This window comes from Gobius niger (assembly GCF_951799975.1).
Source record: "Gobius niger genome assembly, chromosome: 1".
In the NCBI taxonomy this organism is placed as follows: domain Eukaryota; kingdom Metazoa; phylum Chordata; class Actinopteri; order Gobiiformes; family Gobiidae; genus Gobius; species Gobius niger.
The window spans coordinates 29,519,463-29,663,641 of NC_136852.1; the positions used below are offsets into that span (position 1 = coordinate 29,519,463).

The 144,179-nt window shown below is 43.9% G+C and overlaps 15 protein-coding genes and 1 pseudogene across 16 annotated transcripts; 12 read left to right on the top strand and 4 right to left on the bottom strand.

Moving 5' to 3' along the window:
- Positions 1–515: 515 nt before the first annotated feature.
- On the bottom strand, positions 516–1,427 carry LOC306965908 (olfactory receptor 52K1-like; the record flags this gene model as incomplete). Its single annotated transcript, XM_079560496.1, has 1 exon — positions 516–1,427. The coding sequence occupies one exon, from the start codon at positions 1,425–1,427 to the stop codon at positions 516–518; it is 912 nt and encodes a 303-aa protein (XP_079416622.1).
- A 19,968-nt stretch (positions 1,428–21,395) lies between these two features.
- LOC306966532 (craniofacial development protein 2-like) lies at positions 21,396–55,098 on the top strand (the record flags this gene model as incomplete). Its single annotated transcript, XM_079561325.1, has 3 exons — positions 21,396–21,491; positions 53,824–54,834; positions 55,087–55,098. The coding sequence occupies exons 2-3, from the start codon at positions 53,887–53,889 to the stop codon at positions 55,096–55,098; spliced, it is 960 nt and encodes a 319-aa protein (XP_079417451.1). The 5' UTR covers positions 21,396–21,491; positions 53,824–53,886.
- Positions 23,396–24,202, top strand: LOC306965992 (olfactory receptor 52D1-like; the record flags this gene model as incomplete). The annotated part of the gene is made up of 1 exon (XM_079560619.1): positions 23,396–24,202. One exon carries the CDS (start codon positions 23,396–23,398, stop codon positions 24,200–24,202), a length of 807 nt encoding a protein of 268 aa, XP_079416745.1.
- LOC306966092 (olfactory receptor 52D1-like) lies at positions 27,385–28,212 on the top strand (the record flags this gene model as incomplete). The annotated part of the gene is made up of 2 exons (XM_079560724.1): positions 27,385–27,496; positions 27,839–28,212. 2 exons carry the CDS (start codon positions 27,385–27,387, stop codon positions 28,210–28,212), a joined length of 486 nt encoding a protein of 161 aa, XP_079416850.1.
- LOC306966182 (olfactory receptor 1500-like) lies at positions 29,549–38,868 on the bottom strand (the record flags this gene model as incomplete). The annotated part of the gene is made up of 2 exons (XM_079560844.1): positions 29,549–29,636; positions 38,093–38,868. 2 exons carry the CDS (start codon positions 38,866–38,868, stop codon positions 29,549–29,551), a joined length of 864 nt encoding a protein of 287 aa, XP_079416970.1.
- On the bottom strand, positions 43,844–45,776 carry LOC306966267 (olfactory receptor 4C3D-like; the record flags this gene model as incomplete). Its single annotated transcript, XM_079560968.1, has 2 exons — positions 43,844–44,658; positions 45,758–45,776. 2 exons carry the CDS (start codon positions 45,774–45,776, stop codon positions 43,844–43,846), a joined length of 834 nt encoding a protein of 277 aa, XP_079417094.1.
- LOC306966358 (olfactory receptor 11A1-like) lies at positions 48,062–49,804 on the top strand (the record flags this gene model as incomplete). Its single annotated transcript, XM_079561084.1, has 2 exons — positions 48,062–48,946; positions 49,799–49,804. 2 exons carry the CDS (start codon positions 48,062–48,064, stop codon positions 49,802–49,804), a joined length of 891 nt encoding a protein of 296 aa, XP_079417210.1.
- LOC306966441 (olfactory receptor 1500-like) lies at positions 51,360–52,304 on the top strand (the record flags this gene model as incomplete). Its single annotated transcript, XM_079561207.1, has 1 exon — positions 51,360–52,304. One exon carries the CDS (start codon positions 51,360–51,362, stop codon positions 52,302–52,304), a length of 945 nt encoding a protein of 314 aa, XP_079417333.1.
- Positions 55,099–62,241: 7,143 nt separating the features above from the next.
- On the top strand, positions 62,242–63,155 carry LOC306966626 (olfactory receptor 11A1-like; annotated as a pseudogene). The gene has a single exon. The product of its transcript is annotated as an olfactory receptor 11A1-like (transcript).
- Positions 63,156–65,120: 1,965 nt separating this feature from the next.
- On the bottom strand, positions 65,121–66,047 carry LOC306966732 (olfactory receptor 4B13-like; the record flags this gene model as incomplete). Its single annotated transcript, XM_079561545.1, has 1 exon — positions 65,121–66,047. One exon carries the CDS (start codon positions 66,045–66,047, stop codon positions 65,121–65,123), a length of 927 nt encoding a protein of 308 aa, XP_079417671.1.
- A 9,481-nt stretch (positions 66,048–75,528) lies between these two features.
- On the top strand, positions 75,529–76,491 carry LOC306966839 (olfactory receptor 10T2-like; the record flags this gene model as incomplete). Its single annotated transcript, XM_079561655.1, has 1 exon — positions 75,529–76,491. The coding sequence occupies one exon, from the start codon at positions 75,529–75,531 to the stop codon at positions 76,489–76,491; it is 963 nt and encodes a 320-aa protein (XP_079417781.1).
- Positions 76,492–80,629: 4,138 nt separating this feature from the next.
- LOC306966922 (olfactory receptor 52E8-like) lies at positions 80,630–81,208 on the top strand (the record flags this gene model as incomplete). Its single annotated transcript, XM_079561776.1, has 1 exon — positions 80,630–81,208. One exon carries the CDS (start codon positions 80,630–80,632, stop codon positions 81,206–81,208), a length of 579 nt encoding a protein of 192 aa, XP_079417902.1.
- A 3,655-nt stretch (positions 81,209–84,863) lies between these two features.
- On the top strand, positions 84,864–85,796 carry LOC306967014 (olfactory receptor 11A1-like; the record flags this gene model as incomplete). Its single annotated transcript, XM_079561892.1, has 1 exon — positions 84,864–85,796. The coding sequence occupies one exon, from the start codon at positions 84,864–84,866 to the stop codon at positions 85,794–85,796; it is 933 nt and encodes a 310-aa protein (XP_079418018.1).
- An 8,336-nt stretch (positions 85,797–94,132) lies between these two features.
- On the top strand, positions 94,133–95,068 carry LOC306967104 (olfactory receptor 11A1-like; the record flags this gene model as incomplete). Its single annotated transcript, XM_079562003.1, has 1 exon — positions 94,133–95,068. The coding sequence occupies one exon, from the start codon at positions 94,133–94,135 to the stop codon at positions 95,066–95,068; it is 936 nt and encodes a 311-aa protein (XP_079418129.1).
- Positions 95,069–99,464: 4,396 nt separating this feature from the next.
- On the top strand, positions 99,465–100,400 carry LOC306967197 (olfactory receptor 11A1-like; the record flags this gene model as incomplete). Its single annotated transcript, XM_079562118.1, has 1 exon — positions 99,465–100,400. The coding sequence occupies one exon, from the start codon at positions 99,465–99,467 to the stop codon at positions 100,398–100,400; it is 936 nt and encodes a 311-aa protein (XP_079418244.1).
- A 2,164-nt stretch (positions 100,401–102,564) lies between these two features.
- Positions 102,565–103,500, top strand: LOC306967281 (olfactory receptor 1500-like; the record flags this gene model as incomplete). The annotated part of the gene is made up of 1 exon (XM_079562250.1): positions 102,565–103,500. The coding sequence occupies one exon, from the start codon at positions 102,565–102,567 to the stop codon at positions 103,498–103,500; it is 936 nt and encodes a 311-aa protein (XP_079418376.1).
- Between the last annotated feature and the right edge of the window lie 40,679 nt (positions 103,501–144,179).

A 144,179-nucleotide genomic window follows, 5' to 3' on the forward strand; every position in this document is an offset into this window, starting at 1 on the left:
TAATTTCTGATCATGAAAAATGATAATAATCAGCCAAATTTTCCCAAAATAGTGTTTTGTTGAAATTTTTTGTTGAATTATACTTTACTTGATTATTTTGGACCAAAAAAACAAAACAGTCAGCCTATGATTGGACCAGAAATAATGTAATATGGATAAGAAATGCTTAAATTTAATGCTTGATTTGCATATTTTTATATTTTTCTGTCCTTAATTAATGTTTTGATTTATGTGATGGTGTTCCATGACTGGAATAGATGTTTTGGGGAGAATTGCTTGTTTAAAAATCTGTGCCACATGTCTATATTGGTCGAAATAAAATTTGCCTTAATACTGTATGCAAGTAAATGGAACTGGCGTCAGTCCCTGATCAGGGACGGCGGTCCTGAACAGTTTGTATACAAAGATGAATGGTCCCATGGAGTCAGTAACTTTGAGTATACAGTATGATTACACACATTGCCAGTGTCTCATCGGCAAAGTAGAACGATACAAGCTGTTAGGTGTCCTGAAGGTCACGGTCTAAGCAGATGCAGGAGCTGTCTGCGTATCTCCTGTGTGCGTATCCCAAAGGCCAGGGGGTTTATGGTGCTCGGCAGGAACAGGTAGAGGGCGCTGCAGAGCAGGCGGGCACTGTGTGGCAGTTTGTGTTGGATGCGATAGGGGATGAAGGCCACCAGTATCACAGTCAAACAGGTCAGCATGACGATGATGTGTGTCACCACAGTGTTGGTTGCCTTGGTGACCACACGTCCACGCAGAGCCGTCGCCAGGACAACCACATATGACGTGATGATGAGGATGAAGTCTAGCACTGGGATCAGGCCAATGCCCAGGAGCCCCAGGGCTGAGTTGAGAGATGTGTCTCCACAGGCCAGGCTGACCACAGCCATGTGCTCACAGAAACAGTTTTGAACCAACTGGTCACAGAAGTGCAGCCTGCTCGCCAGAACCACCAGCCCTGACACAAGAACCACATTCCTCAGCATCAGCGGCACTGCAACTACCAACAGGACCCTCCCCGCCATCCTGTCACTGTACCGCAGGGGAAACACCAGTGCAAAGCACCTGTCCAAGGCCATCCACAGTAAGATGGTGGACTGGAGGGTCCCCAGGAGGTGGACCACAAACATCTGCAGCAGACACATGCCCACAGACACATGGGTCCAGCCCCCCACAAAGCTGAGCAGGATGGGGGACAGGACCAACAGAGGCTGGAGCACGTCCAAACACGCCATCCCTCCAATCAGGAGGTACATGGGGGCGTGCAAGCTGCGGTGCCGCACCACCACATACAGCAACAGGATGTTAGCCCCCACAGACAGGAAGTAGAAGAGAGAGAAGGGCAGAAAGAGAAGAGGGCGCAGGTGACCCAACTCCAGGAAACAGCTGAGTTCAAAGACGGTGTGAGAGGAGATGTTCGTCATGGCCACAGAGTGAACCGAAACAGACTGGGGCTCACTCTCTACACATCAGTACGGCACTTTAGAAACTGACGCACTGAATAAGCAACAAGATCATAACAATGAGGAGTTAAGAGGAGGCGACCATCACAGCTGCTGATCAAAGTAAACATGGACAAGACTAAAAATTAGAACTAGGTTTGTTTGCCCATTGTTATAAGATGAAAACAATCATCACCAAAGGACAAGCTCAATGGAAGTTATATCTGGGAAAGAAACTAATATAAGTAACTTAATAACTTAATATAAGTTTAGTTAACAGTAGAGGCCTTAGATCATTGTTTGAACATTGATTTGGGTCCTTGTATTAAATCAGACTTTTCGTTTATTACTGATATGTGTGTATGTAGGTATGTATTATTATGTTGTGTAAGTTTTTGTAAGTGTCCTGTCATTATGAGATTATAAGATACTAACAATAAAATAAAAACGTGTCCAAAGTTGTATTTTCTTTCACTATTAACAGTAACCCTGTATTCTGTGGAGCTTTTGGGCCACAACAAGCACATTCTTGTAAAACCAAACACTGTAAATTGTTCACATCTTTCCCAGGTTCAGCCCTTAATTGTCTATGTCCTTGTGCTTCGCTCAGTTCATTTGTCAACTATATTTTAATGATATAAACATATAAAAAAGGCAGATCTAAGAACCTATTCTCATCAATCAACTAAGAGCCTGTAGTTATTACAATAAGGTCAATAATAACATTTCACCTATCCGCATGAAACAAAGTTCAATCCCTTCTCTCACTGCAAAAATAAAAGGTGATGATGTGTTGTTATGGCTGGAGTGACTTCAGTAAGAAGAGAAATGATGAATTCTAGGTCGCCTTCAACACAACCTTTCCACAACAATATAGCAAAACATCTCATAATCATCCAATGTAATCGAAGTTTCCAAACACAGAATACTTACGCTCATGTGCAATGTGTCATTTACAAACATCAGTCACTCCCCAAAATCCCCCAAACTCAAAGGAAACACTGAGGCTAAATTCAAGTGTGCTTTAGATCACGCAATACACGAACATTGAGAAAATTCACACAATACACAATAACTTAAACCACATAACACAGAGAGCTATCATTGTCATTTTAAATAGGAAAAGAGTCAGCAAAAAGGTCTCAAAAAGGCTTAAGAAATGCACTCTAAATTATCTGAATCATCTAAATGACCTTTTCTCCATTTCAAGACTGAGACCAACAGCAGAATGTAAGAAGCAAAATGATGAGAGAGGGACTTTTATGTGGTGTGTCGGACAATCTGATTGGCTGAAAACAAGACTCATCAACAAACTTCAGAGTTCAGTTATGAAAAAAAAAAAAACGTGGGCAAAAGTGGGCAACAGCAGTGACCGCTACCTTTAGCCTGAATGTCGCACAGGGGCTGTGTTACCGCGAGCTGCAAACTGGAGAGTTGTGGGTTTAATTTCACAAAGTCACAAATATCCAACTCCCGCTGATTTGTTCGAATCTGGACCACTGGTGGAAACAGCCAGTCACGTGGCAGAATTGCCAAGAGTAGATGAGTTTTCAATTTGCTCTTTCATTGGTACATGTCAACAACACAACAAGGCCGAAAAACACAATATACAGTATGTTGCTACACAATGAAGCACATTAATTGACCTTTAGTCAAACAGGAAAGTCCCACTGAGATTAGGTACTTTTTATTATATCACTTTTGTGTGATTTGGTCAAGCTCATCACATTTCAAGAATGAAGGGTCTCATGGGGTATGGGAGGCAAGATGTGTTCATAAGGTTATGTTGTACTTTCGATGGGGCGACCCATAAGGAGCAATGGGTGACCACACTTCAGCACCGGGACCCATCTTCAGATGTGGATCCAGGCTAATGGTTAAAATGGATTCATCTATTGTGCATGTTTTTAGTGAGGGAGGCCTGGGAGGAAACTTATGCAGACCTTCTGTGAAGCACGAGTGTGGCATGTTCACACAGATCTTGAAAAACCCGACATGAATCAAAGCAGAGCCCTTTTAAAAGTCACCTTTTGTTCAGGCGTACTCCTGAAAATACCACGTTCTCGGGGTTCACTCTTGTGCTTGGCCACGATGTTCTTGGCCACACAGGTGTAGTTGGCCGTGTGGGACAGACGCGCCTGCTTGATGATCAGGATGTCCACGGTGATGTAGAAGTTCCTGTCCTCGGCCGGGTCGATGATCTCGTTGTCCTTCAGCCACTCCACCCGCATGACCTTGGAGGATGGAGAAACTGTAGCTGCCCTCTGTCTCCTCTGATCATCTGAAACGGTGCACCGCCTCCTGGGCTTGTCCCCGTCTCAGAGCGTGGTGTCCTGCACTGGTCAGCTCCACCTCGTCCTTCCTCTTCCTCCTGCACAGCTCCCTCCACAGTCTATCACCATCTCCTCATTGGTCCCTTTTGTTGTTTCCTGTAGCTCCTCTTGTGACGCCTCCTCCGTGCTGCAGGTGTGGGGGCTCTTGGTGCCTCTTCACTGTTCAGTGTCTCAGAAGAAGATGTTTGTAGATCTCAAATGGGTTTAGCTGATAAGCTAGCAGTTTGTTTACCTTCAAAAAGCTGCTTTCTTCAGGACCATTTTGGACTCTCAAAGTAAACAAATCCACCAAACCTCCACAAAAACACGGTAAAGACGTACAAAAGTATCCAGAAAAACAACGTGGTTCGCTGAAAAAGGCAAACAATTCACTGAAAAAGGCAAACAATTCAGCTGCACCAGGAGAGAGGGAGGTCACTTCCTGTTTTCACGTCGCCATGACACACGTGCTTCACAGCAAGAAGGTCCCCACCACAAAAAACATGTACAATAGGTTAATCCTCCAGACAGATGTTTCTGAGCATTTGTCTGGCTCCACATCTGGAGATGGGTCCTCAAGCACCTGCCTGGCTGCATTGAGGATGAGTCAAATGCAGAGAACGAATTTCCCTACAGGGATCAATAAATAACCTTAACCTTAAAGGGACTAGACGCAAGTTGTCATTTTTATTCTCCCTACTGCCACCTCAGGTCTTATGCGTAACTGCAGTTTCTATATTACTATATACACAACATGTGTAGTCCTTTAACACATTTCATGTGTTAAAAATGTCAACACATTGACTGTGTTGTTTTTTACACATGTAAAAACTACCATTGTGCCAAATGTTACCAGTCAATAAGGATGTTCACAAGCCACAATTTAGTTTGTCATGTGATTTCGCATCAAAGTTAAGAGTTTTGTTAAAATTGGTCATGTGTCAAACTCTTTTCAATCAAAACTAAAAATCTAAACTTGAGGCTAGTTGGCCAAGTCCTGACTTACACTACACAATCATAATTTCACTAAACGCTGGTACTCATCACTCGTTTGGGCGATGACTGTTGTTCTGCGATTTGGTGTTGCTCAGTGCAGCTCAGAGCAGTGGTGCTGTTGAGAGGTCCTGGGCTGATGGGAGAGGTCCTGGGCTGATGGGAGAGGTCCTGGGCTGATGGGAGAGGTCCTGGGCTGATGGGAGAGGTCCTGAGCTGATGGGAGAGGTCCTGGGCTGATGGGAGAGGTCCTGAGCTGATGGGAGAGGTCCTGGGCTGATGGGAGAGGTCCTGGGCTGATGGGAGAGGTCCTGGGCTGATGGGAGAGGTCCTGAGCTGATGGGAGAGGTCCTGGGCTGATGGGAGAGGTCCTGAGCTGATGGGAGAGGTCCTGGGCTGATGGGAGAGGTCCTGGGCTGATGGGAGAGGTCCTGGGCTGATGGGAGATGTCCTGGGGCCTCATTTATCAAACTGTGCGTGAGACTCTGACTTTGAAAGTGCGTAGGAAAGTAACGGAAAAATTCATACGCAAAGTTTGTTTCCGATCTATAAAACCCTGCGTATGCGCCGGTACGCACACCTGACCGCAATCTTTCCTTCGCTGATTCCACCTGGAGCAGAAAGCCTCCATTTGACCATAAAGGCAATGCAAAGTGACTTATGAATGAGATTTCCCTAAACATGAGGCGATAATGAGTGGGTTTTACCGAAGGCGAGGTGCAGAGAGGGAGGGGCAGAGAGGGAGGGGCTGATGCTGCCCAGCTCGGGCTCGAGGAGATTTACTGAAGAGTGAACTCTGCTTCTCTGATCAACCGTATTGGCATCTTTCTACATATAAATATCAATAAAACTTTTCAAAACACATGTTTAGAACATAAAGAAGAGCCTTAAGTGTCGGCGAGATTTGCCAATAGCAAGATTTGGATTTGCCAATAAAACACGATAAACTCTGGGGCATTTCAGTCAAACTCCAGACTGAACACGCTGTACATTAGGTCATGTTCTGTGTAGGATGAAGCAGCGGTTCTGACCGGGTGGAGTGAGTGAGGAGAGGTCAGTGTCCGGGTGGAGTGAGTGAGGAGAGGTCAGTGTCCGGGTGGAGTGAGTGAGGAGAGGTCAGTGTCCGGGTGGAGTCAGTGAGGAGAGGTCAGTGTCCGGGTGGAGTGAGTGAGGAGAGGTCAGTGTCCGGGTGGAGTGAGTGAGGAGAGGTCAGTGTCCGGGTGGAGTGAGTGAGGAGAGGTCAGTGTCCGGGTGGAGTGAGTGTGGAGAGGTCAGTGTCCGGGTGGAGTGAGTGAGGAGAGGTCAGTGTCCGGGTGGAGTGAGTGAGGAGAGGTCAGTGTCCGGGTGGAGTGAGTGTGGAGAGGTCAGTGTCCGGGTGGAGTGAGTGAGGAGAGGTCAGTGTCCGGGTGGAGTGAGTGAGGAGAGGTCAGTGTCCGGGTGGAGTGAGTGAGGAGAGGTCAGTGTCCGGGTGGAGTCAGTGAGGAGAGGTCAGTGTCCGGGTGGAGTCAGTGAGGAGAGGTCAGTGTCCGGGTGGAGTGAGTGAGGAGAGGTCAGTGTCCGGGTGGAGTGAGTGAGGAGAGGTCAGTGTCCGGGTGGAGTCAGTGAGGAGAGGTCAGTGTCCGGGTGGAGTGAGTGAGGAGAGGTCAGTGTCCGGTGGTGTCTCAGGAGGGCGTGGGCAGTGGAGCCGCGGTGCCGGTTCGCACTGCGTAAAGACGGCCTCGTCTGAAGGTCATGTGACCCGAGCTTTGGACCTAAACCCAGTTGGTCAGACTTATGTCCAGCGACGACTCAAAGCACAGTAGAGTGGGATCATTCCTGCTTCCCGTTTAAAAGGCTTTAGCGCCAGTGCGCATACGTGCACGGGTACGAGCGTGCACATATGTGCGCACCAATATTCACAAACATCGTGATAAGTTGCTTATTTCATTCTAATCTTTGTAATTGCTGAAGAAAGTAAATTCAAGCCATTTCAAACCAAACCAAACCTGACTTCCTCAAACCAGTCATGTCTCTGCTCTCCCGTCTCTCAGTGTTTCTGAAAAGTGCGTACCTCGTACGGCAGCTCTTTAGTTTGCGTGGAGGAGCGCAATGTTTCACGTTCAGTTTGCTTTCTTTAAATACCAACTTTGGCGCAGAGGAGCGGCTACGCAAAGTTTTGGCCTCATTTTGTGCGCAGCAAGCTTGATAAATGAGGCCCCAGGGCTGATGGGAGAGGTCCTGGGCTGATGGGAGAGGTCCTGAGCTGATGGGAGAGGTCCTGGGCTGATGGGAGAGGTCCTGGGCTGATGGGAGAGGTCCTGGGCTCATGAGAGAGGTCCTGGGCTGATGGGAGAGGTCCTGGGCTCATGAGAGAGGTCCTGGGCTCATGAGAGAGGTCCTGAGCTGATGGGAGAGGTCCTGGGCTGATGGGAGAGGTCCTGGGCTGATGGTTGGTTGCGTTTCGGTATTTTTTCAAAAGGGCTTTTGATGCTTTATCCAATCTGAGAAACAACACAATAGATAAACATTTGAATACTTGTGAGCTTAACAAATGATACATATTTGCGCAACAGATACAGAAGCAAATTATGATTTGACGTTTTACAAAGACTCAACAAATATTCAGAAACGTATAGTAAAACTGACTGTTTGGAGAAACTTCTGCACAGCGAGTAATAAATGATTCTGATTCTGATCCATTAGCACGTCCTGATGCAGACATATAAGTAAATGTTGAAGAGCTCAGGAGGAACACGACTCTAGGAAAACACGAATTAAAAAACACGATTCAAGTAAATTGTGAGATAAGTTTACAGAATGTTACAAGTTTAGGAGAGTTTATACTTCGTACACACCAAATCTATCTTGAAGGGGAATTATAGGGCAAAAATACAGAAAATATCATCATTTAACTATCAAGCATGGTCTGAATTCTTACTTGACTGTATCACAAATACATAACTCACCATCCTCTTTGTTCCTGATGACAAATGCCCCTCTTGTGTTTGGGTCTTCATCCGAGATGGTCCCACTGGAGGCTTCCTATTCTGACGACTGGTACTGTTAATGAATCTGCAATACAGATCAGAGTACAGACATTTATGCAACTGCTTTACGCATTTGACAGATTTGGTAATAAAGGACATATTCAGACAATATAAATAGGTTTATTTTATAACCATCTAATTTAAATAATCTACAGAGCATACCTGTTGTCCACTCTGGCCTCCATTTTACAATCTGTAAGAGAAGAAATTGTTTTAGTGAGGGAAAAATGTCAGGCTACGTAATTAAATAATAAATAAATAAAAAGTTTAATTCTCATAACTGCTTTCCCTAAAATACCACAGCTTTTGCATATATGGCGCACAATTTACCATCAAATTTTAGATAATGATTTTACCAGAGTTTTGAGGCAGTGTTAATTTAATGTAAATTCAATCATCTCTGATCTGCCTTCATTATAAGCGCAAAAGTGAGAGCTCCTCTGTTGTTCCGGATCAGGGGGATCAGTCCCTGTCCGCGCCCCAAGTCCACAAACACAGCCCTGGGGCCTCATTTATCAAACTGTACGTGAGACTCTGACTTTGAAAGTGCGTAGGAACGTAAGGAAAAATTTTGTACACAATGTTTGTTTCCGATCTATAAAACCCTGCGTATGCGTATCACGGCACGCCCTCTGCCCGCCTCCATTTGACCATAAAAGGCAATGCAAAGTGACTTATGAATGAGATTTCCCTAAACATGAGGCGATAATGAGTGGGTTTTACTGAAGGCGAGGTGCAGAGAGGGAGGGGCTGAGAGGGAGGGGCAGAGAGGGAGGGGCTGAGAGGGAGGGGCTGATGCTGCCGCAGCTCGGGCAGAGGCAACACGGGCTCGAGGAGATTTAATGAAGAGTGAACTCTGCTTCTCTGATCACACGTATTGGCATCTTTATACATCAATCAATAAAACTTTAGCGCCTGTGTAAAGATTTTAAACTACCCCCCATTTCAGGCTACCCCCCGGTAATTTGAAATCGATTTCAAGTTACCCCCGGGGGTAGGATGAACGCGATTTCAAACTACCCCCCCTCAGACGATCATATTAAGTCGGCCTATGATGATTTTGAACTGTTTATTTATAATTCATAATTGATAGCTATATATGATAACTAGCTCCCAGCGCTAGAATCACTCATTCTGTTGTATAATTCACAATACACTGCGTTCCAAATTATTATGCAAATTGGATTTTTGTGTCAAAAAGGTAAAAAACAAAAAAACAATAATGAAAAACACATGGATGGTATCGTGTCTTGGGGCTCTATGAATCACTGACATTAATCTCAGAGACCTGGGATCATTAGTTTTCAAGTTAAGCCCATTTAAGGAAATAACTACTGAAAAAGGGTGTTCCACTTTATTATGCAGATCATCATTTTCAAGCAATATGGGAAAGAAAAAGGGTCTCTCTGCTGATGAAAAGCGTGAAATAGTTGAATGTCTTGGTCTAGGTATGAAAACCTTCGATATTTCATGAAAGATGAAGCGTAATCATCGTACTGATAAGAGATTTGTGGATGATTCAGAACACACTCCGGTTTGTGTAGATAAAGGCACAATATGGACAGTTTCTGCCAGACAAACACATCAGATTAAGAGAACAGATGCTACAAAGCAGCAGACAGGTATTTGAAGCTGCTGGTGCCTCTGGAGTCTCCAGAACATCAAGGTGTAGGGACCCTCCAGAGGCTACAGTTGTGCATAAACCTTCTATCTGGGCCTCCTCTAAATGGTTAATTGAAGCTGATGAACAGAAACGGCTGCAGTGGCTCAGAAATACATGAAGACTCATTTTCAAACAGTCTTGTTCACTGATGAGGCCGTGTAGCCCTGGATGGTCAGATCAGTGGAGTAGTGGATGGTTGGTGAATGGCCACAATGTTCCAACAAGGCTGTGACGTCAGTAAGGAGGTGGCGGAGTCATGTTTTGGGCCAGAATCATGGTGAGAGAGCTGGTCGGCCCCTTTAGGCCCTTTTAGGCTCCCTGAAGGTGTGAAAATGACCTTTGAAAAATATGTGGAGTTTCTGACTGACCACTGTCTTCTATGCTACAAAAAGAAGAGCCGTGCTTTCCTGAACAAAATCCTCTTCATACATGACAACGCACCATGTCCTGCTGTAAAGAAAACCTCTGTATCACTGGCTGCTATGGGCATAAAAGGAGAGAAACTCATGATGTGGACCCCCTCCTCCCCTGACCTCAAGCCTGTTGAGAACATTTGGAGCCTCAACAAAAAAAAACTTCTATGAGGGTGGGAGGCAGTTTTCATCCAAACAGCAGCTCTGGGAGGCTATTCTGACATCCTGCAAAGAAATCCAAGCAGAAATTCTACAAAAACCCACAAGTTTAATGGATTTAAGAATTTTGAAGCTGCTATCACACAAGGGCTCCTATGGTAAAATATAACTTGACCTGTTATTTTTTTTTTTATTGAAATAGCTTTTGATTTCAGTAAATATGACCTCCTAATGCTACATATTCAACAAATGACCATTTTCAGTTAATTATAAGCTTTAAAATGTATTGAAACGATGAGTTGCATAATAATTTGGAACAGTGGATTTTGAGGTTTTTACTATATTTATTTTTGAAAAAAATACTGTTATCACTAGGAAATTTTTTCCACCACATTTAAATGATCCTCTACCAGTTAAACTTGAAAATTATGCTGACTCTCATTTGAGTTGACAATTTAGAAAATTTACCATCAGCATAATAATTTGGAACGCAGTGTACTATGCGAAAAAAGTTTGGTATCTGCTAACGTTGCGTGCGTTTGTAACATATAAATGGTGGAATAATATAGGACTCAAATTTCTGACAATGTATATTTCCTCAATAGCCTATGTATTCCTGTGTTTTTAGTGGCGTAATTAAGATTACATTCTCCAAGTAGTTGCATCAGATGTCGGTTTAAGTAGCCTAACGATATATCAAACTTAAAGTCAAACAAAACTGAATCACAAACTTGACACAAAAATTAGCCCCACATGCAATATGTGAGGACAGTCCCAGATCTTCAGCCCTGTCACACCTGAACGGGCTGTGCCAAAGGGTCTCCAAGCTCTGTGCGCCATTACGCATCAAACCTCCCTAACCGCAGCAGCGGTAGCTTAATGTGTGCTGTTGTAAACGAAAAAAACAAACTTTAAAAAAAAAATAATACAACAATTTTTTTTTTTTTTTAATAATACAATTACATACAAATTGTCAACATGTAGCTCAAACATGAAGCACGAAACTTGTTACCGTCCTAATAGCCTGCAACTGCATGAAAACCTAAAGAAATTGCCTGCAACTGCATAAACATTGGCCCAGTAGCTACAAACAGACATTGGCAATAAACTAAGACCAGAAATCTTATTTTTGAATGTAACCAGGATAGATTTTTGAACGCTATCTATTAGGCAAACGACACTCAAAGTTCTGCAGGCTCAAAGTGGTTGGACAAATTACTGAGCATGATGACCTCGTGTGCGTGAATGTCATATGCATGTGATGGTCCGAGTGGTTTGTACTCCAACCATTTATTGTCATTTCCACATTTACTGAACACATAAATCCTGGTATTCAGCATTGTTGCCATGGCAAAAATCTCCACTTCAGTGCCCCAGGTTGCAAAGGGGAATCATTTTACTTGAGTTGATGTGCTGAATGACGCTGGGGCATACGCTGTTGAACAAGTTGGTATTTTCCTACATGAATGAGACAATTCTTGCTCTAAGTATAGCATGGTTTTCCTGAGTCCCATTTAGAATCTGACTGAAGGTACGAAACAGACAGTTACCGTCGGGAGTGATGCGGCAGGTTCTCTGGCCCTGGTTCACTGGGATGGCGCTCACACCCATGCCGTGCGCTTTTCCGTTTGATCTGTGAAAGTCCAGGTCCAGGTGAGTTGAGTGACATCTCTGCCAGTCCTCACAAACAGGCGTGACTGTGATGGATTCCGTCACAAGATCTTGTGTGACCTCTCCTTCGGACAACCTTGTGCGTTTTGGAGATGGTGGCGATGAAGAGCGCGTTTGGTGTTTCTTATCAGGTGAAGAGAGTGCCTCGTTGTATCTGGTGAGGTTACAGGAATTTACCTTCTTCTTTTTTAACACTTTATGTGAATCCGATACTCGGTAGGTGTTTTTGCCACACACTTCTGCCACAGTGTACGGACCTGTACGTCGCTCTGTAAAATTCCCTCCTTTTCTGTCTTCCCTTACAAGGTTTTTAAGTAGCACCCTGTCACCAATACTGAAGGTTTGCCTTTGGTGTCTCTTATCGTATTGTTTCTTCTGGGAGCACTGCGCTGTTGCGATGTTGGTGGCAACCTTTGCCATCATCTTGTCACGTATAGCCACCATATGCTCTATTTTGTCTGGTAGGCCTATATCCAAACACTCCTGATCTGTCAATTTGCTGGTATTCTGTATGGGAAGTACAGCTCGTCTGTTGTATAGCACTTGAAAAGGCGTCATTTTGGTAGATGCGTGTTTGGAGGTTCTATACGCAAACAACATAGCTGGCAAACATTCTGCCCAGTTGCTACGGTCGTTTAGAAATTTAATGAATGCGTCTTTGATGGTACGATTCTGGCGTTCAACGAGACCATTAGCCTGCGGGTGGTACGCACTGGTGATGTGTTGTTCAGTTCCAGTCATCTTGTGAAGTTCGGTTGACACTCGGTTGACAAACTCTCTACCTTGATCATTTATCTGTATTTTGACACAACCATGACGACAGATGATATCCTCGAACAGGAATCTGGCAACACTTTCTGTAGTGTGGTCTTTAAGAGCGCGCGCTTCAGGCCATTTAGAAAAATAGTCCACAGCGACAACAACACAGCAGTATCCATCCTCTGTTTTGGGCAGATTTGTTAGATCAATGCCGATTTGGACCATAACCTCACTTGGAACAGGCACTGGGTGAAGCTGTCCAACCTCTGTCTTTTGAAGTGGATTTACTTTCTGGCAGTGATCACAAACCAAAATAAACTCCCTGACATCTCGGCCAACGTTTTTCCAATAATATCTCTCTAGGATTTTAGCTCTAGTTTTTTCCATTCCAAGACGACCTGGTCCGCATGCGCAGCTTCTGGCGTTCGGGACATGGAACGTCACTTCGCTGGGGGGGAAGGAGCCTGAGATTGTGCGGGAGGTTGAGAGATACCGACTAGATATAGTTGGGCTCACCTCCACGCACAGCTTGGGTTCCGGATCCCAACTCCTGGAGAGAGGCTGGACTCTCCATTTTTCTGGAGTTGCCCGCGGGGAGAGGCGGCGGCCTGGGGTGGGTTTGCTCATATCCCCCCAGCTCAGCCGTCACGTGTTGGAGTTCTCCCCGGTGAATGAGAGGGTCGCGTCCCTACGCCTCTGGGTCGGGGACAGGTCTCTCACCGTTGTCTTGGCCTACGGGCCCAACATCGGTGCAGAGTACCCGGCCTTCTTGGAGTCCCTGGGAGGGGTACTTGATGGTGCTCCGACTGGGGACTCCATTGTTCAACTGGGGGACTTCAACGCCCACATGGGTAACGACAGTGAGACCTGGGAGGGAGTGATTGGGAGGAACGGCCTCCCCGATCTGAACCCGAGTGGTGTTCTGTTATTGGACTTCAGTGCTAGCCACGGTTTGTCCATAACGAACACCATGTTCGAGCACAAGGGTGTCCACAAGTGCACGTGGCACCAGGACACCCTAGGCAGGAGGTCGATGATCGACTTTGTAGTTGTGTCATCTGATCTCCGGCTGCGTGTCTCGGACACTCGGGTGAAGAGAGGGGCTGAGCTGTCAACTGATCACCACCTGGTGGTGAGCTGGATCCGCTGGCAGGGGAGGAAGCCGGTCAGACCTGGCAGGCCCAAGCGTGTCGTGAGGGTCTGCTGGGAACGTCTGGCGGATCCCTCTGTCAGTGGGGTCTTCAACTCCCACCTCCAGAAGAGCTTCACCCAGATTCCGAGGGAGGCTGGGGACATGGAGTCCGAGTGGACCCTGTTCTCCTCCTCCATTGTCGATGCGGCTGCTCGCAGTTGTGGCCGTAAGGTCTCTGGTGCCTGTCGCGGCGGCAATCCCCGAACCCGGTGGTGGCGCCTGGAAGTAAGGGATGCCGTCAAGCTGAAGAAGGAGTCCTACCTGGCCTTGTTGGCTTGTGGGACTCCGGAGGCAGCTGAGAGGTACCGGCAGGCTAAGCGTGCTGCAGCTCGTGCGGTCGCAGAGGCAAAAACTCGGGTCTGGGAGGAGTTCGGAGAAGCCATGGAGGAGGACTATCGCTCGGCCTCGAGGAGATTCTGGCAAACCATCCGGCGCCTCAGGAGGGGGAAGCGGTGCTTCACCAACACTGTTTACAGTGCGGGTGGGGAGCTGCTGACCTCGACTGGGGATGTCATCGGGCGGTGGAAGGAGTACTTGGAGGACCTCCTCAATCCCGTCGTCACGTCTTCCAATGAGGAAGCAGAGGCTGGGGACTCTCACCGAGGTGGTGAGAAAGCTCCTCGGTGGCAAGGCTCTGGGGGTGGATGAGATTCGCCCTGAGTACCTTCAGTCTCTGGATGTTGTAGGACTGTCTTGGCTGACACGTCTCTGCAACATCGCGTGGCGGTCGGGGACAGTGCCCCTGGATTGGCAGACCGGGGTGGTGGTCCCTCTCTTTAAGAAGGGGGACCGGAGGGTGTGCTCCAATTACAGAGGGATCACCCTCCTTAGCCTCCCCGGTAAGGTCTACTCCAGGGTGCTGGAGAGGAGGATCCGGCCGATAGTCGAACCTTGGATCCAGGAGGAACAATGCGGTTTTCATCCTGGTCGTGGCACACTGGACCAGCTCTATACCCTTCATCGGGTGCTTGAGGGTTCGTGGGAGTTCGCCCAACCAGTCCACATGTGTTTTGTGGACCTGGAGAAAGCGTTCAACCGCGTCTCTCGTGGAGCCCTGTGGGGGGTGCTCCGGGAGTATGGGGTCCGGGGCCCTCTGCTAAGGGCTGTCCGTTCCCTGTATGACCGCAGCAGGAGCTTGGTTTGCATTGCCGGCAGTAAGTCAGACCTGTTCCCAGTGCGTGTTGGTCTCCTCAGGGCTACCCTTTGTCACCGGTTCTGTTCATAACCTTTGTGGACAGAATTTCTAGGCGCAGCCAGGGGCCGGAGGGTGTCCGGTTTGGGAGCCTCAGAGTCTCATCTCTGCTGTTTGCGGATGATGTTGTTCTGTTGGCTTCAACAAATCAGGACCTTCAGCACGCACTGGGGCGGTTTGCAACCGAGTGTGTAGCGGCCGGGATGGAAATCAGCAGCTCCAAATCCGAGGCCATGGTTCTCCACCGGAAAAGGTGGCTTCCACTCTACAGGTCGGTGGGGAGTCCTTACCTCAAGTGGAGGAGTTCAAGTATCTCAGGGTCGTGTTCACGAGTGAGGGACGGATGGAGCGTGAGATCGACAGACGGATCGGTGCGGCGTCAGCAGTGATGCGGTCGCTGTATCGGTCTGTCATGGTGAAGAGGGAGCTGAGTCGGGGGGCAAAGCTCTCGATTTACCGATCGATCTATGTTCCCACTCTCACCTATGGTCATGACATTTGGGTAATGACCGAAAGGACAAGATCGCGAATACAAGCGGCCGAAATGAGTTTCCTTCGCAGGGTGGCTGGGCGCACCCTCCGAGATCGGGTGAGGAGCTCAGTTACCCGAAAGGAGCTCGGAGTAGAGTCGTTGCTCTTCCCGTCGAAAGGAGCCAGCTGAGGTGTCTAGGGCATCTGTTTTGGATGCCTCCTGGTCGCCTCCTGCGGGAGGTTTTCCAGGCACGTCCTAGTGGGACAAGGCCTCGTGGAAGACCCAGGACACGGTGGTGGGACTATGTCTCCGAGCTGGCCTGGTGTCGCCTCGGGGTCCCCCCAGAACAGCTGGAGGAGGTGTGTGTGGATCGGAAAGTCTGGGCATCTATGCTGAGACTGCTGCCCCCGCGACCCGGCCCCGGACAAAGCGGAAGAAAATGGATCGATGGCTGGATGGAAGATGACTTCCCATACAACGGGCAGTGTCGCTGTCTCCAGAACCCATATGCACACTCTTCACAATACGCAGCTGCTCACTGCGATCCCGAATAACCTGCAGTTCTGTATATTCGCCATCATATCTTTTGTGAACTCTGTGCTGGTAGTATAGCTGCCCTGATCGAGCAACGTAATTTGAGATTAGCTTTTTCATTTTTGAGGCGGGGACAGAGGAGGCTGCTGTCCCGCACCTGGACACACGTCTACGGCCTCACTTCAGCCCCGCGCAAGAGTAGCCTGGCATCCAGACTAATCTCCGATGTTTATTAATAAATAAACAGGAGACTAGTCTGGCGACCCTGTCGTAGAAAAGCTACTGCTTGAGGCGGGACTATTGTGGGACAACCGAAGCGCATAGCAGCCAATGAGAACATAGCGGATAAGACGACAGAAACAGTGACAAGAAAGTTGTCGTCATTTGGACATTAACAATGGCGCTCCTGCCACACTGAGTTCAGTAAATGACTTATGTCGTTTATGTCAGAAAAACTTAATAATACAAGCATACCGGAGCATTACGTGAAGTGGTTGCTTGTGCTGGTAAAACAAAGGCGCAACAACGTGATGCCCGTTCAGAGAATTGCTCTGATTGGTCGGTAGGCTCCATATCGCTGCGTCACTTCCTTTGAAAGCGCGCAATGGAGTGTTGCCAGACCCTCTTCTGTAAAGAAGCAGAGCCTTGTTGGCGAGACTAGCGCAAGAGAAGATAGTCCAATGCGCAACGACTTTGCGTTCGGTTTGACATTAACCAGGCAGCCGTGTTATCCAGAGGAAGTTAGCTAGCATACGGCTACGACGGATTACGGATACGACCTTGTGTTGACTTGGCATATTTTGTCCTCGGTCAGTGAAAATGGCAGCTGGAGCTGAAGATTCGAGCGAGTGTCAGTTTAGCACATGTAGTGTGTTATTTTGTGTAATTTCATTTTACAGAGAAATTTCAAAAGCAACAGAATAAGCGAAGTGTAGTGCGCATGCACAGTGCTTCCGGTCAAAGGTCAATCGGGATAAATGTGCTATTTCCCATTAAACCCAGTGTAATAAAGGCATGAATAAAGATTGTTTTACATGCATGCAAACTGTGGTAGATTAACAGATCATCAAAAATATATCGAGGGTGACTATCTGTGCTTCCACGAACATTTTGGTCAATTATATATGTTTTAATTTCCAATAGCAGGTGGCACAAGCTAAATTAAATGTCGACTTTTTGGGTATGGGGGATCATTCTTTCCTGAAAACTACACACAGATATAAACTGTACTAGAAAAGCAGAAAGTGATTCATCTTTACTTTTATACTACACAATGATTTGGCCGACATGAACATGCATTCTCTCTGCATTGTATGGGGGGAGGAAGGATTACGAAGATTGTGTATGAAGCAAAGGAAATGGCAAATGCCTAGAAATTAAGTCATGCAGTATAGGAAACAACAAACATACCCAGCAAAACTTGGCACTGAAGTAAAACATTTCCCTCACCATCCAGATGTATAGAAACTGAAAGCTTTTCCTGGTTAGGTTCACAAAGTAGGACTTTTCTTCAGAGCAACATGAAACATAAAACATAAATAATAAACTTAATAAACTATAACCACTTTAAACCTTAAAAGGGCATACATAAAGTAAGCTAGATCAAAAAAACAAATGTGATAAAAAAAACAAAAAAAACAAGCACCTCTCGTCAAGCCCCAGTGTTGGACTGCAGTAAAGTGGCCCTACACTTCCAGACTCACGGTAAGTCTGTTGCGGACATGATGCTATGCGCTGCCGAAACAGACTTCCGGGTCAAGTTTATCCCGATTGACGTCTGAGCGATCCCATATTTAATTGCGCCAATTGAGATTACGACTTCGCTTACCACAACATGTGTTAATATGAACACATCATGTGTTAAATGCGCATTAACACAGAAATTGTGTTTGAAATTTAACACATCCTTTCTAAGAGTGCAAGTACTGTGGTACAACACTCGTGCTTCACAGCAAGAAGGTCCCAGGTTCGATTCCCACCTGGTTGGGGCCTTTCTGTGCGGAGTTGGCATGTTTTCCCTGTGTCTGCGTAGGTTTCCTCCGGGTTCTCCGGTTCCTCTACCACAAAAAACATGTACAATAGGCCAATATGAATGAGAGTGTGTTTGAGAGTGCATGGGGGACGACAGATGGAAATTACATGCATGAGACCCATGTATGTTCATTAACATGGACTGTACTGACCAAATAAACCAGTAAATAAAAAAAATAAATGTATATGTATCTTCATTGTGTAATTGGATGTACAATATCCCTCTCTCACTTTGTCTTTTCGGTCAGCGTAGTATTTACTCTCACGGACAATTAAAAAGTAAAAACAGTTGTGTGCCTTATCACTCACACAGGCTCTCCTCGTTTGCGATTAGCTTGTTCTGAATCGTAATGTAGGCCTAGTTCAACTGAATATACCTGGTCCTGGACCGTCCTGATCTCTTCAACCTGGAACCAAGACCCCAGACCCAATGTTTTCATTTTTTTATTTATTTCATTCATTTAAAAATGCAACAACAGCATTTAGCATGAATGAAAAGGAGCAGAAAGAAGTAAAAACTTATAATGTCTGCCCCTAATCAACACAAAATCATTTACAGTTCCAGTTCATTCAAATGTTAAACTGTCTCATGCAGCTGTCTTTTCTTTTTTTTTTCTTGTCCAAGACATCAAAACACAAAATACAAAATACATAAATAAAGTTGATCTGCTACTCCGCAGTGTCATATTTTTGTAACATTGATATTTTTACATACTTCTTAAACACATCAATGGACTTAGAAGTTTTAACTTTACCATCAAGTCTTTCAAAGTTGTGGGAAACTTTCTTCTGCCAACTGACTGATGCAACCAGACTGGACAATAGAAGCTCATTATGCATGTCCCTTGTGAATGTTGTGTGTGTGTGTGTGTGTGTGTGTGTGCGTGTGTGTGCGTGTGTGCGCGTGTGCGCGTGTGTGCGTGTGCGTGTGTGCGTGTGCGTGTGCGTGTGCATGTGTGAGGGGGGGAGCGTGTCCTAAGGGTGTGGTTGCCTATAGTGGGATGTTATTGCGTTGTCCATCCTCCTCTGAGGCTCATTAAAAGCTGTGTCCCTCTCATCCCCAGGCACCATTTAGTTCACTTTCTGTTTGTTTGTCACTTTCTACAAGTCCATCATCCCTCCTGTGCGTCTCTATTACTATTAATAATATCATTATGGCAATAGTTCTCAAACTTTCCGTCCTGTTATGCACAACTTTAATCTGACCCTGTGTCCCACTGCAGACTAGACAAGAATTGACAACTGCTTTTATCCAAGAACAGACTCAAACTCTGTTGGATTAGATGGTGAGTGAAATCAAGATTTGAACATTACTATGTTCAAATTATATTATAAATGAATAAGTATGCCAGTGTGTTCAGTTATGAGTGTGCCCTGAGTGTGTTCTTCTTCGCACACTATGGATGAGGTATAGGCCAAGGAATGTGTTTTTCTATTTAAGGGCCTCATATGTATGCTGACCCTGTCATCGATAATGGTAACTGATACGGGGACACTCCTGGATTCACTTGGGGTGCTCCTCGCTATATGGACATACAGCTGGTTTAAATCAGCCTCACCGAGAATAACAACTTTTACTTTATATACGGTTATATAAACCCATGTATGTCGTTGATTTGTTGTGAAAATGCTCTGTACTCTTCACCCAGTAAATATTCTCTCCTCCACTTTACTGGTCTCAAGTCTTTATTCACACCAATGATTTCAGTGAGCACTTGTGAACCGCAGTTTTCAGATCTTTCCACACATTCTCGATTGGATTTAGATCTGGACTTTGACTTGGCCTTTCTAACACATGGATATTTTTTGTTTTCATGGCTTTATGTTTAGGGTCGTCGTCTTGCTGTAAGGTGAACCTCCGCCCCAGTTTCAAGTCTTTTGCAGACTCCAACAGGTGTTGGCCCCATCCATCTTACCATCAACTCGAACCATCTTCCACTTGTATGAGGTTAGCCCCCCCATAGTGTTCGATTTCGATCAAAATGGTGTCATTCGTTTGTGCTTCGTTTGTGCACGTTTGTGCACATAAAATTAGCGTTTGTGCGCACTTCATTTTTGAGGTATTGATCGTTGATTGGTTATTGGCTCGGGTCTTGGTCCTGATCTGATCTTTGTTCAGGTCTTGGTCTGGTCTTGGTTTGGTTCTTAGTCTTGATCTTTGTTCAGGTCTTGGTTCGGGTCTTGGTTCGGGTCTTGGTCTGGTCTTAGTTCGGGTCTTGGTCTGGTTCTTCATTGGTATGGGTCTTGGTCCGATCTTGTTTCAGGTCTTGGTCTTTGCTTAGTTTTAGTCTGGGTTGTGGTTCGGATCTTGGTCGGGGTCTTGGTTTTAGTCTGGGTCATGGTTCGGGTCTTGGTCTGGGTCTTGGTTTTAGTCTGGGTCATGGTTCGGGTCTTGGTTTGGGTCTTGGAAAAGTTGAAAACTGCTTGAAAATCAGGAAAAAGACGGAAGTTTAATAAAAGATAAAGAACATGAAAACCAATTATTGACTGCGGAAGGATTCCAGTCAATCAATACCTCAAAAACGTAGTGCGCACAAACGCTAATTTTATGTGCACAAACGAATGACACCATTTTGAAGCAAATCGGACACTATGGGGGGGCTAACTTCACACAAGTCCATCTTCCCTGTCCCCGCTGAAGAAAAGCACCCCCAGAGCCTGATGCTGCCACCACCATGTTTGAGATGGTGTTGTCAGGGTGATGTGCAGTGTTACTTTTACGTCAAACATAGCGTTTTGCATTTAAGCCAAAAAGTTCCATTTTGGTCTCAACTGATAAAAGCACCTTCTTCCACATGTTTGCTGTGTCCCCCATGTGGCTTCTGGCAAACAGTAAACTGGACTTCTTATGGTTGTATTTTCAAAATGGCTTCTTCTAGCCACTCTTCCGTAAAGGCCATATTTGTGCAGTGTACGACTAATGTTGTTCTGTGGACAGTTTCCCCCACCTGAGCTGTAGCTCTCTGCAGTTCATCCAGGGTCATCATAGGCTTCTTGGTAACAGCTGTGGTCAGAGCTCTACGGTCAGTAAGTTTAGGAGGACGGCCATGTCTTGGTAGGTTTGCAGTGATGTCAAACTCTTTCCATTCCTGGATGGTGGCTTTAACTGTACACTGAGAGATGTTCAAAGTTTTGGAAATCTTTTCATGACCGGTCAGTATTCATTCTGAAAATCAAGATCAAATGGCATAACGGTTGATTCTTGAAAATACAAACAATAAAATGCTATTGATTACGCTTTCCATGCAAGGCACAACAATGGTCCAATGAAACCAATGCATGGAGCAAGGCCTACACCACTGTTGTGACCGCCGCGGCCCTAAGTGTGTTTGGTCATGGCGTTACGGAAGATGGGGAACGTTCTGGATTGTGTAACATATGCCTTGCAGAAGATTTGCATACATCATATTGCTTGGTTTAGATGTTGAGTGCATTATAGGCCTATGGGGAAACCACAGTAGCCATTTATAAGTGCTCATAGAATGGTTGCTTTTAGTTATCTCATTTACTTTTCTGTGCTTATGTTTTACATGCCCCTCCTGGAACCGCCACCTTATCGTGGTGGAGGGGTTTGAGCGCCCGAATGATCCTGGGAGCTCTGTTGTCGGGGGCTTCGTGCCCCTGGTAGGGTCTCCCATGGCAAACTGGTCCTAAGTGACGGGTCAGACAAAGAGCGGTTCAGAAACCCCTTATGAGAGACCAACAGGCCCGGTTAATCATGAGGCCGTCCTTCCGTGGACCCACCACCTGCAAGAGGAGCCATAAGGGGCTGGTGCAATGTGATTTGGGCAACTCCAACAGCTGCCCCCACGACCCGGAAACGGAAAAGGGGAAGAAGATGGATGGATGGATGGATGGATGGATGTTTTACATGCTATAAGAAACAATATTTGGATGCAAAGTACATTACAGACCTATGAGAAATAATAGAAGTAATTTATAAGTACTTTGACAAAGTTGATTGTTGTATGTGATGAATAAAAATGTGTTTGAAACCTATATTATGCAAAGTCAACAATATGATTCAATAAGATATTTGTCATTTTGTAATATGAATAAAGTTCATGACCTTAAGCTTACTGTTAAACTTACGACCTTATGAAAGTGATGTGTTGTAATGTAAGCCTTTCATGCCTCATTGAGTATTCTGAGTATTCAAGTACTCCGGTGTGACTCTCCATCTCCTGGAAACTGTGTTTGGAGTGTGGGTGGAGACTGTGCACAGAATAGTTAAAAGCAGGATGTCTGTCGGGCTCTGGTCTTGGATGGACACGGTCTTGTTTTGTCTCTGACAGAGAGCGTGCAGTCATTAGTTCATTTTAGGTTTCAAGTTTTTGGACATGTGACTGTGTTTTTGAACCTAACTTTAAGCTTATTATATGAAATGCCTTAAACAGGATGTGTGATAAATGGTTTGATGCTGTAAAGACGTTACAGTAGACATGTATCCCTTTGTGGTTTTAAAATACGACTAGAATATTTCAGGTATTTTCCCTTTTTGCGGAGGAACAGTATAGTTTTGCTTTCTGTTATCACAATTTCCGCAAATGATGCAAGAAATTTTGCTTTCAGCTCAATCCACTCTCCTATAAAGTCTCATCTTATCTTATAACAAACTCAATTTGTTTGAATGAATCTGACCTATATGGTTTAGAGGTATACAGCCTGGTCTGATATTGTCCTCCCACTAAATGTCAAAAAAACATTTTAACCATGTCAAATGCAGAAAGGAAAGCACTTTTTAACTTGTTTTAACCACGCAGATAAAAGTTTCTACATATCAATGTCACTAGGTTAAAAGTAAAGGTCAGTGTTTTTTACTCTGTATCACATCCTCCATATCACAATACGACTGGTTGTAAAATATAAAACATTGCAAGTTGTTAGAAAGTAAAACATGTAGGATGGGTTTCATCTGTTTAAACGTTGCTACTTTTGTAGTTCAGACCTTTGCAAACATGTTTTGAAATGAATGTGTGATTATTCTCATAGATTAGCAGGATATATTTCAGTGTTGTCTCAAATGTTCATGAATCTGAATGTGTCTTAAATGTCCGCACTGACATTAATGTTGATTTTAAAACATTCATTCTCAAAATTGTGGAGCCCTAATATGTAATTATTGTGAATTTCGTCTTGGTTTAGATGAAAAGGTGAATTTTGCTTTGTGTTTGAGAAATGTTCAATATGCTGCTTATAATGTAAAAGGTTTCCTTCAGTGATGTTTCAGTCTAGCCTTCTTTCAGAGTTCATTTGCCATTAAATGAAAATAATTGTGTTTATTTTAAATGATTGTTGGTGATTGATTGATGCATGGGCATCATATGAAAGCGCTATAATAACGTACAACACTGCAGCTGCACTGCTCTCACTGCTCTCTACTACAGCCTGAAGCTCAAACATGTCAAACTTCAGTCATTTTACTCACTTCACCTTATCTGCCTACGTGGATCTGGGCCTGTTCCGTTTCCTGGTCTTCTTGCTGCTTTTGGTCCTGTATGTGCTAAGTTTAAGCGCTAACATATTGCTCATAATGGTGATCGCTCTGAATCGCACGTTGACTGACCCCATGTACCTGTTCATGTGCAGTCTCTTTGTCAGTGAACTGTACGGCTGCACCATGCTGTTTCCTATGCTCCTCCACCACATGCTGTGGCAGCTCCGCCAAATCTCCACTGCATTCTGTTTCCTCCAGATCTACTGCCTGCACTCTTACGCCACGGCTGAGTACCTTAATCTCACCGTGCTGTCTTACGACCGCTACATCGCCATCTGCTTTCCTCTGCAGTATCACACCCACTTGAACAAAAGCAGGGTTATGAAGCTTATTGCCTTTCCGTGGGCCTATGCACTCTTAACAGTCGTCGTGACTCTATGCCAGACCACGTCATTGCAGCTGTGTAATAATGTCATTCCCAAAGTGTACTGTGACAACTACTCCGTGGTGCGAATGGCGTGTTCAGACATTTCTTATATCAATTTCTATGGACTGTTCATAACCCTTCTCACCATTGCTGTTCCGTTTGTCTTTATGATGTATACCTATCTGTGCATCCTCAGAGTGTGTTGCTCCAGTTCGAAACAGAGCGCACAGAAGGCTCTAAGCACCTGTGTGCCGCATCTGATCACCCTCTTGAATTTCACTCTGGGAGGGTCCTTCGAACTGATGCAGAGCCGCTTCGACATGAGCAACGTGTCCATGGTCCTGCGCATCTTCCTGTCCCTCTACTGCATCTCCAGCCAGCCGCTGCTCAGCCCGCTCATGTACGGACTCAACATCTCCAGGATACGGACCCTGTGCAAGGGCCTGCTGCTCGCACGGCTGCACAGTAACGCCTGAAACAAGTGCATTTGTTGGACAAATTGAAGCATAAAGAAATATATGTAGAATAAGACCCATGGGGCGGTTAATAATAAATGGCATGTAGACTTGTATATGGCACACATTTTAGTTTTTTGAACATACCAAGTGAAGCTAACTATAAAAATGTACTCTGTAAAAGCTGTGATGCAGCTGCAATGCTCTGTAGGATGAACTTTAGCAATTAAAAACATTCTTTTCAAGACATTTTTTTCAGCAAGCCTATAAACTTATGTTTACAACAGACAGTCAAAAACATAATAAATAATAAAACATAATAAAACTCTACATGTGCAAACATTACAAACTGACTATTATCAAATGACTTTTAATAATCATTTTAAAATATAGCCACATAGCTGCGATTATCGGCCCTCGCCGACCGCCCTGCCTTAAGCAAGAGGCCGCTTTGTGCCCTTTGTGTCCCTCAATCTTAGATTACAAAATGACTGTTACTGCCTTTATGTTTTTTTTGTCTTTTTTCAGGAGTCTTAATTTTTGGATTTTGGAATGCAATATTATGACGATTGCAGTGATTGAGTGTTTGATTACGTCATCTTTTAGTAGGAGTAACGCGCCCTCCCGCTATATGACGGAAATGTGTTTTTTGACTATGCTGAGTGCTCAGCACCCAGTTTACTTAACCTTGTATCGGGGAAAATTAGTATAAATCTTTATAAAAATTAGAATAATAATAATAATAATAATAATAATGCATCGTTTTTTTATAGCGCTTTTCTGGACACTCAAAGACGCTTTACATTGCATTATTCATTCACTCCATACCCGGTGGTGGTAAGCTACTATTGTAGCCACAGCTGCCCTGGGGTAGACTGACAGAAGCGAGGCAACTAGTCTGCGCCATCGGCCCCTCCGACCACCACCAACCACTCACTCACTAACTACATTCGCTAGGCTTCCTCCTGGTGTTACTAAACGGTCTCCCATCCAAGTACCGACCAGGCCCTTCCCTGCTTAGCTTCTAAGGTCTGACGGGATTGGGCAGAGCATAGGCGGTGTGACCACCATATATATACTTACACAAAATACGGTAGGATATTAATCACTAAAATTCCAGTAACTCGTTACAAACGCATTTGAAATGTATTGATGAAAAAAATGCAGCACCAAATCACGTTGGATTGACAAAGCAGATCTGCAGTTGCGTGAGCAAAAGTATCATGCTTCTTGTGATTGTATATTTTATGAAATGTGTACCATTCTAATGTCTCTTTTGTAATTTTATATTATGCCGGGACCCTATGAAGACTTAGCCTGGCTAACGCCAGACTAAAATCACAAGTGATATTTAGTCTGGGGACCACCAATTCATTTTCTCGTAGGAGAGCTGTGGTTTATGATTGTCCAAAGCCGTTTATTGGGCGATACAAATGTCTATCATGCGTCTGCACGAGGCCACAGCCAATCGTATCATCGTATCCGATGATGTATGACGTACCCGCTGTAAACATTCGAACTAAACTGTTTAGAACACGGCCTAAAGCTTGGTCAAAACATAGCGTCACGTCTGCTGCTGTCATGTTTGATCCGTAAATAAACTTTTTTTTTTTTATCCGTAAATAAATTACAAGCTTCCGTATATCGAATAGCGCGTCATTGTCTTGCCGTTGCTCCTCGTTCTGTGATTGGTTCCCAAATCCATGCGAAAATTTCGGCCATGGTCCCCAGGCTGCTGTGCAGTTGGAAATGATTCCAGTGCACACAGTAGCTGGCGTTAGCCAGGTTAATGAAGACTTTGTGGGAGCTAATGAGGATCCTCATAAAGAATAAGAATAAGTTAATGTCGTCAAAACAAAACACGAGAGAAAGGAGAAAGCAAAGGAAAAGGGAATCTGCACTCCTGCTCGGTGGCATTATTACTATTTTTAGTTTTTTTACCAAAAGTAACTCAGAAGTAACTCAGAGTAGTGTAACTATACTTTTTAAACAGCAATGTGTAATACAAACATATTACATTTTTAAAACTGTAACTACTAATATAGAATATATTACAATTGTAAAGTATTGCCCAACACTGCCAAGTAATTTGGATAACTTTTTATTCCACACATCTCCAGATCATTTTCACTAGGTTTTGCTCATTCAGATAGAAGATAGTAAGAAGACAGAAGACCAATTTTCCCAATTTAATAAAATGTGATGTTCTGGTGATCACTGCCACAGAATATGGCATTCACATCATTTACTTTTTAATTGTAATGACCAAATAGAATTTTGTGCCAAATTATTTTATTCTAAATTGTTTCTGTCCATATACTGTTCATTTTTCTGATATATGATTACGAAGAGTGTGTTTGAGGGGAGACGTAGCTTCATGCTTTATTTTAAGAGCCCTTTCGCCAAACCTGATGGTGCTCAGGGCTAAAATGATTTGCTGTGGTCACTGGCAAATGAAAGCGTGTCATTTCCAACACAAGTTTGGAACCTCAGAAATACAATTACTCTAAATTATGATATGACCCATGAACTTCGACATCGAAGGATGGGTCAAATGCACAGTAAAGTATACCTTAACCTTAAACATAACTTTGTATCTTTGTGAACCAGAGTAGACCTGGGTTTCATTTATTCAAAGAAATAGGGCTGGGCAAAATTACGATCAAATTTAAATGGGATCTGACGATTTAGTCAAATTCTTCTTCTGAGCACCCGCAGAGGTGCTTCAGTCACTGAATAATCAACATAACTGTAAAGCTAGGTGTACTGAGGTGTACTTTCCAAATGAGATACAAATTGAAATGCTTCCTGCTGCTACAACACAATGTTGATATACCATTGAATCCTCCTTTTAAAATTCTTTAAATAAAACATAGTTAGTTAAGTGAACAGTTACAGTAAGTCCTGGCAGCAAATGATTTTCAATAATATAAATTGTGAGATACAAATTCCTGTATGCATCAGTAGAGGGAGCTTGCAGACAGTGATGGTATAAAACCCTTAAGCTGAGAGCCAGAGCTCAGTTCAGGGGAGGTTTGATCACAGACGTCTTCTATGGACAGACCATTCCCTCAACATCTCCACACTGAAGCCTCTGCAGGATGAATCAAAGCTCCTCACATGTGGCCTTTTTCTCTCTCTCTGCCTACTTCTACCTCGGGCCTCTGCGTTACCTTGTCTTTTTTGCACTTTTGATTTTGTATATGTTGATATTTTTGACCAATGCTTTCTTCTTGGCCATCATCTGTTTGAACAAAAGTCTTCATGAGCCCATGTACATTTTTTTCTGCAGTCTCTTTGGTAACAGCATCTTTGGCAGCTCCGTTATTTTCCCGTTTCTTTTACACCAAATTCTCCAAGATGTACACATTGTTCCTAGTGGATTTTGCTTTTTCCAGACATTTTCCATACACCTGTATGGGTTGACTGAAATGCTTACTTTAACTGCTATGTCATATGATCGGTACTTGGCCATTTGTGCACCGCTGCAGTACCACGCTCGGATGAACAGAAACAAAGTGGTTGTACTGGTGCTGTTTCCATGGCTGTATTCTTGTTTGTGCTGCGTTTATATGATTATGTTAACTTGGTCCCTGCGGCTGTGTGGGAATGTAATCCACAAAGTTTACTGTGATAACTTTCCTATTGTAAAACTAGCTTGTTCGGACACAAAAGAGCAGAATGTTTCTGGACTGGTCCTGAGCATGGTCAATATCTTTTTCCCAGTGTCGCTCATCATTTTCACATACATCCGCATCCTCCGAGTGTGTTTCTTAGGCAATAAGCAGACTCGACACAAGGCCACGAGCACCTGCGTGCCTCACATCACGTGTCTGGTGAACTTTGGCATTGGTGCAGCCTTTGAGATCATTCAGTCCAGGTTTAACATGAGCAGTGTGCCGGATGTTGCCCGTGTTTTCCTGTCCCTTTATTTCTGGCTGGTTCAGCCGCTTTTGGACGCGTTCATGTATGGTCTCAATAACTCCAAGATAAGGCTGCTCTGCAAAGGTCTGTTTGTTTCTAAACTATGAACAGAATTTGGGTCATGACTTACACTGCATACGTCAGGCATAGTACAGTACAGTATCTCGGATCTCAGAAGCGAAGCAGGAAGGGCCTGGTTTGGTAACACCAGGAAGCCTGTGAATGTAGTGTGTGAGTGAGGGGTTCGTGGTGGTCGAATGGACCGATAGCGCAGATTGGCAGCCTCGCTTCGGTCAGTCTACCCCAGGGCAGCTGTTGCTATGGAGTGAATGATTAATGCAATGTAAAGCATCTTTGAGTGTCCAGCACTATATAAAACCAATTCATCATCATCATCATCATCTGTAGTTGTGCAGGGGGGCAGTTATTTTCCAGGTTTAATTAAATTGCTGCCTGATTGAAAAAAAAATGCTCTGCTCTGATTTTTCTGAATTAAACAGTCCAGACATAATACTTTCAAAAATACACAGAACAAAGATATTACATATTTTTTTCCTATAGTGGGAAAATCTTATTTTTGTAACATAAGTGGCTTACACGTATTGCACTTTTCAAGCCTGTATTACCAAGTTTCTCAAAGCACTACACTGTCATTATTCATTCACACCATACTTGGTGGTGGTGGTAAGCTGCTATTGTAGCCACAGCTGCCCTGAGTGACAGAACATAATAGAACATTAAAACATTTAAGTTAGACAGAGAATTAAATATCAAAGTCCAAAAAAGATTGATGTTTGTATATATGCTTCAGTAAATATATAGAAGTATTTATTATGCCAACAGTGCAATCTTTAATAGTGAGTATGTTTCATGCAATAATAAATGAAATAAAGAACAAAAAAGCAGGCACATGGATCGATACATAAGCACAGCTCAGAAGGGAATCGGTAAAGATACCAGAGGTGCCAAACACCAGCTCCTGGTAGACAGAACAGTCGCTCGAGACTGCAGAACTTGACACATTAACCTGAGCACTGGATTGATTACAAGAAGGCCTACAACTCAATGCCACACACTTGGATCATTGACCCCTTGGAGCTATACAAGAGCCTTCATTGCAAACTCGCTGCGGTTGTGGAAAACCACCCTTGTGGACAATGGCAAGCCACTTGCACAAGTCTCCATCAAATGTGGCATATACCAGGGAGGGGAGAGGGAAAGTAGCGACTGGAGGTCACACTGAGGAAATGAAGTTTTGTGCACATGTTAAACTGCTGAGCTTTCTTCTTTATTTAATCATCATCTTATTCATCAGAACTGATAGGTAATAAAAATATAAAATATAAGAATTAAACCATAGGCTTTGGGTAAAGTGTTTAAATATTTTGTTCTTATACTTGGAGCATCACAGATTATGACAAGATTTGTCAAAGACGTGCACGCTCATGTAAGCTCATGCTCGGACACCGGAGCTGCTGCCGCCTCCTCAGAACGGGAAGCAGGAAGGATCCGAACAGAACTGTCTGAACTTCTGCAGAGGCACAAGTCCATTCAGAGACGCTGCGTAAATACGCTCCAAACCTCCCTCTCTCTCTCACCACCTCTGCTCCTCATTCACGCCCAAAGAGAACCACTGCCTCGTCACCAAACCCTGACTACACGTACAGCGAGCTCAAGAAACAATATCTGAGTAATTAAAAGCTTATTCTGGAGTTTCAGGATGTTAGTGCTCCGTGAATGGCACTGGAAAATATCACAATCAGCGTCTAAAGGCTCTTCTTTACGTTGTTTAAGTGTTTTTCCAAAAGTTTTATTGATGACACTGCACTCTGCAAATACTTTCAGAGAAACAGCGGTAACATGTGAGTAAAGATCCACCCGGCCTCTGCTGTCACTGCTGCAGCCTGAGGCCCTTCCCTCTCTGCCCCCAGTGTCTCGGTAAAACCCTCTCATTATCGTCTCATGTTTAGGTCAATCTCATTCATCTGTTACTTTGCATGTCTTTATATGGTGTAACGGAGGCGTCGGGGTCATATGCGCACATTTCTGCTCCAGGTGGAATCAGTGAAGGGAAGACAACGTGGTGCTGCACGTACGGAGGGTTTCATAAATCCCTTTTTTTCCCCCTCCGTACGTGAAGTTTGGGTTTTGCTCGTACGGACTCTTATAGGCAGAGTTTCACGCACAGTTTTATAAATGAGACCCCAGGTGTAGACTGTGCAAAGAGGCCAATGAGACAATCCAGCTTTACATAACTGCAGGGTGTAAGATGCTGGCAGGGAAAGCTTACATGGAGCGCCATAACCAAGTGGCTGGTATAGTGTACAGGAACATCTGTGCAGAGTATGGGCTGGAAACCCCAAGGTCAAAGTGGGAAACACCTCCAAAGGTGGTCGAGAATGACCGAGCCAAGATCCTGTGGGACTTCCAGATACAGACGGACAAAATGGTAATGAACCAACCATTAGAATTGATCATCAGAATTGAACTTTCATTGACTCCGGGCAGCAGAATTCAAGGGTAGGTATTTATCTATAGACTTTTTAATCTGTGCCCAAAAAGCTGTCTATAGGGAACAACGTATGTGCCGTAGAGGTGGCTCTTTGGCTCTGTAAAAAGCAAGTCACCACAAAATAATCCTTCAGAAGCAGGTGAGGACCAGACCTATAAAATCACTCGTTGTTTCGAGAGGTTTGTCATTGCTGGTTATGTTCATTTCTACTGTTGTACCCTATATAAGTTTCAATCATGCTCGCAAAAGAGAACACAAACTCTTTGTCAATAGAGTCCAACTGAACAATTTCATCAAATAAACTTCAAGGTTCATTTCCCCAACATGTCCATATCTTCTCTTACACCATTTCAGTCCTTGGCGTTATTACAGACGACAGAATTACTTGGAAATCGCACATTAAATATATAACTACTAAACTTTCAAGAAGCATTGCAGTAATAGCAAAAGCGAAGCACATTTTAAATATCAAAGCGCTACATACCTTATATTGTTCTCTGATTTTGCCCTATTTATACTATTGCGCTGTGGTTTGGGGTAGTACTTACAAAAACACAGTTAAACCAATAGTATTGCTGCAAAAAAGAGCTGTCAGAGTAATTCATAAAGTTGGGTTTCTGGACCACACCAATCAATTATTTTTAAAATCAAGGATCATGAAGTTTTGTGACATTGTTGAGTTCCAAACTGTACAGATGCTATACAGAGCAAGGTACAAACTGCTACCAGGCCAATACAAAGACGGTTCCAAGAACGCACTGGTTTTTATGAATTACGTGAAGATTTAAACTTTAGGATTCAGAAACATAGCTCAACTTTGAAAAGCTTCAGCCCTACAATTAAAGGTGTGCAATTGTGGAATAATTCGGAGATGGAAATGAAACAATGTCCAAACATCAACCTGTTCAAATATAAATACAAACAAAAGACTTGAAAAATACAGAAAAGAAGAAATTTGTTGCCACTAGAGGAAGCAATACAACCAATTTACATTGATTAATTAATGGCAGAGTGTTTGGAATTGCTTGGAACGGATGTCATTTCTATTGCTCAAAACATAATAAAGAATGAGCCCCTCCCAACGAGCTCAAGAACCTCATTGGCTAATGCACTTTACAGCAGACGAACATCATCTACAAAATCAGCTGTTAGGGCGGCTGGGGGCAGGTTTGTTGATGGGGAGCTACTGCCCTCTTCAACTGGCCCGCTCTACACCCGGCTTTTTAACGCACCACTCGATGTAGGGGTCACATCATACACTGTACATAATAAAATATATGTAAATAATAATAATACATTAAAAATGCACATAGATTAAAATTGTGTTGAGCCTGGTAATGACAACTGGAGCAACAAGAACACGGAGGATAATACGTGTATTAATGTGCCCTTATGTCATGAAAACTAGTGAACGTGGCTGATATTTGGCATTGGAAACTGAAAGAAATATATAAATGGTCGCTTTGTTACTTGCTTTGTAGCGATCTTGCAGGAAATAGTAATAGTGTAATAGTGTTTGGTTCTGTTATTATGTGAATAGTTCAAACAGTGGTTGTGAGTTTGGTTAGCGTCAAAAAGCTGTTCTGAAAGGAAACGAGTTCTTCATTTAAAAAAATTTTTTTTTTTGCTATTGTTCCTTCTTGTTGTTTTGTTTACATTGATTGTACTATGAGAAATGAAAAGTTTATCATTTTGAGATGGGGGTAGGCGCTCATAAGCTTTTGCTTCAGCCTACTCCTTTTGAGCAAAATGTATGCTCAAATAAATAAATAAAAAAATAAATAAGGATACAGCAATTCAATTGTCGCAGGTCTTTAGTAAAGAGTTTATGTTTCAGTAGTTTCCTAAACAGTCACAACCATATCCTAATGGTTCAAAACCAATGGGAACGATGCAGCAGTTGGTCAAATGAGAGTCATTCAACACCAGGGGTCTAAAAAATAATAACTCAGGGCCATTTTTGTGCCTAAAAACTTCACTCGTGCGACTAAACATTTGTCCTGAGTTGCACTGGTGTGACTGCAATGATCCTCACCACACCCCCCTCGTCTGACAACTCTTATCACTGTAAACACTGATCAGGATACGCACAGCTGGGAGAGTTTACTCAGCTGAGAATTTTACCATCACTAATGCTGTGAACAAAGGCAGATCCAGCAGTTATAGATGTGAGAAAAATTGTAATTGTAATGTAGCATTGTAATCGGCATTTAATAAACGATTGACTAAATTATTAATGCCTTTCACATGAGGTTTTGTTGAAGTCGCTTTGGTTGGGAGACCGAGTTAAAACTATTTTAGATTTGGCAATCGCAGTTATGCAGGGATTACAAAACGTGGCGGTGAGATAATTCAACATGTTTTCTTACCCATGAGCCTTCAGTAGCTCACGGGCCGGTGGTGCAGGTACATTTGAAGGAAACCGTGTGTCAAGAGTTACAGTTTCCACCAGGAAAAAAATGAAGTCTCCGTGAGTCAGTGTAGAGTCAGCCCAAAGACGAGCAGGACGCACGTTGCTGACAGTCCTCGCCGTAATCTCTCATCTCCACGTGTCCAGTTACAGGTAAAATCTTATTTCCAAGGTTTAAATGTACGTAAATTGTCCAGGAAGAGACCCCAAAGCAAACACATGGAGCTCAGACGCAAAACCATACTGTCATAGTAGAACAGCCGACTGTTTAGTGACTATTACGTCGCTTTAAGAGGTTCGCATTAATTCTCCATTGCAGTGTGACTGTCCACGTGGGCGTAGTCTATGGAAGAGTTTTGCTCTATTGACGAGTGCAATAAAGGAACCTCACAGCGTAGTATATGTGAGTCACCATGCTTACTCATCACATTTCCTACTGAAAGAAAAGATCCAGAACGTCGTGACGCGAATGGATTAAATGAGTAAGTTTGACATATAGCGAACTAGCAATGCTATTTGTAACCAATACGTTTATTTACTTAAAGCAGTACTAAGTAACGTGTTTACCTTAATATATTCTTTTTGTAGTCCCTGTGGGGGTAATACATGCTTGCAACTTGACTGCCACCGGACCGGAGCCACCAATACACACTAATGGAATCACGAAGAAGAAGCTAACATGCTAACGGGCAAAGCTAACTGCGGGCTAGCGTCACTTTAAATAGTATTTACAGCCAAGTTTGAGTGAAAAATTTCCATTGTATAATTGGATGTACAATATCCCTCTCTCCCTTCGCCTTTTCTGTCAGCGTAGTATTTACTCTCCAAGATAATAATAAACTGTTTTTTAATTTATTTTAGCAAGGGCCACAAGCTATTTTTCTCTTCCCAGTAACACGCTCAAAATATCCAATATCTGTGTCACACTCGGTCATGTTAACACTTTGGGATACGATCTGGGTAGGCCTGACCTTTAGCCTGGACCAGCATGCTTTGCACTCGGTGAGATGCCGAATCGGCTTATTGCACTTTGTTGTGGCGTGGTTCTTGCTAGTGAACTGTCCAAGGTGCTGCCGCACTGTTTCCTCTGAGCAAAAGTGGAAGTGGTCTTGGTTATGTGCGGCCCCAGAGCAGAGAGCCGATCACAGATGGGTAAATTATAGATAATATGAAGGACTTTTGGAAACCTTTAAGCTACAGATCAATTTCCCCTTATTTTATGAAATATTATATTCATAATATTTTTTTTTATCTTGTTAAAGATACTAAAATTCAATTGATCAATTAATTAGAAGTGTACATATGATAAACAACTGATGATAAAAAAACGTGTAAATTATAAACAACTATCAGACAAATACTGATAGACACACACACATAATGTGTGTGTGGAAACCCTTGCAGCTTCAAAATGCAGCGGCAAGATTGTTAACGCGGACAAAGAGAAGAGAACACATTACACCTGTGCTGAAGTCTCTCCATTGGCTTCCTGTTGAGTTTAGAATAAAATTTAAAATCTTGCTCCTCACATTTAAATCCATAAAGGGTTTGGCTCAGCTCTATCTCCAAGACGCTGTCATTTCATATCAGCCAACCAGAGCTCTCCGCACTCAAATCTCAGGGCAACTAGTGATTCCTCGAGTCTCCAAAATTACTGTAGGAGGCAGAGCCTTGAGCTACCAAGCTCCGGTTTTATGGAATAAACTCCCAGCCCACGTTAAAGAAGCAGACACAGTCCCTACTTTTAAGACTAGGCTCAAAACGTACCTCTTCGAATTAGCTTATAATCAGGTCAGTTCGGTAAAGCTCTAGCCCACAGCCTGAAGTAAAGCTGCCTGAGGAGGAACACTGCTGTGGGAAGTACGGTCCACTGAGCGCTCTCCTCTTCTTCTTACTGCAGACTTTGTCTTATTATGATACAATATTTAATTTATCTGTAGTCTGTTCATCACTATTCACATGGTGTCTCCTGTCCCCCCCCCCCCCTCGGGAGTGCCCGTCTAGATCGAACGGAGGAACCTGGGTGAACGGAGGAACCTGCATTCTGGAATCTGAGGACTGGACGGTCTGTGATCTTGGCCCGTCTGCTGAGGGATCCTTGGGCCTGGGTCTCTACAGCCTGTCCGTCCATGGGAGTGGATCTCTCCTTCTGTGGTTCTCCCCAAGGTTTCTCTTTTCTCCTGCCGGGTTTTTGAGTTTTTCCTTGCCGTGCTGGAGAGTCTAAGGACAGGGGACGCCCACGCCGCCCGTCGCTACCTCCTATTGGACATTATATTTGCCTGGATTCACCTGAACTTGTAATTGTCATATTTATTGCTCTGTTTTATTGCCTTAATGTTTGGTGCAGCCCTGTGAGGCGACTTCTGTTGTGATATTGGGCTATACAAAACCATTAAACTTGAAACTTGAAACATAATCAACATCACAATATTTCTATGAAGCATAAGGCCACAGTCAATCCCAATGCAATGATAAATTTGGAAAACACACAGAAATACATTAACATGAACTATTTACCACTGTCTAAAGCTGTGGCAAAAGGCAAACCCTGTGTCATTTATTCAACTATTCCTCACACACAACGACATTTTAGTTCAGTTTTGTAAAAGTAACATTAGCATAGTTATCACAGCTGTATTCTGTCACAAACATGTCTGCAGTATTAGCCTCAGCATGTTACTGAAGTGCCCTGTATCACACAGTATGAACTGAACCTGTTACACCATCTACTGTGGTCATATAATAATTCCAGTCTTACCTTGAAGACGCAGGTTTACAGACTGTAGACATGATGGTCCAGCATCTTCAGCCTGGAGCTACATGACAGGACTCGATACAGGACACGATATCCACTGCCAGCTTTTAGTCTTTGTCTGACAAAATATTCCCTAAATAAACGGGGTAGCCTCGTAATTGTTACGATTTGATCACTAATCACTTTGCTGAGTAGTAACTTTAGTTTAGGTTACAACTTATGCAGCAGCTCAAACTCCTCTTAACTCCGCCTCCTTCACTGGCGCTGTGGCGCTTAAACTCCGTTAGTACTAAGCCCAATGAAACCTTACTGCAATGGGCTTTTCATTAATAACAAGAGAAAGTGTTGATGTGATGCTAAAAGTACAGTCCCAATGTCGCGCTCACGATGTCGACAAACCCACGACAGGGCAGCGTGCGCACAGAGGGAGGGGGGCATGGCTGAGGAGCCAATGAGCAGCGCACATGCTCCAGTGGCTCCGGCGGCTCCGGCGGCTCCGGTGTGACAGAGACAGAGAGAGCAGGAGGAGAGAGACGTAATAAGTCCTTGAGGGACTCGTAATGTTCACGAGTCTCAAACCACGAGTCCGAGTCAAGTCTCAAGTCTTAGGGGCCGAGTCCGAATTGAGTCTCAAGTCTCTAAAAATGGTGACTTAAGTCCGACTCGCGAGGCCCCATCTCTAAACAATGATTGGTAAGCACGGTGGCGCAGCGGTTAGAGCTCGAGCTCCACAGGGGATTAGATTCCCACTTTGACGGGGCCTTTCAGTGAATGTTCTCCCCGTGTCTGAATAGGTTTCCTCCGGGTAATCCGGTTTCCCTTGCCACTAAAATCATGTACAATAGGTGAATCCTCCAGCATTTGTTTCTGACCATTAGCCTGGCTCCACCTCTGGTGATGGCCCTGAGTGCCGGCCTATGCTGGCTGCTTAATGCTCCTACAAACGAATTTCCCTACAGGGATTAATATGTATAACAAGTATAACTTAACTGAACTTATAATATTAGGCCTAAGGCGCGTAGCTATATTTGCTCCGCCACCATGGTGCGGCAGTTAGTCTGCAGTGGAGAAGGTGCAGACAATGTATTAAATTGTGTTTATTATATCTGAAAACAACAGGGAAAATCCTGAAAATGGCCTGGAAAATGATCCCAAGTTAAGAGTGGGAACCCTGTATTATTATTATTATTATTATTATTATTATTATTATTATTATTATTATTATTATTATTATTATTATTATTGTGCAAAAATAATATGTTTATCTGATCTGAGAAAAAGATTTAAAAAATCGGTAATAACTAATTTGCTAATTGGCCAAGGCAGTGAGTAAGACTGGACAGCTGGGGAACAGCAGGCTTGCAGGCCAGGTTTCAGGTCCTTTTCAAACAATGGGCAGTGGTGCTTTGCCACCATAATCCTCTGTGAGTTATCTCACATCATCTACAACTGTCTCACTATACACCAGGGGTGGGCAGGTTTTCTTGGTGGAGGGCCGATTTTCTTTATTGTAAACAGATCGAGGGCCACTGATTATAAGCCCAAAGTAAACACAACACTGGAAAAATGACCATCTTAAATGAGATAAATGACTTAAAATTGCTTGAATCTTCTATGTTGAATTTGAGTCGGTTTGAACTAATCCAAGATACAAATGCTAGCACCAATGGAACAACAATAAGACCCACTTGAAATCAGACAATTGTTTTTCACTTGAAATGACACAAAATGATCTGAATTAAGAGAATAACTTATACTCGAGGTTTTATCTCATCTAAGACCAGACCAAATCTACTCAAACCTTAGATTTAATCTGTTAATTCAATAAAACGATTATTCTTTTTCCAGTGCACGTCTTTCAGTTGCCAGTGTGTATAACATATGACCTCATTGGGTGTATTGACAGTACCTTTTTTTCTCCCATTTAACTCTAATAGTGTTAAAAGTACTCTCTGATTTGTGTAATAATGTTTCTCAAAATCATCTTGAGGGCCAGAGGTTCTGTGCTAGAGGGCCGGATTTGGCCCCCGGGCCTGACGTTGCCTACTATACACCATACAGTGCATTAGGAAGCTTTTAGTATACAGTAGTAGTACATTATTCAAATTCAAATGTAAAGTTCTTTTTCATTACACAATTTGTCAAACCATTGCAAGGATTTTATTGTTTTTCGACAGTACATTTTGACATGCCACTTTAAGCTTGGACAGGTTTAGACCATACATGAGCGGGTTGAACAGGGGCTGACAGAGGAGATGATACAACACCAGGAGAATGATCAAAACACGCGGCCAGTGGCTCATTTCAAACCTGGTCTGAATAAGCAAGAAGAAAGCTCCAAAGGCACCGTTCACCAGTGAGCAAATGTGAGGCGTGCAGGTGCTCGCGGCCTTTTGTCGGGTCTGTTTGGATCCTCTAAAACACACTTTGAAAATATTGACATACGTGAAAACTATGACGCACACGGGACATATCACAGTGACGGTGGCAGCCACGAGTTCGTACAAGTTGTTTACCGTGGTGTCGAAGCAAGACAGTTTAATGATGCCGTAATTATCACAATGAACTGCGTCGATTAGACTTCCACAAAAAGTCAAAGACGACGTGAGAACGGTGGTTATGAAGACGGCCACAAACGGGGGCAGCCAGATCAAAACAACGCAAAATGTGACCCTCCTGTGGCTCATGTGAGTTTTGTACTGCAGAGGGGAGCACACGGCCATGTAGCGGTCATACGAAATCACTGCCAGGTTCCAGAACTCAACCGAGCCGTAAGTGTAAACAGCAAATATTTGCACGAGGCAGAGGAAATAGGAAACCTCGTGGACATCTTGAGGGATCTGTGACAGGAGAAACGGGTACAACGCGGCGCTGCCATAGAGCTCGTTCACAAACAAGCTGCACAGAAACACGTACATGGGTTCGTGCAGCGTCCTGTTCAAACAGATGACGGCGATGAGCAGCAGGTTGGACAGCACTATCAGAACATACACACACAGCACCAGGAGAAAATACAGCCATCTCAAAGGCCCGGTGTCGAAGTAGGCTCCCAGAGTGAAACGAAAAACTTGACTGGAGTTCGCCATTGCTCTCTAAAAAAAAAAAAGAGAAGTACACCATTCATAAATCAAGACGAAAATGTTATCGTAGTGCCTGCGTTTTGCTCGTCTCCTCTGATTATGAAGCCCATTGAGTCGTTTAAATGTGCTCTATTGAAACACCATGCGCTGGCCGATACAGTAAGCTTCAGATAACTCAATCGTCAAGAAAACATGGACAACACATAAAGTGGCAGAGCTATAGACACAGGGAGCAAAGTGCAAGTTGCATTCAAGTAAACACATAAGACACAGGAGGCTGCCGTCTAGAACATGTGAGGAGGAGCTGGAGCAGATCTGCAGCAGTGGGAAAAGGCTCATTTGAACTGGCATTTATCAGAGTCCATGCACCTCCCAGATCGCGTGGAACGCACCTACGTCAATGAAGCAGGTCAACATCACTGGTCAATCAGAAATAAACACACACAGTTATCAGAGAGACACGTTTATTGCATTTACTGAACATTCCCACAACAGAAATTGGATGGCCTCGCTAGCTACTACATTGACACTGAAAATCCGAACAGGAGGGAAATAGAATGGTGAAAAGAAAATGGAATAATCGAAGCCAGGCTGCGTCTTGAGGTGATCGACCTTTCCAACCCAAAACCAGCCACTCGCGTTCAAATTATTCACCCAATTCACATTTCTCATGACACGCACATATAAACATTCATCACCCAGATCTCAATAATGTGAACACATGGATTTATTTTCATTTTAAGCAGAACCGTCAACCTTCCTGTCAAATCAAATATCAACAATGCAGACTTTTGCACTCATTTGGCCTCGGTTTCTCTGCTGTTGCCATGCCGAAACGTAATGTGCACAACTTCTAGATTCAAGAAGAATATAGTCTTTAATGTGTTTGCCCAAATCAAACTTGTGTGCAACAGTCGCATCCAATTTGCAGATGGACATACAACATACACCGGGGGGAGGCAAGTTTGCTCGGTGGAGGGCTGGTTTTCTTCAAAAAAAGACCAAGGGCCGGACCCTCCAACTGAAGCAATTCAAGTCAAGCATCACTTTCTACATATGCCAGTGTTGTACATCCTATACACTGGGAAAATGTCCATCTTAAATTAGATAAATTACTTTAAACCACTTGAATAAAAGTTTTTTTTTTTATGTTAAATTTGAGTCAGTTTGAACTAAGATCAGATAAAAACGCTAATGCCAATGGAACAAATAGAAATCCCACTGGAAATCAAACAAATTCACTTTTAGTGTGAAAATTATTTATTATTCACTTGAAATTACACAAAATAGTCTGAATTAAGAAAAAAGTTGTGCTTGTTCCATTGGCTAGAATAGGTTCTATTTCATTCCTCCTGACCGCCGGTGCTGTAAGCACTGAATGTTCCCTTCGCGCATGCTTCGAGTAATTAATACCAAATGAGTAACGTAATTAATCCCCCGTCATCCGAGCCTCTGTTCCTTTTTTTCTTCTCGCGTGTGGTTCGAACAACGTGGCTTTAGCCGTTCGTTTTTGGAGTTTTTCGCTGTCGCTGGATGCCCTGTCGTCGAATTTGGCTGGAGTAGCGGTGGACCGTCCTCCTTGGGCTGCGACAGTTGGATCTTCGCTGGTGGACTGTTTTCTGTAGGTTTATTTGAGTGTTGTTGGTGACGATAGCGTTCGCGCCTCCTCTCCCAACTCACGGCGTTTGGTGTTGGTACACACCGTCGTTGTTCTTTTGTGCTCCCGGAGTGTGGAGTTGGCTAACGGTGTTAGTCTTTTTTGTTGTTTTGCTATCATTGGTGACAGTGGCGTTCGCGCCCCCTCTCCCAATTTTAGCCTGTTTTTTCTGCCGATAGTCCGGTTTGCTGCCTGAGTTAGCAGTTTTTTCTTTTGACTTCGCTATAATTGGTGACGGTAGCGTTCGCGCCCCCTCTCCCAATTTTAGCCTGTTTTGCGCCTACAGTCTGCGTGGCTACCGGTGTTTTTTCCGGTTGGTTTTTCGCTATAATTGTTGACGGTAGCGTTCGCGCCCCCTCTCCCAATTTTAGCTTGGAGCTTGGCGTCTCGTCCCACTCTCGTGTGTGGTGCAGACGGTTGCGAGGATGGATGGCTCACATTGCTGTGTGGCTTGTGGGACAGCGCTTCAGGCAGATGACGGTCATGACCTGTGCCCTGCCTGCCTTGGACCTGACCACCTTCGGGAGGCGCTGTCGGATCATCCTTGCATGAACTGCGGCTACATGTCCCGGGCCGTGAGGCTGGCTAGGTTGGCGCAGTTTCACACTCAAGATGGTGCTGACCTTCTTCCTTCTGGGCAGGTGGTTCTCCCTGCACGTTCGAAACGCCGGAGTGAGTCCACAGTCATTGGGCCTGCGCCTGAGTCAAAGCAGTTGAGGTCTGATGAAGGCCTTTCCATGAGGTTTGAGCAGTTGTCTGCAGAGTTAGCGGTGATGAAGTCCCTGTTTCAGTCACATTGCTTGGATCCTCCCTTGGCTGGGGCTGGGTTCTCTTCCCAGCCCCGTCATCCCTAAAGCGAGGGATGCCTGTTTTGAATAGGGAGTTAGAGGTTGTTGAGGATGTGGAAGATGTTGGTCTCTCTGAAGATGTTTTGTCTCTGGCGGCCTCAGCCTCTCGCTTCAGGGATGACGGAGAGGCTCCATTGTCTGTGGCTGGATCGCGCTCTTCGACTCAGAGTACAGCTAGTGAGGCGGCAGACAGCTCCATGCAGGAGGTCTTGTGCATGGCTTTGAGGCGGCTGCAGGTGGATATTCCGCAGCCGGGAGAGTCTGCTCCTGGGAGCGCCTTCTTCAGGCGCGTACAGGCTCCTGCCCCTTTTATTGTCCCACAATCATTGGAATATCTGAGGGAGTTGAATGCATGTTGGCGCGACCCAGGAGCCTTTTCGCACCTCTCCGCGGATGGTCGGGTGTTGGCTGCTATGCATGAGGCGGCAAAGGCAGGCTTGGAGCGCATGCCAGCGGTTGAACCTGCCATCGTGTCACCGGATGAGGCTCTGCGTCGTGATGTTCGTTGCCCACGGGTTCAATGTCGCGCTACTGATGACCTCCTCTGTAGAGCCTACAGTGCTGGGGCACGGGCTGGTCGTCTTGGTAACTCGCTGGCGCACCTCATGTTTGCCCTCTCTGCATCCTTGCAGGATGAGGGGGGTGTGGCGGTTGCTACCGGGTTTAGTGATGCGGCACTGCAGGCGTTTGCTCTGATGACCAGGGAGCTGGGCCGTGTAATGTCTTTCCTCGTTCAGGCTCGTCGGCAGGTTTGGCTGGCTCAGTCTACGCTGACTGAGACATGCCGTAGGACCCTATGCAGTGTTCCTGTGGAACCGGGAGAGATGTTTGGTTCGGCTGCCCTGGAGGCATTGGAACGGACCGTTCAAGCACAACAGACGAGACAGCAGCTTTCAGGTCTCAGCCGGGTTATGCAGCCCCCCCCTCCTCGGTGGCCGAGGCGCCTTGTTATTGAACCCGCTGACCACTCGCAGCCTCGGTCCCGGGCTGGTGGTTTTTCTCCCCCCCCGTGGCCCCTAGGGGCCACGGGGGGGCTAGACAGTGAAGCCAACGGGCCGGCCGTCGGACACTTTTCCCATCAGCAGCTCAGTTACTGGGCTGCTCATGCTGTAGATCCATGGGTGGTTGTCACTTTGACCCATGGCTACAGACTACAGTTCCGACGCCGGCCACAATTTGCCCGCCGAGTCAGGATGACTATGATCAGCGACCCGGTGAAGGCTCAAGCCTTGGACCAGGAGCTTTCCGCCCTCCTGGCCAAAGGGGCAATCGAGGCAGTAGATCCTCTGCTGCAACCCAGGGGATACTATTCAGCTTACTTCCTCGTGCCAAAGAAAACAGGCGGGTTCCGTCCCTTTTTGGATTTGAGGGGGCTCAATCGGTTTTTTCACATGCTGACCACGGCAGAGGTTCTGCAGGCTATTGCGAGGGGGGACTGGTTCACGTCAATAGACCTCTCACACAGTGAGAGGTCCTCTCACACCGTTCCACAGTGCACCTGAGGCAAATCGCTTCTATAAATGTCTGTGTCGATATAATCTTTTTTTTTTTAATATAACTGACCTTGCATCACATGAATTATCGCATTTTGAGGGACTATTTTCTAGCCGATCCCTCTGAAGCTGCGTAGCTTACCATCAGGAAACTGATGCTGCTCAAATATACGTTTTTTTTTAATGCAAAATGGTTATATTTATTCTATTGACACAGACATTTATATCGGTAGTCTGGTGTTATAAGTGATTTGGCTCAGGTGCACTGTGCTTGGGTCAGACTGTTTTTAATGCAGGCTACTAGTTACCATAGGATATGCACTAGCCTAGCACCACTAAGCTTTTCAGATAAAAGAACTGCATGAATAAAAAAAAAAATTCTCTAGAAATCAACAACACTTACTCACAGGAAATGAGGCCCTATGTCAAAATCCTTTAAAGGCTCCGTTCCCAATTCCCCTAAGTGTGTGTGCATGTGTGTTTTTTTAGTTACGCCTTCCTAGCATCATGATTCTTTACAGGGATTTCAAGAGCAACACAGTGTTTACAACCAGCCTGCACCAGGCTAATCCTAATTAGCATCAGTGCTATCTCCTTTTTCACTCGCGCACATTGCACACATCTGTCTCTCTTGTTTCACAAACGCCTGCCAACACAATATACAAGGAGGTAAAATGGACTCACAATGAATATTTCAAAAAGAGAAAATTTGATGCATTTTATTTGATACATTTTTTTTTACATTCAAAGGCGGCCATGACACCATGGTGCCTCAACTTATTCATAACAAAGTTACTAAATGTTTTGCACCACTGAGTGTGGCAAGGTGGGTGAACAAATTGTTAACCTTTTATAAATGAGAAAATAATCCAAACAAAGTCAATGGGACATTTGTGAGTCCTTGTTTCAAACTAATGACCTAATGACTGTGAATGAATGAATGACTAATGTGAATAATAGAATAAATAAAACAGAATTGAAAGTTACACATTGCTCAAAAAGAGACTTTTGCAAATGAGCCAAACCTTGGACAGGTTCAGGCCGTACACCACAGGGGTGAACAGCGGCTGACACGTTAACCAGTACAATGACATAAAGATTCGCAGCACATTCGGCACACTGCTCATGTCAAACCGACTCTGGAGAATTTCAAAACATCCCCCGAAAGAGAAATTCAGGAGTGAGGCGATGTGTGGGGAACATGTGCTCACAGCCTTCTGTCGGGTCTGCTTCGAGCCTGAAAAACACACTCTTAAAATACATACATAGGAATAGGAAATGACAACTAACGGCAGGACAATGCACACAACTGAGATGAAGAGACCCCAAGCGTTGATCAGCGATGTGTCAGAACAAGCCGACTTTGTGATGGAGTGGTTATCACAGTACACTTTGTGAATAACATTATTGCAAAGATGCAAAGTTGCACTCACAGATGTCATGACCACACAGAGAACCCAGGGGCACACCCAGGCCAGGGCCACCAGAAACACCATTCTATTGGGCGTCATGCGGGTGTTGTACTCCAGGGGGCAACAAATGGCGAGATAGCGGTCATATGACATGACGGTAAGAATCAGTAGCTCGCTCCCTCCATAAGAGAAGAGAAAAAAGTTCTGCAGGAAGCACAGGGGAACAGCGACTTGGTGGTCGTCTGAGAGAATCTGTGTCAACAGCATTGGAAACAAAGCGCTGCTGCCGCTCAATTCATTTAGGAACAAACTGCAAATAAAGACATACATGGGCTCATGCAGACTCTGGGACACACAGATTACATACACAAGCAATGAGTTTGCTCCTATGATACAGAGGAACAAACTTAGAATAATCAGAAAAAACAGGAGCTTGAGATGCCCTACGTCAGTGTATGCTGACAGTGTAAAGTAATGTGGACGAGTGGAGTTCAGAGGAGAATACATTTCAAACAACCAAACATTTTAAACTAACTTTCCCTTTGAATGCACACGTTTCAGTAGACAATGACAGCTTTTTAACTTCACAGAATCCAAGATGAACCTCAAGGGTTTCTTGTATTAAACAGATGTATAATATTATACAAGTGAGAGTACAATTGTTCGACGGCTCAGCAAACTATCCTTAAAGCAGTTCTATTGAGATGACAAAAAAGGCAGACTTCATTATTTACAGAAATATAAATCATAGATTTTGAATAGATTAAAGGTCAAAGGTTTGAGAGCTTGACAGAACAAAATACAGTAATGGCTGTGTTCACTTCTTTGGGTCCTATGGACAAGTGAGATGAAGGTGCAGCTTGGAAACATCAGTTTGCAAATAATAAAAAGTACAACTCTAAAGTTGACCAGGTTTATGGTCACTGTCTCTGTAACTATCACGTTTGTGAACCTGATCGACAATAGTCAAGTTCAACATTTGTCTGTTTGGATAGTGTTTTTTCTCTGAAATGCTGACATGTATCCACCACAGTATACTGCAATACAGTCAAAAGTGTACAGTTGACATGTTTGGGTTATTATGATAATGGTCAAGATGTAGAAAAGGCACAAATAGAAAACTTATCACAAACAGGAAAGCACAGCAAGCAAAGATGCAAACTATTGTCAAAACTAAACAACAGGAACTATATTAACACTTTCTCATAGTCCCATTCTGCTCAAAGCAAGCGAGGAGGAACACATACTGTAGGAATGGATACATTAGTTAGACAAAGAGATACTACATAAGACAAAGTCCAATACTTTTAAAAAGAGAACTATAGAATATTTACAAGAAAAAAAGGATCTACAGTTGACTCAGATAAAGGTCCAAAACACATAAAGTGACATTAGTTCTAATGTGTATCTCTGATGTTAATGTGGGTCTTGCACGTGTGCAGACAGACCTACAGTCTACAGCAAGTGTCTGAGTCAGTCTGAGACCAGCTTTTAAAGCGTTCATGACGTCACTGTTTTCCAAAGTCAAGTTTTTTTTTCTCTTCTTCATTTATTGTGAAGTTAGTTAGGACTTTATTGATCTCACAATGGAGCAAATGAACTTCTTACATCAGCTCTCAAGAACACTGGGGGTGCAAAGAGACAGGAAAAAGTGTATTCAAGTAACAGTAACTAATCTATCCAAGCAACTATGTGCCTAAGGTAGGGTTCATTTTTAAAAATAGTGCACAGATTAACATAAACAGACCAAATAATAAAACCAACATGAGGGTTACAATGGATAGGCTACATTAAAGAGGTTCCAACTTCTGTTATTTGAGGATCTATTTCTAATTCATGGTTCCTAGGTGGCAATATTGCTTTTTAGTGCCATTTTCATACTTTTAACGTCACAAATGCAAAAAAAATCTTGACATATTTCAGTTTGTATGATTTGCAAACATTCCATCAAACAGGGAAATGTGGCGGATCTTAAAAAACAAATTGGACACAACAGGCAACCTTTGAGCTGAAGAGTTGATCAATGTCATTGTCGTGGGTTCGGTCTCGAGGGAAAATTGCATCAACAGAGAAATTTAGATTTACAGGTATTGCCAGTTTGAATCCAGTTTAATGCCTTCCAATGACTCCCAAAGGCCCAGATTTTGGCACCGTTCATTCAATGACTTCCTGCTTTTCAATGCCCTGCGGAAACACTGTAATTAAATGGAAAAAGACTCTGCCAGCTGTCTATAGCAGGGGTGGCTCTTGGCCAATCAGAGTGTGGCTCTTTTAATATAATGTGGCTCTTTACATAAGATTTGGTACATTTCCCATAAACTGTAACAGTCTACAAGAATCTGGACCAAAAATCCAAGCCTAGTCCTACAGACTCTGTTTCTCATGAATCAGAGTCCATATCTCTCTCCCGTGCAGCCTCACGCAGGTTCAACAACTGTCAGGCAGATCGCGGCGCTGGGAACAAATTCTGTACTTCTCAAGGTTCTGTTTATTTGATGAAATTTGGCCTCATATTCACTGAAAAAGATCTAAATGAAAAAATGAAAAAAGACGAGCACTAACGAAACATATGATGTGAAGCGCGACATCGCTACACGGAAATCCGCAAAGTCACGGACTTTTTTTCCACATGTTGTAACTGTAATAAATGCAACGTGAAGCAGAATCTCAGACGTCCTCCAGAGGCTCCTGATTAAAGTTTATGAACTTTGACTGAGCACACAGGTCAGGGGCGAATCAGGAGAGGGGGCTCAGTGGGCAGGGCCCCCCACACACAAACATACAAACATAAAATAAAAAAGTTGATATAATGATAGAGTTCATAAATCAATCAAATGCTGTCCCAGTCAGAGCAGAACAGCAGAAAATGTCAGTTTATTTAATATAAATTGATGTGAATCTTGGGGAGGAATAAAACCATTAAATCTAATACAATTATTGAAAAGAAAAGTAAAGGGCATACGGTTGTACTTTATGGTGAATAAATATAATGATCACATTAAATTTGATACTTGCATGCTGCAAGTACATACTGTAAAACAGACTCTTTTCACTCAAAAGTGTTATTATGGCGAATGATAATGATTTATGACAATTATTGTTAATGTATTACAATAACGACAACGGTAAGAAGAGTGAGTATTGTTGCTGCTACAGTTGCTTTTGCCGTTTTATGTCACTATCGACATTATTGTTGTTGATATTGTCATGGTTGATATTGTTATTAGTATCGTGATTGTTTCATTTTCTGTTTCTTCCTTTTGTTGTTGTTGTTGTTGTTGTTGTTGTTGTTGTTGTTGTTGTTGTTGTTGTTGTTGTATTGTTCTGTTTAGTCACATATCCATATTCTGGTCTGTTCCCCTTTCTCTGTGTCCCTCTCCAAATCTGTGGGAAAGGTGGCGGGTGAAAAATAAATAAAACATTGTAAATGAAAATGTACAAAATCTGTGATAACCACAAATAAAAAAGAAATGATCACAAAAAACCAGCAACCTCAGGGCCAATTGGTGGGTTTGCACAGGGGGGAGGGACTGATCCAAAGCCACAATCAGAACCAGGATCACCTTCGGTTTCAGATCTCACATCACTCCCCTGAACATGGCTTCAAACAAACGCACTGTGGAGTTTTTCTGCTCAAACTACTTTTAATTGTTCTACACTGACTTTGAAAACATTCTTTCTTATTTTGATTTAGAATTGTATAACTTGGTGAATTATACTGGGGTTTTTCACATTGATTGAGGTTTTACAGGTTGCCTTCTGTGATTCTGTAAGTGTTTCCCCCGAACAATGGCAAACTCCAGTCATGTTACCCATTTCACTCTCAGAGCGTACCTTGACAGTGGGGTTTTGCGATGGTTGTATTTTCTCATCATATCGACTGTGTATGTTCTAATTGTGCTGTCCAACCTGCTTCTCATAGCGGTCATCTGTTTCAGTCGAACTCTACATGAACCTATGTACATTTTCCTCTGCAGTTTATTTGTGAATGAACTTTGGGGCAGCACCGGTTTGTTTCCGTTCCTGATGTTCCAAATTCTTCAGGATGTGCACCAAATCTCCGCGCCATTATGTTTTGCGCAGATCTTTCTCGTCTTTTCCTACGGACACGTTGAGTTGGGAACATTAGCCGTCATGTCGTACGATCGGTATCAGGCCATTTGCTTTCCTCTGCAGTACCACTCAAATATGACCCACACCAAAGTCCTCACCCTCATCGCTTTGACCTGGCTCCTGTTATTCGCCGCTGTATTCATTTTAGTCTCTTTGAGTGCACACTTGAAGCTGTGTGGAGAGGTCATTAACAAAGTGTATTGTGATAACTACTCTGTCATCAAATTGGCCTGTTCTGACATCACTGCTATCAGTATCTATGGAATGGCCCATTTATGCCTCCTCATAGCTTCGCCTCTGAGTGTCATTCTCTTTACATATATGCACATTTTCAGAGTGTGTTTCTCTGGGTCCAAACAGACGCGACAGAAAGCAATGAGCACCTGTGTGCCACATCTGGCTTCCATTATGAACTTTGCTTTGGGAGTGAGCTTTGAAATCCTCCAAAGCAGGTTTGATATGACTGCTTTGCCAAACATGTTAAGAGTATTTATATCCATCTATTTTTTGACTGTTCAGCCACTGTTAAACCCTCTTATGTATGGACTCAAGCTGAGCGCTGTGCGAATCACCTGCAAAAATATTATATTGAGAAAAAGTAAATATGTAGCTAATGAAAGAGAGAGTCACTTAAACACTGTGAAATAAACAACAAATATAGTGAATTGCTCCAGAACTGGTTGAACCTATTCTTGGTGAGCGAGCCTCTCGTATCTGCTCAGACTAACCCAGACATGAGTGTCTCTGGATAAGAGGTACTACAAAGTCTGTGGAGCTGTGAGTGCTTCATGCGAAACATGTTGAGCAGGCAATCATGACCATTTGATCTCATTCAAGCTGAGCCAGACATTTTGGATTTATCATAAGGTTCTAAATTCTATATTTGTTAAACAGTATTTCCAGCGTTTCTGGTTAATTCCTGTTTTATTGTTTTTTGGAGTTGCTTTATTTTTAATGATGTTTAGAAATGTTACTGCTATACTAATTGATTACACTGATTGTGAAAAGCACTTTGAGGCAGTACTGTCCACTATAATAACAATAATACACATAAAGAGACATCGTTTTCACAGATCTCTGTATAAAAGTACAGCGTATATGTAGAATCTCAAGCACATTCTTTACAGCAGTCTGGTAAAACTGAAATGTAGGTAAAAGAAATGTAAAAGTGTTATTTTCGTCAACTGATATATTTTGTGGGAGGAGGGGCTTTTCTTAGAACTATTGGTCGCTTTTGTTTGCTTTCTGAAAAAGTCCAGTTAAAAGTGAGTGCAAAAGCCTGACTGAGCAACGACCGTCCACAATATACTGACATTTAAACTGTCATGTTCTTCCTTTCACACTGGGAGCCTACTTCGACACTGGGCCTTTGAGATGGCTGTACTTTCTCATCGTATTGTCTGTGTATGTCAGGGGTAGGCAACGTCAGGCCCGGGGGCCAAAACCGGCCCGCCGTCATCAAACTCTGGCCCTCAAGATGATTTGGAGAAATATTATGACCCAAGTCAGAGATCCAATAGCAGAGCACACCCTTTCAGGCCATGATCCTAAAAGAACACTCATCTGTAGGTAGAAATGACTGCTTGAATAAAGAGATTAAATCTAAAGTTGGAGTAGATTTGGTCTGGCCTTAGAGCAGATAAAACCTATTCTAGCCAATGGAACAAGCACAGGTTTTTTCTTAATTCAGACTATTTTGTGTAATTTCAAGTGAATAATAAATAATTTCCACAGTAAAAGTGAATTTGTTTGATTTCCAGTGGGATTTCTATTTGTTCCATTGGCATTAGCGTTTTTTATCTGATCTTAGTTCAAACCGACTCAAATTTAACATAAAAAAAACCTTTATTCAAGTGGTTTTAAGTAATTTATCTAATTTAAGATGGACATTTTCCCAGTGTATAGGATGTACAACACTGGCATATGTAGAAAGTGATGCTTTACTTGAATTGCTTCAGTTGGAGGGTCCGGCCCTTGGTCTTTTTTTGAAGAAAACCAGCCCTCCACCGAGCAAACTTGCCTCCCCCTGGTGTATGTTGTATGTCCATCTGCAAATTGGATGCGACTGTTGCACACAAGTTTGATTTGGGCAAACACATTAAAGACTATATTCTTCTTGAATCTAGAAGTTGTGCACGTTACGTTTCGGCATGGCAACAGCATAGAAACCGAGGCCAAATGAGTGCAAAAGTCTGCATTGTTGATATTTGATTTGACAGGAAGGTTGACGGTTCTGCTTAAAATGAAAATAAATCCATGTGTTCACATTATTGAGATCTGGGTGATAAATGTTTATATGTGCGTGTCATGAGAAATGTGAATTGGGTGAATAATTTGAACGCGAGTGGCTGGTTTTGGGTTGGAAAGGTCGATCACCTCAAGACGCAGCCTGGCTTCGATTATTCCATTTTCTTTTCGCCATTCTATTTCCCTCCTGTTCGGATTTTCAGTGTGAATGTAGTAGCTAGCGAGGCCATCCAATTTCTGTTGTGGGAAAGTTCAGCAAATGCAATAAACGTGTCTCTCTGATGACTGTGTGTGTTTATTTCTGATTGACCAGTGATGTTGACCTGCTTCATTGACGTAGGTGCGTTCCACGCGATCTGGGAGGTGCATGGACTCTGATAAATGCCAGTTCAAATGAGCCTTTTCCCACTGCTGCAGATCTGCTCCAGCTCCTCCTCACAGGTTCTAGACGGCAGCCTCCTGTGTCTTATGTGTTTACTTGAATGCAACTTGCACTTTGCTCCCTGTGTCTATAGCTCTGCCTCTTTATGTGTTGTCCATGTTTTCTTGACGATTGAGTTATCTGAAGCTCACTGTATCGGCCAGCGCACGGTGTTTCAATAGAGCACATTTAAACGACTCAATGGGCTTCATAATCAGAGGAGACGAGCAAAACGCAGGCACTACGATAACATTTTCGTCTTGATTTATGAATGGTGTACTTCTCTTCTTTTTTTTTTAGAGAGCAATGGCGAACTCCAGTCAAGTTTTTCGTTTCACTCTGGGAGCCTACTTCGACACCGGGCCTTTGAGATGGCTGTATTTTCTCCTGGTGCTGTGTGTGTATGTTCTGATAGTGCTGTCCAACCTGCTGCTCATCGCCGTCATCTGTTTGAACAGGACGCTGCACGAACCCATGTACGTGTTTCTGTGCAGCTTGTTTGTGAACGAGCTCTATGGCAGCGCCGCGTTGTACCCGTTTCTCCTGTCACAGATCCCTCAAGATGTCCACGAGGTTTCCTATTTCCTCTGCCTCGTGCAAATATTTGCTATTTACACTTACGGCTCGGTTGAGTTCTGGAACCTGGCAGTGATTTCGTATGACCGCTACATGGCCGTGTGCTCCCCTCTGCAGTACAAAACTCACATGAGCCGCAGGAGGGTCACATTTTGCGTTGTTTTGATCTGGCTGCCCCCGTTTGTGGCCGTCTTCATAACCACCGTTCTCACGTCGTCTTTGACTTTTTGCGGAAGTCTAATCGACGCAGTTTATTGTGATAATTACGGCATCATTAAACTGTCTTGCTTCGACACCACGGTAAACAACTTGTACGAACTCGTGGCTGCCACCGTCACTGTGATATGTCCCGTGTGCGTCATAGTTTTCACGTATGTCAATATTTTCAAAGTGTGTTTTAGAGGATCCAAACAGAGCCGACAAAAGGCTGCGAGCACCTGCACGCCTCACATTTGCTCACTGGTGAACGGTGCCTTCGGAGCTTTCTTCTTCATTATTCAGACCAGGTTTGAAATGAGCCACTGGCCGCGAGTTTTGATCATTATCCTGGTGTTGTACAATCTCCTCTGTCAGCCCCTGTTCAACCCGCTCATGTATGGTCTAAACCTGTCCAAACTTAAAGTGGCATGTCAAAATGTACTGTCGAAAAACAATAAAATCCTTGCAATGGTTTGACAAATTGTGTAATGAAAAAAGAACTTTACATTTGAATTTGAATAATTTACTACTACTGTATACTAAAAGCTTCCTAATGCACTGTATGGTGTATAGCAGGGGTAGAGTTAAATGGGAGAAAAAAAAAAGGTACTGTCAATACACCCAATGAGGTCATATGTTATACACACTGGCAACTGAAAGACGTGCACTGGAAAAAGAATTATCGTTTTATTGAATTAACAGATTAAATCTAAGGTTTGAGCAGATTTGGTCTGGTCTTAGATGAGATAAAACCTCGAGTATTAGTTATTCTCTTAATTCAGATCATTTTGTGTCATTTCAAGTGAAAAACAATTGTCTGATTTCAAGTGGGTTTTATTCTTGTTCCATTGGTGCTAGCATTTGTATCTTGGATTAGTTCAAACCGACTCAAATTCAGCATAGAAGATTCAAGCAATTTTAAGTCATTTATCTCATTTAAGATGGTCATTTTTCCAGTGTTGTGTTTACTTTGGGCTTATAATCAGTGGCCCTCGGTCTGTTTACAATAAGTGAGTGAGACAGTTGTAGATGATGTGAGATAACTCACAGAGGATTATGGTGGCAAAGCACCACTGCCCATTGTTTGAAAAGGCCCTGAAACCTGGCCTGCAAGCCTGCTGTTCCCCAGCTGTCCAGTCTTACTCACTGCCTTGGCCAATTAGCAAATTAGTTATTACCGATTTTTAAAATCTTTTTCTCAGATCAGACAAACAAATTATTTTTGCACAATAATAATAATAATGATAAAGAAATGCAATGGCTGCGCCATTGCGATTGACTGCGGAATTGCGGGAAGCGAATGCAGAAATTGCATAAACTGTTCAAATTGCATAAATTGCTTAATTTGCATAAATTATTAATATTGGTAAATGGTCTCAACTTATATAGCACTTTTCCACCTACATTAGGCACTCAAAGCGCTTTACAGCAAGGATGCACTCACCCATTCATACTCTCATTCATACACCAATGTACGCAGACACTGGGGGCAATGTGGGTGAAGTGTCTTGCCCAAGGACACAACAACAATGTGCACTTTCAGGAGGTGGGATTCGAACCCCTGACCTTCCGATCATGAGACGACCTGCTCTACCATCTGTGCCACTGTCGCCCCTTTACAGTTTATTGCATAAACTGTTCAAATTGCATAAATTGGTTACATGCGAAAATCCCTATTAAGTTGCATTATTCTGCTTTATATGCGAAAATCTCTATCAAGTTGCATAATAGTGCTTTAAAATGCATAAACTGTTTAAATTCCATAAAGTGGTTAATTTGCATAATTTAATTTGCATAAACTGGTAAAATGCATAAAATGTCATGTTGCATAAACTGTATAAACTGCATAAAGTGGTAAAATGCATGAATGGGTTAATTTGCATAATTTATGTAAATTGCACAACCCCCATGAGCTGCCACCTTAACGTGGTGGGGTTGTTTGAGTACCCGAATGATCCGAGGAGCTATGTTGTCCGGGGCTTTATGCCCCTGGTAGGGTCTCCCATGGCAAACAGGTCCGAGGTGACGGGTCAGACGAAGAGCAGCTCACAAGACTTCTATGGACGTACACCAATCAAGGACCGAGACGTCGCCCGGCATGGCGCAGCCGGGGCCCCACCCTGGAGCCAGACCTGGGGTTGGGGCCCGAACGCGAGCGTCTGGTGGCCGGGCCTCTGCCCACGGGGCCCGGCCGGGCACAGCCCGAAGGGACGACGTGGGCCCGCCCTCCTGTGGACTCACCACCCGCAGAGGGATCCATAGGGGTCGGGTGCTAAGAGGACTGGGTGGCAGTCGAGGCCGGGTGCCTCGACGACCTGGTCCGCATGCACAGCTTCTGGCGTTCGGGACATGGAACGTCACCTCGCTGGGGGGGAAGGAGCCTGAGCTTGTGCGGGAGGTTGAGAGATACCGACTAGATATAGTCGGGCTCACCTCCACGCACAGCTTGGGTTCCGGATCCCAACTCCTGGAGAGAGGCTGGACTCTCCATTTTTCTGGAGTTGCCCGCGGGGAGAGGCGGCGGGCTGGGGTGGGTTTGCTCATATCCCCCCAGCTCAGCCGTCACGTGTTGGAGTTCACCCCGGTGGACGAGAGGGTCGCGTCCCTACGCCTTCGGGTCGGGGACAGGTCTCTCACCGTTGTCTCGGCCTACGGGCCCAACATCGGTGCAGAGTACCCGGCCTTCTTGGAGTCCCTGGGAGGGGTACTAGATAGTGCTCCGACTGGGGACTCCATTGTTCTACTGGGGGACTTCAACGCCCACGTGGGTAACGACAGTGAGACCTGGGAGGGAGTGATTGGGAGGAACGGCCTCCCCGATCTGAACCCGAGTGGTGTTCTGTTATTGGACTTCTGTGCTAGTCACGGTTTGTCCATAACGAACACCATGTTCGAGCACAAGGGTGTCCATAAGTGCACGTGGCACCAGGACACCCTAGGCAGGAGGTCGATGATCGACTTTGTAGTTGTGTCGTCTGACCTCCGGCCGCGTGTCTCGGACACTCGGGTAAAGAGAGGGGCTGAGCTGTCAACCGATCACCACCTGGTGGTGAGCTGGATCCGCTGGCAGGGGAGGAAGCCGGTCAGACCTGGCAGGCCCAAGCGTGTTGTGAGGGTCTGCTGGGAACGACTGGCGGATCCCTCTGTCAGTGGGGTCTTCAACTCCCACCTCCGGAAGAGCTTCACCCAGATTCCGGGGGAGGCGGGGGACATGGAGTCCGAGTGGACTCTGTTCTCCTCCTCCATTGTCGATTAGTAGTTGTGGTCGTAAGGTCTCTGGTGCCTGTCGCGGTGGCAATCCCCGAACCCGGTGGTGGCGCCCGGAAGTAAGGGATGCCGTCAAGCTGAAGAAGGAGTCCTACCTGGCCTTGTTGTCTTGTGGGACTCCGGAGGCAGCTGAGAGGTACCGGCAGGCCAAGCGTGCTGCAGCTCGAGCGGTCGCAGAGGCAAAAACTCGTGTCTGGGAGGAGTTCGGAGAAGCCATGGAGGAGGACTATCGGTTGGCCTCGAAGAGATTCTGGCAAACCGTCCGGCGCCTCAGGAGGGGGAAGCAGTGCTCCACCCGCACTGTTTACAGTGCGGGTGGGGGGCTGCTGACCTCAACTCGGTGTCACCGAGGTGGTGAGAAAGCTCCTCGGTGGCAAGGCTCCGGGGGTGGATGAGATTCGCCCTGAGTACCTTCAGTCTCTGGATGTTGTAGGACTGTCTTGGCTGACACGTCTCTGCAACATTGCGTGGCGGTCGGGGACAGTGCCCCTGGACTGGCAGACCGGGGTGGTGGTCCCTCTCTTTAAGAAGGGGGATCGGAGGGTGTGTTCCAATTACAGAGGAATCACCCTCCTTAGCCTCCCCGGTAAGGTCTACTCCAGGGTGCTGGAGAGGAGGATCCGGCCGATAGTCGAACCTCGGATCCAGGAGGAACAATGCGGATTTCGTCCTGGTCGTGGCACACTGGACCAGCTCTATACCCTCCGTCGGGTGCTCGAGGGTTCGTGGGAGTTCGCCCAACCAGTCCACATGTGTTTTGTGGACTTGGAGAAGGCGTTCGACCGCGTCCCTCGTGGTGCCCTGTGGGGGGTGCTCCGGGAATATGGGGTCCGGGGCCCTCTGCTAAGGGCTGTCCGTTCCCTGTATGACCGCAGCAGGAGCTTGGTTCGCATTGCCGGCAGTAAGTCAGACCTGTTCCCGGTGCGTGTTGGTCTCCGCCAGGGCTGCCCTTTGTCACTGGTTCTGTTCATTACTTTTATGGACAGAATTTCTCGGCGCAGCCAGGGGCCGGAGGGTGTCCGGTTTGGGAGCCTCAGAGTCTCATCTCTGCTGTTTGCAGATGATGTTGTTCTGTTGGCTTCAACAAACCAGGACCTTCAGCTGCTCTGGGGCGGTTTGCAGCCGAGTGTGAAACGGCCGGGATGAGGATCAGCACCTCCAAATCCGAGGCCATGGTTCTCCACCGGAAAAAGGTGGTTTCCCCTCTTCAGGTCGGTGGGGAGTCCTTACCTCAAGTGGAGGAGTTCAAGTATCCTGGGATCTTGTTCACGAGTGAGGGACGGATGGAGCGTGAGATCGACAGACGGATCGGTGCGGCGTCAGCAGTGATGCGGTCGCTGTATCGGTCTGTCGTGGTGAAGAGGGAGCTGAGTCGGGGGGCAAAGCTCTCGATTTACCGATCGATCTACGTTCCCACCCTCACCTATGGTCATGAGATTTGGGTAATGACCGAAAGGACAAGATCGCGAATACAAGCGGCCGAAATTAGTTTCCTTCGCAGGGTGGCTGGGCGCACCCTCCGAGATCGGGTGAGGAGCTCAGTTACCCGGGAGGAGCTCGGAGTAGAGTCGCTGCTCCTTCACATCGAAAGGAGCCAGCTGAGGTGGCTCGGGCATCTGTTTCGGATGCCTCCTGGTCGCCTCCCGCGGGAGGTGTTCCAGGCATGTCTTAGTGGGACAAGGCCTCGTGGAAGGCCCAGGACACGGTGGTGGGACTATGTCTCCGAGCTGGCCTGGTGTCGCCTCGGGGTCCCCCCAGAACAGCTGGAGGAGGTGTGTGTGGACCGGGAAGTTTGGGCATCTCTGCTGAGACTGCTGCCCCCGCGACCCGGCCCCGGATAAAGCGGAAGAAAATGGATGGATGGATGGATGTAAATTGCATAAACTCTTTAAAATTCATAAATCCTAAATGGCATAAACTCTTAAGTTGCATAAACGGTTTAAAATGCATAAATTGCTAAATTTGCATAATCTAATTTGCATAAACTGCATAAAATGTCATGTTGCATAAACTGTATAAACTGCATAAAGTGGTAAAATGCATGAATGGGTTAATTTGCATAAATTGTTTAAATTGCATAAACTCTTTAAAATTCATAAATCCTAAATGGCATAAACTCTTAAGTTGCATAAGGGGTTTAAAATGCATAAAGTGGTTAATTTGCATAAATTATTAATATTGCATAAACGTTTATATTCCATAAACTGGTCAAACTGTTGAAATGGCCTCAGTGCTTGATTGGCAGAAGCTGCACAAATGGCTGAAAGGCCTGGAGTCTCCCGATTGGCTGGATTCGCACATATACACTAATGCAAAAATTTCAAACTCTCGTATAAAAAAACTGGAAAACTGCAGAAGGCCATTTTTTTCTCAAAACCCACAAGTTGCAGAAGCTGAACATGCACAAAGTGCAGAAATTGCATAAAATGCAGAAAAAAGTGCAGAAAAGCATGGATTAGCGGCAGCCCCATTATAAGTCAATGGCAAAAAATCTCCGACATTTTGGCCGATTGCGGAAAAACCGTAAATTGCAGAAGTCCCAGTAATAGCACCCATCTCCTCAACATGCGGAACATTTTGATGCATAACTTGCATAAATTGCACAAAGCATGAAGGTGCTGAAAGCTGGAGAATATCGGGAAAAAGATGGAAGAGGAATAATAACTAGAAATGCAATGGCTGCGCCATTGCGATTGACTGCGGAAATGCGGGAAGCGAATGCAGAAATTGCATAAACTCTTCAAATTGCATAATCAAATTTGCATAAAGTGGCAAAATGCATAAAATGTCATGTTGCATAAACTGTATAACTGCAAAAAGTGGTAAAATGCATGAATGGGATAATTTGCAGAAATTATGTAAATTGCATAAATGCTTTAAAATGCATAAATCCTAAATGGCATAAACTATTAAGTTGCATAAACGGTTTAAAATGCATTAACTGGTTAATTTGCAGAAATTGTTCATATTGCATAAACTTTTTAAATTCCATGCATTTAAAACTGGTCAAACTGTTGAAATGGCCTCAGTGCTTGATTGGCCGAAGCTGCATAAATGGCTGAAAGTCCTGGAGTCTCCCCATTGGCTGGATTCCCCCATACACACCAATGCAAAAATTTCAAACTCTCGTATAAAAAAACTGGAAAACTGCAGAAGGCCAATTTTTTTCTCAAAACCCACAAGTTGCAGAAGCTGAACATGCACAAAGTGCAGAAAAGCATGGATTTGCGGCAGCCCCATTATAAGTCAATGGGAAAAATCTCAGACATTTTGGCCGATTGCGGAAAAACCGTAAGTTGCAGAAGTCCCAAAAGTAATAGCACCCTTCTCCTCAACATGCGGAACATTTTGATGCATAACTTGCATAAATTGCACAAAGCATGAAGGTGCTGAAAGCTGGAGAAAATCGGGAAAAAGATGGAAGAGGAATAATAATAAAGAACATGAAAACCAATAATTGACTGCGGAAGAATTCCGCAGTCAATCAAAAAACCTTGACTATGACTAGGATCAATAAACCAAACTGAACTATAAAAAAAAAGTCATGACAAATCCATCACACAGAGCCATGGGCTGAAAGAACGCAAGCAGTGTGTACAGGCCCACAACGCAATGAGAAGTGTGCTCACATTTACTTTACATTTACATTTACATTTAAAAAACTGGCGACCACAGCTGCCAGTTTTCTACCGTAAAAAATACAGGACAATTGTCATTAAAATTACAGTAGAAAATAATTCCAGCTGTTTTTATAAGGTTTATTACTGTCAATTTAACACCCATTTTTTGTGCAATTTACGGTAAAAACTTTTAAAATACATAAACATCTGTATTTTAGAAAAAATAAATCTGTAAATTTTACGGTAAAAAACTGGCAGCTGTGGTCGCCAGTTTTTTACTGTAAAATGTACAGATTTATTTGTGTTATATTATGTATTTCAAAATACATAAAAATCTGTGAAACTAGGAAAATTAGAATATTGTGAAAAAGTTAATTTATTCTTTGTTCATTTACAACTTAAAATGTGAAACTATTATATGATATATACTCATGACATGCAAAGTAACATATGCCTTTGTTTTAATTTTGATGATTATGGCTTACAGTCCATTTTCAAAATATTATAATTTTCTGAGATTCCATAGCACTTCAGCACTTCGATCGAGCGCAAATGCATGCCTTGTGCCTTCGCTTTCGCCGGTGACCTGTGGGCGTCGCTTATGGAAACAAGTAGGCTGGCGGAGTCGTGCACTACAAGCAGCACTGACTTCAACGAGCGCTGACTGCATTCCCTTCGCTTGATCTTCTTTAAGGGCGTCTTTACACTTTCATCCAAGTGTGTGGCACTATGCTCACACGCACGGATACAAGGAGCTGATATGAGCGGCTGCATATGCTACGTTTAAAGGCTGTATTTACAACGTGTGTACTTGCCACTGCTGGTTTACCTCCTGATGAAGAGCTGCAGCGATGAAGAGCAGCAGCGATGAAGAGCAGCAGTCGTAATAAGCCTCATGTTTCCTTTTGCATTTGCTGAACAGCTCAGTCCAACAAAGAAGGAGCGTAGTTCACAAACAGGGCATATAGAAACTTTCATCAATTCAGCCCCTCAAGTAATCCTGTAGCTGCAGCTCAGCTGTTCCAACAAGTTTCCTTGAAACCACTGCATAACTCTGCAAGTTCTCTGCAGCCAATGTGACAGTTTCTGATGAATTAAATCCTTTTCATTTGGTAAATTTGCGTACGCGAGCGGTGTCCAACGCTGAGGGCTGCCTTCACGCAGCTAAGCGAAGGCACTTTCAGCTTTATTAAACACCGCGGCCTGCATGATATTAAGCTTTTGCGGGACAAACTACAAATAACTTAAGTTAAAGAGGGGGTATCCTGCTTTTTTCAATCACATAGCACCAGTCTATATCACACTACAATGATGACCAAGCCTTCTGTTGTTCTGTAAATGCAGTAAATTAGAATAACTGCCTTGTATAAAATTGCTCTCTCAAAATGGCTGTATTGAATGTCTTGAAATAGGCCTCTGTCTCTTTAAGAACCTCTGACTCTTTCAGACACGCCCCCTCCACACGCTGTCTGTAGCATCAGTGGGGAGGGGGTTCTGCTGAGGAGCAGTGGTTGGTTACTCGGCTGGTGACGAAAGCTCGGAGGCGTCTCCAGGAGGCAGAGGCGTTCCTAGGAGGACTCAGGCAAACCTATCCCTAAAATGGCCTCCATCAGAGTTTTTACAGATGATGAAAATACGTGAATGTGCCAAGGCAACACTTCAGGCATGTTTTTAATGAGGGAATGACATAATAACATGATGTAAAGCTTGAAAAAGTCGATTTTGCAAAATAGCCCCCCTTTAATTTATAAGTTAAGTTAAGTTAAGTTATACTTTATATCCACCGATCGACAACATCAGTCATTCACGTGCATACATCATTCATCCTGGCCTATTGTGCATGTTTTTAGTGGTAGGGGAAACCGAAGTACCAAGAGGAAACCTCCGCAGACACGGGGAGAACATTCAAACTCCACACAGAAAGGCCCCGTCGAGGTGGGAATCGAAACCCGGACCTTCCAGCTTTGAAGCCCAAATGTAGTTAAATTTTGTTGCCAGTAATATGAGCACTGAGGTCCGTTACACTCGTAGTACAGGCAATTTGAGCACTGAAATGATTATAATGAGCCTGGTGAATAGAATAGAATGGAACAGAATAGAATAGAATAGAATAGAATAAAATTGACTTCACTTGAGAAACACAGAGAAACATCTTAATTACCAACAGATGAAGTAGACAGAAGAGGTAGGGGCAAGTACGCATTGTCGAAGAGACAGCCTAGCCTGGCTAACGCCAGACTAAAACCACAAGTGATATTTAGTCTGGGGACCACCAATTCATTTTCTCGTTGGAGAGGTGTGGTTTACGGGGCGCTACGAATGTCTATCATGCATCACAGCCAATCTTATCATCGTATCCGATGACGTATGACATACCTGCTGTAAACTTATGAGCTAAACTATTTAGAACACGGCCTAAAGCTCGATCGAAAAATAGTGTTGCGTCTGCTGCTGTCATGTTTGATCCGTAAATAAACTACAAGCTTCCGTATATGGAATAGCTCGTCATCATCTTGCCGTCCCTCCTCGTACTGTGATTGGTTCCCAAATCCACGCGAAAATTTTGGCCATGGTCCCCAGGCTGCTGTGCAGTTCCAAATGATTCGAGCGCACACAGCAGCGTGGCGTTAGCCAGGTTATAGACAGCCTGCAACACTACTCAAACATGCACGAATGGGACAAAATCTCTGAAGCCTCTGAGTGTGGCACATACAACGAATGACTGAGGATGAATAAATCGATGAAATACAAAAATGAAGTAAAGTGCAGTAAATGATTGCAAAAACCATCCCATAAAGGTGAGAAACAACCATTGCTCCAAAGTTTGTTCGCGCATGACGAACAAGAAGTCGAAAAGGACGGACTCTGATTGGTTTGTTGGACTCACAGTGGGGGCTGGGCCTTTTCCAAACTCAATTAAAGCAGATTTTGAGCCCTATCGCCTGGATCAGAACTATGCCGAAGAGCATGTTTGTGGTTCTTTAAATCTCATTTCAACCTTTCCCGAATTAATTTTTAATAATTTTTTTCTCTCAAGTTTTTGCTCATGTGTAAAAGCATTCTGTCTAGAAAATTGAACTGAGAAATATGTGGAAAGACTCTGTGTTCAGCATTGCATGTGGTGATTAGAACAGAGTCGTGGAGTAAAGATGACAATTGAGCTGATTCTGTTGAAGGAAAAGTGCAACTAAGCCATCGGAAACCACCAGCTTGTGTTGGAGCTTGTTTTACTGACTACTACGTTTGGAGAGTTCAACCTCACACTGAACATGGTCAGCAGGTACAGAGGCTTCTTCTGGTGGCCCACAGAAATCAATCGAAATGAGTCTATTCCTGTTTAAGTCCTAAGCTTGGAGCCTAGTACTTCCTAGTTAGTCCTGGTTTAAGTTCAGCTGTTATTCGTTCTTTACTTTTGATTTGTGCTTGTGTTTAAAAGCTCGAGGTGAGACTCTTTAGAAAAGCTAAATCTGTTTTTTTCTTTTGTTTGTACGAAAGATTTGATGGTGCATCTCCAAACCAAAAGAAGAATGATAGCGAACTCCAGTCAGGCTTCCCATTTCATACTTGGGGCTTACTTTGACTCCGGGCCTTTGCGATGGCTGTATTTTGTACTAATATTGTGTGTGTATGTTCTGATAGTGCTGTCCAACCTGCTTCTCATCGTGGTCATCTGTCTGAACAGGACCCTGCACGAGCCCATGTACATTTTTCTCTGCAGTTTGTTTGTGAACGAACTCTACGGCAGCACCGCGTTGTTCCCGTTTCTGCTGCTTCAAATTCTCGAGGATTTTCACACGATTCCGGCGCCATTTTGCTTTTTGCAAATCTTCTGCATTTTTACTTACAGCAACATCGAGTTTCTCACGTTAGCCGTCATGTCATACGATCGGTATTTGGCCATTTGCTTCCCTCTGCAGTACCACACGAAAATGTCTCACTCCGGAGTCTTCACCCTCGTCGCTTTGACCTGGCTCTTGTTATTCCTGGCTATATTGATTTTGATCTCTCTCAGCGCTCCCTTGCGATTGTGCGGAAATCTTATCGACAAGGTTTACTGCGACAACTATTCTGTTGTCGCACCACAGTGAATAACATCTACGGGCTCGTCCATTTGTTCGTGATCACTGTGTTGCCGTCCTGTCTGATCGTTTTCACGTATATCCATATTTTCCAAGTGTGTTTTCGTGGGTCCAGGCGGGCGAGGCAGAAGGCTCTCAGCACCTGCACGCCTCATCTGGCGTCTCTGTTGAATTTCTCGTTCGGTGTCAGTTTCGAAGTTATCCAGAGCAGGTTCGACATGCGCTTCGTCCCAAACGTCACCCGGATTTTTCTCTCTCTGTACTTTTTAACAGTTCAGCCGCTGTTCAACCCCGTTTTGTACGGACTGAAAATGTCCAAAATACGGAGCTTGTGCAGAAAGATGCTTTTAGAAAAAAACTAATCTGTAGCAAAGACAAAATATTTTTTTTATATCAATGTTGTATTAAGTAATCATTTGTTCAAATAAAAGTCTTAACCCTTGCATTGTCCGGGATTTATGTCCGAAATATGATAAATTGTTGATCAAGGTGTTTTTTAATGGTGCTTAATTTATCTTGCTAATTATCCAAAACACATCATGTGTCTGCATCCATGAGAAGAGTGGACACTGGGAGCAACAAGTCTAGTTCTCAGTCATGTGACGAGACGTGGTGGGGAATATATCATGTACAATATCGAGTTTATCTCCAATGTGCTTTAAAAAAAAATGCTTTAAGAAAGAGGAACACATAGGGAAACCAGAGGATTTTTTGTAATTATTATTATTGGTTAAAAATTGGGGGCAAAAATATATATATGGATATTTTTCTTCTTCCCCTTTCTGTCTCTCTTTCTGTTTTGTGGTCGGTTCAGGATCTTTTTGAGCAACAAATTCCCCAAAAATATGGACATTTTTGTCAATATCACCCATGCCCTAACCACATTTATTCTGAAAATATAATTTACTGGTCCTGCTCTTGACATAGTTCTCCAATCTCACATTATTATTGTTAGACTTAAAGTTGTACAATGGGGGATTTAGAAAATGTTACAATGTCAATCTCAAATGGCACTTTAGGCCCAGAGGTTACATTAACCCAAAATTCTCCGTCATTTACGGAATATTTTAGACTTTGACGGAAAATTTCAAAGGCCGTCCGTCATTTTGAAGGATTGAAATTCAAGCATCCATCCATCCATCCATCCATATTCTTCCGCTTTATCCGGGGCCGGGTCGCGGGGGCAGCAGTCTCAGCAGAGATGCCTAGACTTCCCGATCCACACACACCTCCTCCAGCTGTTCTGGGGGGACCCCGAGGCGACACCAGGCCAGCTCGGAGACATAGTCCCACCAGCATGCCCTGGGCCTCCCACGTGGGAAGAGGCCTCGTGGAAGGCCTCCCGCATGTCCGAGTAGGAAAATCAAGCAATCAATGGGAAAAGAAGAAAATTTGGGGCAAAAATAAGGAAAAAATTGTCATTTGCGGGGGAAATCATTTTATTTGAGCTGAAACAATCAAGTAATGCTGTCCCTGCTGCAGCATCAAAACTTTTGTTTTTCCCATACGTAGCCCTACTCATGTACATACAACCCTGGCATTTACTTTGGGTTATAATTGACAGGTCTGGCCCCTGGTCTTTTCACAGTGAAGAAAATCGGCCCTCTGCCTCGCAAACTTGCCCACCCTTGTTGTAAAGGGTCAAGCACATCCTTAGTGGTCAGTGACAGACAGACATGATGTATGGAGCACTGAGCAGAGAGGAGTTTGACACGATAGGAACAAGTAAGGCCTGATATTTTGGTTTACTGGGATCACTTCTATACTTTTTGTTGCAGTATGTTGCATACTTATGTACGTATGCATAAAAGGAAACAATGTTGGGTTTAGTCTGACTTCAACCGACTGCACTAATGAGAAATGTACCTCTCTTAGTGGTTATTCCTTTTTTTTTTTCATCTGTAAGGATTTTTGGACAATAAATTATTAGACCGTTCAGGATGGAAAGTGGTGAAAAGCAGGAGTCAAACCCATGAACAGTGGATCAAACATCTGAACAGTGTATTTATTTATTTTTCACCACACTTTTCTGTTAGGTGTGATACATCAGTGAAAAACCAAAAACATGAACGTGCACAAGTTCAACAAAGATAATGCATCAGTCTACAGTGATTTTAACATTCACACTGCTTTAGTTTTCATTATTGAATCATGAAGAAAAAAAAAAAAGGTGTTCAGTGAATGAATTCATACTCTCAAAACAGAATGTGGGTTCTATTTTTTTTTTATTTGCTTCAAACAATGCCAACCACTATGTTAGTATTTCAGTTTTCAGAGCATTGATCCGAAACATTCATCTTTGAAACAACCTGTGAAGGACACAGTTTTCACTTTCCACACAGCAGCATTCTGAGGACGAGCCGGATCTTGGTCATCTTGAGTCCGTAGACCAGGGGGTTGATGAGGGGCTGCACAACAAGCCAGTACAGGGACAGGAACACCCGCAGTGGGTTGGGCAGAGCGATCATGTCGAAGCGGCTCTGCACGATCTCGAAGAAGGCCCCGAAGGAGAAGTTGATGAGCGAGAGGAGGTGGGGCGTGCACGTGCTCAGCGCTTTCTGCCGGGTCTGCTTGGACCCGTTCAGACACACGTGTAGGATCCGGACGTACGTGTAGATAATGAGCAGGATTATCCCGAGGACCACGGAGAACATATGAGTGAGCCCGAAGATATTATTGACCCGGGTGTCAAAGCAGCTCAGCCTCACCACGTAGTAGTTGTCACAGTAAATCTTGCGGAGGATATTTCCGCACAGTGTCAAAGGAGCGGTCAGGCCGTAAGTGATGAAGACGTTGACCAGAATAAAGTAGCACCACGTCAGAGCTATAAGAACGGCTGTTTTATTCGGCGTCATGATCGAGTTGTAGCGGAGCGGGCGACAGATAGCCAAGTAGCGGTCGTACGAAATCAGAGCAATTGTGGCAAACTCAATCCCACCGTACGAATACAAAACGAATATCTGCAGCAGGCACATGACGCTGGACACCACGTGGATGTCCTGGAGGACCTGGAACAAAAGCATGGGGAAAATGGCCGCGCTGCCGTACAATTCGTTGAAGAACATACTGCAGAGGAACAGGTACATGGGCTCGTGCAGCGTCCTGTTCAGGCAGATGATGACTATGAGGAGCAGGTTGCACAGGAGGATGCCGCCGTACATGAGCAACAGAATAAGAAAGGCCGCATACTTCAGCGATCCAATGTCAATGTAGGCTCCGAGAACAAAGTGAGAGACGAGACTGGAGTTAAACATGACCGAGGGATAAACAGGGCAGACCGAGGGGAAAGGTGATAGAGCCAGAAATAAAGAAAAAAGAAAGGTCTATATATAAGTATCAAAATCTGAATTGAAAAAAATAGTACGGTAAAGCAATACAATGTTCTCTGCTAATAACAGAATATAAACACAAACAATTTCTCAATAGATATAAAACAGTTAATCCACCACAATAATGCAAGCGAATCTTACATATCACTTTATATTCTCCTTTTCTCTCATATGTTTAATCTCCTACACAACCAGGTCGAACATTAACTAGACTGGTATTCCATTGAACCGATATGTCGCACATTTACCAAAAGCAGCTGTCTCTTACACTGGGAAGATTAGGTCAAACAATGGCATCAAGTTAAGTTAGAGCAGCATCACGACCTACAAATGAAAGACAAAAAAGACACTTACAACAAAGAAAAAATCACTAACTACTTTAAATTGACAGAGTGGCAGACCAGATTCAGTGTAGTTAGTGCTTGCAGCGCAACATGAAAGTAAGAAAACATAACAATACAACCGCCTCAGATCACGATGAGACATGCGAATAGAGGAAGGAGTCCAAAGGTGAGAGAGACATAATGGAGCACTCAAGGAAAAGAGTGTCCGTCTGGATGAACGAGTGCGAGGGATTTAAACCTGAACCACAACCAAACCCTGAAGCCACAGAGGCACTACGTCACTGCACCAATGCACGAGAGAGCAGTTGGGTTGATCATGTTTCAAAGCAATATACCATGAATGTATTACTGGAAATGAAACAAATACATATTTTTCTTTTCACATTATACCTCATTGTGTGATGTTCCTCTGTGTTTGGAAAGTCCAAACAGCTTCACCAAAGTCCCTAAAGATCCTTATATTTAAAGTGCTTCACACGTCCAGACCTTTGGTGCACCGAGAAATTAAGAGCTCACTATTTTCATATTTTGTGCCTCCTCTCAAACACTCACTAACGCACTCCTCTCGTCGTGCACATTCCGTGCACGTGCACATACACATGTATCCAAAAACAAACATTGTAATTGGACAGTGGGGCAACCTGAGCAGCATGATTGTGCAGGTCGGGGAAACTGGAGCGTCTGGAGGAAACCTGGCTGCCTTCAGTGCTCCTCTGAAAGAGTGCACCACCTGTGTCCCTTTGTCCCTGTTCCAAAGCATGGTGTCCCACACTGGTCAGCTCCCCCACCTCCTCTTTTCTCTTCTTCCTGCACAGCTCCCTCCGCTCCACAACAGTCTTTCACCATCTTCTCCTCGTTTGTCCCTTCCTTGTTTCATGTTGCGCCTCTTGTGATGCCTCCCCTGTGCTGCAGGTGTGGGGGCTTTTGGTGCCTCTTCAGTGTTTCAGAAGAAGAAAGATGTGTAGGTCTTAAATGTCTTTAGCTCATAAACTATCGTTAGCTGTTTGGTTACTTTTAAAAAGCTGGGTCTTCTTGGCCAGTACAGACTCATAAAAACACAGCAAAGATGTACAAAAGCAGTATAAGGATTTATCAATGCTACTACTCTTATTGATACACCTTATCGATAAGGTAAACATGTGTCAGAATCTGACCCTCTACAGCCCTTTTTACCTCAGTTTTATCGTCCTCTTTTGTGCCTGCATATGTGTTTTATTTGCTGTTTATTTGTCGTGATCTGGTTTGCCGTTCGGAGTGTCGTGAAGACTTCAGACGATTGGGGACTGACCTAAATTGATTACTCCTCCCCACTTACACTGTGTTCCAAATTATTATGCAAATGACAATTTTCTAAGATTTTCTAAATTGTCAACTCAAATGAGAGTCAGAATAATTTTCAAGTCTCTAACTGGTAGAGGATCATTTAAATGTGGTGGAAAAAACTTCCTAGTGATAACAGTATTTTTTTCTAAAATAAATAGAGTAAAAACCTCAAAATCCACTGTTCCAAATTATTATGCAACTCATCGTTTCAATACATTTTAAAGCTTGTAATTAACTGAAAATGGTCATTTGTTGAATTTGTAGCATTAGGAGGTCATACTTACTGAAATCAAAAGCAATTTCAATCAAAAAAATATTAACAGGTCAAGTTATATTTTACCATAGGAGCCCTTGTGTGATAGCAGCTTCAAAATTCTTAAATCCATTAAACTTGTGAGTTTTTGGACAGTTTCTGCTTGGATTTCTTTGCAGGATGTTAGAATAGCCTCCCAGAGCTGCTGTTTGGATGAAAACTGCCTCCCACCCTCATAGAAGTTTTTTTGTTGAGGCTCCAAAGGTTCTCAATAGGGTTGAGGTCAGGGGAGGAGGGGGTCCACATCATGAGTTTCTCTCCTTTTATGCCCATAGTAGCCGGTGATGCAGAGGTATTCTTTACAGCAGGACATGGTGCGTTGTCATGTATGAAGAGGATTTTGTTCGGGAAAGCACGGCTCTTCTTTTTGTACCGTAGAAGAAAGTGCTCAGTCAGAAACTCCACATATTTTTCAAAGGTCATTTTCACACCTTCAGGGATCCTAAATGGCCCGACCAGCTCTCTCACCATGATTCTGGCCCAAAACATGACTCCGCCTCCTCCTTACTGACGTCACAGCCTTGTTGGGACATTGTGGCCATTCACCAACTATCCACTACTCCATCCATCTAACCATCCAGGGTTACACGGCCTCATCAGTGAACAAGACTGTTTGAAAATGAGTCTGCATGTATTTCTGAGCCCGTTACAGCCGTTTCTGTTCATCAGCTTCAATTAACCGTTTAGGGGAGGCCCAGATAGAAGGTTTATGCACTGCAGCCTCTGGAGGGTCCTACACCTTGCTGTTCTGGAGACTCCAGAGGCATCAGCAGCTCCAAATACCTGCATGCTGCTTTGTAGCATCTGTTCTCTTAATCTAATGTGCTTGTCTGGCAGAAACCTTCCATATTGTGCCTTTATCTGCACAAACCGGAGTGTGTCTGAATCATCCACAAATCTCTTATCAGTACGATGATTATGCTTAATCTTTCATGAAATATCGAAGGTTTTCATACCTAGACCAAGGCATTCAACTATTTCACGCTTTTCATCAGCAGAGAGATCCTTTTTCTTTCCCATAATGCTTGAAAATGATGATCTGCATAATAAAGTGGAACACCCTTTTTCAGTAGTTTTTCCCTTAACTGGGCTTAACCTGAAAAACTAATCATCACAGGTCTCTGAGATTAATGTCAGTGATTCATAGAGCCCCAAGACACGATACCATCCATGAGTTTCATTATTATTGTTTTTTTTTTTACCTTTTTGACACAAAAATCCAATTTGCATAATAATTTGGAACGCAGTGCAAAGCGATTGGTTGGGCAGGGACTGGCGCTTTCCTTAAAGACGGACAGAAGGCCTGGGAGGGGCGGACACAGGGGAACAAGGGCATCACAGGCAAGGTGACAGTGGGAACAGGAAGCTGAAAACTGTGGAAGGAGAAGCACGGGGCTGGACGTGGCGGAGCAGTCGTGGCAGTATTCTTTTGTAACTGTCTTTGACTAATGCGTCTCCTCCTCTCTCCTGTTCTCTCCTGTCTTCAGGTCCTCTACCATCTGTTCGAGGAGTTTGCAGGCACTGGCCCTATGACAGTGTTGGACGTAATTAGAACGTGTCCACTCAAATCAGCTTGCAGACACTCCGACGATTCTATTTACAACACGGCCTGAAGCCCTGTTGAGAAATAAGACCTGTATCTTGATTCTGCATTTTAAAATTGACAATTAAATCAATTAAAATTGAGGTCTAATTCTTAGGAATTACTATTGATAGTAGAAGAAGAAGATGAAGAAGATCTTTATTTATATAGCGCCTTTCACAGACATATAGTCACAAAGCGCTTTACATGAGACAGTTGTAGATTCACTCCATACTCAGTGGTGGAAAGCTACATTTGTAGCTTCAGTTTCCCCTGGGGGAGACTGTCAGAGGCGCTTTCGCGACTACACACATCTGCACCAACGGACCCTCTGACCCCCACCATACATTCACACACACACATCATTCATCCTGGTTTATTGTGCATGTTTTTAGTGGTAGGGGAAACCGGAGTGCCCGGAGGAAACCTACGCAGACACGGGGAGAACATGCAAACTCCACACAGAAAGGCCCCGTCCCTGGTGGGAATCGAACCCGGACCTTCTAGCTGTGAAGCGAGAGCGCTAACCGCTGCGCTACCGTGCCGCCCAAAGTAGTAGTAAATTAAGCTGGAAACCGCACTTAAGACACATACAAGGGTCTCCACAAGTATTTCAATCATTAACAAAGCTAAGTTCCTCTTAAGAGACAGACCTGATGCATCTGAAAAGGCACGAATCAATTTTAGAGCTATTACCTTGTAAATGTACATTATTGATTATTGTTAAGGTAAGCAACTGGGTGGTCAGAATAAACAATTTGGTAGAAATAGGGCATCCTTCACGGATCCCTCTTGACATAACTTCTTATATCTGTATAATACATTTTAATTATATTACGAGATTATGACTTTGCTTATATTTGTATGTATTTTCTCCACAGTCTAATGACATGTGCAGTTCTGATGAAGCCCTATGTGGAGACGAACGTCTCGCTGAAGTCTCAAATTACCACCAAGTACCTATTCCGCCGTCTTTACAGCAGGTTTTTGGCGTAAATATACGGCGGATTTTCATAAAACAAGCAGCGTTTTGCAGCTTGTGATCCAGAGAACGCTTTTGTGGAGCTTCCACGGCATGTGCGACTGTGTGACTTCGCGTTAGGCCGACCTCTGCTCTCTTCCTCTTGCCCAGTGCTCTTCGGAGAGACTGAGCGTGCGTGAGGGTATGACAAGCCGGTACTTTTCATACGGATCATATTTGTAACGTGTAATTTTTAATGGTTATGGGACGGGGTGGGTTGTAAAAATAGAACAACGTTGCGGGGCGGGTTGGGTTGGAACCTGCTCCAAATGCGGGACCCGTGGGTTGAAAAAAACCCTGACCCGCGCATCACTAGTACGCACCCGTAAAAACTCTGATGGCGGCCATTTTAGGGATAAGTTTGCCTGATTCCACCTCGGAACGCCCCCACCTCCTGGAAACGCCTCCGACCTTTTATCACCAGCCGAGTAACCAACCACTGCCCCTCAGCAGAACACCCTCCCCACAGTGTCGAACCCGATGATGTAAACAGTCAGAGTCATCATGGAGGATTAGCTTCATGTGTTGTGAACCGGAGCCACAGCAGCTCTGAGACTTTTACAAAGACACACATCAGTGTTTCTGTTACCGAAACACCCACGATTCAAACCGGTGACAAGAACACTTATTTCAGTGACTGGTTCTGCGCTGGGAATGTCTTAGGGCCTTGATGATGCACAGAGCCTCCGGAGAAAGCTAATGCTAAGCTAAACCTCGGGTCATCACATGAAAACGAGAGATATGCACGAATGAGTGAGGGTTAACTTGTAAACAATACTGAAAATTCCATCCGCGCCGTACGTCCGCGGATTTTCTAAGTTTTTTCAGATATTTTTAGGAGGGTTTGGCTGCCTAGACCTGGCAACCCTGGACACACCCTTGATTCTTCTCATTCCCAGTCTATCATGCGGTCCCACCCCTCGAAAGGTTCATCAATCAAAAACGAGTGTTCCTAGAAAACAAAGGATTTTCTTTACACAAAGGAACACAGACAAAAATGGCATACTGGACACAAATATTAATAATAATAAACTTTATTTATAAAGCATATTTAAAAACAGCCAAAGTTTACCAAAGTGCTGTACAGTAAAGTGCAAATAACAATCGGTTAAAAAAAACACGAGCAAAGATTTGAGGATTGGTGTGATGTGGTGACTGCGTTTCTTCCCTGGTAAAAGGCGGGCTGCTGTGTTTTGAACTCCCTGTAGTCGGCTGATTTGGAAATCAAGGGCCCAATGGCGCTTTCACATGTCGTCAGGAGGTCTGACTGTCCAAAGACAATCATTTCAGTTTTAGCTTTGTTTAAGCTCAGAAAGTTATTTTGCATCAACTGCTGTATTTCCTTTATGCTGGGTTTACACATAGGCACGATGCGTCACGAATTAAATTTTTTCGTCATTCGTGACGTTTGTAAAATGAACGAATGTCACGAATCACCCTCTGTTCGTGGAGTTCGCAACGGAGCGTGTCCTTTCGTGATGCGTTGTGGCGCTTCGTAATTCAACGTGAGAGCATTCGTACAGCATTCGTAGAGCATTTGTAGAGCAGAATCACTGTTTTCACGCACAAAATTGATGGAAACACAAGCTACGCCGGAAAGTACATTTTCGTACCTGTAGCAAAAGAAAAGTCACACAAACTCGTCCAGTCCGCGCTCCAGGCCCGGGACAGCACCTGCCGCCGCCGCTCCTCAGGTGCTGAAGTTGTTCCGCCGGCTTTTCTTCCTCCTGCGGTCGTTCCTCCCGATGTTTGGGAGCCAGTCCCTGCCACCCCTATTGCCCCCCCGCTGGAGAACCCCACTGTTAGCAGCTACACCATGGAGAAGTTAAGGCTTATTTACAACCTTAGACACGTAAAACAAGCGGCGATGGGCGCGGGGCAGGTGAAGACAGGCGTCTGTGTTTGTGGATTATAAAGTTTACCAAATGGAGCAAGTTCTACGACAGATCCCCAGAAGATCGAGTGCACAGTGAGTGTAGTGTTTTTATGCTTATTCTGTGGAGTAAAGTCAGCCCAAATTGTGCGGCTCTTGCACTGACTTATCTGACATGAAGCGCGTGCGTTTGTTGATGTGTCTTGATAGATTCAGTCTGCGTTTGCCCGTGTTACACATTGACAGGAGGTTGAACTGGTGTGACTGTCCCATAGACTGAAAAACTATTGTTATTCTTCAGTATATGGACAGGCCTGAGCTGGTCTATTTGCGTTTTGTTTAACCCGATTTGGCGAGAGCCCAACGAGTCAGGGGCGCACGGCGGAGCGAGACGTCCCTGCTCCGCCTCCAACCCGGTGTGCGTGGCAGGCGATCTTGTCCACATTCGCCCAATTCTTGACAGATTTTTGACAGAACGCGACAATTCCCAATAACTCGCTGCAGCTCGCAACAGCTCGCAACAGCTCGCAACAGCACGCAACAGCTCGCAACAGCTCGCAACAGCGCGGGACGCATATTCGTGACCGTGCGTAATAATTCGTGCCATTAATCGTAACAGGTCGCAACAGTTCGCGGCGGCGCGTGAAACCTCTACCCCGAATCACTCACATTCGTGATCCTCGGCCACGAATGTGGATTCGTGGCATTCGTGACTTGTCGTTGTTATGTGTAAACCCAGCATTAGGCAGTCCAATAAAGATAGCACAGAGCTCTCGGATTTCAGTGGCTGGTAGATTTGAACATCCTAGCAATGATAGGCAACGTTAAGCCTCTTCCTAATAGCTCCTAGTTGAAGCATATAATGGTTGAAAAGGATAAGATCTAGAATGCTTCCCTGGGGTGCTCCACATTTTAGCTCTGACACCACAGACATAGATTCTCCAAGCTGAACAGAAAAAGGTAGGACTGAAACCATTTTAATACAGTACTCCTGAGACCAACATGTTGCTCCAGCCGAGCTAACAAAATTGCATGGTCTACAGTATCAAACACTGATGTCAAGTCTAAAAGCAATAGGGCAGAAGGTTGGCCAGAATCAGAGATTAAAAGGAGATCATCAAAAACTTTTCCAAGTGCCGTTTCAGCACTGTGTTTCGATTTAAACCCTGGCTGAAGCTCCTCTGTAATGCCATGTGTTTCAAGGTATGACTGTAATTGGTTAAAACAGCTTTCTCTAGCACCTTAGAGGGAGCTTTGAGCTGGGCCTATAATTTGTTTAGACTGTGGGGTCTGGTTGCAGCACTGCATGTGTCAGGTTCAGACTAGATCAAGAACACCAAGTTGTTTGGAAATGAAGACAGAGATTTTAAAAGTTTAACAAGTTTTAATTGAGTAATTATAAATTACAATAAAAGTAGATTTAAAATTGCACAGTGCACCAATAAAAAAAAAAAAAACAGTTCAAATTAACAAATATCAACTCTTACACACTACTGTAAATATTAGATTTTAACTTTAAAAACAGTAGTACCTGTGTTTATTTTAGTTTATGGCTTAAAGCATTATACCTGCGAATCAGACCCTTTTTTTGGGTCTACTTTTTGTGTTTGAAGAAAGGGGCACTTAGTATAAGCGTTGTCTTCATCGTGCTCCTTTTCAATCATGTACAAAAAAAATCATGTACAGTTGTTGAAATGTGAAAACATGTAACTAACATGACTGAAATAAATAAATAAAACATACGCAAGACTAATGTCCATAAAAAAGTATTAATGAAAAGGACGTTCCCAGGGCCGTTATGTTACTGTGAAGAAGCCCCTTTTTTACTCAGCGCTCGTGCTCAATCCTCGGGTCCCAGCGCGGCCCTTGCTTCCTCCAGTCCAGGTCCCAGAGACACGTTGCACACGGTGCGCTCTCGTGCGCCTCCTGTTGCTTCCACTTCGTATGGGGACTCTCTGAAAGTACAGGGGAAGTCCCTTAGCCACCTTAACGGACGTAACTCAAGGTGCACCCGCTAGCAGGTCAATTTATAATAGAGACGTTCCTTCACTTAGCTTTGAAAGGCGTTGAGTCAAAGAACTATTAAAAAATGTAGTGGTTGGTTTCCATAAATCTTGCCAGACTTCAGTCTGATGTCTGTGGTGGCAGCCATGCTGTTTACTGTCAAAGGCCAGACTATTTACAGCATGCCGTCCAGATAAGATAAGATCAGTCTTTATTGATTTCACAATGGAGAAATTCACTTGTTACATTGGCTCCAATATCCAAGTAAAACTGGTACCATGTGATATCTTTAACTGAATAAAAAAAAATAAAAAAAACTTGAATACCCAGCCCTACTTTGAAACATACAATCGAAGACTTAGACAAGCATTCTGGCTCAATAGGCTCAGGGCTGCAAACATTGATTGCGTATGGATTGTGTTTTGTCAAATTGTGTTTGTATGTCTCAACTGCCTTTCTTTTTGTAAAAATACCTTTTAATAATTGTAGTGAAAAAGCCATTAGAAACATTGTAAAAGTCGAGCCTCAAGTAATCTCTTCCGGCTCTTTTTTCCTAAAGCGTACCCTAGAGTCCTGCTGTTGCTGCTGTTGAGCCGATTGGCTTCTCTTCAGACAGACGTCATGTTCATGTGCCGTGGAGGAAGTATAAGAACAGGAGATCGAACCTGTCTCGTTTATGAGTGTGATCTCATTGTAAACTTAAACTGATATCCCAAATCATTGCATAGAATTTGCTATTATTATGTTTTTGAATTGTCATTATTGCATTTTTCAATGAGAGCCTGGTTTTCAGGAGTTTTCAGTCGTCATTGTGCTGGTTGGTCAGCTTAGATAAGGACCGGGGTTGATCAGAATTCGTGTTCAAATCCTTGTTCAGTCCTACTTCCTTTGCTTACGTACTTAGATAAATGCGCTCTTTTCGTCAGATGGACTGAACATTGTGACCATGGCTAACCACACTCACGTGTCATACTTCATTCTGAGTGGCTACTTTAACCTGTCTCAGCTGAGGTACTTGATTTTTACGTGTGTGGCCCTCTTCTACACGATCATTGTCGGTGCTAATGTTGTACTCATTGTGGTCATCAGTCAAAGCCGGACACTGCACGAGCCCATGTGTGCCTTCCTTTGCTCTCTGTTCCTGAACGAGATTTACGGCAGCACCGCGCTCTTCCCACTCCTGCTCTTGCACATCCTCCGAGACGTGCACACCGTCCCTTATTCGCTGTGTTTTCTGCAGATTTTCTGCCTCTACTCCTACGCCACAGTGGAATTCTTCATCCTGGCCGTCATGGCGTACGACCGCTATCAAGCCATCTGCTTTCCCATGCAGTACCACCTCCAGTTGAACAATCGAAATGTGCTGCTCCTCGTCGCTGTGTCTTGGTCCGGTGCTTTTGTCATCAACATCGTTCCCATAACCCTTATCACTCCGTTAAAGCTGTGCAGCAACATCATTCCCAAAGTCTACTGTGACAATTACTTAATTGTTAAAATGGCCTGTTCCAGCACGAGAGTGAACAACATCTATGGACTGTTTGCCACTGCTTTGGCTGTGTTCTCCCCAATTGCCTTCATTCTCTTCACATATGTCCATATTCTGAGAGTGTGCTTCTCTGCGTCTCCACAGACTAAACAAAAGGCTCTGAGCACCTGCGTCCCCCACTGCATCTCTCTCGTCAACTTCACCTTCGGAGTGTGCTTCGAGGTGCTTCAGAGCCGCTTCGACATGAGCTCTGTGCCCCCTGTGATCCGAGTCTTGCTTTCATTGTACTGGCTCAGTTGCCCGCCTCTACTAAGCCCGCTCATCTACGGACTGAATGTCTCCAAGATCAGAACAAGCTGCAGAAACCTGTTCGGGAAAGTGAACATGAAAGTTGCTCTGTTGCTCTGCCTAAATAAACAGTGAACATCATAGTAGGGTTTTTGGTACGCACATTTTGTCGGACTAAAATGTGTGGTTGTTCTGGACTGTAATTGTGTAATGTTGACGATAAAAAAAACTAGATTCCATCCTGTTAAAGCTTTACACCATATGAAAATCTGATAATTCACTGACTTTGTTGTGTGTAAAATAAATAAATTAAATATAAATCACTGACCCTATTATTTTATTAAGCTGAATCTTATATATGATGAAGGAATACAAAAGATATAAATGGAATAAATACACAATTGTTCATTTTTGGTACTTCACAGAAATATAACACAATCAAGCATAAAAACTCAAACATCCTTTGTTACTTGCTGCAGTATGATTAGTTTATAAATGGTCAATAACTGATTATAAAGTTATAATCAGGCAAATTCACATGGCCACACCCCCACAAGTTTTAATATTGCCTCTCAAGGAGAAATGATAAGAAAATGGACAACTGTGTTTTAGAACCAAATAGTCCAGACATTTTATGTAAAAGTAACTGATAGATTTGACGTTACGTTGACTGATTTACTGTACATGCTCCTAGAAATAACTTCATTTTGCGAATACAGATTTTCAGACAGATTTTGCATTGGGCCCCACCTTTAACAAAGCAAGAAACCAAGATGATCTGTTATCAAAGACAGGTCATGGTTTCTGTTGTCAGCAGTTACCTGTACAATGTGATCACATTTTATACACAGCCAATGACACCATGACACGTTTCCAAATCACATAGCATTCCCTGCATCTGTTTGTCCTGTGACCCGCCTGAGAACACACGATGCCGGACCGTATCTCTCTGTAAATGTTTTTGTATTTTTATTTCTGTTTTACACATTTTGATAGTTTGGATTTATTTCCTAACTTAATTTGGAAATAAGTCAATTCCAAATGTAAAGCAGTAGTACAGCGCTGGCACAGTGGGTCGCTGCAGTTCGTGCTCGTGCTCCACACCTAGACGGTCGATTCTCACCTGGACGGGGCCTGTCTGTGTGGAGTTTGCATGTTCTCCCCGTTTCCTCTGTGCTCCAGTTTCCCCTACCACTAAAACATGTACAATAGGTGAATCCACCAGCCATGTTTTTATGACCATAAGTTTGGAGGATGGGTCCCCAAGCACCACTGCCACGCTGGCTGCTCACTGCTCCTACAGGTCACCCCAGTGGCCTTGAGGATGGGTCAAATACAGAGAACGAATTTCCCTACAGGGATTAATGAAAATAAAAGTATATCTACATATATTTTTGCTTTTAAAGTATTGATAAGAGTGTCGTTAAAGTACCTTATCGATAAGGTGCATCAATAAGAGTAGTAGCATTGATAAATCCTTATACTGCTTTTGTACATCTTTGCTGTGTTTTTATGAGTCTGCACTGGCCAAGAAGGACCCAGCTTTTTAAAAGTAACCAAACAGCTAACGTTAGCTAATGAGCTAAAGACATTTAAGACCTACACATCTTTCTTCTTCTGAAACACTGAAGAGGCACCAAAAGCCCCCACACCTGCAGCACAGGGGAGGCATCACAAGAGGCGCAACATGAAACAAGGAAGGGACAAACGAGGAGAAGATGGTGAAAGACTGTTGTGGAGCGGAGGGAGCTGTGCAGGAAGAAGAGAAAGGAGGAGGTGGGGGAGCTGACCAGTGTGGGACACCACGCTTTGGAACAGGGACACAGGTGGTGCACTCTTTCAGAGGAGCAGTGAAGGCAGCCAGGTTTCCCCTACATTCAAAATCATGCTGCTCAGGTTGGCCACAAAGGCGGCGCACTCAGTCACAGCGGCACTAACCCATCACCTAGAGGCCATTTCATTGTACAATTGTACAATGGACAAATAAAGCACTTACTTTCTTACTAAGCACTAAGTGTGAATGACACTTATACAGTGTGGGTGTAATGCTGAAAGACTACAATTTTGTTTTTGCTCCACTGGGCGTGATCGGGAAAAAAATCAGCTTTTCAAATCGCCATGTGCTCATAGTGTGGAGTTCTACTTCCATCGCAAAACATCCACATTGCAGGTCACTGTTTGCCAAGAAGGCCAGTGCTTCAGTACGGTTTTGCACAAATTTACACAAAAATGGCAAAAATGAACCAGGAACAAAAGAAAAAACACTACAGGTTTGGTGTTTAGTTTCTCTATAACCTGACACAATTTGAAAAGCAAACTAGCAAAATGTTCTCCATGTAACAGTCCAGTTGATGATAACTCTACTACAATGGATGTTATATATAAAAATATATTAAAATATAGCTGCAAAGCAGCAATTATCGGCCCTCGCCGACCACCCTGCCCAAAGCAAGGGGGTGCTGTGCGCCCTTTTGTTTCCCTCAATAAATTACGGTATTGCTTTGTTTGTTTTTTAAGTTTTTTCCTTAGGGTCTTAGTTTTAGGATTTTTGGAATGCGTCAACGTGTCCTCTCGGTATCTGACCATTTTTTTGTCAGAATTGTTTTTTTCTTTGCTGAGCACTTCCCACTTAATTTTGGTTGACATTATACAGAGAAATTGTTTTATGAATTTGTATCGCACTACACTTCGTTACAAATTACAAAAGATTTTCTAAATTGTCAACTCAAATGAGAGTCAGCCTAATTTTCAGGTTTTTAGCTGTTAGAGGTTCATTTAAATGTGGTTGAAAAAATCTCCCAGTGATAACAGTATTTTATTCAAAAATAAATATAGTAAAAACCTCAAAATCCACTGCTCCAAATTATTATGCAACTCATCGTTTCAGTACATTTTAAAGCTTGTAATTAACTGAAAATGGTCATTTGTTGAATTTGTAGCATTAGGAGGTCATATTTACTGAAATCAAAAGCTATTTCAATCAAAAACATCTTAACAGGTCGAGTTATATTTTACCATAGGAGCCCTTGTGTGATAGCAGCTTCAAAATTCTTAAATCCATTAAATCCATTTTTGTAGAGTTTCTGCTTGGATTTCTTTGCAGGATGTTAGAATAGCCTCCCAGAGCTGCTGTTTGGATGAAAACTGCCTCCCACCCTCAGATGTTTTGCTTGAGGCTCCAAAGGTTCTCAATAGGGTTGAGGTCAGGGGAAGAGGGGGTCCACATCATGAGTTTCTCTCCTTTTAGGCCCATAGCAGCCACATATCGACTCCACCCAGAACACGCTTCTGTTTCCACAAGACAACACACATTTGTTTTGCACGCAGATGTGCACGCTGTGCAGATACACCAGTTTCCTCTACTGCTAAAAACATGTACAATAGCATGAGAGTGTATTTGAGAGAGCAAGTGCGGGACAATGGATGGAAATTAGCTCATGGCTACAATCTGGTGTGGCATGTTTACATGCATGTGTCCCATGAGTGTTTATTAACATGCACTGTTCTCCACTAAAACATATACAATAGATTTCTTTCTGGGGGACAGGAATCCCCTGGAATTGAGATTCCTAATCTCAGCGGATTTTTTTGGTAAGACAAAAAAAGTTTGAAATAGTAACTTTAGTCGTTTTCTTTCTTTGCTTTTCTAAAAGGATTTTATTGTAACCCTTCAAGTCACAGCTCTAATCTGTTTTATGTTATCCTATGTCAAAGAAATAACAGAAAAATCCCTATAACTTTGCATTTGCTCAGCGGTGACGTAGCAGGTCTATTGCTGACGTAGCATGTCCACAGAGAGCCTCCTGTATGGACTAAGGACAGGATAAAAACACATCCCTCCGTCAGTGCTGCGGATCGGGGCCATGAGTGGCTCTACTCCACAGAAGCTGCTGTGAAGATGAGCAGTTCACAAACCAAAAGGAGAGCTATGGTTAACTCCACTCATGTTTCCCATTTCACCCTGGGAGCCTACTTTGACAACGGGCCTTTGAGATGGCTGTTTTTCCTCGTCATATTTTCTGTTTATGTGCTGATTCTTCTGTCTAACCTGCTTCTCATTGTGGTCATATGTGTCAACAGGACTTTACGTGAGCCTATGTACTTTTTTCTCTGTAGTTTATTCGTGAACGAACTTTGGGGAAGCACCGGTTTAATGCCTTTTCTTATGGTTCAGATGCTCAAGGACGTTCACACTGTTTCGTACACGTTTTGCTTCATACAGATTTTTTGTGTCTACATTTACGCTTCAGTAGAGATGCTTACACTTGGCGCCATGTCGTATGACCGCTACTTGGCCATATGTTGCCCTCTGCAGTACACCACTCGCATGAACACACGGACGGTCGCGGCCCTCATCAGTGTGGCTTGGTTGTACTCCTTCTGTGCTATTTTGACCGTGCAGTCTTTGGCTGCGTCCCTACGGCTCTGTGGAAACGCCATCCCCACTGTTTACTGTAATAACTTCTACATTGTGCAATTGGCATGTCAAGGTCAAACAGTGGTTCATAATATTTTCGGGTTGGCCAATCTGTGTGTGACCGTGATCTGTCCGCTGATTTTGATTTTATTCACATATCTGCGTATTCTGAGGGTGTGTTTTAGCGGCGCCAAACAGGCTCGGCAGAAAGCGGTGAATACCTGCACGCCTCACATCGCCTCGGTCGTAAATTTATCATTTGGGATGTTCTTTGAGATCTGTCAGAGCAGGTTTGACATGACGCGCGTGCCCAAGCTGATCCGAATATTACTGTCGGTATATTTTCTGGCCATTCAGCCACTGTTCAACCCTTTAATGTATGGACTCAAACTCACCAAGGTCCGAGTGCAGTGTAGGAACATGCTCAGACGATAAAGGGCTCTGACATGAGACGATATTATCTAATATTCAAATACTTTTTGGGGGACTCTTAACGGCTTCTGAAAGCACCAATGAACAATAAACTTTACACATTACGTTGGTAATATTATCAGCTTTCAAGCATATTTGCCCATGTGTTTGTGGGTTTTGTTTTTTGGTCAAATTGCAATGAAAACTGAGATGTTTGTTTCATTCTACGGGTCAATTTCCAGTAAATTTAAGACATTTAAGACATTTAAGTCATATTCATTATCGAAGTCTGCAATTGATCTGAATTTGACTTAATTGTGTTAAAAACGGTGTGAAACATGTCTAAACCAGAAAAACACTGAACTTCAATGCATTAATAAAGTATAAATGAACTTTGAACTGTACTCCTGAAGAAGTCCAAGTACCATTAAGTGTAGTACAGTACTACTAAGTAAGTCCCATAATATTTGTTTACAAATTATAACAGGGCAGCTTGTACTTCCTGTGGTTACACAGCTGAAATATGATCCCATTAGATCATAAAGTAACACATACAGTAAATACGACAGAAGAATGACAAAAGGAGATGTGAAAACATTACTATTTTACTGTTTGCACACTTTGCACACCCTGAGTAATCTTATGAAGTGCAGAATGTAGCAAGTGAATTTCTCCGTTCTGAGATCAAGGATTACCTTATCTTATAATTAAAAAGATAACATGAATTAAGAATAAAATAAAATCAATAAACAAAATACAAAATCCCGGTCAGACCTGTTCCCGGTGCGTGTTGGTCTCCGCCAGGGCTGCCCTTTGTCACCGGTTCTGTTCATAACCTTTATGGACAGAATTTCTAGGCGCAGCCAGGGGCCGTAGGGTGTCCGGTTTGGGAGCCTCAGGCATGTCCTAGTGGGAAGAGGCCTCGTGGAAGGCCCAGGACACGGTGGTGGGACTATGTCTCCGAGTTGGCCTGGTGTCACCTCGGGGGTCCCCCCAGAACAGCTGGAGGAGGTGTGTGTGGACCGGGAAGTCTGGGCATCTCTGCTGAGACTGCTGCCCCCGCGACCCGGCCCCGGTTAAAGCGGAAGAAAATGGATGGATGGAAAATACAACACAATTAGCAAAATATGTATAACAAAACAAATAGCACACCTTTAAGAAAGTACTCCTAATACTCAAGTAAACAGACATTCCATTACTTTTCATGCTCAGTTATTCTGTGTTATTTGTTGCTATAATTGTTTCTAGCATATACTGGTGATAAACTGTAATAAAGTGTTTTATACAAACATTTGACATGGTTTTAACTTTAAAAATAAACATTTTACCCAGAAGAATAATCAGATTCAAAAAGTGTGTACATTTATCCTCAAAAACACAGAACAAATATTCTGAGGTGTGATTTGCAAAACAATATCCACAGACCTGGACCTTAAGTGCGTCAGGTCGTCCTCCTCATCCCCACAGAACCTGCTACAGGGATCCTTTTCTATCGGACAGTTTTTGTTGCAATAGTTTTATAAAAGCTTTTGACAGGAATATGGAATAGGAATATGAATCTATTGTAGTTCTATAAATTGTTCTAAAGTAATTTTTCCACAAAATTGGATCATGAAATTCATGTTCAGTGGTTCCAAACTTTATGGAGGCGTGAACCCAACCCCCAAAGCCTTTGTATGACCACATCCATACCCCCTAATCTGACACACAAACACTAAAAACTAAAGAAAACAGAGAGTTTATTTGATGTGCGCTGATATCTTGTTTATTTGTATTCTTTAAAATGAACTCAAACATGTTCTGTAATCATTTAATGTAATCACATACATTAAATAACATATTTGATTTAACTTACTCATTTTACTTATAACTAGACAAACATAATGGACTTAAGTCATCTCCCAAATTGTTGTAATATTTCCAGTTTTCATTCATTCATTTAATTTCAAACAAGACTTTGTGCTCAAAAGGAGTAGGAAGAAGTTCAAAGAACTTATAGTAAACCTACCCCTTATCTCTCATTCAAGTAATCATCACATTAATTTTCCGCTATACTCATGCAGGAAACCGATGCATGTGTCTGGGCTCATGCATCGGGCTTACATGTTGATATACATTGTTTATGATCGTACAAAATGTCAAAGAATTTCATCATTTACAGTCTACCAAATAATAAAAAATAAAGGATTCATCATTTACAGTCGTAAATAAATAAATACACCATATGGTACATAAGAGTTATGCCAAGGCGCATCTCTCTTTCGTTCTGATCACACAAAAATATATATAATATCGCTCAGCCCTGCTATACCAACTATACCCAAATGTACAAGCTCCGTATAACCATGTAGAAATAGAAACTATCTGTCCATAGTCATTCACTTAAGATTGACAGGGAAAGGGAAAGAAAAAGACATGTAAACATCCTTGAAGTATACATACGTATATGTAATCTATGAACATATTGGAAACATGTGTTTTGTCCATTGTCATGTAAACTTGAACTAACAAGCTGACCTCACTTTGAGTTCACACAAAATGATTTCCAAACAAACAAAAACGTACTGTAGTCGATGCAAAATAATGCTTTAGGGTCTTAACTTTCTTTATATTTTGATATTCATATCCAGGCAAATACACACAAAAACGCAAGTGTCTGCCTGTCTAAGAATGTAATAGTAATTATGATACTTCGCTAGCATACTTTTTAAAGATAATGTCTTTACATGTTCTTTTAAAGTGTCCGAGTGTTTTGCTCCGTTTCGCCTCTTTGTCGAACTCATTCCACAGTGTTATTCCTGCTTGGGAGATACACAGACTTTTAAAGGTGGTGTGAACACAATGTTTTCTCATCACAAATTCTCCTCTTAAATTATAATGCCCTTCTCTACTGTTGAACAATTTTTGGATGTTTCAAGGGAGAAGATTTCGGCTTGCTTTATACATTACAATAAGAGTTTTAAATGTAATCAAGTCTTCAATTTTCATTACATGAGACGTTAGAAACAGCACATTTGTATGGTCCCTAAAACCAACGTTATGAACGATTGTTATGGCTTTTTTCTGAAGTTTGTAGAGTGGATCTAAGTGAGTTTTATAAGTGTTACCCCAAACCTCCGTACAGTAGCTGATGTATGGAAGAATTAATGAATTATATATGATATGTAAGGCTCTATATTTTAGCAGATGTCTAGCTCGGTGCATTACTGATATACTCCTTGCCATTTTTGATTGTATGCTTGTTATATGGGGTTTCCAGCTTACATTAAGTTTTAATAATAAAGAGTTTGTAAAGTGACTACAGCTGTGAGTAAACTGCCCAGTGAAGACAGGAAGAGAAGGCTTGGCCTCTCCTTTGGGAACTGTGAGAGCTATAAAGTAGTGTCTCTCAGTGACGGCAGTGTTGATTCTAGGAACTGCAGGAAACGTGACTTGTGTTTTTAATATTATTTCATATTATGGAACCTAAAAAGTAAACGACTTATTCTACAACTTTAAACATGTACCAACATCAAAACTGTCTCATGGACAAGTTTATTGCTTCATTTTTTTAATTTAGTTCAGGGTTTGGTCTGATTTTTGTGTCATATCTGTCGTTCAGGCAGGATTTTCATTTTATTTTTCCACTTATTTTGAAGTGACTAATAATCGCAATAGATTTATGTCTGTGAAAAAGAAAATGACCGTGAACTCCAGTCATGTTTCTCATTTCACTCTGGGAGCTTACTTTGACACCGGGCCTTTGAGATGGCTGTACTTTCTCATCCTAACATCCGTGTATGTTCTGATAGTGTTGTCTAATCTGATCCTTATTTTCGTCATCTGCTTCAACAGGACTCTACACGAACCCATGTACATTTTCCTCTGCAGTTTATTCATGAATGAGCTCTATGGCAGCACCGCATTGTTCCCACTGGTTTTGTTTCAGATTCCCAAAGACGTTCATACTGTTCTGCCTCCGTTTTGCTTCTTACAGATCTTTTGTATCTACTCGTATGTTTCTGTGGAGTTTCTGACGTTGGCTGTCATGTCCTATGACCGTTACCAGTCCATCTGCTTCCCTCTGCAGTACAGCGCTCGGATGAACTTCATTAAGGTCTTCCTGTTAATTACCTTCTCTTGGTTGTATCCGCTCGTTTCGATTCTTGTCCTTGTTTTGCTAAGCCTCCCGTTACAGCTGTGTGACGACGTCATTCCGAAAGTCTACTGTGATAACTACTTTATTGTAAAAATGGCTTGTACCGACACAAAGCTCAACAATGTGTACGGACTCCTCATCACGTCGGTTATCATTATGGGTCCTCTGGGCTTCATTTTCTTCACGTATCTTTGCATTTTAAAGGTGTGTTTCAATGGGTCCAAGGCGACGCGGCAGAAAGCTCTGAGCACCTGCGGGCCTCACCTGGCCTCCATCGTAAACTTCTCATTTGGAGTGTGTTTTGAAGTCTTACAGAGCAGGTTCGACCTGAGAAACGTGCACAGTGTGATCAGAGTGATTTTATCGCTGTATTTTCTGGCAGTTCAGCCGCTCTTTAACCCTTTGATTTACGGACTCAAACTCACAAAAGTACGAGTGCTGTGTAGGAATCTGCTGCGTTCTGCGGTCAGTTAACAATGAGCAGCAGCTATTGTGCTTTTGATCATTTTGGATCAGAAACACAGGCTCTAGGTCAGGGGTAGGCAAGTTTACTTGGCGGAAGGCCGACTTTCTTTATTGTAAATAGACCGAGGGCCGAAGCCGCTGATTATTAGCCCAAAGTAAAGCACAACACTGGAAAAAAGACCATCTTAAATGAGATAAATGGCTTAAAATTGCTTGAATTAAAGTTATTTTATGTTGAATTTGACTCGGTTTGAACTAATCCAAGATACAAATGCTATAGCGCCAATGGAGCAAGAATAAAACCCACTTGAAATCAGACAAATAATTGTATTTCACTTGAAATGACACAAAAATTATCTGAATTAAGAGAATAACTACAACTAGAGCTTTTATTTCATCTAAAACAGACCAAATCTACTCAAACCTTCGATTTAATCTGTTAATTTAAGTAGATTTATGTAATTTTTACCTCAAAACGATTATTCTTTTCCTGTGCACTTCCTTCAAATGCCAGTGTTGTACATAATATATGACCTAAGTGGGTGCATTGGCAGTATTTCTACTTTTTTTTCCCTCCCATTTAACTCTAATAATGTTAAAAGTACTCTCTGATTAGTGTAATAATGTTTCTCAAAATCATCTTGAGGGCCAGAGGTTCTGTGCTGAAGGGCCGGACTTGGCCCCCAGGCCTGACGTTGCCTACCCCTGCTCTAGGTTGTGTTTGCGGAATAGAATATGGGAAAGAGCATGTACACGCACAATATCCTAGAGGGCTGCTGCACGCCTGACTTTCCAGTTCTAGCTGTACCGGTTTGCTGAAAGTCTCTGCCCACTCATTACCCCCTTTCAACCTGTACTGTATGGTCTAAATAAATAAAAGAAAAAACTGACAAAACCAAATGTTGAACTCAGTGATTTACAATATTGCTTCATCTGCTCCTGAAAAGTGACCTTGCAAGTTGTGAAATGTGCTTATAAACTCATCCATATAAAGCATAGCAAAACTGACATCCCAAAAATGTCAAGAATGAGTTTCAACCACAACTCTCACTCTACTTTACTTAGGCTACATTCAGACTACAATGCTCATGTGACCAGTATGTGATCTCCTGTCTTGAATGTGTCGTGAAACAGCGTCGCGGATCTGGTAATGTTAAAGTTCTGGGGAATGAACAGAGCCAATAGATCAATAACTGAATCATTTTAAGAAGGAAGAGAGAGATTTTTTGGTCTCTGGACTTCTGTGGAGCAGAGGCAGCGATTTCTTTTACAAGTGCCTGAGTTGTTTTCCTGTCCACTCCCATCTTCTTTAATGCAGACTGAATGGCATCTGTAGCATATCAATGCGACCTGGCCATTCAGACAGAAGTTGCATTTCATGTGAAAACATCGTGTTGTTTAGTCTGTCATCAAAAGATTAGATACAGGTCGCGTGGGGCTCCAGCCTGCAGTCTGAAGGTATAGCCTTAGTACCTCTTTAATATTTTGTAATGAAGAAATCAGACATGGGTCCTCACTAGCCCTGCAAGTACTACCTAGAACAATATTACGCCTTCCAAGTACCACAAATCAAAACTCAACCGGAACTAAAATTGACCCAAATTGGACTATTTTAAAAAACTTTCAATCGTTTTTCAAATTGAAATCAAAAAGGAAATGACCAGAAACGTATGAAACAAAGTCACTCTAAAAGGCTTAAATGTAGAGTTTTCAATCTGATGCTAAAAGAGAAAAACAATATTTGAAAGTACAGGCTCAGAGTGTGAGTATGTCATCAATTATCATGCATTTGTCTGGGCGGCAGTGGCGCAGATGGTAGAGCGGGTCGTCTCATGATCAAAAGGTCGGGGGTTCGAATCCCGCTGTCATTGTGTCCTTGGGCAAGACACTTCACCCACATTGCCCCCAGTGTCTGCGTACATTGGTGTATAAATGAGAGTATCAATGGGTGAGTGGATTCTTGCTGTAAAGCGCTTTGAGTTTTTGAGGGTTTTTTTTTTTGCTCCAAAGATTGTGATTTGATTAACATTTCCTTTGCCGACCATGTAACAAACAAGAACTTATTGGTCTTTTGACTGAGGAACTGCAGAAGAACAACTGCAATGTTATCAGCACAGGAGATGCAGACATGGACGTTCTATTTCATCCCTTCTGACCGCCAGAGGCGGTGCTTCAAGCACTGAATGATCATTCTTGAGCATGCCCAGGTGGAGAAAATAATAACAACACAGTCATCTGTGACATCTGGTGACCTACATGAGTCTATAAAGTCACGTGGCACCGGAACTGCTGCTGTTTTTCGGGCCCTTAACCGTGGTGGGAGCTGCGAGCGTGTTGTCGACGCGTGGTGTGCGTCTCAGTGAGTATCCCTGTTGCCGTTTACGGTTTGGGCTGTGTTTTATGTGTCTGGTGCCGTTTTCGGCGGGACGTTTAATTATACAGCAGTCGGTTTTGTGGCTTGTTTTCCTTTCGGAACGGCGCTGCCATGTTCGGCTGTCCTGTTTTTGTTTGTCTTCGTGATCTATTTATCGGCAGTGGTTTGTCCCCTGCTCGCTTTGTTTTGTCTACACCAGTAGCGTACTCGCTCGTGTGATATTCATTTATTTATTTATTTCTACGGGTTGTGAGTGCCGTTTACGGCCGCATTGGACGACGGGCACGATCTGTGCGCCTCGTGCCTCGGTGTTGGTCACCTTCACCTTCGGGAGGGCCTCACCGAGGCCACTTGCATGGATTGCCGGGTGATGCCGCTGTCGGTCCGTGAGGCTCGCCTGGCTGCAAGCGACGGTGCGGAGAAGTGGATGCAGGGGCTGGTCCCCTCTCTGCTTCCTGCCCAGCGGGCACCGGACAAGGGGCGCTCCGCTGCTGGAGCTCCTACCTCCGCTGGTCGAAAACGCTCCGCTACAGGAGCCGAGGCCTCTGCCCGGAAAAAGAGCAAAGTGGGTCGTCCTTCTGGGTTGGCGATGAAGGTCGACAGTTTGTCGTCTGAACTGGCCCAGATTAAGGCACTCCTTCAGGCCCTTCACGGGGAGGGTCCGCGTCAAGAGGGGGGCTCGCTGCGGCAGGAGGACCTGGTGTCCCTTCACGACGATGACGCCCTATCAGTTACAGCATCGTACTCCCAATTTCATGATGTGGATCCACGTTCCCCTGACCCCCTGGACGGGCATACGGAGGCGTCTGAAGCGGGCAGCGAAACTTCTGACTCCTCCGCCAGGGACATTGACGGCGTGGCGATTTCTGCCATGCGCACCCCGCTTGCAGCTGGACGCTCCACCCGCGCAGTCAGCTGCCCCCAGTGCCTTTTTTAGGCGGCAGGCTTCGTCCACTGCATTTTTGGTTCCCCCATCCATGGAATACATCGGCCGATACCAAGGCACTTGCGTCCATGCAGGATGTGGCCAAGTTTGGGCTGGACCGCATGCCGTCCGTTGAACCTGCGGTGGCCTTACTGATAGTGTCTCCGGACGAGGCCCTGAGGTCTGATGCGAGGTGTCCACGTCCTCAGTGTCACGCCACGGATGAGCTATTGTGCAAGGCATACGAGGCCGGTGCGCGTAAGGGGCGCATCGGGAACTCCTTGTCCCATCTGCTGCTGGGTCTGGCGTCGTTTTTGGAGGACGTCGGCCTGGAGTCCCCGACGCAAGGCCTTGTGGACACATCCTTGCAGGCCTTTGCCTTCATGTCCAGGGAACTCGGCCGCCTGCTCTCCAGTCTAACGCAGGCTCGTAGGCAGGTATGGTTAGCCCAGTCTCCTCTGACTGAGTCATCTAGTAGGACTCTGCGGGGTCTCCAGGTCCGCCCAGGGGAACTCTTTGGTTCAGCTGCACTACAGCGGACAGCGCAGGCCACCCAGACGCGTCAGCAGTTGGCGGGCCTTCACCGGTGTGTTCCTCCACGTACGTCTGCACCTGGTCCATCTCAGAGGGCATTCCCTCCTTCGTAGGACCCCTTTGTCGTTCCTCAGAGGCTGTTTCCGAGGTCTGACCGGTTTCGCGATCGACCCAGGACGCAGGCTTCTCGTCCGACCCGCACAGGGCAACAGTCTCGGCCGTGGGGGTCGAAAGTGAGACCCGCAGGCCGGCGGTTGGTCATTTCACCCCGGAACAACTCCGTTACTGGGCTGCTCACACCCGGAACGTCTGGGTGTTGTCCACAATATCCGGGGGTTCCATGCTACAGTTCCGCCGCCGGCCTCCGGTTTCTGGCCCGGTCCGGGTCACTCGCATCCACGACCCGGCCGAAGCCCAGGCAGACACTACAACGGGAAATTGGGACCTTGCTGGACAAGGGCGCAATGTGGATCCAATGCAGGATCCGGGGGGGTTTTATTCACGCTACTTTCTGGTCCCGAAAAAGACCGGGGATCTGCGTCCCGTGTTGGACCTGAGAGGTTTCAACGTGTTTTCAAAGGTCTTACCATTCCACATGTTGCGCACCACGGAATTGCTTCGCACTATAGCGAGGGGCGAATGGTTCACCAGCATCAATCTGAAGGATGCGTATTTTCACGTCCCGATCGCTCCTCCTCATTGGAGGTTTCTGCGCTTCGCATTTCAAGGCCGCCAGTATCAGTTCAGGGTTCTCCCGTTCGGTCTCTCGCTGTCCCCCTGTGTGTTCATGAGATTTGTAGCAGTGGCGTTGGCACCATTACAGATGCAGGGTTTGAAGATACTTCCCTACATAGACGATTGGTTGGTTTGTGCACCGTCCCGTGCACAGGCTATTCGGGACACGGAGACTGTCCTTGCGCACGTACGCCAGTTGGGGCTCAGGGTGAATCTCCCCAAGAGCAACTTGGTTCCGACCCAGGCCACGTTTTTTCTGGGGATTGCTCTCGACACGGTCTCAATGACTGCTCGACCCTCTCCTCTGAGAGTCGAGGGCATCAAGGAGGCAATCTCTGCGTTTCGACGGACCAGCAGGTTGTCTTTTATCAAATTCCTGCAGCTCTTAGGCAAGCTAGTGTCGGTTTCCAGTGTGGTTCCATTGGGACTGCTCCGTCTGCGCCCCCTGCAAATATGGCTGAACGACCGGCATCTGGATCCGTCGCGGTTTTCACACCAGCGTGTGCCGTTGCTGGTGTCTCGGCAATGTCTGGCAGCTCTGGCTCCATGGAGGGACAAGCTTTGGCTCGAACACGGCGTCCAACTGGGGGATTGTCCGTCTCGGTGGAAAGTTGTGTGCACAGATGCGTCGTCCACAGGCTGGGGTGCGACGTGGCAGGGCCGGATAGCGCAGGGTGCGTGGTCCCCTCATTTGAGGCGGGAACACATAAATGTCTTGGAGCTGCTTGCAGTGCATTTAGCACTTCGTCATTTCCTGCCGTATCTGCGGGGCCGACATGTTTTAATACGGTCAGACAACACGTCAGTGGTCTACCACATCAACCACATGGGGGCAACCAGATCAGTCAGGTTGATGCAGGTGACGGGTCAGCTACTCACGTGGGCTTGGCCTCGATTGGCAGGATTGCGTGCGACCCATATACCGGGACCGCAAAATCAGGTGGCTGATTTCCTGTCCCGTATTCGATGCTGGCCGGGGAGTGACACTGACCTCAGAGGGTCATTATTTAGTTTTATCGATTTGCGAATACTGGGCTCGTCTTTCTAAAAGGGAAGGACTAAAGCGGAGATTGGAAAATGATACCCACCGGATGGATTGGACCTACAGTATTGGTGCTTTAGCTACAATTACGCACGGAGCAGTGCTATGCTAGGTGGCCAAATTCAATCCAATCCACTATATTTCTATTGCACATTTCAACAAGACATTTCCAAAGTGCTGCGCAAAGTTAATATAAAAGCAATAAAAAGTAGCAAGGAGCTCCACCAGCCATTGAAATAAAAAATTAAAAGATAAAAAAAAAGAAAAGTAGAGGCTCAGAGGTTTCCACGTTTCAGAATGAAAGTGTTCATGTATAATTTGCTTTTCAATCGATTTTCAAATTAAAAACAAAAACAAAAAACAAAGAACGTTTTCTCTACTGTAATGAAACAAAATAATTTAAAATTGATTGAATTTTAAATGTTCTAAATGATGACTAAATCGTTTACATTTTTTTTTTTTCTTGAAACACGCTGTTTTAAACAACTGTACGCAAAAAACTTTCTCCACTTTACTGGAGTTGAATGTCCAGTGCTGCTCTTGTGGGATAAGAGTTAGATCATTATTAGAGTTAAGTTTTCTTTGATTTTACCCAGAAGCATCTATGCTCCAGCTGAACCGTGTGGACAGATGGTTTGGAGGATGTGGTCATTAGTCTGTTCTACATTATAAATGAGAGCTCACTCTACTGTAGAAGCCATGACCGCAGTCATCTCTACTACCCCTCAAATGTTCAGAAGTACAAGTGCTGCACTAACGTCTGCAGAATAATTGACAGCTTGAGCCTTGCTTTGTGCCACTTTAACACGTCTCACGTCATCACAGCCATGGCTTTGGTCCATTGAAGTTTGGATCACATGACACTGTACACTCTAAAGGTATAACCAAACCATATGCTGTACCCCAAGTGAAGGCGCAGTCGCGCACTGATGGTTGGTACCCTCCTCCGCATCCTAAGAGCTGGGAAATGGGAACACCATTTTAAAAGCTTCAAAAAGAACAGCAGCGCACCCCCTGATGTAGCTGTGGACACAGAGAAAGTGACAAGGGGACAAAGGGGAGATTGGGCTTCTCTGCCATAAAAATAAAGCGTTGACTAAAAACAAAAATGGAAATAAACATATACACTCTTAAAGAAAAGCAGAAACAAATAAAAGAATAAATAAATGCAGACAGAAAATAATGATATGTCTTATTATTTCTATTTTAACAGAAAAAGAGATGTTTAATAACTGTTATACATTTTTACTTCAGAACTTAGGCAGCAAAAAATAATGTATTTTCATTTTTATTTATTGAATTTATTTATTAGGGACAGTGCATATTCATGAACATCTGTAATTGCAGTGTAAATGTGACAGATTATAGCAAACATGCTCATTTCCATCTGCAGTCCCTGGGCAGGTGACACAGAAACAATTAAAAATGTATTCTTTATTACGGTTAATGTTAACCCTAAAACAGCATTGATTAAAAATACAATATTTTTAGTTAAGCGTTTGCAGTGATCATTTAATAATTCTTCACCAATATATTTATTGATTTATTCATTATTTTGGCAGTTTTGGTCCCCCATACAGTAATACTTCACTAGTGATTGATTGATTGATTAAAGGCAATGGGTGCAGGCAATAACAACAGCTACCAACAACATGGAGCAACAACGTGAACCAACAACATGGAGCAACAACATTGAACGCTCCCAGGCAGTTAAGTCATGTGAAGACTACATTATATGCAAAAACACATTCTGATTTTTGTTTGTTTGTTTTTTAACGTTGCTCTAATTTGTTTTATTGGGTTGTCTTATTTTCTTTTTTTGCTACGTAAATGTATATTGAATTGAATATGGGGTCGGCACTAAGCTTTATTTGCTTCGGCCTACTCAAGTTTGAGCATCCACAACTGTATATGAATTTTGAAACACAAAATGAATGTAAAATTGCTCAAATAAACTAAAAAACTCTAAACTGAATGGCTTCATTGAGATGTTTTGTTTACTGTTATTGAATTAGCTTTAGCTTTAGCACTTTGGAAATGTCTTGTTGAAATGTGCAATAGAAATAAAATGGATTGGATTGAATTTACTGCATGTGTAAATGCATAAATAAATCAATTTCTATCGTGTTTCCACTTGCCTGTTTGCATATAGTTTGTTTGACTGTTTTTATAATGTCTGTTTCTTATTTGCTCTGAAGGATTTGCCCCATGTGGGATAAATAAAGTTGTCTGAATCTGAATCTTTGCTGCGCAGTCGACTGCAGTCGCTTCTGGGAAAAACACCAGAGGGTATTTAGAGAGAAGAGGCAGTGTTGAGCCACTCTACAGTTGGGGAGGCTGGTGGACGAATCACTGCTGCGAGCTTGAGTTTTAATCTAAATCTTGCTTTAGACATTCATTTTGAGACCTTCCCAACACCGAGGCATTTGTCTCATTATATCTCCTTCTGTTATCCATGTGTGTTGCGCTGTTCAGGTTGATCTTAATGACAATTGTGGCAACTTTTACAGTATCCGTGGTACATTTTTTGTGTTTTGTTAATTCCATATCTGCTCTGCTTCTTTTCTACTCTCGTCTCTATATTAGGTCATGGTTTTACATCCATTCATAGGTTGGGTCTTGTTCATTTTATGTCAAAATACAATTGACAACAGAATCAATTCCTGTAAGATACTTTTTCTGTGACTACCTGAACAGACTGTTGACAGAAACTCATGTCTGTAAAAAAGAGGACGATGATGAACTCCAGCGAGGTTTCTTATTTCACTCTGGGAGCTTACTTTGACACTGGTCCTTTGAGATGGCTGTATTTTGTACTTATATTGTCTGTGTATGTTCTGATACTTCTGTCCAACCTGCTTCTCATCGTAGTCATCTGTCTGAACAGGACTCTACACGAACCTATGTACATTTTTCTCTGCAGTTTATTCATGAATGACCTTTTTGGAAGCACTGTATTGTTCCCATTGCTTTTGTTTCAGATTCCCCAGGACGTTCACACCATCACGACTTCCTTTTGCTTTCTACAAATCTTCCTTGTTTACTCTTATGTTGCTATTGAGTTCATGACCCTTGCAGGTATTTCATATGACCGATATTTGGCCATTTGCTTCCCTCTGCAGTACAGTGCTCGGATGAACACCAATAAAGTGTTTTTTCTGACAGGTTTTTCCTGGTTGTACGCCTTTGCCGTAATGCTTTCTTTGGTTTTATTGACTACTCCTTTAAAATTCTGTGGAAATATCATCTCTAAAGTTTATTGCAATAACTACTCTGTCGTCAAACTCTCCTGCTCTGATACTTCTGTCAACAACATTTATGCACTCATGATAACTGTTGTATTAGTTTTTGGACCTTTGATTTTCATTGTAGCGACATATATCCGTATTTTAAAAGTGTGTTTCAAAGGGTCCAAGCAGACGCGGCAGAAAGCTCTGTCCACCTGTGGGCCTCACCTGGCCTCCATTGTAAATTTCTCATTTGGAGTGTTTTTTGAAGTCTTGGGCAGCAGATTTGACCTAAGAAATGTACACAGTGTGATCAGAGTGATCTTATCACTTTATTTTCTGGCAGTTCAGCCGCTCTTTAACCCTTTAATTTATGGACTCAATCTCACCAAAGTCCGAGTGCTGTGTAAGAATCTGCTGCGTTCTGCGGTCAGGTCCCAGTGACTAGACCAGAAAGTGCACACATGCGATGTCCTAGTGGGTAAGGTTGCTGAGCACACACACCAGACTCTCAAGTTCGAGCACTGACAGTTTGCTCAGTGCCTCTGCTCACTCTTTACCCCCTTTCATCCTTTGTTGTATAATCTAACAAAAAAACGTTTAATTTACATATTTTTCAAACAAATGTTGCATTCTAAATAATAATTTGTTCAACCAAATCCTAAACCAGTGGATCCAAAACTTTTCATACCAAGTACCACCGCATAAAAACTCTGACCTTCCACCTAATAAAACATCTTATTTTTTACTTTGTTGCAGTCTTTATTGCATCACTATTGACAACAATTCTTTATATACATTTTTTCACACTGCATTTTTGTTGCAGAAGAATAGAAATGTTTTTACCTATTTACTGTGTGTAGTCTCAACAAAAAACTTGCATACACATATATACATAGAAGTACCCAAAAATATACATATAGTACATGCACACACATATTCCATATAGATACCTACACATGCCATGTATACAAAAAAACAACTAAAAAAGCAAGTATCCAATTTGTTTATATCTTTTCCCCTGTAGCGTGTGACGTTTTGGCCTGTGATAAAGTGATAAAGCCTCAACAACTCAACAAATGTGATCTGTGCTAATGACTTTTCTTCCCCAAGGTCAACAAAGATGCTTGTAAATAATGTAAAATGTCGATAAAGCACGTGTAACTAGTTTTGTTATGTTGTTAATGTGTTTACTTCAAACATAATGCATTTCAAAGACACTCCTCCCACTTTGTGTTGCCTCGGTGATCACATCAAGTTACGACTAAATCGATAGACCGCCTCCAGAATCACCCCAAAGTGCCGCTCACAGGAAGCACTGATCCTCAGATCCAGTTGGAGTGGAGACAGAGTTCAGATCGAGGACGAAGAATGAGAGTATGCAATTAGGGAATCAACATGACTCTCGCTGCAATCCCCACTGACCTCTGAAATTCCTTTGTTCAGTGAAGAACCAAAGATCCTGAAGTTTTTGCCCGTGAAAATTTGACATGATTGTAACTATCCAACTTTTAAGGACATTTGCATTTTACATGTTTGATCGTTGCATCAAACCTCCTTGACTGAACCGTGAGTTTTCAACTACCAGCTGGAGTGCAGCTAACTCAACTAATGCCGAGCTGAGCCGGACTTATCCGTATCAGCTCGAGGCCACCAAGAGAAAGGGAGTGAGACCACGATCAAGCGGCCTGTTCAACTATACCCGGCCAGAGTCGGACGTCAGCCCTTTGAGCCGCAGGACCAGATCTTGGTGTGGCAGACCTTTCTCTTTCATAAGCCCACCTTGCAGAGCTGGCTCATCAGATTCACAATTCACATAAATTCACCCACAGATGAATTCAAGAACATTTTATCTTATACATTTCAATATTCAATGGGGGTCAGGTGCAGAGACGATGTGTGGCGGTCGAAGGCAGGTGCCTCGGTGACCTGGTCCACGTACACAGCTGTTGCCGTTCGGCACGTGTGGGAGGTTGAGAGGTACTGGCTAGATATAGTCGGGCTCACCTCCACGCACAGCTTGTGTTCCGGATCCCAACTCCTGGAGAGAGGCTGGATGCTTCACTTCTCTGGAGTTGCCCACGGGGAGAGGCGGCAGGCTGGGGTGGGCTTGCCCCCCAGCTCAGCTGCGACGTGTTGGAGTTCCCCCCGGCGAACGAGAGGGTCGAGGACAGATCTCTCACCATTGTCTCGGCCTACGGGCCCAACATCGGTGCAGAGTACCCAGCTTTATTGGACTTCTGTGCTAGTTACATAACGAACACCATGTTCAAGCACAAGGGCACCAGGAGGTCCGATGATCGACTTGCGACAGTGCGTCTTGGTCTCCGCCAGTGTTGTCTTTTGTCACCGGTTCTGTTCATTACTTTTATGGACCGAATTTTTAGGCGCAGCCAGGGGCCTGAGAGTGCCCTGTTTGGGAACCTCAGGATCTCATCTCTGCTTTTTGCAGATGATGTTGTTCTGTAGGCTTCATCAAATCAGGACTTTCAGCATGCACTGGGGCGGAGTGTGAAGCGTCCGGCATGAGGATTAGCGCCTAAAAATTCGGGGCCATGGTTCTCCAGCGGAAGAACCACCACCACCGGTGGCGTCCCCTCTTCAGGTAGGTGGAGAGTCCTTGCCTCAAGTGGAGGAGTAGTATATCAGGGTCTTGTTCACGAGAGACGAATGGAGCGTGAGATCGATAGGCGGGTCGGTGCGGCGTTAGTAGTGATGTGGTCGCTGTATCGGACAGTGAAAAGGGAGCTGAGTTGGGGGGCAAAGCTCTCGATTTACCGATCAATCTACGTTCCTACCCTCACCTATGGTCACTTCGAAATAGGGTGATGATCTCAGTTACCCGGTGACCAGCTGAGGTGACTCGGGCATCCGTTTCGGATGCCTCCTGGTCACCTCCCTCGGGAAGTGTTCCGCGCATGTCCTATTCGAAAGGATGACCCAGGACATGCTAGAGGGACTATGTTTCCGAGCTGACCTGGTGTCACATCGGGGTCCCCCCAGAACAGCTAGAGGAGGTGTGCGTGAATCGGGAAGTCTGGGCATCTGTTCTTAGACTGCTGCCTCCGCGACCCGGCCCCAGACAAAGCAGAAGAAAATGGATGGATGGATGGATGGATGGATGGATGGATGGATGGATGGATGGATGGATATTCAATGCTGTTAATTGATTTTGGTCATTAAACCTCCATAAACCTCAGTTTGTTTTGTCTATGTTTATTATTTCAGACTAAGGGTCAATGTACTAGGTTCAATAATTCACATCCTTCAGAAAAATCGAAGGATGCCTCTTATTCTTTCTTTTATTTTGTTCACTTTTTGAACTGGTTCCCCAAATCAAACTTATAGCTAATAACTGCCAAACAATTAATTAATTTACTTAATAATGATGATAACTTGATTAATAAATCCTCATATACTTTTTTTTCCTTCCTCTTGTCTTTTCTTTTTTCCTTATTCATTCATCATTTGACATGCTGAGAGTACGACCATATAATGTTTTGAAAGTTTTAATTTTGTCTTGAATGGTGTATATCATTTTCTCCATCTCCAACTATTTTCCAGGATTGTAAAGTCTTTGTGACATTTTCTTTCCATACTTTGGTCATTTGTTTGATTGCCGTTATTCTCATGATATTAAACATGATGGGATGTCAAAACATCTTGACACATCATCTCTCTCATCATCACCCAACATCTTTGATCTCCATTTTTTATTGCATGTAAAACAACTGGACAGGTTAATAACATATGGGTTAGATTTGCCCCAGCAGGTTCCCCACATCCTCTCCAATAATTTGCCTCTCCTGTGGGTAGATATTTCCCACTCTGGGCTGATAAAATACAAACACACTTTCCAGGCAAATTCACGCCAGTATTTTAGATTGAGTTACTTTAAAGTTTTCTTTTACACATTTATCACAATGTTCTATTTTAATATTTAGTTGACCTTCCAAGTATCACCTCAGTAAATATCTGCGCTTTCAAGTATCACCTCTTAAAAGTCTGACCTTTCGAGTACCACCTCATCAAATATCTGACCTTCCAAGTATCATCTTATAAAAACATGTTAACATGTACTGTACATGTGCCACAGTTTGAGAATCGCTGGTTCTGAACTAGGTGTGGCCTGCTAAATGTGTGCTTCCAATCATTAAAGACATTAACAAAAATGTTGTCATTTCTATTGCATTTTCTTTATTAAGCTGTCGACTATGCATGTAATCTCTTTTGGGAAATACACCAGAAGGTATTTAGAGATAGGAAGAGGCCTTGTTGAGCCACTAAACAGTTTGGGAGGTTTGAGGACTCATGCTAATAATGTCTCAAAATAGTTCTCACTATTGACGGTGAGATCACTTAAGAGATCATTTGGGTCTTTTGAATATCGCCTCAAACATCAACATACATAATGAAATATATTTTGATTGAATTCCTGAAAACCTTTTTTAACATTGCATTATTTGTCCATGGCTTGAATTTTTATCTAAATCTTGCTTAGACATTCATTTTGAAACATTCACTTTGGCATTTGTTTCATTATATCTCATTCTGTTGTCCGTGTGTGTTGTGCTGGATTAAGTTCAGGTTGAGTTTAATCATTTGATCTCACTTTTACACTAGCTGTAGTAATTTTTTTCTAAATTGTTAATTCTGTGTCTGCTCTGCTTCACTTATATTTTCAACTACTCTCTATTTTAGGCCATGGTTTTTCCATCCATTCATAGGTTGAGTCCTTTTCATTTTATGTCAAAAAACAATTGACAACAAAATAAATTCCTGTAAGCTACTTTTTCTGTGACTACCTGAACAGAAACTCATGTCTGTAAAAAAGAGGACGATGGTGAACTCTAGCGAGGTTTCTTATTTCACTCTGGGAGCTTACTTTGACACTGGGCCTTTCAGATGGCTGTATTTTGTACTTACATTGTCTGTGTATGTTCTGATACTTCTGTCCAACCTGCTTCTCATCGTGGTCATCTGTCTGAACAGGACTCTACACGAACCTATGTACATTTTTCTCTGCAGTTTATTCATGAATGACCTTTTTGGAAGCACTGTATTGTTCCCATTGCTTTTGCTTCAGATTCCCCAGGACGTTCACACCATCACGACTTCTCTTTGCTTTCTACAAATCTTCCTTGTTCACTCTTATGCTGCTATAGAGTTCATGACCCTTGCTGTTATTTCATATGACCGATATTTGGCCATTTGCTTCCCTCTGCAGTACAGTGCTCGGATGAACACCAATAAGGTGTTATTTCTGACAGGTTTTTCCTGGTTCTACGCTTTTGCCATAGTTCTTGTTGTGGTTTTATTGACTACTCCTTTAAAACTCTGTGGAAATATCCTCACTAAAGTCTACTGCAATAACTACTCTGTCGTCAAACTCTCCTGCTCTGATACTTCTATCAACAACATCTATGGATTCTTTACAGCTATCATTGTTATTTTTGGGCCTTTGTTTTTCATTGTAGCGACATATATCCGTATTTTAAAAGTGTGTTTCAATGGGTCCAAGCAGACGCAGCAGAAAGCTCTGTCCACCTGTGGGCCTCACCTGGCCTCCATTGTAAATTTCTCATTTGGAGCGTTATTTGAAGTCTTGGGCAGCAGATTTGACCTGAGTAATGTGCACAGTGTGATCAGAGTGATCTTGTCACTTTATTTTCTGGCAGTTCAGCCGCTCTTTAACCCTTTAATTTATGGACTCAAACTCACCAAAGTCCGAGTGCTGTGTAAGAATCTGCTGCGTTCTGCGGTCAGGTCCCAGTGACTTGCAGCTATTGTATCATTTTAGATATATTGTAAATAAATTGTGTTTGTGGTATGAGAGAGAGAGAGCACAGGCCATTACGACTCTATGGGTGGAGTAATTTTTCAAATAAATATTCAAACAGAAAGTGTACACATGCGATGTTCTAGTGGGTAAAGGGCCTATCTCACCGGAGGAGAGCTGCGGAGATGTTGCGGAAACTGGCAGTCTCCACAACGTCTCTGCAACTCGGATTGATTGCAAGCAAACGAAGGGCCTATCTCACCGGCCTAGAGACTAGTTGGAGACTGGAGTTGTTGCTGGTCGCAGAGATGTCTCCGAGACGTCCCCTGGAGATAAGGCGATAAGTCTCAGTGAGAACAAACAGGTTCAATTTCAGCTGAGTCTCCACATGGTCTCTTAGAGGTCTCCGAGGTTTCCTCAACCTGTGAGATGTTACTGTGAGATCTCAAAGAGTCGTATGATCTGCTTGGACAGGTCTCGGAGACATTGCAGGGAGGTCACAGAAAGGCCTCACAGGTTGAGGACAACAAATAGAATTCACAACACAACTGCTTGAGACCGTGTAAATCTCTCGGAGACCTCTCGGGGACCATGTGGTGACCACATGGAGACTTTTTCTCCGCCAAAATCAAACCTGTTTTCTTTTTACAGAGACTACCTGGAGATACCTTATCTCCGGGGGACGTCTTGGAGACATCTCTGTGACCAGCGGTAACTCAAGTCTCCAACTAGTCTCGAGGCCGATGAGCCCTTAAGGCTGCTGAGCATGTACGCCAGACTCTCGAGTTCCAGCTCTGACAGTTTGCTTAAAGTCTCAGCCCACTCTTTACCCCCTTTCATCCTGTGTTGATCTAAAACAGGGGTGTCACCGACGGCCGTATATGGAGGGCCACAGATCGGTGGTCAATGCATTCAAACATTCAACTGCATGTATTTAAGAGAGGTTTAAACCATTGCCCACACTTTTATTTAGGCTTGGAACAATAACGGCAGCTCAGTCTCACAATAACTGTGAAACAGAGCCTTTGTTCGGAATTATTAAAATTGCAGTAAAATGATGGCGATGTGCGGCAATAAAACAAGAAGCCTGAGGGCCACCAAAAATTGGTTTGAGGGCCGCATTTGGCCCTCGGTCACACTTTGGACACCACTGATCTAAAATTTGATAATTTACTTATTTTTCAAAAAAAAAAAAAACATTTTAACATCATCATTTGTTCAACCAAATCCTAAACCAATAGGTTGATGACTTTTCCTACCAATTACCACAACAAACTATGACCTTCCATGTACTGTACCACCTCATATTATATCTGACCTTCCATGTACTGATAAAAACCTCAAAAAATATCTCTAAATAACATAAATAAAGTCTAAAATTGTACCACCTGGCGCAGTTTGAGAATCACTGGTACTTAAACATTTCTCACAAGTGTGGCCTGCCACAGTAAATGTGTGTTTTCTCAGTCTTCCAATCTGTAAATTCATAAATAAAAATGTTATCAATTTCTATCAAGTTTTCTTTATTAGGCTGTTGACTATGGTCTCTATTGGGAAAAACACCAGAAGGTATTTAGCGAAAGGAGGGGGCCGTGCAGGGCCATTACAGTTTGTGAAGCTTGAGGATTGTGCTTATAATGTCTCAAGATAGTCCTCACTATTGGTTGTGAGATCACTGAAGAGGTCATTTGGATGTTTTGAATATCTGACAAATACATTTTGATCAAATTACTGAAAACGTATTTTTAACATTGCGTTATTTGTCCTTGACTTTAGTTTTTATCCAAATCTTGCTTTAGACATTCATTTTGAGACATTCCCTACCAGGGTGTTTTTCTGATTATACTCAGTCTGTCGTCCATGGGTGTTGCACTGGGTTGAGTCTAATCATTTGTGTACACTGTACAGCTGTCTTAATGTCAATAGGGATACATTTTACGGTAGTCATTGTAAATTTTCTCTATTTTGACGATTCTGTATCTGCTCTGCTTCACTTATATTTTCAACTTTAGGTCATGGTTTTACATCCATGCATAGGTAGGGTCATTTTCATTTTATGTCAAAACACAATTGACAATAAAATAAATTCCTGTAAGCTACTTTTTCTGTGACTACCTGAACAGATTGTTGACAGAAACTCATGTCTGTAAAAAAGAGGACGATGATGAACTCCAGCGAGGTTTCTTATTTCACTCTGGGAGCTTACTTTGACACTGGGCCTTTCAGATGGCTGTATTTTGTACTTACATTGTCTGTGTATGTTCTGATACTTCTGTCCAACTTGCTTCTCATCGTGGTCATCTGTCTGAACAGGACTCTACACGAACCTATGTACATTTTTCTCTGCAGTTTATTCATGAATGACCTTTTTGGAAGCACTGTATTGTTCCCATTGCTTTTGCTTCAGATTCCCCAGGACGTTCACACCATCACGACTTCTCTTTGCTTTCTACAAATCTTCCTTGTTCACTCTTATGCTGCTATAGAGTTTATGACCCTTGCTGTTATTTCATATGACCGATATTTGGCCATTTGCTTCCCTCTGCAGTACAGTGCTCGGATGAACACCAATAAGGTGTTGTTTCTGACAGGTTTTTCCTGGTTCTACGCTTTTGCCATAGTTCTTGTTGTGGTTTTATTGACTACTCCTTTAAAACTCTGTGAAAATATCATCTCTAAAGTCTACTGCAATAACTACTCTGTCGTCAAACTCTCCTGCTCTGATACTTCTGTCAACAACATCTATGGATTCTTTACAGCTATCATTGTTATTTTTGGGCCTTTGTTTTTCATTGTAGCGACATATATCCGTATTTTAAAAGTGTGTTTCAATGGGTCCAAGCAGACGCGGCAGAAAGCTCTGTCCACCTGTGGGCCTCACCTGGCCTCCATTGTAAACGTTTCATTTGGAGCCTTTTTCGAAGTCTTGGGCAGCAGATTTGACCTGAGTAATGTGCACAGTGTGATCAGAGTGATCTTATCACTTTATTTTCTGGCAGTTCAGCCGCTCTTTAACCCTTTAATTTACGGACTCAAACTCACCAAGGTTCGAGTGTTGTGTAAGAATCTGCTGCGTTCTGCGGTCAGGTCCCAATAAGTTGACATGACAGCATGTTATTTCATATTATTTAATTTGATTATGAGATGAGTCGGGGTCAATACGGCCAAATGGTTGAATCACTGAGTCTAAAATATCCAAACAGTAAACCTTTCCATGAAACTTGATCAGTGAATGTTAAAATCCAAATGTTTTGACTGTCAACAATATAACATGTATGAGCCATTGCAACAGTTTATGACACTGAAGAGGATATAAGTTGACCCAAGTTAATGTGTCCTGACAGAGATGTTAGCTATAAACTGAGTGTGACTATGTACTCTATGATGTCATTTCTTGTTATGAAGAGTTTTTACTCCAAATGAAATGTAGCTATTATGCTAACTGTGGCACAATTTTTAGTTTAGTTTATTTGAGCAGTTTACATTTCTACATTTACATTTACATTTACAATTACATTTACATTGATTGCTGACTTGTCAATGAATGTGCACAGTCCTAATTCAAATAAATACATTTCAAACATCTGCAGCAGATTCTACTTTGCCCCTCATCCGGTGGTACTTACACCGTGTTCCAAATTATTATGCAAATGACATTTTTCTCTGATTTTCTAAACTGTCAACTCAAATGAGAGTCAGCAAAATGTTTATAACTGTGAGAGGATCATTTGAATGTGGTTGAAAAAACCTCCCAGTGATTACAGTATTTTTTTCAAAAATAAATATACTAAAAAAGCTGAAAATCTACTGTTCCAAATGATTATGCAACTTGTTGAATACATTACAAAGCTTGTGATCAACAGAAAATTGTCATTTGTTGAATTTGTAGCAGTAGTAGGTCATATTTACTGAAATCAAAAGCTATTTCAATCAAAAAACATCTTAACAGGTCAAGTTATATTTTAACTAGGGGTGGGACTTGATTAAAATGTTTTAATTGAGTTAATTACAGGTCTGTAATTAATTAATCACAATTAATCGCATGTCAATCAAAAAACAAAAACAAACATTTTTGCACCTAAATTATATAATAACTAGGTACATGAGTTCAACAACAAATGTATTTCTTGTTATTGTTATTCTGTATAGTGATTCAAGTAACAGTGGCAAAGTGCATTTATAGCTATTTAGCTTTCAATTGTTTTAGGAACTCTGATCACTCATGTAAACAGTAATAATAATGCCACATTTATATATATTAAATATAAGCAAAAAATAAATAAAGCAAAAGGGCCCTAAAACAGAGTCTTTAAGTGTTTAACAATTGAGTGGGCTGGCTGGAGCGTTTGTTTGAGGCTGAACGCTAACATTAGCATCGAGGACGTCTCGGTGTTTGAGGCTAACGCTAACATTAGTGTTTTGTCCAACATGTTTTACATTGAGATATGACTTGAGTAACTATGGAGGAAGGCAAACTCATTTTTGCACAACCTGCACACAGCAGTAGGGATGGGCGGATCGATACCACAGCATCGATATATCGATACCAAACGGCTACTTTTTGAGTATCGATATTGGGCAAAAAGTATCGATACTAATTTGCATATGTAAAAAGTAGGCGTGCCAGCAATTTTAAACATAAAAGGACAATTTACATCTTTGTTCTGAGCCAATACAGTCCACAGCGGCATGGAATTGAACTAAGCCAGCCATATCATTCTGGTTTAGATTCTGTTTGTCATTAAAGTATTAGTTTTAAACTTTGTTTATGTGTTTAATTTCACATTAACATTGTATAATTAACCAGTTAAAGTAAAATCATTTTAATGTACCTATTAATTACATAAAATAACCAGTTTTAGAAATGTATATTGATTGAAATACATTCACCCATATAAAAATGACCGGTAATTTTAACATAGAACCATTATTTGATAGCAGCTTCAAAATTCTTGAATCCAGCAAATTTGTGCGCTTTTGGAGAGTTTCTGCTTGGATTTCTTTGCTGGATGTCAGAATAGCCTCCCAGAGCTGCTGTTTGGATGTAAACTGCAAGCCTCTGGAGGGTCCTACACCTTGATGTTCGGGAGACTCCAGTGACACCAGCAGCTTCAAATACCTGTTTGCTGCTTTGCAGCAGCTGTTCTCTTATTGTATTTGTATGGCAGAAACCGTCCTTACGCTGGGGGGGAAGGAGCCTGAGCTTGTACGGGAGGTTGAGAGATACCGGCTAGATATAGTCACCTCCACGCACAGCTTGGGTTCTGGATCCCAAATCCTGGTGAGAGGCGGGCCGGGGTGGGTTTGCTTATAGCCCCCCAGCTCAGCCATCACGTGTTGGACTTCACCCTGATGCCTTCGGGTCGGGGACAGGTCTCTCACCGTTGTCTCAGCCTACGGGCCCAACATCAGGCAGAGTACCCGGCCTTCTTGGAGTTCCTGGGAGGGGTACTAGATGGTGCTCCGAATGGGGACTCCATTGTTCTACTGGGAGACTTCAACGCCCACATGGGTAACGACAGTGAGACCTGGATGGGGGTGATAGGGAAGATTGTCTGTTATTGGACTTCTGTGCTAGTTGCAGTTTGTCCATAACGAACACCATGTTCGAGCACAAGGGTGTCCATAAGTGCACGTGGCACCAGGACACCGTAGGCAGGAGGTTGGTGATCGACTTTGTAGTTGTGTCGTCTGACCTCCGGCCGCGTGTCTCGGACACTCGGGTGAAGAGAGGGGCTGAGCTGTCAACTGATCACCACCTGGTGGTGAGCTGGATCCGCTGGCAGGGGAGGAAGCCGGTCAGACCTGGCAGGCCCAAGCGTGTTGTGAGGGTCTGCTGGGAACGACTGGCGGATCCCTCTGACAGTAGGGTCTTCAACTCCCACCTCCGGAAAAGCTTCACCCAGACTCAGAGGGAGGTTGGGGACATAGAGTCAGAGTGGACCATGTTCTCCTTCTCCATTGTCGATGCGGCTGCTCGTAGTTGTGGCCGTAAGGTCTCTGGTGCCTGTCGTGGTGGCAATACTGAAACCGGGTGGTGGCGCCCGGAAGTAAGGGATGCCGTCAAGCTGAGGGAGTCCTACTTGGCCTTGTTGGCTTGTGGGACTCCGGAGGCAGCTGACAGGTACCTGCAGGCCAAGCGTGCAGCAGCTCGTGCGGTCGCGGAGGCTAAAACTCGGGTCTGGGAGGAGTTCGGAGAAGCCATGAAGGAGGTGCGCTCGAGGGTTTGTGGGAGTACCAGTCCACATGTGTTTTGTGGATCTGGAGAAAGCATTCGACCGTGTCCCTCGTGGTGCTCTGTGAGGGGTGCTCCGGGAGTTTGGGGTCCGGGGCCCTTTGCTAAAGGCTGTCCGTTCCCTGTATGACCGCAGCAGGAGCTTGGTTCGCATCTGTAAAGCACTTTGGGCCCGATCTTGTGCATCAAAACGGAGACGATAGCGTGACATTTTGCGCTCAGTCGGGGCGCACTTTGTGATCTTGCCACTCCAGACTTGGCGCATTTAAGTGGGTTGAGACACAGACATTTTCCTCCAACCAGATCGACTCCGCGTCCAGGACAGTGGTTGTGTGGGAGTGGGGAGTGAACATGTGCTTTTGTTTTGCTTCGCGTTCACGCCAAGCGCGGGCCGATCCGCGCCACAGCGGACGCGGTAGCTCTTTTTCTCTCGAGACGTGAACATTTACCTCACGATGGGGTAAATAAAGTTTTTATTTTGACCTGTGAGAGCCTAAGGCTTAAGAAAGAACGCAAGCCAGCGCAATGTAAACGAGGAAGTGAATGTAAGCCGTGTTTCCATCAGTGCAGTCACCTCCTCTTGTCACGCCCCCTCACAAGTGGCGGAGGCGAATGGCGAATGGAAAATAATTCGCCAAGAGCCTGCGCCGCCCCGTGCGCCGCCACAAGATCTGGCCCTTTGTGTTACATGACATGTATGAAAAGCGCTATACAAATAAAATTGATTTGATTTGATTTGATTGCCGGCAGTAAGTCAGACCTGGCCGGGATGAGGATCAGCACCTCCAAATCTGAGGCCATGGTTCTCCACCAGATAAAGGTGGCAACCTGAAAAGCTTCCCCTCTTCAGGTCGGTGGAGAGTCCTTGCCTCAAGTGGAGTTCAAGTATCTCAGGGTCTTGTTCACGAGTGAGGGACGGATGGAGCGTGAGATCGACAGATGGATCGGTGCGGCGTCAGCAGTGATGCGGTCGCTGTATCGGTCTGTCGTGATGAAGAGGGAGCTGAGTCGGGGGCAAAGCTCTCGATTTACCGATCGATCTACGTTCCCACCCTCACCTATGATCATGAGATTTGGGTAATGACCGAAAGGACAAGATAGCGGATACAAGCAGCTGAAATGAGTTTCCTTCGCAGGGTGGCTGGGCGCACCCTTCGAGATCGGGTGAGGAGCTCAGTTAACCGGGAGGAGCTCGAAGTAAAGTCGCTGCTCCTTCGCGTCGAAAGGAGCCAGTTGAGGTGGCTAGGGCATCTGTTCCGGATAGCTTTTTGATTTTCAGTTAATTACAAACTTTACAATGTATTGAAACTATGCAATAGATTTTGAGGTTTTTACTATATTTGTTTTTGAAAAAAAAAATACTGTTATCACTGAGGTTTTTTCAGTCATATTATTATTATTATTAATATAATATATCCTCTAACAGTTAAAGACTTTGTCATTTGAGTTGATCATATAGAAAATAGAAATAGAATCATAAAAAAATATATCATTTGCTTAATAATTTGGAATTACACATTACTGAGACACCCTCAGTGCAGGACGGAGCACTATCGCAAAGCCTTCATCCCCACTGCTGTCAGACTGTACAATAAGACTGTGAAGTAACATGTGCAATAATCTCTGTATCAGCTGCACTTTATTAACTCTTCTTCTTGAACGCCGACTGTAACAAGTGAATTTCTCCTTTGTGAGATCAATAAAGGTTTATCTTATCTTATCTTATCTTAAAAGCAGCCTTATCCACTTGACTATCAGGTGCATGTAAGAGTACAATTTTGTGCTGTTTCTTAAAATCACATCTTTTGCCATTGATGGTATATTGCACAACATAGACATAAAAAACAGTGTTTATCCTAATGCATGTGGACAGTTAGCAAGTTGGCTAGTCCAGAAGACTTTCCAGAGTCCGTTAGCCTGCTCAATGTATTTTCCCTATAGCTATTAGCATTAGCCATCAAACATCGCAAATTATGAACGATCCAGATGTTTTCAGCTGTTGTCGACCCATCGACCACATTTAGGTCAAAGCCTCGTCAGAAATTATAAATGAATGTACAGACCTTTTGAGGTCTGGGGGTTGGCTTTTGTTCGTTCATATATTTAAATGCACTTGTAACTTAAGTTACTTGAATTGTAATGACTAATTACAATTATTCCAGTATTTTGTTTATTATGTAGTAATATGTTATATTCCTTAGTTACTGAAAAGGTGATATATTTTTGTAACTCATTAATTTTGTAATACTTTTCCCCCAACACTGGTCAAATTCAGTTAAGTTTCTGCCTTTTGTGGGGTCGGATACACATCCAATGGCTATTAAATCACCTTATAATAAGTTATTGATAAGGAAACCACAGAAATGATATAAACACCAAGACAAGGACAAAACATATCTCCCAATATGTTAGTATGGGCTCCCCTATTCATTTGTATGAGGATGGAACGTTCAATTTAAATCTGGTGTGGGGGCCTTGGCAAACAAATGTATGCATTTGTAGGAACAGGCTCAGGGAGCTAAAGGCATTTCTGTGATTTCTATACTGCAAAATGTGACCGGTCTCCCAGACTATTTTATGTTTTCCATGAAATCTCATATGGAATGGCCTTCATTTCTTAGCGCAAGAAAAAACTGTGGAGTGTCAGATGAAAGTTCCCCTTTACCGGCCCTTTTGCAAGTGAATTGTGCTCCCAATCATACTTGATCACAATGGTCTCAATCAGCTTCAAGAAAGGCCAGTTTTACAGCTTTTCTAGCACACATTTCAGCAGCGCTAACATAACTGCATGAGGTTTTTCTAATCATCCAAGAGCCTTTAACACTGTAGTGATGGTTGTTGTAGGAATGTAGGTATTGCATTAAAAAAATCACCAGTTTCCAGCTAGAAAAGCTGGGATAAGGTCAAGGGAATTTTACAGTTTCCTGATAATCTTCTCCTTCATTGTTTGGCTAATGGCTAACAGGCCAGTCCCAGTGGAGCAGAGGTAGCCATTACAGCATTGTGTTTCACTCTCGCGTTAGCAACTGATTCTCCTAAGCTCCCCCATTGAAAAACAGTGCGACCACAGAGACCAATCAAAGACAGAGGTCCATCACATCTCCACAGAGAGACAAAGTAACAATGTCCCAATGGACCAACAGTGGCCACAACAAGTCATTAGCTAAAGTCCATTTCATCAAGGTCCAAACAAAGTGGCCATTTTAATTAACCTCTAACAAAGCCAAACTTGAATCAAAAGATGAAAATAAAAACACTTCAAGCATATGCCATATTTGTTGTCTTATTTAGAAATACATTTGGTGAGAAACAGAAACAGACAATGTATTTTTAAAAAAAAAATCCTCTTAAAAGGTGGGTTTTCCCGTTTGAATCTTTTACCCTAAAATGTGCACAGGATAATATTAGAGTTAAAGGAATAGGCCACCGTTTTTAAATACTGAGATATGCTCTTACCTCACTTTAGCCAAGTTAATATATCCCCGTCTGGTCTTTGTCCGTGCGGTCTGCCAGGCAAACGGAGCACATACGCAGCCTCTCCCACATGTTACATAGCTCCAAAAAAGCTCACGATAGAAGCTACCAAGCTCTTCCACGTGTTCCCTATTTAAATAAAGTTACGTGAAGTGTTTTCATGCGAAGTATATTTACACAGAAATGTAGCATGTTGATTTTATAAGCAGATAAAAAGGGGGACTATATTGTGAGGCGTAATGATACGAGGAGTAAAACGTCCGCGCAGTAACTCCTAAAGACTTCCCCCGCTCACTTCCGTCAATAACCTTTAGGAGTTACTGCGCGGACGTTTTACTCCACGTATCATTACGCCTCACAATATAGTACCCCTTTTTATTTGCTTATAAAATCGACATGTTACATTTCTGTGTAAATATACTTCGCATGAAAACACTTCACGTAACTTTATTTAAATAGGGAACACGTGGAAGAGCTTGGTAGCTTCTATCGTGAGCTTTTTTGGAGCTATGTGACATGTGGGAGAGGCTGCGTATGTGCTCCGTTTGCGTGACAGAGCGCACGGACAAAGACCAGACGGGGATATATTAACTTGGCTAAAGTGAGGTAAGAGCATATCTCAGTATTTAAAAACGGTGGCCTATTCCTTTAAGCCTGTCCCATACTGCTGAAAGCATACAAAACAATAGTAGTTGCCTAACAGCATTTTTCTTCTGGTCATATGAAAATAATATTTGGGGGGGATTTGTATGTCATTCACTCCACACACAGTGATGGACACTGATAGTGGCCCACACGCACATATCTGACCACCATCCTGGCCTATTTTACATGTTTTTAGTGGTCGGGGAAACCTACACAGACACGTGGAGAACACAGAAAGGCCCTGTCCACCTGTGGATCAAACCCTTGGTCTTCTTGCTGTGATGCATGAGCACTAACCGCTGTGCCACCGTCTTGTCACTCCAGAGAACAAGTTCAAAAGGATATTTCTAATTTTTAAAGGTGCATTAAGCAACTTTTCATGTGAAAATAAGTTGATATTTGAGCGTATTTGACCTTGTCATGACCTGTATGAGTGGTCAGCATGGTGTCTTTACGTTCCATCACAGTGGTCTCTAGGATCAATTGCTTGGAAGGCTTTCACTGCTGATGAACCCTCTAACCAGAAAACCTACAAAACAATTGATCCTGGACCTTTGTACTGTAGAGGCCACCATGATCATACAGCCGCTGGGTCACTACAAGTCAAATACGCACAAATATCAACTTTTTTTCTTACATTAAAGTTGCATAATATACTTTTATTCCAGGATGGTTGGCTATCAGGGATTTAGATTCAACAAATCCATTATATGGGACAAAGAACCTGCTTTCTCAAAAAAAATCTAACTAAGTGACTAACTCCCATGACACAAAAGCCCATATGACAAACTTGGGAAAAGAAACATTCGTAGGTGTACCATTGCTTTACATAAAATAGGCAGGTCACTTTTAAAAGAACATAACCATGGAGGATTCTACACTACCACCCAGTTTAGGACAATACACAATTTTGTTTACAACCAGATAGGCCATAAACACCCACCAGTCCACCAAATGTAGGTACCTTTGATGTAGTGGGTGATGCCGTGTCTCTGGCTAGCAGTGTTGTTGGTATAGACATGAGCTAGAGCCAATATACACTGCTCACAAAAACTTAGGGCACACTCAAAAAACACATCCTAAATGTCAATCAATTCGATTTTTCGGATGAAAATCTTTATTCATAGTGTAGGGCAATGTGTTGAGAACAAAATAACATAAGAATGATAAATGGATATCAAATTCTCAGCCCCTGGAGGTCTGGATCCAAAATTATAGTCAAAATCAAAGTGACAACTCAGGTCACTGGTTGATCCAAATTCTGTAGAAATTCCTCCAAACGAGTCTGTATCATCCTCAGTAGTGTGTGTGGCCTCCACGTGCCTGAATGCACTCCATACAACGCCTGGGCATGCTCCTGATGAGACCACGGATGTCCTCCTGAGGGATCTCCTCCCAGACCTGGATTAGAGCATCAGTCAGCTCCTGGACAGTCTGTGGTGCGACGTGGCGTTGATGGATGGACCGAGACATGATGTCCCAGATGTGCTCTATTGGATTGAAGTCTGGGGAACGGGCAGGCCAGTCCATAACATCAATACCTTCATCATGCAGGAACTGCTGACACACTCTTGCCACATGTGGCCTGGCATTATCAGGCATCCGAAGGAACCCAGGGCCCACAGCACCAGCATATGGTCTTACAATAGGTCTGAGGATCTCATCCCGGTCCCCAATGCCAGTCAGGGAACCTCTGGCTCGCACATGGAGGGCTGTGCGGCCCTCCAATGAAATGCCTCCCCAGACCATCACTGACCCACCACCAAACCGGTCATGCTGGATGATGTTGCAGCAGCAGAACGTTCTCCAGGGCGTCTCCAGACTCTGTCACGTCTGTCACATGTGCTCAGGGTGAACCTGCTCTCATCCGTGAAGAGCACAGGGCACCATTGGCCAATCTGCCAATCGCTGTTTTCTCGGGCAAATGCCAATCGGGCTGCACGGTGTTGGGCAGTAAGCACCGGCCAGACTTGTGGACGTCGGGCCCTCATACCCCCCTCATGGAGTCGCTTTCTGACCGTTTGAGGACCAACATGCACATTTGTGGCCCTCTGGAGGTCATTTCGTAGGGCTCGGGCAGTGCTTCTCCTGTTTCTCCGTGCACAAATGAGCAGATAGCGGTCCTGCTGCTGGGTTGTTGACCTCGCTCGCCCCCCCCCAGGTCTCCTGGTGTACTGGCCTGTCTCCTGGTATCTCCTCCATACTCTGGACACTGCGCTGGGTGACACAGCAAACCTTCTTGCCACAGCATGAATGGACGTGCCATTTTGGATGAGCATCACTCCCTGAGCAACTTCTGTGGGTTGTAGATGCTCCTCATGATACCTCTAGTGGTGAGAACACTGGGCAAATGCAAAAGTGTTCCAAAAATACGGTCCAAAGGATGAAGACAGGGAAATGGTCTGTGGTCACCACCTGCAAAACCATTCCTCTTTTGGAGTGATCTTGCTAATTGCCGCTCATTTCCACCTGTGTCTGTTTAATTTCCACAACACCAAGTGAAACTGATTCACAATAAGCGTGGCTTCCTAACTGGACAGTCTGATATCCCAGAAATGAGACTGACTTGGAGTTACATTGTGTTTTTTGAGTGTGCCCTAAGTTTTTGTGAGCAGTTTATATTATAGTCCACTCAAAAACACTCAATGCATTATAATGCAGTAACATCCCTTTAGAGTTTAGATCAGGAGAACCCAAAGTGGTGGCCCTCATCCTTCTTGTTACATTGGCACACATCAGTTTTAGTTTAATAGCCTAAATCTAAACGATTAAAACCTCAAATACTTACATTTTATTGGGTGTCTGTTAGCATTCACCGCAAATCACTCCATTCAGAGTCCCAGGCCACGCTGCCCCACGACCCCCCTGCACTGATCACACTCCTGTTGTGTCAATAAATCATACAATAAATTCCCCTCCGACTGGATTCACGTGCCTCTGTCCTACACAGAGATGAAAATGACCCGTGTGCTGCTTGTAAAAAGTAAAGAGGCGTTTGGCTTATGTTTGGGAATGTTTTGGATAAAGATAAGAACTTATCTCACAAGCACTAAAACATAATTAAGAGGAAATAGCACGAAATTAATCAGGCTGTTTACAATAACATTTCAGTGTGAGATGAATGTGAATTACATAAATTACCATGTGGGCTATTTTGAATTATATTTAAAATGATTTTAAAGGACTAAATCGGTGATTGTTAGTTGGCCTAATGCATTATTCTTTTAGTCAGTTGTAAATATTTCAGCAGGGTTTATTTTAGTTTATGCAAAACAAAAATGATGAAATTGTTCAATTAGATTATTGGTAAATGGGGGGAAATGAAATCGAGATTGCTGTATTGATTGAAAAAAAATCGTAATGTTTCTTTTTGGCTAAATCGTTGAGGCATGGTTTAAGCCTCTCTTCAATGCACCCTTTTGAATGTTTGACTGCTGTGACCACTTATATGTGGCCAGTGTTGGAGAGTCACTGAATACATATGTTTAGAATGCGTAATTAGAATGCTCATTTTGAGTAACTGTATTCTGGTAAAAATTACTTTCTCATTTGAGGGTAGAATACAGTTACTGTCCTAGTAAGTGAGTACACCCCCTGGCTAAGGATGCTCCAAGAGCTAATTAGACATGTCGGGTGTGAGCCAACCTAAAGTCTGAGCTGTGGCTTAAAGGATCTGTATCATGCTATTTTAGCCATTCCAAGTATAGGCATGTGTATGATATATTGTACCTCTACCACTATGGAGCACTCATTTTTGTGATAAATTTAAGTGTTTTCTGGAGGTATTTTTAGAACCCGGAAGACACAACGCTTCGATTCAGTTAACTCCGCCCCCTCTCTCCGCACATACAACTTTACCGTAATATAAATAAACAACAATAAGTGAAGTTACTTCACGATGCAGTTATAAGGAGTTGTCATCTGCAACACAGCTTCATAAATGGCTAACACACATGCTAATATGCTAACACACAAGCTAACACGCGTTTGGACTGACTCACCGCTCTGGTCCATCGCTGTTTACATTATGGGACTCACGTTGGTTATAAAAGTTAATCCACTTTGGTTCTGGCGAAGGTTCACCAAACATCCATCAGAGACAGTCACAGAAAAACAATATTTTGGTGAAAGTCGCTGAATCCCGGAGAAAAAAACAGCTGAGTGGCCTTTTCTTGAAAAAGGTTGAATAAACTCCTCGTCCTCGTAGCCAAACGCGCTTCTTTTTCTCCGTCCGTGACATTATCGTTAGGTAAGAATAAAGAACAGGTGTGTCCAGTTATAACGAGCTCCATCTTCACAGCTGCAGCGCAAACATGACTGATCTGTTCAGACGCTCAGGGGTGTTTGTTTTGGCCACAGCTGACCTGGAAGCACCTCGGGCACATCCTTTTTTCTTTTTTTAATTAGGCCCGAGCCGGACGCAGTCCTGGCAAGGGACTATTGTTTTTGGGTGGTTTCTTATTATTATTATTATTATTATTATTATTATTTTTTTTCTCCGGAAAGGATCGCGTTTTTGACCCGCTAAACGTGGGTGAAAGCTCACCAAAATTGGCGGAGGCAATGAGGCGGCGAAAAAATTTATGATATTGGACGAATGGGACACGCCCACAACAAAATGGCTCCACAGCGCCCTCTGGAAGCGGACCCCAATTCAAAAAAATAAGGGCGTTTTTGGGCGTAGGCCCGAATCCTTGGCCACAGTGAGAGGGGACATCAGGACAAGCCCAAAACTCACTTGGAGCGCCACGCCCACTCGCACAGGGAGGCGGCCATCTTGGCTTCAAACCCGGACATCGTCTAAACTCATTTTACGTTTTAACGAACTAGTCCCTGGTTTTTCGTCGGATTTAGATCACATTTGGCACAGCGCATCTAGACATATTGAAATTCAATATTTGCCCAGCGTTTCTCAAAAAAGTTTCACCGTCTCCGCGTAACGCCGCGGCAAAAAACGCGTAGATTTCGCGTTGTTTCCAAGAAAGCTCACGCTCACAGGCATAAGCCCACAGAGCTCATATTCATGTCACTAATGCGCCACCTGAAACTGAACAGAATGACGCCATTAATGTGTAGTCTGCTCCCAGGATAGCGCCCCCTAGCCATACCTTGAAAACTGCACTTTTGAATCTTTTTAATACAATGATGCCAGTATGTTCTAGACACTTTTGGAAACCAAAAAATACATTATAGTCATGTCATATTTTCTAAGATGTGGGCGTGACTTTGACTTTTATGTGGGAGTCTATCTGGACCTGCCTTGTGTGTCAACAAACTAGTCCCTGGTTTTTCAGCAGAATAAGCCCATACCTGTTTAAACAGACTCTCCTGACACGGGGCTACAAAAAATACCTGACTTTTTTTTCACTCAGACCCCCCCGTTTCGAATGGCGCCCCCCCAAAAACACGTTTTGTCATGTAAATTTGACACCACCTCGCAGGCACGCGCTCTATCCAGTCTGGATCATACTTGGCTGACAGAAGGCCACTTACGGTCTGATTCCATAGAGATCAATTACTTCACGGTGCACATCACTATAGCGCCCCCTGCCTATACCTTGAAAAAATTATTTTGTCTGATTTCCACGAAACTTTCCAGATGTCTTCTACTCATCGTAACTAACAAAAAAATATATTACACCATGCCTCTATCTCGCTCCGTTCTCCTAATATTTAGGCCCGAGCCGGACGCAGTCCTGGCAAGGGACTATTGTTTTTGGGTGGTTTCTTATTATTATTATTATTATTAGGCCCGAGCCGGACGCAGTCCTGGCAAGGGACTATTGTTTTTGGGTGGTTTCTTATTATTATTATTATTAGGCCCGAGCAACGGACACGCAGTGTCCCGCGAGGGACTAATTAAAACCGTTAACGGGGGACGAAAACGCAAGAATTCACGTAGGAAACGTGAACCGATTCGCAAGTAACAGGGGTCAAAACGTAGTGCTCCGCAAGCTCTAATTTTGGGTGGGGTTCGCGAGAGAGAATAATAAAAGATGGCTCTGTGGCGCCCCCTCAAACAGGCAGTTTACATTGACCCAATGGAGGAGGGGTCGAAAAAAAAATCATCGTACAAAAGTGACATTGGCCAAGGACATAGACCACGTCAGGACATGTCAAAAATGATATTATGACCCCGCCCTAAATGCTACAGGAAGTCGGCCATCTTGGCCCGAACCTCAAACCTTCAAAATCGTACCTCTTGAACTTCTGGCCCCTGATCCCCGAGCTTTCGATGGAAAGCCTCCAATTTTGGCCAACGTGTCCCAAACCCATGTGGCTTTCAAAATCATCAATTACATTTTTTTTAAACTATTGGGCGTGGTCATGACAAGGCCGCAACTGAGAGGCCATTTTCAGCAAATTTCACAGCCTCATATCTTTCACAGACTTGGCCGGATTGGAACGGACCCAATCCGGCGCACGTGCACATTCCCCACCTGGACCTAATGGTGTGCACACGCAGCCGCCATCGCCAAAAATGCCTTTCAAATGGCTTGTAAGTGGCTTGTAAGTGGCCCGCCCATCCTCCGTGAAAATCGCCAGAGGTCTTAGCCTGGCAGCATGCTGGCTTCTGTCAGAGGTTTCTCCTGAAATTCGCCAGTTTTCCAAATTTCCCCCTTTCTTCACAAAAGCTACACTTTTGGACTCGTATATACTTATACTACCCCTCTGTCACAGACATCAGCTTTAATTTGGACGTTTTTGCCTCCAAATTCACGTTTTTCTCAACTGTACAATCACAGGATGTTCAATTCGACTGTTTCCTGTCCGTCTCTCTGTGTGTTCCTCATACTATATGGGTCTTACCAAATAATTGCTTCAATATCGAGGGTGCTGCAGGGCTGAAACCCCCTCTCAACGATTCTTTGGGCAGCCAGGAATTTACCCCAATTACAAAATAATACAATATATTATTTTCTAAGCTGTTAATCCGTTTTCTGCAAACACACAAGTGCACAGTCTCTCAAGACATTTATTTCACATCCGCTATTCTTTTCTCAGCCTAAGTAGCTCCATTGGTAGAAAGCTGGGTTAATGTATGGGAGGTTGCTGGATCAAATCCTAACCTTGACTCTTTTTCATTTCTTTTTCTTTTGGACTCAGCACTTTCTGAGAAGAACATGCATCGTCACTGATGGTTCCACACTCATTAAAAACAGGGAAATGACCCCTCCAGTGTGTTGCTGGGATCAAATTTCAGCCTGTGAATTTAGAAAACCCAAGCAGTCATCAGGCCCATGTTTGCTTGGAATTACAGTTCAGTGATAGCATGGTTGTCTCAAGTGAAGGAGGTAGCTAGTCCAAACACAACCTTGACACTTTAATATTGCCTTCACCTTTTCCATTGCCCGCTGCACACATTGTCACAGCCTACAACACATAATTGCGGGACGTTTCCTAGAAGTTCCTCTGCCTGTGTGGCATTGTAGCTTGAGTGTTGGATTCACAACCATTAGGTTGCTGGATCAAATCTGACTTTAACTTTTTAGTTTTTTTGTTTTTTACCGCGCTTATGGTCCCACCCTCATGAAGAACGCTGTCAAAATATGCGTCACTAAAGAGAAAGAAATGTGGGGATAGTAGGGAGACAATTGAGGAAACACTGGGGAATATGTCGAAAACAATTGGGGAAGTGTCGGGGGTGGGGGACATGACCTGAAGAATTCTAAACTGTAAATCTGTTTCTTGCAAGCACTCAAGTACGGGATCTCTCATGACATTAACTTTACATCTGCTGATTTATTCACTCAACCTGAGTAGCTCCATTGGTAGAGAGCTGAGCTAGTGTGCAGGAGGTTGCTGGATCAAATCCCAACCTAAACTGTTTTTTATTTCCTTTTTCTTTTGGACTCAACACCTTCCGGTAAGAACATGAATCATTGCCTATGGTCCCACACTCATTAAAAACGGAGAAAAAACCTCTCCTCCAGTGTGTTGCTGGTACAAAATTGCAGCCTGGGAATTTAAATAAGCCAAGCTGTCAACAGGCCCATGTTTCAAGTGAAGGAGGTTGCTAGTCCAAACACAGCCTTGACACTTTTCTATTGCTTTCACCTTTTACAGGGGCCACTGCACACATTGTCACATGAGTACAGCATGTTTCATAAGATTTGCTGTGCCCGTGTAGCGTTATTGCTTGTGCATTGGGTTTCCAACCATGAGATTGCTGGGTCAATTTTGACCTTTGCTCTTTTTTTTTTTTTTTTGTACTGCACCTACGGTCCCATTCTCATGAAAAACGCTTTCATATGCGTCACTAAAGAGCTAGAAATGGGGGGATCGTAGGAAAACAATTGAGGCAACACTAGGGAAAATGTCGAAAACAATCGAGAATATGTATGGGGGGGGGGGCATGACTTGAAGCTACCTCTCTCCTCCAGTGGGATGCTGGGAACTAACTTCTGCTCGATAACTTGGACAAAAGTAGTGCCCATCAGGATCAGACCACTATGGAGCTACAGCTCAGTGATAGTGTGCTTGTCTTTGGTGTAGGAGGTTGCTGGTTCAAATATGGCTGTGACACTTTTCTAATGCTTTCTCTTTCCTTGCCGGCATTTTAATAGGATTTTGATACAGGGAAGTCTGTCTGTGATTTTAACAGTTTATACAGTTTTAAGAGTTTCTGCAATTAAAACAGTTTTTACAGTTTCTGCAACAAAATAGGGATTTTTGCAATTACAACACAATTATGCCACTACATAGGGATTTTCACAATAGCAGTATAATGCAATTAAAGGGACTTTCGCATATAATGCACTGTAATGCAACTTCAAGGCACTTTCGCATATGATTAACTGTAATGCAACTTAAAGGGACTTTCGCATATAATGTACTGTAATGCAACTTCAAGGCACTTTCGCATATAATGTACTGTAATGCAACTTAAAGGGACTTTCGCATATAATGCACTGTAATGCAACTTCAAGGCACTTTCGCATATAATGCACTGTAATGCAACTTAAAGGGACTTTCGCATATAATGTACTGTAATGCAACTTAAAGGGACTTTGGCATATAATAAACTGTAATGCAACTTAAAGGGACTTTCGCATATAATAAACTGTAATGCAACTTAAAGGCACTTTCGCATATAATGTACTGTAATGCAACTTAAAGGCACTTTCGCATATAATGTACTGTAATGCAACTTAAAGGGACTTTCGCATATAATGCACTGTAATGCAACTTAATAGGGATTTTCGCGTCAAAATGAGCGAGTTCAATCATGGGGCTCGCAAGGACCTAGTGTGATGAAGAGTGGTCGCAAGGGACGAGAGCGAGCAGGGAGTGCGCCAGGGGCGAGGGCCTTTATCGCCGCGCGCGGCTTTAATTATTATTATTATTATTTTTTTTCTCCGGAAAGGATCGCGTTTTTGACCCGCTAAACGTGGGTGAAAGCTCACCAAAATTGGCGGAGGCAATGAGGCGGCGAAAAAATTTATGATATTGGACGAATGGGACACGCCCACAACAAAATGGCTCCACAGCGCCCTCTGGAAGCGGACCCCAATTCAAAAAAATAGGGGCGTTTTTGGGCGTACGCCCGAATCACTCGCCACAGTGAGAGGGGACATCAGGACAAGCCCAAAACTCACTTGGAGCGCCACGCCCACTCGCACAGGGAGGCGGCCATCTTGGCTTCAAACCCGGACCTCGTCTAAACTCATTTTACGTTTTAACGAACTAGTCCCTGGTTTTTTGTCGGATTTAGATCACATTTGGCACAGCGCGTCTAGACATATTGAAATTCAATATTTGCCCAGCGTTTCTCAAAAAAGTTTCACCGTCTCCGCGTAACGCCGCGGCGAAAAACGCGTAGATTTCGCGTTGTTTACAAGAAAGCTCACGCTCACAGGCATAAGCCCAGAGAGCTCATATTCATGTCACTAATGCGCCACCTGAAACTGAACAGAATGAAGCCATTAATGTGTAGCCTGCTCCCAGGATAGCGCCCCCTAGCCATACCTTGAAAACTGCACTTTTGAATCTTTTTAATACAATGATGCCAGTATGTTCTAGACACTTTTGGAAACCAAAAAATACATTATAGTCATGTCATATTTTCTAAGATGTGGGCGTGACTTTGACTTTTATTTGGGAGTCTATCTGGACCTGCCTTGTGTGTCAACAAACTAGTCCCTGGTTTTTCAGCAGAATAAGCCCATACCTGTTTAAACAGACTCTCCTGACACGGGGCTACAAAAAATCCCTGACTTTTTTTCCACTCAGACCCCCCCGTTTCGAATGGCGCCCCCCCAAAAACACGTTTTGCGATGTAAATTTGACACCACCTCACAGGCGCGCGCTCTATCCAGTCTGGATCATACTTGGCTGACAGAAGGCCACTTACGGTCTGATTCCATAGAGATCAATTACTTCACGGTGCACATCACTATAGCGCCCCCTGCCTATACCTTGAAAAAATTATTTTGTCTGATTTCCACGAAACTTTCCAGATGTCTTCTACTCATCGTAACTAACAAAAAAATATATTACACCATGCCTCTATCTCGCTCCGTTCTCCTTATATTTAGGCCCGAGCCGGACGCAGTCCTGGCAAGGGACTATTGTTTTTGGGTGGTTTCTTATTAGGCCCGAGCCGGACGCAGTCCTGGCAAGGGACTATTGTTTTTGGGTGGTTTCTTATTATTATTAGGCCCGAGCCGGACGCAGTCCTGGCAAGGGACTATTGTTTTTGGGTGGTTTCTTATTATTATTATTTTTTTTCTCCGGAAATGATCGCGTTTTTGACCCGCTGAACGTGGGCGAAAACTCACCAAAATTGGCGGAGGCATTGGGGCCGCGAAAAAATTTATGAAATTGGACGCATTGGACACGCCCACAACAAAATGGCTCCACAGCGCCCTCTGGAAGCGGACCCAGGGAGGCGGCCATCTTGGCTTCAAACCCGGACCTCGTCTAAACTCATTTTACGTTTTAACGAACTAGTCCCTGGTTTTTTGTCGGATTTACATCACATTTGGCACAGCGCGTCTAGACGTATTGAAATTCAATATTTGCCCAGCGTTTCTCAAAAAAGTTTCACCGTCTCCGCGTAACGCCGCGGCAAAAAACGCGTAGATTTCGCGTTGTTTCCAAGAAAGCTCACGCTCACAGGCATAAGCCCACAGAGCTCATATTCATGTCACTAATGCGCCACCTCAAACTGAACAGAATGAAGCCATTAATGTGTAGCCTGCTCCAAGTATAGCACCCCCTAGCCATACCTTGAAAACTGCACTTTTGAATCTTTTTTATACAATGATTCCAGTATGTTCTAGACACTTTTGCAAACCAAAAAATACATTATAGTCATGTCATATTTTCTAAGATGTGGGCGTGACTTTGACTTTTCATTGGTAATCTGTATGGACCTGTCTTGTTTGTCAACAAACTAGTCCCTGGTTTTTCAGCAGAATAAGCCCATACCTGTTTAAACAGACTCTCCTGACACGGGGCTACAAAAAATACCTGACTTTTTTTTCACTCAGACCCCCCCGTTTCGAATGGCGCCCCCCCAAAAACACGTTTTGTCATGTAAATTTGACACCACCTCGCAGGCACGCGCTCTATCCAGTCTGGATCATACTTGGCTGACAGAAGGCCACTTACGGTCTGATTCCATAGAGATCAATTACTTCACGGTGCACATCACTATAGCGCCCCCTGCCTATACCATGAAAAAATTATTTTGTCCGATTTCCACCAAACTTTCCAGATGTCTTCTACTCATCATAACAAACAAAAAAATATATTACACCATGCCTCTATCTCGCTCCGTTCTCCTTATATTTAGGCCCGAGCCGGACGCAGTCCTGGCAAGGGACTATTGTTTTTGGGTGGTTTCTTATTATTAGGCCCGAGCCGGACGCAGTCCTGGCAAGGGACTATTGTTTTTGGGTGGTTTCTTATTATTATTATTATTATTTTTTTTTTTTTTCTCCGGAAAGGATCGCGTTTTTGACCCGCTAAACGTGGGTGAAAGCTCCCCAAAATTGGCGGAGGCAATGGGGCAGCGAAAAAATTTATGATATTGGACGAATGGGACACGCCCACAACAAAATGGCTCCACAGCGCCCTCTGGAAGCGGACCCCAATTCAAAAAAATAGGGGCGTTTTTGGGCGTAGGCCCGAATCCCTCGGCACAGTGAGAGGGGACATCAGGACAAGCCCAAAACTCACTTGGAGCGACACGCCCACTCGCACAGGGAGGCGGCCATCTTGGCTTCAAACCCGGACATCGTCTAAACTCATTTTACGTTTTAACGAACTAGTCCCTGGTTTTTCGTCGGATTTAGATCACATTTGGCACAGCGCATCTAGACATATTGAAATTCAATATTTGCCCAGCGTTTCTCAAAAAAGTTTCACCGTCTCCGCGTAACGCCGCGGCAAAAAACGCGTAGATTTCGCGTTGTTTCCAAGAAAGCTCACGCTCACAGGCATAAGTCCAGAGAGCTCATATTCATGTCACTAATGCGCCACCTGAAACTGAACAGAATGAAGCCATTAATGTGTAGCCTGCTCCCAGGATAGCGCCCCCTAGCCATACCTTGAAAACTGCACTTTTGAATCTTTTTAATACAATGATGCCAGTATGTTCTAGACACTTTTGGAAACCAAAAAATACATTATAGTCATGTCATATTTTCTAAGATGTGGGCGTGACTTTGACTTTTATTTGGGAGTCTATCTGGACCTGCCTTGTGTGTCAACAAACTAGTCCCTGGTTTTTCAGCAGAATAAGCCCATACCTGTTTAAACAGACTCTCCTGACACGGGGCTACAAAAAATACCTGACTTTTTTTTCTCTCAGACCCCCCCGTTTCGAATGGCGCCCCCCCAAAAACACATTTTGTCATGTAAATTTGACACCACCTCGCAGGCGCGCGCTCTATCCAGTCTGGATCCTACTTGGATGACAGAAGGCCACTTACGGTCTGATTCCATAGAGATCAATTACTTCACGGTGCACATCACTATAGCGCCCCCTGCCTATACCTTGAAAAAATTATTTTGTCCGATTTCCACCAAACTTACCAGATGTCTTCTACTCATCATAACAAACAAAAAAATATATTACACCATGCCTCTATCTTGCTCCGTTCTCTTAATATTTAGGCCCGAGCCGGACGCAGTCCTGGCAAGGGACTATTGTTTTTGGGTGGTTTCTTATTAGGCCCGAGCCGGACGCAGTCCTGGCAAGGGACTATTGTTTTTGGGTGGTTTCTTATTAGGCCCGAGCCGGACGCAGTCCTGGCAAGGGACTATTGTTTTTGGGTGGTTTCTTATTATTATTATTATTATTATTTTTTTTCTCCGGAAAGGATCGCGTTTTTGACCCGCTAAACGTGGGTGAAAGCTCCCCAAAATTGGCGGAGGCAATGAGGCAGCGAAAAAATTTATGAAATTGGACGAATGGGACACGCCCACAACAAAATGGCTCCACAGCGCCCTCTGGAAGCGGACCCCAATTCAAAAAAATCGGGGCGTTTTTGGGCGTACGCCCGAATCACTCGCCACAGTGAGAGGGGACATCAGGACAAGCCCAAAACTCACTTGGAGCGCCACGCCCACTCGCACAGGGAGGCGGCCATCTTGGCTTCAAACCCGGACATCGTCTAAACTCATTTTACGTTTTAACGAACTAGTCCCTGGTTTTTCGTCGGATTTAGATCACATTTGGCACAGCGCATCTAGACATATTGAAATTCAATATTTGCCCAGCGTTTCTCAAAAAAGTTTCACCGTCTCCGCGTAACGCCGCGGCAAAAAACGCATAGATTTCGCGTTGTTTCCAAGAAAGCTCACGCTCACAGGCATAAGTCCAGAGAGCTCATATTCATGTCATTAATGCGCCACCTGAAACTGAACAGAATGAAGCCATTAATGTGTAGCCTGCTCCCAGGATAGCGCCCCCTAGCCATACCTTGAAAACTGCACTTTTGAATATTTTTAATACAATGATGCCAGTATGTTCTAGACACTTTTGCAAACCAAAAAATACATTATAGTCATGTCATATTATCTAAGATGTGGGCGTGACTTTGACTTTTATTTGGGGATCTATCTGGACCTGTCTTGTTTGTCAACAAACTAGTCCCTGGTTTTTCAGCAGAATAAGCCCATACCTGTTTAAACAGACTCTCCTGACACGGGGCTACAAAAAATACCAGACTTTTTTTTCACTCAGACCCCCCCGTTTCGAATGGCGCCCCCCCAAAAACACGTTTTGTCATGTAAATTTGACACCACCTCGCAGGCACGCGCTCTATCCAGTCTGGATCATACTTGGCTGACAGAAGGCCACTTACGGTCTGATTCCATAGAGATCAATTACTTCACGGTGCACATCACTATAGCGCCACCTGCCTATACCCTGAAAAATTTATTTTGTCCGATTTCCACGAAACTTTCCAGATGTCTTCTACTCATCGTAACTAACAAAAAAATATATTACACCATGCCTCTATCTCGCTCCGTTCTCCTAATATTTAGGCCCGAGCCGGACGCAGTCCTGGCAAGGGACTATTGTTTTTGGGTGGTTTCTTATTATTAGGCCCGAGCGCCATACATGGCGATAGGGACTATTGCTTCTGCAACGCAGGGGGGCACCAGGGTGCGCTTCGATGCCGTACGGAGTGCACAACGGACACGACAGCCACCTCCGACCACGACAGACGCATAGGACTCGGCCAGAGCTTTCCGAAAATGTCTAATGTGTAAAAACAGCTACAATGGAAAAACGCCTATATTGTTTTTGCTTTTGCAGAAAAGCCTTCCCGGGGGCTTCAGCGGCCAACCGCGCGCTCCACGTACACGCCAGAAAAAAATGACCCACAACTTTTTTGTGCGCCTTAGCCAGAGCTTTCCAACGGTGTACAGCATGTGGTGGTAACGGCAACGGCTTAGGTTTTTTGGGCAAAAAACGATTATTTTTCTTTCTTTCTTTCTATCTTTCTTTCTTTCTTTCCGCCTCTTAAAACTGGATTTTCACCCCCTGAACGTGCGCGAAAACTCAATTAAAAATCACAGAAAAATCCGGTCTGGTGAAAAATTGACGAAAATGTGAGTGTCCAATGTGGGACGTGCAAAATGGCACAACAGCGCCACCTGCAAATTTGAAAAAAATAATTCAGTGACGGAGAGCCTCCACCAACTTGGACACACACTCGCGCCTTTGGGCACAGACATTGTCCAGGTCGTGACCAGCAAAAAACATTATTATGACCCCGCCCCCTGACAAACAGGAAGTCCCCTATTTTGAGTGGAAAAATGAGGAAAAGTCAAATTGCCTCCACGCTGATGTCGCATTTGAACGAACTCCTCCGTGGGCGTTGGTCCGAATGAGCTTCTGATCGCCTCTAACTCATCTACACATGTTGGGGATCAAAAGTTATCCAAAGAATTTTGCTACGTTTTGCGGTCTTCGTCCAGTGGAGCCCCAAAGTTGACCTTTATTTTGGCGATTTCTGAGACCTCAATAATGGCCCCCGTTCGCACAAACTAGCTCAGATTATTACCAAAACTCATACACATGTTGCCCCTTCACCCCCGCATACATGACATGAGGTTTGGTGGCAGTGGACCCAACAGCGCCCCCTATAAAATGCATGTTAATGTCATCACTCATTCACTGGGTACGTACCAGAGAGTCATGACCCTGACAGTTGCATGCGCCTTGGTCAGAGCTTTCCGAAAATGTATAATATATGGTATTTCGAGCAACGGGAACCCTTGTTAGGCCCGAGCGCCATACATGGCGATAGGGACTATTGCTTCTGCAACGCAGGGGGGCACCAGGGTGCGCTTCGATGCCGTACGGAGTGCACAACGGACACGACAGCCACCTCCGACCACGACAGACGCATAGGACTCGGCCAGAGCTTTCCGAAAATGTCTAATGTGTAAAAACAGCTACAATGGAAAAACGCCTATATTGTTTTTGCTTTTGCAGAAAAGCCTTCCCGGGGGCTTCAGCGGCCAACCGCGCGCTCCACGTACACGCCAGAAAAAAATGACCCACAACTTTTTTGTGCGCCTTAGCCAGAGCTTTCCAACGGTGTACAGCATGTGGTGGTAACGGCAACGGCTTAGGTTTTTTGGGCAAAAAACGATTATTTTTCTTTCTTTCTTTCTATCTTTCTTTCTTTCTTTCCGCCTCTTAAAACTGGATTTTCACCCCCTGAACGTGCGCGAAAACTCAATTAAAAATCACAGAAAAATCCGGTCTGGTGAAAAATTGACGAAAATGTGAGTGTCCAATGTGGGACGTGCAAAATGGCACAACAGCGCCACCTGCAAATTTGAAAAAAATAATTCAGTGACGGAGAGCCTCCACCAACTTGGACACACACTCGCGCCTTTGGGCACAGACATTGTCCAGGTCGTGACCAGCAAAAAACATTATTATGACCCCGCCCCCTGACAAACAGGAAGTCCCCTATTTTGAGTGGAAAAATGAGGAAAAGTCAAATTGCCTCCACGCTGATGTCGCATTTGAACGAACTCCTCCGTGGGCGTTGGTCCGAATGAGCTTCTGATCGCCTCTAACTCATCTACACATGTTGGGGATCAAAAGTTATCCAAAGAATTTTGCTACGTTTTGCGGTCTTCGTCCAGTGGAGCCCCAAAGTTGACCTTTATTTTGGCGATTTCTGAGACCTCAATAATGGCCCCCGTTCGCACAAACTAGCTCAGATTATTACCAAAACTCATACACATGTTGCCCCTTCACCCCCGCATACATGACATGAGGTTTGGTGGCAGTGGACCCAACAGCGCCCCCTATAAAATGCATGTTAATGTCATCACTCATTCACTGGGTACGTACCAGAGAGTCATGACCCTGACAGTTGCATGCGCCTTGGTCAGAGCTTTCCGAAAATGTATAATATATGGTATTTCGAGCAACGGGAACCCTTGTTAGGCCCGAGCGCCATACATGGCGATAGGGACTATTGCTTCTGCAACGCAGGGGGGCACCAGGGTGCGCTTCGATGCCGTACGGAGTGCACAACGGACACGACAGCCACCTCCGACCACGACAGACGCATAGGACTCGGCCAGAGCTTTCCGAAAATGTCTAATGTGTAAAAACAGCTACAATGGAAAAACGCCTATATTGTTTTTGCTTTTGCAGAAAAGCCTTCCCGGGGGCTTCAGCGGCCAACCGCGCGCTCCACGTACACGCCAGAAAAAAATGACCCACAACTTTTTTGTGCGCCTTAGCCAGAGCTTTCCAACGGTGTACAGCATGTGGTGGTAACGGCAACGGCTTAGGTTTTTTGGGCAAAAAACGATTATTTTTCTTTCTTTCTTTCTATCTTTCTTTCTTTCTTTCCGCCTCTTAAAACTGGATTTTCACCCCCTGAACGTGCGCGAAAACTCAATTAAAAATCACAGAAAAATCCGGTCTGGTGAAAAATTGACGAAAATGTGAGTGTCCAATGTGGGACGTGCAAAATGGCACAACAGCGCCACCTGCAAATTTGAAAAAAATAATTCAGTGACGGAGAGCCTCCACCAACTTGGACACACACTCGCGCCTTTGGGCACAGACATTGTCCAGGTCGTGACCAGCAAAAAACATTATTATGACCCCGCCCCCTGACAAACAGGAAGTCCCCTATTTTGAGTGGAAAAATGAGGAAAAGTCAAATTGCCTCCACGCTGATGTCGCATTTGAACGAACTCCTCCGTGGGCGTTGGTCCGAATGAGCTTCTGATCGCCTCTAACTCATCTACACATGTTGGGGATCAAAAGTTATCCAAAGAATTTTGCTACGTTTTGCGGTCTTCGTCCAGTGGAGCCCCAAAGTTGACCTTTATTTTGGCGATTTCTGAGACCTCAATAATGGCCCCCGTTCGCACAAACTAGCTCAGATTATTACCAAAACTCATACACATGTTGCCCCTTCACCCCCGCATACATGACATGAGGTTTGGTGGCAGTGGACCCAACAGCGCCCCCTATAAAATGCATGTTAATGTCATCACTCATTCACTGGGTACGTACCAGAGAGTCATGACCCTGACAGTTGCATGCGCCTTGGTCAGAGCTTTCCGAAAATGTATAATATATGGTATTTCGAGCAACGGGAACCCTTGTTAGGCCCGAGCGCCATACATGGCGATAGGGACTATTGCTTCTGCAACGCAGGGGGGCACCAGGGTGCGCTTCGATGCCGTACGGAGTGCACAACGGACACGACAGCCACCTCCGACCACGACAGACGCATAGGACTCGGCCAGAGCTTTCCGAAAATGTCTAATGTGTAAAAACAGCTACAATGGAAAAACGCCTATATTGTTTTTGCTTTTGCAGAAAAGCCTTCCCGGGGGCTTCAGCGGCCAACCGCGCGCTCCACGTACACGCCAGAAAAAAATGACCCACAACTTTTTTGTGCGCCTTAGCCAGAGCTTTCCAACGGTGTACAGCATGTGGTGGTAACGGCAACGGCTTAGGTTTTTTGGGCAAAAAACGATTATTTTTCTTTCTTTCTTTCTATCTTTCTTTCTTTCTTTCCGCCTCTTAAAACTGGATTTTCACCCCCTGAACGTGCGCGAAAACTCAATTAAAAATCACAGAAAAATCCGGTCTGGTGAAAAATTGACGAAAATGTGAGTGTCCAATGTGGGACGTGCAAAATGGCACAACAGCGCCACCTGCAAATTTGAAAAAAATAATTCAGTGACGGAGAGCCTCCACCAACTTGGACACACACTCGCGCCTTTGGGCACAGACATTGTCCAGGTCGTGACCAGCAAAAAACATTATTATGACCCCGCCCCCTGACAAACAGGAAGTCCCCTATTTTGAGTGGAAAAATGAGGAAAAGTCAAATTGCCTCCACGCTGATGTCGCATTTGAACGAACTCCTCCGTGGGCGTTGGTCCGAATGAGCTTCTGATCGCCTCTAACTCATCTACACATGTTGGGGATCAAAAGTTATCCAAAGAATTTTGCTACGTTTTGCGGTCTTCGTCCAGTGGAGCCCCAAAGTTGACCTTTATTTTGGCGATTTCTGAGACCTCAATAATGGCCCCCGTTCGCACAAACTAGCTCAGATTATTACCAAAACTCATACACATGTTGCCCCTTCACCCCCGCATACATGACATGAGGTTTGGTGGCAGTGGACCCAACAGCGCCCCCTATAAAATGCATGTTAATGTCATCACTCATTCACTGGGTACGTACCAGAGAGTCATGACCCTGACAGTTGCATGCGCCTTGGTCAGAGCTTTCCGAAAATGTATAATATATGGTATTTCGAGCAACGGGAACCCTTGTTAGGCCCGAGCGCCATACATGGCGATAGGGACTATTGCTTCTGCAACGCAGGGGGGCACCAGGGTGCGCTTCGATGCCGTACGGAGTGCACAACGGACACGACAGCCACCTCCGACCACGACAGACGCATAGGACTCGGCCAGAGCTTTCCGAAAATGTCTAATGTGTAAAAACAGCTACAATGGAAAAACGCCTATATTGTTTTTGCTTTTGCAGAAAAGCCTTCCCGGGGGCTTCAGCGGCCAACCGCGCGCTCCACGTACACGCCAGAAAAAAATGACCCACAACTTTTTTGTGCGCCTTAGCCAGAGCTTTCCAACGGTGTACAGCATGTGGTGGTAACGGCAACGGCTTAGGTTTTTTGGGCAAAAAACGATTATTTTTCTTTCTTTCTTTCTATCTTTCTTTCTTTCTTTCCGCCTCTTAAAACTGGATTTTCACCCCCTGAACGTGCGCGAAAACTCAATTAAAAATCACAGAAAAATCCGGTCTGGTGAAAAATTGACGAAAATGTGAGTGTCCAATGTGGGACGTGCAAAATGGCACAACAGCGCCACCTGCAAATTTGAAAAAAATAATTCAGTGACGGAGAGCCTCCACCAACTTGGACACACACTCGCGCCTTTGGGCACAGACATTGTCCAGGTCGTGACCAGCAAAAAACATTATTATGACCCCGCCCCCTGACAAACAGGAAGTCCCCTATTTTGAGTGGAAAAATGAGGAAAAGTCAAATTGCCTCCACGCTGATGTCGCATTTGAACGAACTCCTCCGTGGGCGTTGGTCCGAATGAGCTTCTGATCGCCTCTAACTCATCTACACATGTTGGGGATCAAAAGTTATCCAAAGAATTTTGCTACGTTTTGCGGTCTTCGTCCAGTGGAGCCCCAAAGTTGACCTTTATTTTGGCGATTTCTGAGACCTCAATAATGGCCCCCGTTCGCACAAACTAGCTCAGATTATTACCAAAACTCATACACATGTTGCCCCTTCACCCCCGCATACATGACATGAGGTTTGGTGGCAGTGGACCCAACAGCGCCCCCTATAAAATGCATGTTAATGTCATCACTCATTCACTGGGTACGTACCAGAGAGTCATGACCCTGACAGTTGCATGCGCCTTGGTCAGAGCTTTCCGAAAATGTATAATATATGGTATTTCGAGCAACGGGAACCCTTGTTAGGCCCGAGCGCCATACATGGCGATAGGGACTATTGCTTCTGCAACGCAGGGGGGCACCAGGGTGCGCTTCGATGCCGTACGGAGTGCACAACGGACACGACAGCCACCTCCGACCACGACAGACGCATAGGACTCGGCCAGAGCTTTCCGAAAATGTCTAATGTGTAAAAACAGCTACAATGGAAAAACGCCTATATTGTTTTTGCTTTTGCAGAAAAGCCTTCCCGGGGGCTTCAGCGGCCAACCGCGCGCTCCACGTACACGCCAGAAAAAAATGACCCACAACTTTTTTGTGCGCCTTAGCCAGAGCTTTCCAACGGTGTACAGCATGTGGTGGTAACGGCAACGGCTTAGGTTTTTTGGGCAAAAAACGATTATTTTTCTTTCTTTCTTTCTATCTTTCTTTCTTTCTTTCCGCCTCTTAAAACTGGATTTTCACCCCCTGAACGTGCGCGAAAACTCAATTAAAAATCACAGAAAAATCCGGTCTGGTGAAAAATTGACGAAAATGTGAGTGTCCAATGTGGGACGTGCAAAATGGCACAACAGCGCCACCTGCAAATTTGAAAAAAATAATTCAGTGACGGAGAGCCTCCACCAACTTGGACACACACTCGCGCCTTTGGGCCTTAAGTGGGTTTTAAGTGGTTCTAAGTGGTCCCACCCATCCTCCGTGGAAATGGCCAGAGGTCTTAGCCAGGCAGCATGGTGGCCTCTGTAAGACTTTTCTCTGAAATTCGTCAATTTTCCAAATTTCCTCCTTTATTCACTACGGCTACAGTTTTAGACTCGTACATGTTTATACTACCCCTCTGTCACAGAAAGATGCTTCAATTTCCATGTTTTTGCCTCCAAAATCAACTTGTTCTAAAGTTTATAGTGACAGGAAGTTTAGTTTACCCGTTTCCTGTCCGTCCCTCTGTGTGTTCCTCGTACTATTTCGCTCTCAACGAAATATTCTTTATATGGAGGGTGCTGCTGGGCTGGTGCACCCTCTCATCAAATCTTTGGGCAGTCAGAGGAATTTACCCTAATTAAAAAGAATGAAATATATTAATGCTTAAGCTGTAATTTCCGTTTCCTGCAAATACTCAAGTGCAGTCTTTCATAACATTAATCTTAAATTGGCTGCAGTATTCACTAAGCTTGTGAAGCTCCATTGGTAGAGTGCCGGGTTCCTATATGTTAGGTTGTTGGATCGATCCCAGCCATTACCTTTTTTTTTTCCCCTTTTGGACTCGGTACTTTCTAAATTCCAGAAATTTAGAGAAGCCTTGCCCTCATCAGGCCCATGTTTGTATGGACTTAGATCTCAGTGGTAAAAGGTCGTCTTAGGTGAAGGAGGTAGCTTGTCCTAACATTTCTAATGCACGGGGAGTTTCATAAGACATTCCTTTGTTCAGCTGGTATTTTAACTGTGCCTGTATAGTGTCATAGGTAGAGCACGGGGTTCATAACCATGAGGCTGCTGGATCAATTCTGACCTTTACTATTTCTATCTATTTTTTTTTTTCCCTCGGCACCTACTGGAAATTACATAATTCAGCACCTATGGTCCCACCCTCATGAAAAAAGTGGAAAGAACACTTACAGAATTTGCATAACTAAAGAAATGGCAGGATAGTAGGGCAACTATTGAGGCAACACCAGGGACTATGTCGAAAACAATCAAGAAAATGGAGGGGGAAAATTGACCAAAAATTACCTCTCCTCAGGTGCTGGGACCTAATTTTGGAGTGTTATTCTAGAGAATACTAGCCCACATCAGGCAAACGATAGTATGTTGTTATAGCTCAGTGATAGTGTACTGGTCTCTGGTATAGGAGGTTGCCAGTTCAAACACTGCCATGACAATTTTCCAATTCTTTGTTTTTTCACATGATTCACATATTTTTGAGCCTGATAAAAGTACACAATGAGAACCAAGTAATGTGACACAATTGTGTATTCCCTTCCCCCTCTTCACTCGTGCAGCCCAGTGCAGAGAGGTGTTCCATTGAAACACCCCTCTGGTTACTTCCACATTACAGTAAAACGTGTCTTCCTACAACAAGTATGAAAGGTTTGATGCAACGTCTTTTTCTGATTCTACTGTATCCGTTTGTCATCTTTGATAGACTTACATTACTTATAGACTTGTATTACAAGCTTCATATCTGGAACAGCAGCCCAGGCTGAGGACAGGGGGCCTTCAGGCTGAGGCAACAGTGGGCCGGCACCAAAGCTACTTGGGACAAGAGTGAGGCCGGTGTGTGACAAAGGCTGTAAGACAGTGGTTTGGGTGTGAGGCTGAGGCTAAAGCAGGTTTGGGTGACACTGAGCGTGGGCATTCGCAAGGGGGGAGGTCGCCAGGGGCAAGAGCGATCAGAAGGGCTCACAAAGAGCATAGCAATCGGGGGGCTCGCATGGGGCGACAGCGAGCAGGGGCGATTGCAAGGGGGGGGATGCCAGGGGCGAGGGCCGCACGACGCCGCTTGCGGCTTTAATTATTATTATTTTTTTTCTCCGGAAATGATCGCGTTTTTGACCCGCTGAACGTGGGCGAAAACTCACCAAAATTGGCGGAGGCATTGGGGCAGCGAAAAAATTTATGATATTGGACGAATTGGACACGCTCATAACAAAGTGGCTCCGCAGCGCCCCCTGGAAGTGGACCCCAATTCAAAAAAATTGGGGCATTTTTGGGCGTATGCCCAAGTCCTTGGGCACAGTGAGAGGGGACATCAGGACAACCCCAAAACTCACTTGGAGCGCCACGCCCACTCGCACAGGGAGGCGGCCATCTTGGCTTCAAACCCGGACCTCGTCTAAACTCATTTTACGTTTTAACGAACTAGTCCCTGGTTTTTTGTCGGATTTACATCACATTTGGCACAGCGCGTCTAGACGTATTGAAATTCAATATTTGCCCAGCGTTTCTCAAAAAAGTTTCACCGTCTCCGCGTAACGCCGCGGCAAAAAACGCGTAGATTTCGCGTTGTTTCCAAGAAAGCTCACGCTCACAGGCATAAGCCCACAGAGCTCATATTCATGTCACTAATGCGCCACCTCAAACTGAACAGAATGAAGCCATTAATGTGTAGCCTGCTCCAAGTATAGCACCCCCTAGCCATACCTTGAAAACTGCACTTTTGAATCTTTTTTATACAATGATTCCAGTATGTTCTAGACACTTTTGCAAACCAAAAAATACATTATAGTCATGTCATATTTTCTAAGATGTGGGCGTGACTTTGACTTTTCATTGGTAATCTGTATGGACCTGTCTTGTTTGTCAACAAACTAGTCCCTGGTTTTTCAGCAGAATAAGCCCATACCTGTTTAAACAGACTCTCCTGACACGGGGCTACAAAAAATACCTGACTTTTTTTTCACTCAGACCCCCCCGTTTCGAATGGCGCCCCCCCCAAAAACACGTTTTGTCATGTAAATTTGACACCACCTCGCAGGCACGCGCTCTATCCAGTCTGGATCATACTTGGCTGACAGAAGGCCACTTACGGTCTGATTCCATAGAGATCAATTACTTCACGGTGCACATCACTATAGCGCCCCCTGCCTATACCATGAAAAAATTATTTTGTCCGATTTCCACCAAACTTTCCAGATGTCTTCTACTCATCATAACAAACAAAAAAATATATTACACCATGCCTCTATCTCGCTCCGTTCTCCTTATATTTAGGCCCGAGCCGGATGCAGTCCTGGCAAGGGACTATTGTTTTTGGGTGGTTTCTTATTATTATTATTATTTTTTTTCTCCGGAAATGATCGCGTTTTTGACCCGCTGAACGTGGGCGAAAACTCACCAAAATTGGCGGAGGCATTGGGGCAGCGAAAAAATTTATGATATTGGACGAATTGGACACGCTCATAACAAAGTGGCTCCGCAGCGCCCCCTGGAAGTGGACCCCAATTCAAAAAAATTGGGGCATTTTTGGGCGTATGCCCAAGTCCTTGGGCACAGTGAGAGGGGACATCAGGACAACCCCAAAACTCACTTGGAGCGCCACGCCCACTCGCACAGGGAGGCGGCCATCTTGGCTTCAAAGTGGCTTGTAAGTGGCCCGCCCATCCTCCGTGAAAATAGCCAGAGGTCTTAGCCTGGCAACATACTGGCCTCTGTCAGAGGCCTCTGTGTCCTTAAATTCGCCAATTTTCCAAATTTCTCCCTTTCTTCACAAAAGCCACACTTTTGGACTCGTAGGTACTTATACTACCCCTCTGTCACAGACAGAAGCTTTAATTTGGACGTTTTGCCTCCAAATTCACGTTTTTTTCAACTGTACAGTCACAGGAAGTTCAGTTTATCTGTTTCCTGTCCGTCTCTCTGTGTGTTCCTCGTACTATATGGGTCTCACAAAAATATTGCTTCAATATCAAGGGTGCTGCAGGGCTGGAGCACCCTCTCAACGATCCTTTGGGCAGCCAGGAATTTACCCCAATTACAATATGAGAGAATATATTATTTTCTAAACTGTTAATCCGTTTTCTGCAAATACACAAGTGCAGGGTCTCCCATGAGATTTATTTCACATCCGCTGCCTGTTTTCTCAGCCTAAGTAGCTCCATTGGTAGAGTGCTGGGTTAATGTGCAGGAGGTTGCTGGATCAAATCCCAACCAAGACTCTTTTTCACTTGTTTTTCTTTTGAACACATCACTTTCTGGGAACAAAGTGCATCGTCGCCGACGGTTCCACACTCATTAAAAACAGGGAAATGACCCCTCCAGTGTGTTGCGAGTGCCATGAGTTCAGGACGTTTCCTAGAAGTTCCTGTGCCTGTGTGGCATCACAGCTTGAGCGTTAGATTCCCAACCATTAGGTTGCTGGATCAATATTGACCCTTTATGACTTCAACTTTTTTTTCTTTTAATTACCCGCGCTTATGGTCCCACCCTCATGAAAAACGCTTTCAAAATATGCGTCACTAAAGAGAAAGAAATGGGGGGATAGTGGGGAGACAGTTGAGGAATCACTGGGGGAAAATGTCGAAAACTATCAGGGAAATGTTCCGGGGGGGGGGGACATGACCTGAAGAATTCTAAACTCTAAATCTGTTTCCTGCAAACACACAAGTGCCGGGTCCTGTCATGAAATTAATTTCACATCTGCTGTTTAATTCACTCAGTTGAAGTAGCTCCATTGGTAGAGAGCTGAACTAGTGTACAGGAGGTTGCTGGATCAAATCCCAACATTGACTTTTATTTCCTTTTTCTTTTGAACTCAGCACCTTCCAGGAAGAACTCACTAAAAACAGGGAAATAACCTCTCCTCCAATGTGTTGCTGCGACCAAATTTCAGCCTGGGAATTTAGAGAAACCAAGCCATCATCAGGCCCATGTTTCAAGTGAAGGAGGTTGCGAGTCCAAACACAGCCTTGACACTTTTCTATTGCTTTCACCTTTTACATGGGCTGCTGCACACATTGTCACAGCCTAAAACACATGAGTCCGAGGCATTTCACCAGAGTTGCTGTGCCTGTGTAGTGTCATAGCTTGAGTGTTGGGATTTTAACCATAAGAGTGCTGGTTCAATTCTGACCTTATTTCTTTTTCTTTCTTTATTCTTTTTCTTCACTGCGCCTTTAATCCCACCCTCATGAAAAACGCTTTCTAAATATAAGCCACGAAAGAGACAGAAATGGGGGGATAGGGAAACAATCGAGGCAACACTGCCCGATAATTTACAGCAAAGTAGCCCAAATCAGGCCTTAACAACCAAGGAGCTATAGCTCAGGGATAGTGTAATTGTCTTTGGTGTAGGAGGTTGCCAGTTCAAATATGGCTGTGACACTTGTCTAATGCTTTCTCTTTTCTTGCCGGCATTTTAATAGGATTTCTGATACAACGAAGTCTGTCAGTGATTTCAACAGTTTTTACAGTTTCTGCAACAAAATAGGGATTTTTGCAACTACAACACAATTAAGCAACTACATAGAGATTTTCACAATAGCACTGTAATGCAACTTAATAGGGACTTTCGCATAACATGTAACTTAATTCACCTTATTCCGGACGTTCGCGTGGGCGCCACCATGAATTGTGCCCGCCCCTTTTCTCCTATGTGTTAACATGGGGCTGGAGAAGTCCACATAAAATCAGTCTCTACACGAAAACAAAGCCGTTTTCAGGCCGCGCAGAGAAACGCTGCAGTGTTTATTTGTCGGTGCAAATGAACATCGGACATTTTACACAAATCAATCAACTAAACATCAGATTTGAGCGGAGAATATTTTCCCTCGTTCTCCGTTAAAATGAATGGGCAACAGTGGGTGGGGCAGAATAAGGTGAATAGGGACTTTCGCATAAAATGCACTGTAATGCGACTTAAAGGTACTTTCGCATATAATAAACTGTAATGCAACTTCAAGGCACTTTCGCATATAATAAACTGTAATGCAACTTAAACGGACCTTCGCATAAAATGCACTGTAATGCAACTTAAAGGGACTTTCGCATATAATGCACTGTAATGCGACTTAAAGGGACTTTCGCATATAATGCACTGTAATGCAACTTACAGAGACTTTCGCATATAATGCACTGTAATGCAACTTAAAAGGACTTTCGCATAAAATGCACTGTAATGCAACTAAAATGACTTTCGCATAAAATGCACTGTAATGCAACTAAAATGACTTTCGCATAAAATGCACTGTAATGCAACTAAAATGACTTTCGCATATAATGCACTGTAATGCAACTTAAAGGGACTTTCGCATCAAGATGAGCGAGTTCAATTGTGGGGCTCGCAAGGACCTAGTGTGATGAAGAGTGGTCGCAAGGCATGAGAGTGACCGGAGGTGGCCGCAAAGGACGAGAGCGAGCGGGGGCGGTTGCAAGGGACGAGTCCCCAAGGGCGAGGGCCTTCATCGCCGCTTGCGGCTTTAATTATTATTATTATTATTTTTCTCCGGAAATGATCGCGTTTTTGACCCGCTGAACGTGGGCGAAAACTCACCAAAATTGGCGGAGGCATTGGGGCAGCGAAAAAATTTATGATATTGGACGAATTGGACACGCTCATAACAAAGTGGCTCCGCAGCGCCCCCTGGAAGTGGACCCCAATTCAAAAAAATTGGGGCATTTTTGGGCGTATGCCCAAGTCCTTGGGCACAGTGAGAGGGGACATCAGGACAACCCCAAAACTCACTTGGAGCGCCACGCCCACTCGCACAGGGAGGCGGCCATCTTGGCTTCAAACCCGGACCTCGTCTAAACTCATTTTACGTTTTAACGAACTAGTCCCTGGTTTTTTGTCGGATTTACATCACATTTGGCACAGCGCGTCTAGACGTATTGAAATTCAATATTTGCCCAGCGTTTCTCAAAAAAGTTTCACCGTCTCCGCGTAACGCCGCGGCAAAAAACGCGTAGATTTCGCGTTGTTTCCAAGAAAGCTCACGCTCACAGGCATAAGCCCACAGAGCTCATATTCATGTCACTAATGCGCCACCTCAAACTGAACAGAATGAAGCCATTAATGTGTAGCCTGCTCCAAGTATAGCACCCCCTAGCCATACCTTGAAAACTGCACTTTTGAATCTTTTTTATACAATGATTCCAGTATGTTCTAGACACTTTTGCAAACCAAAAAATACATTATAGTCATGTCATATTTTCTAAGATGTGGGCGTGACTTTGACTTTTCATTGGTAATCTGTATGGACCTGTCTTGTTTGTCAACAAACTAGTCCCTGGTTTTTCAGCAGAATAAGCCCATACCTGTTTAAACAGACTCTCCTGACACGGGGCTACAAAAAATACCTGACTTTTTTTTCACTCAGACCCCCCCGTTTCGAATGGCGCCCCCCCAAAAACACGTTTTGTCATGTAAATTTGACACCACCTCGCAGGCACGCGCTCTATCCAGTCTGGATCATACTTGGCTGACAGAAGGCCACTTACGGTCTGATTCCATAGAGATCAATTACTTCACGGTGCACATCACTATAGCGCCCCCTGCCTATACCATGAAAAAATTATTTTGTCCGATTTCCACCAAACTTTCCAGATGTCTTCTACTCATCATAACAAACAAAAAAATATATTACACCATGCCTCTATCTCGCTCCGTTCTCCTTATATTTAGGCCCGAGCCGGACGCAGTCCTGGCAAGGGACTATTGTTTTTGGGTGGTTTCTTATTATTATTATTATTTTTTTTCTCCGGAAATGATCGCGTTTTTGACCCGCTGAACGTGGGCGAAAACTCACCAAAATTGGCGGAGGCATTGGGGCAGCGAAAAAATTTATGATATTGGACGAATTGGACACGCTCATAACAAAGTGGCTCCGCAGCGCCCCCTGGAAGTGGACCCCAATTCAAAAAAATTGGGGCATTTTTGGGCGTATGCCCAAGTCCTTGGGCACAGTGAGAGGGGACATCAGGACAACCCCAAAACTCACTTGGAGCGCCACGCCCACTCGCACAGGGAGGCGGCCATCTTGGCTTCAAAGTGGCTTGTAAGTGGCCCGCCCATCCTCCGTGAAAATAGCCAGAGGTCTTAGCCTGGCAACATACTGGCCTCTGTCAGAGGCCTCTGTGTCCTTAAATTCGCCAATTTTCCAAATTTCTCCCTTTCTTCACAAAAGCCACACTTTTGGACTCGTAGGTACTTATACTACCCCTCTGTCACAGACAGAAGCTTTAATTTGGACGTTTTGCCTCCAAATTCACGTTTTTTTCAACTGTACAGTCACAGGAAGTTCAGTTTATCTGTTTCCTGTCCGTCTCTCTGTGTGTTCCTCGTACTATATGGGTCTCACAAAAATATTGCTTCAATATCAAGGGTGCTGCAGGGCTGGAGCACCCTCTCAACGATCCTTTGGGCAGCCAGGAATTTACCCCAATTACAATATGAGAGAATATATTATTTTCTAAACTGTTAATCCGTTTTCTGCAAATACACAAGTGCAGGGTCTCCCATGAGATTTATTTCACATCCGCTGCCTGTTTTCTCAGCCTAAGTAGCTCCATTGGTAGAGTGCTGGGTTAATGTGCAGGAGGTTGCTGGATCAAATCCCAACCAAGACTCTTTTTCACTTGTTTTTCTTTTGAACACATCACTTTCTGGGAACAAAGTGCATCGTCGCCGACGGTTCCACACTCATTAAAAACAGGGAAATGACCCCTCCAGTGTGTTGCGAGTGCCATGAGTTCAGGACGTTTCCTAGAAGTTCCTGTGCCTGTGTGGCATCACAGCTTGAGCGTTAGATTCCCAACCATTAGGTTGCTGGATCAATATTGACCCTTTATGACTTCAACTTTTTTTTCTTTTAATTACCCGCGCTTATGGTCCCACCCTCATGAAAAACGCTTTCAAAATATGCGTCACTAAAGAGAAAGAAATGGGGGGATAGTGGGGAGACAGTTGAGGAATCACTGGGGGAAAATGTCGAAAACTATCAGGGAAATGTTCCGGGGGGGGGGGACATGACCTGAAGAATTCTAAACTCTAAATCTGTTTCCTGCAAACACACAAGTGCCGGGTCCTGTCATGAAATTAATTTCACATCTGCTGTTTAATTCACTCAGTTGAAGTAGCTCCATTGGTAGAGAGCTGAACTAGTGTACAGGAGGTTGCTGGATCAAATCCCAACATTGACTTTTATTTCCTTTTTCTTTTGAACTCAGCACCTTCCAGGAAGAACTCACTAAAAACAGGGAAATAACCTCTCCTCCAATGTGTTGCTGCGACCAAATTTCAGCCTGGGAATTTAGAGAAACCAAGCCATCATCAGGCCCATGTTTCAAGTGAAGGAGGTTGCGAGTCCAAACACAGCCTTGACACTTTTCTATTGCTTTCACCTTTTACATGGGCTGCTGCACACATTGTCACAGCCTAAAACACATGAGTCCGAGGCATTTCACCAGAGTTGCTGTGCCTGTGTAGTGTCATAGCTTGAGTGTTGGGATTTTAACCATAAGAGTGCTGGTTCAATTCTGACCTTATTTCTTTTTCTTTCTTTATTCTTTTTCTTCACTGCGCCTTTAATCCCACCCTCATGAAAAACGCTTTCTAAATATAAGCCACGAAAGAGACAGAAATGGGGGGATAGGGAAACAATCGAGGCAACACTGCCCGATAATTTACAGCAAAGTAGCCCAAATCAGGCCTTAACAACCAAGGAGCTATAGCTCAGGGATAGTGTAATTGTCTTTGGTGTAGGAGGTTGCCAGTTCAAATATGGCTGTGACACTTGTCTAATGCTTTCTCTTTTCTTGCCGGCATTTTAATAGGATTTCTGATACAACGAAGTCTGTCAGTGATTTCAACAGTTTTTACAGTTTCTGCAACAAAATAGGGATTTTTGCAACTACAACACAATTAAGCAACTACATAGAGATTTTCACAATAGCACTGTAATGCAACTTAATAGGGACTTTCGCATAACATGTAACTTAATTCACCTTATTCCGGACGTTCGCGTGGGCGCCACCATGAATTGTGCCCGCCCCTTTTCTCCTATGTGTTAACATGGGGCTGGAGAAGTCCACATAAAATCAGTCTCTACACGAAAACAAAGCCGTTTTCAGGCCGCGCAGAGAAACGCTGCAGTGTTTATTTGTCGGTGCAAATGAACATCGGACATTTTACACAAATCAATCAACTAAACATCAGATTTGAGCGGAGAATATTTTCCCTCGTTCTCCGTTAAAATGAATGGGCAACAGTGGGTGGGGCAGAATAAGGTGAATAGGGACTTTCGCATAAAATGCACTGTAATGCGACTTAAAGGTACTTTCGCATATAATAAACTGTAATGCAACTTCAAGGCACTTTCGCATATAATAAACTGTAATGCAACTTAAACGGACCTTCGCATAAAATGCACTGTAATGCAACTTAAAGGGACTTTCGCATATAATGCACTGTAATGCGACTTAAAGGGACTTTCGCATATAATGCACTGTAATGCAACTTACAGAGACTTTCGCATATAATGCACTGTAATGCAACTTAAAAGGACTTTCGCATAAAATGCACTGTAATGCAACTAAAATGACTTTCGCATAAAATGCACTGTAATGCAACTAAAATGACTTTCGCATAAAATGCACTGTAATGCAACTAAAATGACTTTCGCATATAATGCACTGTAATGCAACTTAAAGGGACTTTCGCATCAAGATGAGCGAGTTCAATTGTGGGGCTCGCAAGGACCTAGTGTGATGAAGAGTGGTCGCAAGGCATGAGAGTGACCGGAGGTGGCCGCAAAGGACGAGAGCGAGCGGGGGCGGTTGCAAGGGACGAGTCCCCAAGGGCGAGGGCCTTCATCGCCGCTTGCGGCTTTAATTATTATTATTATTATTTTTCTCCGGAAATGATCGCGTTTTTGACCCGCTGAACGTGGGCGAAAACTCACCAAAATTGGCGGAGGCATTGGGGCAGCGAAAAAATTTATGATATTGGACGAATTGGACACGCTCATAACAAAGTGGCTCCGCAGCGCCCCCTGGAAGTGGACCCCAATTCAAAAAAATTGGGGCATTTTTGGGCGTATGCCCAAGTCCTTGGGCACAGTGAGAGGGGACATCAGGACAACCCCAAAACTCACTTGGAGCGCCACGCCCACTCGCACAGGGAGGCGGCCATCTTGGCTTCAAACCCGGACCTCGTCTAAACTCATTTTACGTTTTAACGAACTAGTCCCTGGTTTTTTGTCGGATTTACATCACATTTGGCACAGCGCGTCTAGACGTATTGAAATTCAATATTTGCCCAGCGTTTCTCAAAAAAGTTTCACCGTCTCCGCGTAACGCCGCGGCAAAAAACGCGTAGATTTCGCGTTGTTTCCAAGAAAGCTCACGCTCACAGGCATAAGCCCACAGAGCTCATATTCATGTCACTAATGCGCCACCTCAAACTGAACAGAATGAAGCCATTAATGTGTAGCCTGCTCCAAGTATAGCACCCCCTAGCCATACCTTGAAAACTGCACTTTTGAATCTTTTTTATACAATGATTCCAGTATGTTCTAGACACTTTTGCAAACCAAAAAATACATTATAGTCATGTCATATTTTCTAAGATGTGGGCGTGACTTTGACTTTTCATTGGTAATCTGTATGGACCTGTCTTGTTTGTCAACAAACTAGTCCCTGGTTTTTCAGCAGAATAAGCCCATACCTGTTTAAACAGACTCTCCTGACACGGGGCTACAAAAAATACCTGACTTTTTTTTCACTCAGACCCCCCCGTTTCGAATGGCGCCCCCCCAAAAACACGTTTTGTCATGTAAATTTGACACCACCTCGCAGGCACGCGCTCTATCCAGTCTGGATCATACTTGGCTGACAGAAGGCCACTTACGGTCTGATTCCATAGAGATCAATTACTTCACGGTGCACATCACTATAGCGCCCCCTGCCTATACCATGAAAAAATTATTTTGTCCGATTTCCACCAAACTTTCCAGATGTCTTCTACTCATCATAACAAACAAAAAAATATATTACACCATGCCTCTATCTCGCTCCGTTCTCCTTATATTTAGGCCCGAGCCGGACGCAGTCCTGGCAAGGGACTATTGTTTTTGGGTGGTTTCTTATTAGGCCCGAGCCGGACGCAGTCCTGGCAAGGGACTATTGTTTTTGGGTGGTTTCTTATTAGGCCCGAGCCGGACGCAGTCCTGGCAAGGGACTATTGTTTTTGGGTGGTTTCTTATTATTATTATTATTTTTTTTCTCCGGAAATGATCGCGTTTTTGACCCGCTGAACGTGGGCGAAAACTCACCAAAATTGGCGGAGGCATTGGGGCAGCGAAAAAATTTATGATATTGGACGAATGGGACACGCCCACAACAAAATGGCTCCACAGCGCCCTCTGGAAGCGGACCCCAATTCAAAAAAATAGGGCCGTTTTTGGGCGTACGCCCGAATCACTCGGCACAGTGAGAGGGGACATCAGGACAACCCCAAAACTCACTT